Below are 126,768 nucleotides of genomic sequence, written 5' to 3' on the forward strand. Positions count from 1 at the left end.
CCTCCCGTGACCGTGGCTACGTCTAGTGACCCGCTATGTCACTTCGAGCCCGAACTCATCGTCATAAAGCCAGATTGGAACATTAGAACTATTTCTTATTTTTATTATAATACTTAAGTGTAGCTATAGTAAAAGTCTGGACTAGGGTATTGGAAATCGCGATGTTCTTTCATCTCCGACATATATATATATATCATAGAAGTATTCGTATTTTCCAAATTGTCAAATATTTGCCAAATTTTAAACGATTGATATCTGTGTACGATAAAAATGTGAAAATACTTATCAATGAAACTGTATGGAGGATCAAGTAAACTTGAGAATGTACCAAACTAAACACTGTATGAGAATGGAAACTATATGGAAACGAAGCTTCATTAATCCAATGTACTGAATTCCAATTAGATAAAATAAAAATGTTGAAATAAATGCTTGTTCGTTTATAGGAAATGTAAGTGTGCGAATATTTGACGTACAAAATTCCCATCTATTAAAACACTTGGAGGGTGACACATTTCTATTTAGATTCCATTTCTTTGGTTGTGCTCATAAGAACATCGATTTGAATAAACAACCGCGATCTATCGATCACGTCGGTGAAGGGTAGATCTATCAGAATCTCGTCGCACCTTCGAAGCTTCGCGTAATCGCGAGGATGGAAGAAACGGCAGTGTTCTGAGAGGGGGCTGGCGTGACAGAGCGAGCACGAGGTGAGATGAATAAATAAGAGGGTTTTGAAAGGCGGTCGCCGTGGCCCAAGAGGTTATTACGTGGCGTCACGCGATGATGTATCCGCGCTGGTTCAGATTGTCTCCGCGAGATGGGACCACCGACCGTGAAATATGCACCAACCCCCGGGTTAAACCCCCTGGAGGCACGCCGCCCACCCTTATTCACCGCCGCATCACCACCTTCGGACGCAAAAAGAGATGCTTGCAGGGTCTTCTCTCCTGTCGAGGGCTGCTGGTCCACAGTCCTGTCCCCTTGACTCGATTCGAATATCAATCTTGCCCGAGGGTGTCTTGATCGTAATTAATGTATTGGGTTTATTTGCGAATAATTCGTGAATATATTAAGATGCAATGGAATAATTCTCTTCGATCTTCGCTACGTTGTCTGAGGATTTCACTGACACTAAATTGTGTAAACGATTCACAAATATCTAAGTAAGATTATGACGATACGATGAAAATAAATAGGCATGCGTAACCATGTTTCTGCCTCGATAAAATTGAAACGTTGATATTGTCAAAAACACCTGTACGGTTTCAGTAACTTTAGAAATAAGAAATCTGTAACCAGACATTTAGTCTGATTCGGTAATTTTTATAATCTGGAAACGAATTCTTTCTCTTGGTTTATTGATAATAATATAATCAAAAAATATTAATCATTATATGCATCAAAACGAACTTTACCAATCTCTCGAGAAACGCGAGAGTCCACGAGATGCTCTGATTTAACAGCTTGTCCACTGGCCCATAAAAACACTTTAATTCTCCAAGAAACGACTATCAACGGACGAACAGGGATCGATAGCTTTTAAAATGTTTTGGCAAATCGAGGTGGTCAACCCCGAATAGAGGAGTATCGCGATAGAACATTAGGAGGGATATATTTGGCCGATGTAGCAATAATTTCCATGCATATATACACGTAGGTGGTGCAGTGACGGCACATAGATCACAAGGGCTCGCCGACACGCGACAGCACGTGCTCCCAGCGACCGCTTTTCTCTCTCTCTCTCCCCCTCTCTCTCTCGCTCTCTCTCTCTCTCTTTCTCTCGGTCTCTACCCCTCTGACCCCACCCCCTTTGGCCCACCACGTGCCTGTGCACTTAGGGTGAACTTCATGAGCTTTCCACCCACCACAAACGACAAACCACTCGAGTGGATCCCCCTTGAACGCGTATGTGGCATAACCCTTCTTCCAACCATTACCGTGACGCTATTCATGCTTAATACAACGGATCTCCGGGATTTATCCTTAAACAGAGAAAGTCGAGATGTTGCTGGGCACCAGAGAATATTTTGCAAAAATTGGACTCGAGCATAGGTTATCGAGAAATTCTTCGACACGGATAATACGAGAATGTTGTTGTAGCAGTACCAGTGAAGGAAGGATTGTTTTTGGTTATCCAATATTACAGTATTATTAGTATGGTATATTATAGTATTGCATAAGTATATTTTTGCAACTTATCACAATTATCGATCGATGTATTAAAAAGAAATACGTCTCGGAATGTGGTTATAAAACTATGGCCAACGAAGTATTAATATCTTTCTTTTAACGAGCCTTTGTCTTATTTTTACTGAAATTGAGAATTTTCACTAAGAATATTAGGTTGTCCGAAAAGTGTCTTTCTTTTACAGACACGTCTTTTACAACAACGCGTTTTTATACAAACGTGAAACTTAATCTGTCGAACGTTGCGATCTTTATTTTGATAAGACAAAATGGATCATACGTAATTCGATAAAATAATATAAAACGGAAAATATTGTGCATCCATTATTTCCTTCTAAAACGAAAGAAACTTTTCGGACGACCTAATACAATCCGATAAAAGTAAAAGTCACACGAATTACAAATATACGTACAACTTTAATTCTAGAAGTATTGTAACTGCCTCTACGTCCGTATTGATCAACAGCTACTATCAACATCAAATTCAAATCATTGTAATTTCCGTGTGTACGTCGTAAGAATTTCGGTCGATCGAAAGGCATACGCGTAAATAATAAACATTCTTATTAAGCAGTGGGATACGATCCATTGAATAATCAGTTGGTGGGATTCGCAAATTAGGCGACGTTCGAAGCAGACACGGACAATCATATATTATACCGTTTAAAAAAATAAAAGAAAGGAGAGAAGAAAATGAACTACTTGCATACAAATGATTTTTTATCAGAAATTGACAAACTCATTGAATGAAAACCGACGATGCCTGAAGTGGTAGATGTGATCAAAATATGGAATAATTTTTGTGAAGTTCCACAAAAAGAGAAACGACAGAAAATTGGATGGCCAATTTTATTTTATAGTAAGTTTATTTTTCTCTTATTTATTTACGTAATATTAAATAAATAACATAATATATAAATAATCGCCTCAGTCGTCGGAAAAATCGGAGAAATTTATTATGCAAATTCTTCTTAGTCGGAAAGACCAACACAGGATCGTTATGCTTCTTTCGATTATCGAGTAACCATAATTTCTTCCTTCGATATATTTAGTCCGGTCATCGATATAAGGCTACTTTATTCATTTATTAATAAAATATTCTTTTAAAATTAACTTCTTAATATCTTCATATACAAAATGTTTATCCAGTAAATCCAGTAAAATATGAACTCGTATGTTATAACTTAATGTACGTTTGTCGTGGTTAATTACTCGTTTAATTAAATTACGCCCGTGAAGCAACGCTTCCCGTCACAGAGACAAGGCCAAAGGAGATTCGAATAATTGTTTGTCGTCAGTCCAGTCGTAAATCCGTACGCACCGCGTAATAATCGCTTCTAAACAAGGGGATGACGGACAACGCGTAATCATATTATGATGTTGTGGCCTTTAGCTCTCCTGGGGACGGGGGAGAGTCGTGTGTTTGATATTTAGCATTTCCCACGGGAAGCTCGAGACTACGTTTTTACCATCGAGAGATTCCATTGTCGTAACATTTACCAGATAACTTTTTCGCCATTTCTCGCAGAAATTTAAGCGATTTCATCTTTCCTCAAAATTTGAAATTACGCTATCCTTTTAACGCGTACGCTACGATAATATTCGAACACCTTGTAGTAACATTATTTGAAAACGTAGAAATTAACGACGAATTAGTAATTAGAAATTGCCATATGTATTTTTATGCAACGAAGATGTACTTCTGTAAATTGTAAAATGTAAACTGTAAATTTAAATGCTTTATCGAAACACATGGTAATGATATATTTTACGATGTGCTGTTCGAACTGTTTACACTAACGTCAGAAGTCTCTATCAGTCTAGAAAAACCTCGTTAATTTAAACTTCAAATTAAAAAATTGGAAATTAAAGAATTTCGAGATAAAAATCTTGTCAACGAAGGAAACTATCCTATAATTACTCGTGAAACTTTTATAGTATAATGTCCTCGCTCTTTAACGCAAAACTTCGTTTCTTAAGAAAAACGATCGCGTAATAACTACAGGAAGAGATCGCAGTGTACGGCCTGTAGCAAGCGGACAAGACTTATCGTCGCGGATCGCAATTTATTTTTGTATCAGGCGGATGTGTCTAACTAGTTTGTCCGGGCGAAAGTAAGAGCCTCTCTTTTCAAGATTAACGATACTTTAGTACTGTTTTAAAGAGGCACCCACCACCCCCGGCAACCCCCGGGACTTTCTCCTACCTCTGGTACTTGCAACCCCCCGAAGAAAATACTTAGGATTAACCTGTTCCACCACCCTCCTAAACCCTCGTCTCCTCCTGAACTCACCACTTCGTTATTTCCTACCGCCGCACTACCCTCGAATGGGAGGTTCAGGGTGAAACAGACGGAGAAAGGAAAAAAGAGAAAGAGAAGGGAACAAAAAAGTAGCAATCGTCGGAACTTGAAAGCAGGGCATTTTATGATGACTACAAAAGTGGTTCGGCCACTGTTAGGGCGGCGAGAAAGAGGGTGGCACGAGCAAGGCGAGACTCAGTTGCTACCCCTACCAAGCTTTTTTTCCGCCCTTAGACGCAGAATCGAGGATAAAAGGAGAAAGAGGAAACGATAGAGAAGGAACGAAGCTGGATCACGATTCTCCCTTACCAGAGGAGAGAACGCTGCAGCCAGGGACTTGAATTGATTGCTTTCATTACGCAAAAAAGTCACTTCCTCCCTGTCTCCCTCTTTCTCTCCCTCCTGCCGTATCTATCCTTCCTTTTCTTCGCCATCTACTTTTTCGCTCTCCATCTCTCGGCATCCCTCGCCTTGCCCTTCGTATTTTTAACTTGTGCCGCGCGACACTGGCGAATAAGTAAGTGTGCTATTTACATCAAATCTCGTAAGTTATCGCCCACCGCCACCGCTATATCTTTCTTTCCCTTTTCTTCTTACTATGTCACGGGTACGGTAATACGGTTAGGGGTTAATCTTTTACGGAATAGTCACCGAATTCCGTGGGATGCTCTCGCAACGAGCACTCCGGGTTTTTGCGGTTTCGAGAGCGGCGAGCCAACAGGGGGATAAATTCGTCCGGTGCTTTTTCCTCTGTTTTTCTGCTTCTTTCCTTTTTTCCTCTTTTTTTGATCGTTCGGACGGACCGTTTTTGCCGCGAACGAGATTCTCATCGGAGACCCATTATCCTCGGTCGCGCGACGGCAAACAGAAAAATAATTCTCGCGAAACCACCACGACGTTTCGGGGACTCTAATTGAAGCAGCTAATGAAATTCCAGCTACGGGCAGAATTCTAATAACGATTTAAGGTGTTTCCCGAGATTTACAGGGTTGTTCGTGATTGTACATAGAGGAGACCGAGATTGCTGATTGCTGCGCTAGGAGATTATTAATTGTTATATGAGCAGAACTGTTATCTGTATTGTGGACAGGTTTCTTTTTTGATAATTCTTACGAAGAATTTTCTTCCAACATAGGTTTTGCATATTATTGATTAACCTTCTACATACTAAATCTTTCGTAGTTTCTTCGATATTGAATTGTTACTTACATATAACTATACATATAGAAAAAAATACTTAACTCAGATATTAAAAACAAGCTTAACCGCTATATCAAATTGTTACATTTATATAAAATACGTTGTTACATTTATATAAAATTTATCTAATTAAGGAGTAACATATTCATCTAACTTCTCCAAAAATACATATTTTCTATCTAAAAAAATTTGCACATGTATCCTTACATTCTTCAAGCAATTTATACATTTTTCGAAAAGCGTACGCTAATAGAAGGTGAACGAACCTATTACTCAATCTGATATTCCATTTACAAAACGAAGATCATCGAAATCATAGATTTCGTATCAAGTTTCGCAGTTATCTGAAAGTGCCAATTTTTATAACTCTTCTAATAAATCAGCAAAATACTGCAATATTCTACCCACAGATAACAAAGATCATGCATATCGCAGATCCTACGTAACTCCTACGTCTTGCCAATGATAAATCAGATTAATACAGCGGTTATCCGACGGATTAGGAAGGACAGTGAACCTCCAAGCTACAGATTAGCCATCCAAGAGCACGACGCAGTCACGTTACCCCAATGATCGATGCACCCGGAGCAACGAGCTCATCTGCATCTGCCCTGCGACAGCGCTGCACGACCACTGTATCGCTTGCACACTTCGAATACTGCTATCCAACCTCAAAGCTACGGGTTCCAAGTGCGTGTTTCCCCTAAATTCGACTGCGAATGTATCTCACGTCGAGTGCCGGTGCACTCATGTAGAGGACATATTGCCCGTCAACGCGAACCGAGCCGCTCGTTCGTTCAGGCAAATGATATGCCAAAGTGTAATCTCGAGAGATCCTCCAGAGATTAGGTTGGCCGACGCGATAATGACGAATGGATCCCCGTTGCCGCGGCCTGCTCTTTGTTCCCCGGGATCACGAGCCAGGTGAACCAAGAATTCTTTCGTGGGTTTGTTGTCAGGGGAAGAATCGACTGCGTGATATGGGGAAGCACACCAAGAACTGGTTTAGTTCTGGTTTCGAGGGATTTTTGGTAGGATTTAGCAGGGATTTTATTTGTAATTGGCGGTAAGGGGAGTAAGATTTTCGGTAGTGCTAATGATTTCCTGTTTATTTGAACGTTATGGTGACAGATTAACGCGAAGTATGTATTTTATTAAACAATTTTAGGCATCTGTTTTGAAAAGTCTTTCTCAGAAGGTTTGGTATATTTTAACATTTAGAGAGAATCTAGGAGAATCAAATACTTAGAAACAGTTTCGATCGAAATGTAATTATCTTCAGAATGCCTATCAGAATACCTTAATAATATCTTACAATATTAAAAACATTCCAAGTAGCCCATATTCTCTATTCCTTGCCAGAAACCAGAAACTCCTCTTTACATTTCGATTAACAAATCTGACGTCAAATCTGGACAACCCAATCCTCGAGCAGAATAATTTACAACTTCCAGCCTGCCGCTCCATCGAAACCACCCCTGTATCGAAACTCATACCCGACGCCCAACTACGACCCAGGAAACGCATCTTTCACACGCTGGAAACAGCTCGTCCGCGCATCTAAAGAACACGAGGAATCATCGATAGATCCTAATCTACGCCAACATCGCAACTGCGTATTTAAGAAAGCGAAGGCACACACGCTCACACGTCCAAAAGACACTAAGATGAATCCAATCCTCCGCGGAGCGGCAATGTTGCGTCGTCGAAGGTTAAAAAGCAGCCGCGGTAACAGGATGCGGTGTCGGCGTGCAATCGATCCAAGCCTCGTCGGACAATCGAAAACGCAGAATCGGCCGGCTAGGAAATTACGGGATCCCCGGCGGCTACGTCGAGTGTCGGATACGCAAGCCGGTTACGCAACGAACCTCGCGTTCGACAAGAGGCGCGTTTCCCGATCTCACGTATCTAATGTCAATGGAGGAGGCCTCTGTGCGTCTCTGTTTCTGCGAGCGAGACAGACGCGACGAGGTGGACGAAACGCGGAGGAGGAACGAACGAGGTGGCCCCCAGTCGGAACGTAGGAATGAAACGAAGAAAGGAGTCATGAAAGAACGCACTCGAATGTAAACCGGACCCTTGTGAGATTCGCGGCCCAGCGGCGGTCCCACCGACGCCGATGGCTGACCGCACCTTCCGGCTGATCCGAGTCGCTCCGAACACCAGACCTTCCCAGAGCGCTAACATTTTAGATAGGTGGGGGGCCCCCTCGCAGACTACCTCTTCTTCGATCCTCGATCGAATCCCGGAGCTTCTTTCCACGGATCTCGATACGCTTTTTTGTATCCGGCTGTAAATTGTGTCCGTTTCATGCACCATTTACGAAGACGATAGGCTTTTTTGGATTTTAATGCCACCTAAGGGCTCCTTATTTCAGTTGCCAGATTCCTGGAATATGAATTCTTGGTTTTGTTTTAACATGGTGTTGGATGGGAGAGACGCGATGTATTAGGTATATGCAATTTATACGCTTGGTAGTACTTTTGGGATTAGAAAGGGAGGCTATATAGTTGAGATTGAGATTAAACTTTGTTGCTAACGAAGAGTATAGCGTAAGAGTATTGCGAATGAAATTACGCGCCTTTTTACGGAAACAATTTTTATGTCAAACGCAGGTTTTTCTCTTGGTTCTGCAATTAAATATATATTTGTATTATCCTCCAAAATAATTCATAAATATCGATCGTCGCAATATTATTTGAACTCCTGTTCTGCGATAGAACTTCTTCAATCCACCGCTACGTTTCTAAAATACTGCATCTCTGGTCCCACAAAGCTGTCGTCATCTTTAACTTCAAATATAGTATCTCGTTCAGCAGGTAGTAAGAATAAAGGGCTGACAAAAGTAAAATTCCGTATTCTCTCCCGTAATCTTCAATTTGATACTTCGATACTTCGCAAAAAGGGTTAAGCGGAAAAAGATGTCGAAATCGCCTAAGTGTTTTCACTAAAACGTAGAACGCTTCTCTCGTGAGCAACTTACTCGTAACGACAGAGATTTTTTCGCTGGATCTGGATCGCGGTCAAACCCTTTCCATAAATCGTTGCTGAAAGTTTGGCCACGTACTCGCGACTCGCAATAACTCGGCGGCGGCGGATAAAAATCGGCCGGGGGCCAGGGATGAGTAATTCGGACCCGCTGAAGGGTAATTGGAATGCATCGTGCATTGCCTAACTTTCGAGTTATAGCCTGCATAAAAGTGATAAGTCTCTTCCGGCGAGTAAGCATCTATAGATTACCGTAAATGTTATACCACACCGCACGGTATATACACAAAGTTCCCAAGGAAAAGTATCCTAGCGGTGAGCGCGCCGCAGTTTGTAAACCAGTATATCGTCCCCCACCTCCTGTTCCCCTCCCCACACACCCCACGTGACACGCGTAACTTGCGAAGTCCTAGCCCTTTCCTCCCTCATCCACCTTTTACCATCCTCCACGGACTATAGACAGTGTCCACCATATTTTGTCCCGCGACGTAATCAGTCTCGTAATTAGCCGCGTCAGAGTCTGATACGCCTCGTGCTCCCTGTATCGTGCGCTGATCGAAATTGATTCATCTTTCGTGATCGTGAATCGTTTAACCCTCTGACTGTGTGATAATGTGACGAGGAGTGCGGAATGAACGATATACAAATTTAGAAGGTTTTTTGCTTTCCCAAGAAGGTAGAAAAAGTACATTGTTAAACTTAGAACGAAGAATATAAAATATAAGGGTATAGGTATAGGAAGAAAACTATAGAAAGAAAAGTGATATAATTACGATACAATAACCACCAGAAACGATGATCGAGAGACCAAGTGGAACTATCACGCAGATTGGCGGTGTTAGTGAAAACTGTATTGAAAGATATTCTAATCTATAAATAAACCTAAGAGTAATATCCTGTACTATAGCGACACTCTTTGGTAATAATCGTTTCCAATAACGAGCGAACTAAGGTAATCGAAACATTCTTCGATCGTCGACCGGGGGGTAAAAGAGCATCGAGACGAAGTGGTCGAGCAGTGAGGTTGGGGAGGAGGCGAGTGTTTCGGAAGAAGTGGAGCGACAAAGGGAAACTCTTAAATAAATAAAATCGATAAGGCGAGACATCGTATCCAAGGAGAGCAAGGTAGAACCTCCCGGAGAGGGACAAGCTCATGAATAAGCAGTGCTCACGGGGGTGTGCGCCGCGTGATTTCGCGTGGGACTGTTGGCGGTAGACCAGCCGGCGAACGTTTATTTCGCAACCTTTGCCTCTTCCATCCCGGATTCTGCCTCTTGCTCTCGCAGCCGACCTCGCTCTCTCCGTCGCACCGCGGTGGATGCCAATAACGACGTTATCCCGCGCGACGCTCAAGCCGTTTCCGTAGAAACCCCGCGTCACAGAGCCGCCCCACCTCGGCTACACGTGATCACGATCCAGCCAATGGTGTGCGCGGAATCTCGTGGCTGGATGCTGATCGAGGGATGCAAAAGGCGGGGTTGCAGCCCGCGTGGGGATGAAAGCTCGACGATAGAGGCGGGGGTCGAAAAGCTTGGCGAAGTCACGTGTGCCCGTCGCCAGAAGCCTTGTTCGTGCTTTCACGTCGTTGTTACCCGCACGACCGTGCCGCTTTTTGGGGTCCAGCCACCGTGTCACCGCGGCTGATAACGATAACGAGAGTCGGACGTGACCGAGAACCTTTTTGCCTATTTCGGCCACGGGACCCAACTACACGAACTGACGAGTTACCAGGCACAGTCGCTTCAAAGTGTCCGACGAGTATCCAGGATTGTTTTTCATCGGTTCTTTGCTCGTGAATACTTCTTCATGGTTGGATTGCTCTTCGCTCGGATTCCTTGCTGACAACTATGGACGGGACAGAGATGGTTCTTTCGGAGAACGATTCGTGCGAACGAGATTCTTGGATTATTTTGAATTGTTTCTAACGATGGACTCTGTGTGTCTTTATATGGAGAAAGAAAGAGATGATTGGTACGATCGAAGTATAGTTGATAAGTGAATACAAATGAAATCTCAAGTGATCCTTTGGATACGATGAAGTGAACTGTGTTATCAGAGAAGAACAGTGTACAGTGACTAACAGCAAGCTAAATGTCGCGCAGATAATCGTCCAAAACTCGTCAATAATCTTCTAAAAGCAGTGTCCAAAATATTCGGAAGCCATTGGAATCTCAATTTTAAGATCCATCGTACATTTCGAAGTAATCGTAAGGCTAAGAACCGTTAAAATCCAAGTGGTTAAAATTCCAACATCCAGAAACTAATTTGAGAAATCGTCTCATTTTACCAATCCAACGATGAAGAGAGTCAAAAATCCTTTTAAGAATTCGATCAGAGTATCATTGTGGACATCGTGCGAGAGTGGAGTTCAGTGATGTCGCGAGTGCTGTGAGAAGAAATTTGAGAGGCCGTAAGTGTCCCATAGATAAAGTTCTAGCAGACGAGGACGGATTCAGCTCTCGATTCGTGAAGATGAAGCGACGGTCGACCGGGTGCTCGTCGAAGCCACCCGTCGTCCGGCACAAAGACGCTCCTGATGACGGTCATTGTACCGCCACGCCATAGACTAGTCTCGGAGGCTACGGTTAAAAAAGAGACGAGAACCATCACCTCTGGAAACTTGCGAGAAACATCATCGTCGGTGGTCAATAGGACCGACCGTCCTTTGGACGCGTTTCACATATTATACGCGACATCAAGAGAGGAACCACCTGGATTCCCACAGCCGACGGCCGTCGGCTACTGAGGGGCCACGATGGACCTCAGCACCGCCTATCGTTACAATCAGAATATGATGGAATACTACACCTGTAAGCTGACAACACGCGCGGTCCTCCGGACTTATTTTTCTATTTTTCTACCTCCTTGTGATTTTTTTCGTTTGTTAGAAATCCTTGGTTGCATATTTTTGCTTATCTTTGTTTTAATTGGGTTGCATCTTTCGTGATATCATGGGTAAAGAGCAGATGATTCCGATTTACTCGTAGATTTATTCTGGTTGATTTATTCTCAACACTTTTGCAGCAAACAAGATTCGAATTTGCGTCTCGGCCTCGAATTATTTTTGCATAGTTGTCAGGCGACAGTTGTTTGATTAATTTTTATTACGTTCGTCTTCATCGACGAAATTACTGCTTTTAACCTTGCTGCGTTCTTTGGATCTTTCTAACCAGAATTTCCTTCTATCGTTAAACAATTTTATTTCATTAAACGTAGCTAGTTAAGTAAACAAACGTTAAAAACTATACAGAGTTAGTCTATTGATAAAATTGTCCGTTATATAACTAGGTACTTTACACTATCAATTAATAATTAGTAAGAATAGATCAATTTCAGCTAGCGCAAAAATCGATCTCACTCGCTTAAAACTTGGTACATGAGAAATAGCAAATTCCTAAATAGACGAATTACTATATCCAAGAGAATCTGACAATCAGAAAAACGAATTAAGTCAATTAAAAAATATTTCAAACTCGCGATACGAAGAATACTTAAGGTTTGCCTAGGTTACCGCTTGACCCGAACTAAGTTAGAAGATTCTCTTCTTGTCTTTTAATAACCGTGAATAGGAAACGATATTCTAAGAAGCGGCAAGACACCGCCCGTTTTTACACGGAATAACTTAAACACCGAAAAAGCAGAAAACAATCAACTCTCTTCCCCGGATCGTGAGAGCGAACTTGTTAGCGTAAAAATCGATTTCTCCCGGTATTTTCTGTCCGATCAAGCGGTCCGTGGAATAGAACGAGGAAAGTCGAGCGGACGGTCCGCTTGGCGACAAATTCGCATCGTCGTTGAGTAAACGAGAGTGCGAAAACGAGAAATTCAACGACCTTCGTCCGATCCGTTCGATTCGTAGCGGTACAATGGTTGATGAAAAAGCAAAACCGCACGTCGTTGCAGTCTCTGATCCGCGTAGGAACCTTTCGCGGAACCGTTCGACTACCTCCTATCAAGTTGTTCCTCTTCGCTTCCCTAAATCCTCAGTGAAAGCTTCCGAATCAGCGTAGCGAACGCTCGAAACGAAAATCTCTTCTAGTTTGCGAAAGAAAGAAAAAACTCGGCCACAGAATCTTCTCGTACTTTCGTTTTCTCTCACTTTCTTTCCCCCGTCGAATAAAAAGTCGGTCTTGCTATATCCCGGAGAAATTCACATCGCTCTGAACCGATCCGGCAAATTCGAGGAGAAAAAGGGGGTTAAACCGGACCGAATCGTGGAACCGTGTTGCACACGCTTCCGCACTGTGCGCGGTAAGCAGCGATCGAAAGCGAGAACGCGACTTTGGAAGCGTGTCCGGCGTAATCGCGCGTGAACAGAGAAAAGTGTGAAGAAAACGGAGAAAAATGTGTTGACTCGGTGAACGCTTAACACATTCGCTGATACCGATGCATAGAATCCGTCCTCTTAATTATTTGGAATTTACTTGCTGCACTCTTATTGTAACAATCGGAGACGCAATCCTTGAGATTTTATTTCTATGTGTTTTAATAGAAATATTTTTAGAAAGACGAGTAAAATTGTAAGCAACATGTTTATCGCAGATTCAGTATTCGCTATTTACGATGATGTAAGCTAATAAATAAGTATCGTACGATATCTGTTTGTATATTGTAAAACTTTGCGTCATAATGGTCCAAGTCAGGATTTGAAGAATTTATATTTAATTACGTATTTAAACTTTTAGAGGTATCGTCCCTTTAATTTCATAATTAAGTTGGTAACTGCATCTACGTTTACATGAGTCGAAAAGATATAATCAATTTTTTCTAATAATAAACTTAGGACACTATTTTCTGAAAACTAACAGCGGACCGTGTTACATGCTCCACTATGATTCTCAGCTCTCCGTATGTATTTGGCATAAATTTTTGTGAATTATTTCTTCACAATTTTCTACTTTTCGATATATATTTAATTTTCTTCAAAATATATGTCTCCTCGAAATCAGCTCGTACGCAGTTAAATGTGCTAATAGAATTATTTTAAAATACAAATGAAATACTAAGTAATAAAGAGAGAGTTACAGCAAATATTATTAGAAAATTGTGAGATAAAAAGATATGCAGTTTTTGCGGAGGAATAATTACATTTTATTATGTCGTAAATGTGTTAAAATCATACGATATACTGATCATTGTGTGAAAGGAAAAAAAGAAAAAAGGAAAAGTCTTTCGATCGCGATTTCGTCTAATTACAGGTGGAAACGTATTAATTAGGTGGCCACGGTCGCCGTTTCCAAGCGGCGTGGCCGCGACCGTCCGCCGGTTCCGTTCGAACTAATGGCATGATAATAATTATGAAACATTAACAAGAACGGCGCGGTCAACGCGAGTGCATCGCAGCTGAATCGTTCCGCGACCAGTCAGCCAATCGCTTTCATTGAACAGGCAAAATTATCCGTGTAATTGCAGCGGAATTTGCTGAACGTTTCAAGACCAGAAAAATTATCGTCGATATTTGCTACAGAGGCAGGTGAAACAAATCAACGATTTTATTTGTAATTTTGTATCACTCTATACTGGAAACATTTTTACGATTTACGTGACATTAGAAAAGTATAAACTTGACTTTCTCTAATATATCGAATCGACTTTCCATGATATCGATGTTATTGACACTGAAATAATCGAGATTAAAATATAAAATGACAAATGAAAAATATAAAGTGAATGTAAATAGATTGCAGATGTTCGTGCAGTTGTGGAAAATTTAATTCTCTGCAGTCTGAGAAACATTTGGTGTCTCAATTCAACTATTATTCGTGTATTCGATAAGGTATTTAAGATCTGCTCGTTACTGTGATCGATTTCCATATATTTTTGAGCAATGATATATCTCCAACTTGACGTATTTCTAATAAATTTATAAGACAAAAGAATATGTTTTACGCGTTCATACTGAGAATTACCGAAGAAAATCAAAGAAAGGAATTCACACGATGTACAAGAACGTGCAGGATATTCAATATATAGTACTCTATACTAAAAGGAAATGCTAGAAGATGAAACAAATCTCCATTTAAATTCCATTCCTTCAAGAAAATGTTTAAAAATCCGAATTCCCAGAAACATCCACAGTCTACCTATAAAAAATAACTCTCCAAAAAAACAGCAAATCTGCAAAAATTTCTTCGAAAAAAAATTACGAATACATCATTTTGTTCGCTCCGATACTTCCACTATTAAATTGGACATACGACCGATCGGGCTACGAATTTCTGAAAAATAATACCAGCGGCCCGTACTTTTCCGTGTATTTTTCAAGCGAGCGAGTAATAAAGTGTAGCGTGTTTCCAACGCGCGCCCGGCAATACGTAACGCCAGACCGTAATGTAATACAGGAACAAAGCTGCTGGAGAAATATCGTGTGACCGAGTCGGGAATCTATATCGTGTAGAATTCTTCGTTGATGCTCGCTCGCGCACCTATCGTGCCATGTCCATCGCTCTTTTCCTTCTTTTCGTCGTCGCAATACCTTTTTCCTCGCACACCAGAGCCAACATCGTCGTCGAATTCGTTAGTTTCGCGCGTTCCGCTCCAACGACGCGATTAACCAATCGTCAAGGGTATCTAATTGTCGATAGCCATCGTATCTTGATACGTAGAGTACGTCCGATATATTCACGAAAGTATTTGAACATTTGCCGTAGAAGGCTTCTATAAATTTATTTCGAAATTTCATTATCGCTGTAACGAGATTCTGTAAAGTTCGAAAGCGATCCGGGGACGTACATAAAAGTTACGAGGCATTTACTGTAAACATATGTTTACGAACAAGTTAGTATGCAAGAAGTAGTATGCAATGAAAAGAACGATTTTAAGATGGGCTGATTATTGGACAATTTAGGCTAATTGACTGCTAAAAGTATTTTCATGATCTTTGCACTAAACGTAGCTACAAAGCTTTTATACCGTCGATTAGGGTACACCGCGAAGATGTAACGATATACTTCATGCTTGTTCCATGAAATCAGAATGGCGGACGTGTTAATAGATCGCGAATGAGAAGCGTGGCGGCCCGGAAGTGGTTCGTATCAGTTGGCCAGGCAGCCAGGTCAACTCATTTTGCATCGTCGTTCTTGCAGTCAGATAGAATCGCTATGGAATTAGGAAGCTGACCAGCTTTCTCTGGTACCGAGTCGAAATACCGATGAACATCCGATTAATTCGCCAACTGAGAAGCTTGTTGAAGAACCGTGTCGTTACTGTGGGAAAGTTTGACGGGTCTTTTGGATTGGATGAAACGATATTGCAATAGTATACCGTCATTAACGGTAAAAAGTGCCGCTCGAAACCTGGTTAATTTGCTTTTAACGTTTCTTTGCGAATCGTTGATACGCGTGAATTTTTCTTCCAATCTTTCGTTAAATTCTTTCTCAAAATATTGTAAGACTTCTCGCTTGTTGAAACAGAAAGGTTAGATCATTGTGCAAAAAGATCTTACTCTGGTATTAACGAACAAAAAGCATTTCTAATGTCTTAAGAATATGTCTATCATAAAATTGAAACGAAAAATCATACGTAACGCATCACGCTATCACAGGACTGTTCAAACTGTGAAGACATTTTGCAACATTATAAAAATATCATTGAGTCGAGAATAATCGAAAGAAGACAAATTCTCATACATTTCTTTCGCTTAAACGTCCAAAAGAGAGAAGTACAAAGAAGAAATCCGAAGTTAACAAGCATGCTAGTAGAGCTAACGAAACGAGACTGCACGGTAGCGCATAGACGGAGATTCAGGATAGGAACGCAGCTTGGGGACAATAATAAGCGTCGGTGACGCGGTTGCTGCGAGAGAGCAACGGCACGACAATTCGTAGCACTGGTAGCCCTGGATTTGACCTCCGGGGGTGGTCCACGGCTCTCGAATCCAGGGCCCTCGTATAGTTGTGGTCAGCAGGCGTGACGGCGTGTGTGCGCCGCGTAGGGTGGTCATGGTGCTTTTGCCCCGCGCCACCATCATTCCAAGCGCGACTATCCCCCTGACTACCGGCCACGCCGCGGGGATGCGACCATAAACGCGAAAGCGAATTGATTTGCGACCGGAAAGCGCGTATCGTTTCTAGTAATGATCGCGGATCCCTTCATTGTCTTGCTGCGTCGTGATCGTATCAGTTATGGGGGAATGGAGGAAAAAAGGAGAATCGGTGGTTCACGCGTCGCGGAGCGCCTCGTTTCGCCAACAATGATGCTTCTCATCGGAATGGCCGGATCATCGCGGTAATTAGCCGCGATTGTTTGGCTACGTGGAACGCGTGGTCCTTGGTATGGGGAAACAGAGACTTCGTTTCGCAGAGGTTTTAGTCTTGTCTGCTTTCTGAGGAATTTACAATGGAGAGTTTCGATGCAGTTTTAATTTGTATGAAAGTGAAAATGGTAATTTTGTTGGCTTTAGCGAGTACGGTTGAGGATTGGGAAGTTGACGATTTAGGGTTCGATAGAGTTTCTGGAGTTCATAGATCTCGAGGTTTCTGAAGCTATTAGCAAATTGACTGTCGATTGATTGTAACATTTCAAGCAGTCAAGCAGTTACATTCGCACAATTTTAGATGTTTTTGGTTACTGTCGTAATAAAAGTGGGAAGTACTAAACGTATTATAAAATGTATGTATATTCAGGGAATTTTGTTTTTTGATAAACTATATATTACATTTGCAGATAACAACGTGGTATGTTAAAATAAGCGATAGCACTTAGCCACTCTCGACAAAATGTACAAATCTAAACGGCAGTGTTAATGGTAGAGCTGACACTCCGTGTATCAAGCTAATTTATTACACGCAATGTAGCTAAGAATATGTGCCCCTTCATATTTTACAATTTCTTTAAATACTTCCGTAGTCCGTATTACTTTCCGACACAACCTAAAAATTAACTTTCACGTGTGTAAAATACATAATAGTGAAAAACCGAATTTAAGTAATTAAAACGATTAAAAAGTTAATTTTCAAATATACGAATACGTACATAAGAATTCGAAAAACTTCGATCTTCCGTGTCTCGTGAAAGTTGGACGATCAGGCAAATCTAGAATTAATTTTCCAGTAGAATAGTCCAGTCGCGCACGGACACGACAACAAGAAGATTCGTATCAGACTTGTTATACTCTACTGCGTTACTGGAGCACGTTAAATCGAATGTCGGCCATTATCACGACTATTTCTTTCCCCTGACAATTCAGTCTGATCTGCATCAACATGTTTGCCAGAGGAAGTCGATTGACCGGGCAAAAAGAAGCAGCATAAGCAAGGGGACGAATCGCGCGGTCCCGTCGCGCACTATAACCGAACAGGCCTGGTTCGTCGATGTTAGGGGTTAGAAACAGCGCTGATCATCAAATCATCGGTGCGCTGGCACGTACACGGGGACATATGTCGCGGTCCAGGACCCTCCATTACGATATTAGATCGAAGTTAACGCGTTAGGAGACCGTAATGCGCGAAAATAAAGTCGTCTCGCGAAGAGAACGAACAGTAGCGTGTGGGATGGAAAATCGAATGTTCTGGCACACGTTGCTTCCATTATTAGCAAATGCACTCGTTCGAAGGGGAATTGGGGAACAGAAAATGTTTTCATACAAGAATGGGTCACTGAAATACGAGGTTTTAGTATATATTGTGTCTAGTGTTTGCCCCTATGTAGAATGATTGGATCAGAGGATCGAACAGAGTATATAAATGTACGTATAGCATTTATTAAAAGTAGCGAGAAATATTTGATCGACATATGCGAGTCCGTTAATAAAGCACGATATAAATAAGTCAAGAGCAAAAACCGTTCGTTTCAGTATATTCAAAATCGATAAAACTAAATGAAGCCTATTAACAATATTCTATGAGATTCCATCGTTGTACACAGACAGAAATCATATTTTAACGCTATCGATACACTATCAATTCGACATTCATTAGGAGTTATTCGACTGATCCATGAAGTAACAAGTGATTTTTAGATCATAAAGCTACAAATATTTCGTTGCACGACGAATTTATACCATCTCCGATCCAACACTGGAAGAAATTTTAAGAGCAGCTAAGAAGAAGCTCAAATCGTAAGAAGGAAACAGTTAGTAATCCAAAGTGTAAAAGTAAAATCGATCTTTAATGCTAAGGTCGGTCGCGATCTTTCTCCAATCGCGGAAGTTCGACCTGGACGTTTCGTAAAACGGTATCCTCTCGAGCTAATGCATTATCGATTTCCATTTTCCAGGCCACGGCGGAGTTAACCAGCTCGGCGGCGTCTTCGTGAACGGAAGGCCCCTACCGGATGTAGTCAGGCAGAGGATCGTCGAGCTAGCGCACAGCGGCGTCCGACCGTGCGACATTTCCAGACAACTCAGGGTATCTCACGGCTGTGTATCCAAGATACTGTCGAGGTGAGTACCGACACCGTTCCGGCGCCATCCAGACCTCCGTCGTATCCGTTACAACCGCAACCCCCGTGGTGTCCCGACGGCAACAGACTTGCTTTTTGCTCTACCGTCGTTTGGCGCTTCGGCGATTTCCTCCATCGATTCGTCCATCCTCCTGTCACTGCATCGATGCATGATTCTTCTACGACCGACTGGTTGATGAATGAAGAACTACGTGTTGAAAGAACGAATGACAAGTTTGAATGGTAGTTGACGGAAGATTGGTTTCTTTGCAGCTTGTTCGACAAGTTAGATTCTGAATAGGTATGTTGCAAATTGATCAGAATTTTTTGTTGGTGGAAGGAGACTTAATTTCGTAGAATTGCAATAATTGAGTAGGAATTCATTTGCGTTTTGAGGATAATACACGTTTTTCTTCGATCTTGTTGGACAAATGTCTAGATAACAATTCTTTGAAATTCTTTGGGTTATGATATTGTTAACGACAGATTTCATTTATACATCGTTGATACTATTAATTCTTCGAAAGAAGTTTCTCTTCGGAGAAACGCAACTAACAACATATCAAATAATCAGGCAGCGCCAATAGCTAGACTTCGATTAAAAATCATCATAAAGATTCTCTTGTAAAAAAAAAGGAAGCCGTACCAGCTGGATGAATGTCTAGTTCGTTAATTCGAGACGAAAGACAAGAGACGCGATGGCGCAAATGATTTAGTGGAGGATCAAATTTTCCATGGCAGACGTAACGCTGTAGTTCCCATGCGTTCGAAGTGGCCAAAGATACCCGAAACGAAGAAAAAGATGCGATGGTCGAGGGAAAGACAGAAAGGAGAGAATAGGGTGCACGAGGAGGCGAGGAAAAAAGGTAGACCAATACTGGTTCGGGAGTGATTTAATTAAAGACGCTGTTAGGAGCACGAGGCGAACGAACCCGGGGACGAAAACTGCGACGCCGGAAGGAAGGAACCACCCCTGTTCCGGCCGCGGTGGGGGGTGCCAGCGGGTGCGACGATATGCGGTTTCCATGTTTTTTCCACCCTCCGCCCCGCGTTACATAACGGGTGGCCTCGTGCCGTTTTGATGGCCCGAATGTCATACGTCCCCGCCGGTAGAATATCATTGTCGTATATAGCCAGCTCTTTCACGTATATGCCCTGTATATGTGTAATAGGCCGGCTGGATTATTTACTACTTTATTGCTTCTCAAGTTACCATCCCTTGGATTTGCCTATCTTTTTTCTTTGGATTTCATGCGAAGCGAATTTGAACAGTTTATTACCCTCGATGCGTTCGGAAATGTGAAATCACTCGTGTTGATAGGTATCTTTTGGGACGAAAGGGATCTTTAGAATAACGTCCGATGAATTTTAGAAGCATTCTCAGTAAGGAAATTTCTATCGAGGAAATAATAAACAAGAATTTCGCAGTATGCAATCCTTGACCTGAGAAAATTGTGAGCTAACTTACACTTTCATAGAAAAATTTCTATGTTCTTGCTATAATTATCTGTAAAAAGTTAAATTTATAACAAACCTGCGTTTATCTTGTTTTTTGGAACAGATATATTCGTATGATATTTGCATTGTAAATTTTTCAAATATTTTACACGTAGGAGTACGTGATCATCAGTGATGTTTGACGTTTGACCACTAGATATCCATTCTACTTAAGAATCGGTGGCAATTCGCGCTTTTATAAACAATAAGTAAACGTGAAAATGTTCGTTCCTGGAACACCGACAGGATCATTAGAGAAATTTTCCCATGTGGCCGAGTTCGACGCAGAAAATTAGCGAAATTTATTCAGACGAAATTGCCTGTGGGTCCGCGATTAATCGTAAATCCAGGACGATTTTAATCAAACGCGCGATGTCGAAACGATTTATTGCGCAACCGTATTAACGGCAATGTGTTATGAACAGAAATTAACAGCTATATTAACGTCGAGTAGTGCATTTATTTTTCAATGGATTTACAGCCGATCAGATCGATAAGTCGCGGTGGCGAGCGACGTGTGAATCAAACTTGAAAAGAAAACGCGGTTCAACGGCCGTTGTTTCGCAATCGATTTCCTAATCGCTTATTCAAAAACACCAAGTAAGAATAAATTAAGTCAACCAGGATGGAGCAATTGCTACTTTTTCGCTGGCACTTCTCGCTTTTTCTGAATCTACGCCTGGTAAATTAAAATTTAGAAACCGCAGCTGAAATTCCTATTTTTCTGGCTGTGTTTCGTCAGGAATAAAGAAGTTACGATTAACGCTAAAGTTTCTAATCCACGCGAAAGGCATTGAAAATAATTGTCTAGAGAAAGTAAAGAATAAAAATCATTTTAATATTTCTCTACTTTTCAACGATGAGATATTTATAAATTTGTGAAATGTTACATCTAAATTCCTTATTGTAATAGATTCGATAATTCTAAATTACGTATTTCCAAATATTTCTTCTACATTTCCAAAGACACGAACGTCATGTTTCAAACGACGTCTAACTTGGACTTCCTATTTCTACTATTCGTACGCTTGTAACTTTACAAGGTGCAAAGTTTATAGTCACTTTTTCTAGCGAAACTGCGGTGAAAACGGTCGTAGACCTCGGCGACGAGACGCTGTTAACACCGAAGCTTTACGCAGTCACGCGCCACTGATACGTCGCGACATCGTGTGCCCCGGATTTTCGCGGAATCGCGACAATTTCGACGCACATGTACAAACGAAACGGAAACGCCGGTTCCTGGCTAGGTGATGGTTCACGGAGACAGCGTTGAAAAGTTCGCGCCAACCCTCGTTTGACGGAGAAACGTCTATCATAACGGATGCATAAAGCGGCTTCTTAAAACATTTTTGAGAAACGTTTCTTCAATAATGACTAACTTCTCTGCAGTTAATTTTATTCGGCCAATTTTAGCTGGTTATAAAAACACGAATTCCTTACAACATGTATAATTTGTAATAATATATTTCTTTAAATACGATTAATAGGAAATTAAACGTAGCCAAAATGTTCTCCCGAATATAGTTTAGTAACATAAAAGAATTAATTGACTTTAGTCTACATAAAGCTCGTAATACACGGAAATTTTCAAAATTTCTGGGAGGTTAAACTTACCCAAACATCCCTGACACGATCTTCTCTCCAACAACCTGATAGTGTTACACGAAAGAGATCTAAAAGAAAAAAAAAGAAAAATTGAACTATCAACGATTAAACTGAAAACCAAAATTAATGGGAATAGGGCGAATGGTCATAGCTTGGTCAATTTAAAAAATTGTAATTGCGCAACGTAATGGGCATTTGACGGTAGGGATGAGTGAGCATCGCCATGTGGACCTGGAATGGGGTTTTACGCCAGATATAATCGTAATAATTTCGAAACGGGGCGAAATGGCCCCAACCGTTTAAAAGACCCCTCCGACGCTTTCGACTGTAACAGGTTCGCGATCATTTTTTGTTCGGGGTGAATATTGCCGAATGATACATTGTTGAACCATCGTGACACGATTTAACGTGCGATACAAGTGGTTGCCCCCTATCGAATATTATAGAATCGAATATGATTGTAAGTTTGTTCGTCTCTTACCGTTATCTTTCGAGAAATATTAATGTTACGCCGCGCGACTCTCTGCCTGGCCCAGGTCACACACCGCGGGCCAGACGGACAAATGATGTCCGCTCTTCCGTACGGCGTACCCTCAATAGCCTAAGTACCCGTTATAAACCCGAGTAATTTGCTCGTTAAGGTCCTTCAGACCCAACAAATGTCCTTTTCTAAATCAGTTTCTAAAGACTATTGTTTACTACGGCTTGGCAAGGGAAAGTTGGATTTTTCCACGTACGATGCTTCCTAATAACAACTTTCTATCAAGGGCAGCTAAGACCCTTCCTAATCCACCAACCTTCGTTTAACCAATTAACAACGAAGCCTATTTCCCTCACTCTCTTAGCCAAAATCGTCACCAACAAATCCGATGGTCCCGTGCGCTAGAGACTGATCCTTAGCCTTCCTCCGAGACAGCATCGTCTCCCAAGAAACACTGATTCTACATCCTTCGAACGGTCAACATCCTTCGAGCGGGTATACACACCCGCAGATCAGTCACTCACTCATCTCGTACATACGCACCAGTGTAACTATCCTCGTTATAAGTTGTGGAATAAACGGTGAAATATAACTTACTATACTGTGTCATATTCATTCAACCACCTCTGTTATCTTAACCGAAACAGGGGAACGACTACTTCGCGGCGTCGATTCACCGAATCGTAGCGAGAATTTACGCCTCTCGCTGACGCGTTTTCCTCGCGACCGCGTCTCTCCGCGATCGGTCGTAACAATTAAAGAAAACTTACTTGTATTGACAGTAAATAAACATATGACAAGTGATGATATGAATAAACATTGCTTATAATTGTATTATTTAAATCTGTACACATTACGTATATAGAGGAACGTATAGATAGATAAATAAATAGTGTTGATACGTGAATATTCAGAAAACTGTATTCATTCCAAATTTGCAGAATATGCGCTAGGAAGATAGTCAATCCATTTGCAAGGTCATACAACCTGATACAATATCATACAAGATGATACAACAAGACAATGTGTACATCGTTGATTAAGCAGACCTTATACACATAAGAAGATTCCTTTCTCTTAAAGAAACGTGAACGATATTATTATACAAACCGATACGTACAAAATAATATAGAGAATCTATCATTTCGTTATTTCCTCGTAACGGATCTCGATCGAAGCAACGATCCCCGATAATCTGCCAACAGTGGCGGATCGGTTTCGAGCTTTCCCTCGACCGATTATGACCGCTTTCTCTTCGACTATCACATACTCCATAACTGACATCGCTACCTGACAACACCGGTTTCCCCGTAAATCGCTAATTCCTCCGTGGAATTGACAGCGACAGTCGTCGCGTCGATCGAGCCAGTTCGAATCAACTTCTCACGCTTTAACGAGCCGCGTGTACGTCAACCGACACCATACTCGAGCTCAAATGTATCACGCTCAAAAGAAACACATTGAAAATTGACAACGACACCGTTGAATTTCACCGGTCAATGTTTTTTTATTTTTTTATTTCTATTTTTCTTTTTCTTTTTCTTTTTTTTTTTTGTTTTTAAAACGAGCGATGGAAGAGGAAAAAGGTAGAAAGAGACGAAGGGAGAATGAGAGAGGCACAAAATTGGCCGACAGTTTGAACGAGCATGAGTCGACGCCGGCGGCGGACCCACATCCATCAAGGCGGCCCACAAGCGGACCATTATTGCGGGCTTTCTCCCGTAATTGAATTTAAGCACCAGCGAAGATATTATTTAACTAATTAGGCACAAAGGGCGCGTTCACGGCGGGCCAATCGCGATTGACCATCGCACGCGCATACACGCGCCGGGAGGGCTCAATGGAGGGAAAGAAGAGGGAGAAACACAGGGTAGAGGCAGAAGCCGTTTGTTTTAAAACAGCCGGTCGTTGACGCGCCGCTGGACGGCGATTCGTTATTCCGGCATTGGCCGCACGTCGCGGGAAAAACCAGCCGTTTCTCTCTTTCTCCATTCTCGCTCCCTTTGATTCCATTCGATCGGAAAAAATTGGGATGGGGTGCAGTCTCTTTCGATATCGTGGTTTGAAGATTACGTGGCAGTGAGAATTTGTGCGAATGACGAAAGATACGTACTGGGAATTTGGTGAATATTTGTGCTAATTTTGGAAAATTAGCGTACGAGTAAATTAGAACGTACGGTGTCCTGTAAAAATGTAGCCGTATGTGATAAGAATCTGTGTCATGCGTATGAAATCTTTAAATGGGTATGATCGAAAGGAGTGAGAGTTTTGTATCAGTCGTTGAAGAATTAAGAGAATTTAAAAAAGAAAGAATTTCTTATAGAGACGTCAAGAGCGAGGGTTCAAAGATAACCAAGTAAAAATCATTCTTCATTGTTAGACCGTGAATGCTTACGCAATTATGGGAAATTTAAAATGCAGAAATGTGTAGATTGTATGTAATATTTAATTCGTCAAAGTATTTGTTATAATATTTATAACACAAATAATTGGTGACTAAAACAAGTTCCTATTTAAATTCCATTACTTTGGTTATGTTCAAAAAGATGTAAAATTGCATAAGAATCCGCAGTTTACTTACTACGTTACTTTTAAATATTCTCTTTATTTTCTGTTCTTAAAAATCTGCTCGCAACCTGACATTCTTACAATAGTTTCTGGAAGTGTAGTAGGATCGAATTTCTGGTTGGTTATGGAGATTTCTAAAGGTGATGGAAATAGTAGACGGTTAGCGTTAACGATTTTGAAAAGTCACGTAGACGTAGGAATGTAATAGAATCGCGACATAGATCCATCGAGTTGGTTTCTTTTTTCTTTTTGTTCGCAGGTATTATGAAACCGGCAGCTTCAAGGCTGGTGTGATAGGTGGCTCGAAACCGAAGGTTGCAACTCCACCGGTGGTCGAAGCGATCGCTAACTACAAGAGGGACAATCCGACAATGTTCGCGTGGGAGATCAGGGATCGATTGCTTGCTGAAGGCATTTGCTCGCAAGACAACGTGCCATCCGTCTCCTCGATCAATCGGTGAGTCCAAATTTTCCCGTCAGATTAATCAAAACTGACCAATTAATACAAAATCCAGTAATCTGACCGAGATCTACGAAACTATAAAACTACAAACTTTCGGTTAATTATAAAACTATAAGATTGTTTAATAAAGACAAGGATGAAAAGTTGAAGACTTCGATTTCAAATGATGATTACATCATCAAATCATCAAATGATTACATCTTATGAATTATCGTTCTAATTGAAATAGATATAAGAAATTTTCCTCTTCTCAAAGTTGTAAATAATTGACCTGCAGAAACTTACTTTATTAGTCGCGGGGAATGTAATAACTAGCATTAGATGTCGCTAATTATTTCAAGACAACGAACGAGCAAATAACTTCTTCGATCGTACGTTCCTTATAAATTGACTGGAACGTTTATTCGTTCATGGAGAATTCAAAGATGCACAGATATATAGAATATCGAAAATAGGGTAGCTACTTGTTATAACATTTAATAACAGTTTCATAAATCTACAAATTCGCACAAAAATTCCATAATCTACGTAATATACTTACATATTAGCACGAGAATCGAGTCTTTGCAAAATTAAATAGATACCTTCTACGATCCTCGCAAAAGTGCTGACAAAGATTCCCCTTTCATCGTTCACAAACAAAGTTCGTCCGAATCAAGATCAAACCGATTCTTCGTCATCTCAAAATAGATGAACGGATACTCGTGGAGACACGAAATTTATCGTGGAAAACGATTGAAGAAAGCGAGAAGGGCGTGCGAACAGAGCATATGCTTGATGCGAGCGGCAATGGGAGCGATTAGTTATCCTCGGAGACGAGGAAGAATCATCCCCACGTCCCGTGCATCGAGATAAGCGTGTGCAGAGAGCTGGTCCGTCACCCCGATCCTATTGACCTTTCGCAGGTTCCTTCGGGAATGGGGCCGATTAATTCAAGTGTTTTTACGTCGCCCAATAGATCGAGCAACCAGGGGGTGGGGAGAGGTGGCGTGGCTAGGAACACGAGTATCCACGGGTAAAGGGATGCCCTATGGAACGGGGAGTGAGCTCCCATGAGACGGCATTACAGCGTATCAGCACCGCGCAAACTGAGCGAGTGGATCCCCTTTTCGAGCAACAGAAAAGCCAGCACGGTGAAGTACGCGGAAAAGAAAGAGAGAAGCGAACGAAGAGAGACCACTGGGGTACCATTGATCGGCACACATATGTCCCGAGATTTAATCAGTCGCTACTTAAGACCTTATCTCCCGCTTCATCCGACGACCCCTGTACGCATCTACTACTTCATCGTTTCTTCACCCTGCGCCACTTTCGAACACGCCGCCGGTCTGATAATGTAATCGAGCGTAATGCGGATCGAATTGGTTGGCACAAGTGAAATCCACTAACGCGATTTCCGGCAGCCACCAGCGTTAATGGAAACGCACGCAAATTAGTTGGCCCGCATTAGGCGGAAGTGGTACTCAGGGATATTTAGATGTCTGCTGACGACGGAGTTGAACTTACGAGACTTTGGTCAGCTTGGGGGATCTTGATTTTCAGTTTCAATTCCTCCAGAAGAGGAATTTTGATTTGATTCATCTTGTTCGAAACGTTGTCTCCTAACTATATCTAATATTCGCCAGCATTTACACCACTGTTAAGAGACATTGTACTCGCAAAAGTCTTCATCCACTGTACTGTACATCTCGAATAGTATACACACGTTATTTGGAGAGAACAAGTACACAGCGTCGCATAACGTCATGTTTATTTCTTAACAGATAAGGAAATAATAAAGCAATCCAATCGTCTTGGTAGAAAACAGGTTAATTTTGCAACGAAAGTTCCGTACCATTTTATTTCAATAAAGATAGCCTTTTTGTAAAATGACGATTTTACAAGACTTTTATGATTGACTGTATACTGTATATTTACAATTCTCGAAGATAAACTCTAGAAAATTTATTACCACGTATATACGAATACGAGTTTCTAAAATAAAGTTTCTAAAATACGATAATTTTCCGCCACATTCTTTCGGCAGCCAATTTACAAGAATTTCGAGCTAAATATCATCTGCAGAGCGAAGTTTGGTCGCGCGCGCATATTTCCCATTCTTCCGACGAGGAGAACGTGGATGGTGTCGTGATAGCCACGATAGCGTGAAACGTGGGCGTATGTAGGTACAGGAATTGCTTTCTGGCCGAGGTTTTCGATGTGTCTAGGATTGCAGCGGAGGGTGCGGCGCGGTGGCTTGTTGCTCGAGTGACTCCTCCACCTTCTCCACTCCTCGTTCTATCTCTGTCTAACACTCCGTCTTCTCTCCATCGAAACTTCTCCTTTTCCTCCTTGTCCGTATCCCCGACCCAAGGCCCAGATGGCGGGTATTGATCTGAATCCGGAGAGCAGATCGCCTGGAAAAACTTACCCCGCGGATACTTACCTACCCACCTTTCGCTATCTATATGCACCTATCTAACCTACCTTCACCAACTCACGTACACCGAGCCCGCAACCTTCCGCCGGTGTCTACGTGTAGGTAAATGTATTTCCGCTCGCCGAGCAATGGATAGAAACGCGCCCGATGCTTTGCTACCTGAAATGCACGGAACGGAAAACGTGCTCCACGGATGCCCTTAAGTGATTGTTTACGCCGATTGATCGCGCTCGAGGATCGACCGAGAAATCGATTTTCATACGTAGAAACGAACGTTAATGACTTTTAAGCATTTTGCAAAATTATGGGAATTTGTACGAGAAGAAATGGTTTTCCTGTGAAAGGGTTTCTGTGATGAAATTCTGGGAAGCTATAAAAACTCGGCTAATTCCAATGTCGAGAAATACTTGCGTATTTGATTCAGTAGCGCAGGAATGTTAGTTTCTTAAAATTAACTTTGACTTTTTATGGATATTTCATTCAGAGACTCTCGGTATTATAGAAAAGTAGATGTCTAGGAATTACAGTTTCTTTATAAGGCGAAAAAATTGAGCAGTTAACGCTGTAAATATGAAACTTGTACCAAAGCGATCAAAATGAAATGTACAAGCCCAGAAATGCATCGCGGTAAATTTCCAAAATTTCCTTAAGAGCGTGCAAATTCTTTTTTTGACTATTCTGAATGTTTCGATATCATAGAGGAATGACTAGAAAAGTGATAAGACACATCGATGGAGGATGTTCCAGAAGAATTCGTTTAGAAAAAGTCAAAACTGGTGAAACACACAAGCGGTTCCAAAGCAAGATTTCTCTGGTCGAAGGGAGAAAACAGTAGAATATGAGGGTAGCGAGTAACGCTGGGATTTCTCCCATTATGACCGTGTCTCGGTTTTTCTAGCTTCGAGCTAGCTTTCGTACGGAGAAATAATGATACGGCTAATATAATGTATTGTCCTGCTTTTGCCGGGGCACTTCGGAATGAGACCGGCCGCGAACGAGAGACACGGAGAAACGAAGAGAAAGGAACCGGGACGTTGGCCACCGCGGTAAAAAACCAACGGCCGAGGAGAGCGAAATAATGGAGTGGCTTTCGCGAAAAATAACAGATATATATCCTGAGTATCAACCCGGGATCTAGGGGCGCGGAAAAACAGGCGAAAAACGCGGCCAAGATTGGACGGTAACAGTTCGAGCCTTGTTTCTACTTTGCTGAATCGACCGAACAACCTTCCCTCTTTTCTTTTCATTCTTTCCTTTATTCACCACCCTGTTACTCTTTAATTTTCCAATTTCTACTAATGACACTGTCTTCCTCAAAGAGACATGCGTGAATTAAATCACTGTTTTTATCGAAATTAATATATTGGATTTCTTCAGTTTGTATTATGTTTGTATAAATGTATTAAGTAAATTAATATTATGAACGGTTCTATCGTATCATCTAATATTTTCATTCTAAGGCTAAAAACGCGAACTTGTATAGGCTTTATTATGATAGAGGTATGTTTCAGACAGACTTTTAAAAAAGATATATAGGTACAAGGAGTGGCAAAAATGAAAATGACAGTGGTTCTCTAATCGTTTCAAACAGCGTATCCTTTTTATTCGTACTGCGTTGTCAACAACGCTGAATAAATCGGGCAATTTTTCTTTTTCCCTTCTATTCATCCATTTTATTCTCGGCCTAGTACCATCCTTCACTTGTCGAATATAACCGAAATATTTCCTACGTAAATTATTACGATTAAAGCGGTGTGATAAACATTAAAAATAATCATATTTGCACCTTCACAAGGAACAATATTAATTTTGTGAAAAGCACCTACGTGATCTTAATAATTACGAACATAGAAAACCCACGACTAAGTAGTTCTAGTGTTAATGAAAGTTCTTACACGAATGAAACTCCTAGTAAATTGGTAGCAAAGAAACACGAAGAGCAATTCGTTTTGTAATAAACATTGTAAGAAGAAAAATATCACGAAGGGTTGGATTGAATGGGAAGTAAGAAAAGAGAAATTGCTGCGATGGTACAACGGCGGATTTCGGGAGGAAATATTGATAGGCTCAGCTTCGGCTGCGGAGTCACGCTCGAGTAGCCGGCTCTCAGTTGAGGTCTATCTAACACACACGTACACGAAATCGAACGTGTAGAGGCTCGACTCTCTGCTTCTCTATCTCTCGCGTTTCTCTTTACGTTTCTCCCCGAACGCCTTCCTCCTTTCGGCCGCGGAGGAAGTCTCAGGGGCAGATCGATAAGGAGCGAGGTTCGCCCGAGAGCTTTACGCCGGCTTCACAGCCTCCTTCTTCTCGTTTCCTCGACGCAACCCCCGAGACGTCACGGTCTCGCGTGTGCCTCTCGCGTTCGCCCTTTCTTGCGGCTTCCACAGAGTCGATAGTATCGGCCTAAGGGAGGATGACTCCCTCGACTTCCTGTTATTTCATTCGTGAACATTACTTTCATCGAACCTACCTCTTAACCTGTTAGCCAATGACAACTTCATTCGTCACGTTTCTATACGTTAGCTTTATATTCAGACGTATTTTAAATCTTCTGATGCCAAATTGTCCGAGCTGCAGAACAAATATCTATTGATATAATAATAGAATGGCTATAATAACAGAAATATAATAATAATTAATATAATACCAGAAACACGCGAAGGCTATATGTTGGAAAACAAAATAATTTCTGTCTTTTGTAACAGAACAATTTTGATACTGAACGTCTCTTGAACTAATTTCACATCAAAATTATTTCATTTTACTTAAACTTATTACTAAAGTCCAAATCTAGAATCGAAGTTAATGTCTCCGCTATTAACACACGAGCTAACAGGTTGAAGAATAAATTTTGAAACGAAATCGGAATCGTTGATCGTCAGGGTCGATTTATCATTCTCCACCTCCGTAACTTTAATTCGACGTAATGACCAGCATAGGCAACAACAGTTGGTAGGAAATCTGTCGCTTGGAATCTCTCGATGGAATTGTATCAATCTGTCATCGCGAACGTGTAGCAAGCGCTCTCCTTTTTCTCCTATCGTGCCGGGTCAATCTCCCGTGGAGGAGGCACCAGGCTCTGCGCCTTGCTCTCCATTACTTCCATATCATTTCGCACCCCCGGAAACCTCGCAGCTTGGCGCAGGAGCAGCGAACGCCGCGGAGCCATATGGCCGGCTATACATCGTGACTCCAGAGACAAGGGTGGCCAATAGGATGGCTGCTACTTTCATGCCACTTTCGACTTTCCGCTCCGCGTCACCGGTATCTCCCTTGTTCATCTTTCGCTTATTAAATTACATCGCCATAAATAACGCCTGCCCACCGACTGCCTTATTTACCATTCCATCGACTCCGTGGGAGGAATCGTCTTCCCTCTTTGTAGCTGACGAGTCGCCGCACGCTATAGGATTTCGGTAAGGAAGCGAAGCATCTTTCCTTTGGTCCCTTTTCTCACGACACCGGGATATATGACTTTTTCTATAAATCTTTTACTTTTTGGGAAAGTTAGATTTTTAATTGACTTTGAAGCACAGACAAAATTGATAAAATCAGGAGATCTTGCTTCCGAGATATATCCACTATCGCTGTCTTGTGTCAATTCTTTACTTTTCGAAGAAGAGTGGAATTAAAATAATATTTGGTTGACTTTGATATCAAAGTAAAAATTAAGAGAAAAATTACAATTACTGAGAATTAAAATTGGCACCGAGTCAAAGGTGAAATCTCGTGCGATATGACGATTAAGCGCGGGACACGCGGTCGGAAGGAAACAATATGGTGCACCGTGGCGCGGTGAAGTTTCGTTGAAGCAGCCATATTTGCAGAACGAGCGACAGAGCGCGGATAGACCCCTCCTACGTAAAGCGGGAGCACCCTCGGGGTTGGTCGGAGGATCCGGGGATGATGCTCCACGTTGAGAGCTGCGGCGGTGGCGGCGGCGCGTATCCATAACCGTCCTTTGTCTGGATAACGCAATTATTACCGCGTTTCATCATAGCCCCCCTCGGTCGAAATTAGCCTCAAATGAAGTTACAATTACGGTATCCTTCGTGTCCCCGGCGTCGAACCAAGGGAAACGATGCTGCGTAGCATAGAGAAAGAGAAATAGAGAGAGAAAGACGAATTCAGGGGTTGAACGTCGACGACGGCGGCCACGACCACAACAACGAAGACAACGACGAAGAGGACCAGGCCGCCGGCCGAGATACGCAATCCAGGTTGCCGTGGAAACGTCAGAGGACAGACGGAACCGCAATGAAACCGGATGGCCGCCTACTCTGCCAGCCCATAATGCTTCGCCCCTTTTGTTCTTGGCCGAGAGCTGGAATACTAAAGTTATTCGGCCACTGTACCGTCAAAATCCTCCTACCGGACGACTATCGTCATTGCCGTGGCGGCAATCGCCCACGCATGCACGTGATTTTGCACGAAGAACATGTACGATTTATCGAATAATTTTACTTTTTCTTTGCGGAAACATAATTGATATGGAATTTGTGATGAAATTGCAGTAGAAACCTGATTTGCCTAATATAAGAAACCTAATATAATGACTTCTTTAAGAAATGGGTCATGTCCCTGTTGTTTAATCCTCGAAGATCGGAAATGATCCAGTGTCGTGTTACAGTTTTGTTATGCGACAGAATTTCGTTTATACGAATTCATATACTTGAAGGAAATTGTAGTTAGTGTCTTATTAAATAAACTACTGTCGATCGCATCTGTTTGTTTGAACGTGAACTTCCATTGTATGAACCAAGATTTATAGATGTTAGGAACTTTAGTCGTATAAATCGTTCATCCCCCAACAGATTCATATAAGCAAAATTATATTATTATTTCAAACTTTACTTTTATATAATACATTATACAACAGGATCGTTTATATTAGAACGGTCAAAACAATAAAAACCAAGTACAGGATGCCACCAATTAACTATTACAATAGCATTACATCAAAATGAACCAGGCTAATAGACAAACGATTAAATCGTACATTTTTACTTGAAGACTGAATGCTCTATGCCTCGAGTCTGCGTCCGAGTGTTTCGAAATCCTATTTCGGTTGCTTAATTGACAGTTGCCTCTCTGTACGAACGATCGTATCTCGAATAGATAAAGGCGGACACGCGAAGGTGAAATGGAAAGCGGAATGGACGAAGTTAAAGAAACTTTTATGACGCGAGTAATTAAGGAAACCGTCAACGGAGCTCGCAACTCCGATTTAATATCCCACGGTGAAAACATTCGGTTGAATTTCATTGCGATGGAACAATGCCATCATGACTAACACGAAAACTATTACAACGCTACGATATCGCTAACGAGGAAAGGACGGCATTTGCGCGTTGACCGACGATGACTCGCCGATACAGCCGTTTAATAACCCGATGACGCCCGATGATTGACAGTTAATGAACCATCGAATATTCGAAGATTAATCGGCTATCTCCAATGAAGTAATCACGGAGAAGTTTAATCGAATATTATTGCACGCGGCGTAATATGCCTCGTGATCGAGCGTGGAACAAAATGGCAACTCACTCTACTACGATTCGCGTACTTCAACTCAGATTTTGCCATCTATGATCTCTTACAAACGAGATAGTGTACACCAAAGTATTTATATTGCTTAGCAGTAGACGTTTTTCTTCTTATTAAAAATTATTTATTTATTTATTAACGTAATATCAATCGTTTCGTAACGTAATCAAACGTTTCAATGCATTTCAATAAGTCAAGATATAAGACGATCTTTTATGTAATTTTTCAAGTAACTTTTTTTTCTATTTTTTCAATGCATCGCTCGTTAAAATAATAGATGTTTCAATGATACATTGTACGCTTTGTATCTCTTCTGCCTTCTACGTCTTATTGACATCTCCATACCTCTCACGTATGTTTCTCTTTATTCAATGGTTCATTCATTAAAATCAGTTCATACTAAATATTTAGTAATGCCGAAACACTGTAGCATCTTACGTAAATGTAAAATTTAGATGTCCGATAAACCGAACGAAACTTACAAACATAGACTAAGAATGCTCGTCTGTGGAAAAAAGAAAGCATCGAACGTATTATTCGCACGATAATAGGAATCGCATCGTTTCGTAACAGCAACCATGATCCAACCAACGCAAATTTCCATCAGAAAATGAATGTAAATGGGGTCTAATAACTAGAAAAATGGGGATTAAAGTGTCCCACTTGACGTCATTGTTGACGAAAAGACTTAACCGACAACGACAAGCCATCCGGGGCTTTCCAGTGTCGTGAAGATCATCGTGGCGTAACGCGAACCTTAAAATTTGCATCGAAATGCAAATGACCGGGACCAAATACCGGAAGAATTTGAAGGATCGACAACTCTATAGGATTCGACGACTCTCGCATAAATCTAGATGCCCTCGAAACGCATAATGGCTTGTAGATAGAACTGTGTCCTCTTCGCTGCGTGTCGAGGGGTGAGAGGTGTCGTTCCGAGACGATATATTATAAATCGTGTGTTACATTGTGCTTAGAGGATCCTCGTGACTGTTGACTCGCCGGTATCATTGTTGGGAGAGCGGCTTTTGTTGCTAGTACTCCAGCCATCGCAAACAAACACGCAAACACGCTTTTGGCTAGCTATGTGTATACGCGTTAACATGTACACGGAGACACGTAGAATACAAGTGAGTAGTTTCACGGTGGTTGTAGGGTGTCACAGTTAATATAGTTGTGTGTACGAAACGGGCAGCTGCTGTTTGACAATGCGAACTACGTCCCCAGATATAATAATATACTCGTCCCTGGTACCGACCAAGGGAACACTTCATCAAACTGACTACGATGCGGTACTAGGGTACCGTACCACGGTGCTCTGCTTTAATCTAAACTATACCTGACTTCCTAACGTGGAGACATAGCTCTCGACACACCCTTGCGGATCCAGGAAGGCCTTACTATCATTCGTACGATTCTGAAGAATCGACTCTGGGATATACGTAACAAATGAGAGTATTATTTCTTCGTTTACATCGAGTTAGCGCTGGAAGTCGAGATCCATTGGTTATTTCATCGATTATTCGTCAGAAGAGAGACATTTTGTTTCTTTCGTGAGGGTGGAACGTAGTTGCAGTTTTTCGTCCGCGTGAAGTTCATCTTCGGGTTATCTCTTTTCTAAAAGAGAAGTACGTAATAATGTTTTCATTTACAATCATTCAGCTTCAATTATTCTTCGAACCCTTCTTCAGTTACGTTGTACTGTTCCCCGAATGTCGATTCTTCTTCCGATTATTCTTCAGAGAAGAAACGTTCCTTTCTTTCGACACGATGAATGATGAAGCAGGAAATTACTCGTAGAGATCGAATATTCCTCCGATTATTCGTCATAGAAGGAAGCGTGTTTCTTGCGACACGGCGAAGCGCGAATTTACAACGAATTACTTCTAGACGTCGAACGTTCCTCTCGTTGTTATTCGTTCGAGAAACGATTCGTCTTCGCCGAGGAGATACAGAGGAGGGAGCGGAAGGAAAGAAAGAGCTAGAGAGGGAAAAATTCGACGAGGTAAATGACGAGGTAAACTGCGTCGATTGGTACGAGCGGGGGTCATATCGCGGTAAGAAAGCAGAAAAAAATAATTAAGCCCGCCGTGAAAGATAACACTGGCGGGAGAAACGGTAAACCCCGCTTCCTCCTCCGTAGCTTTTGTTCAAGAATCACACCGTACTACACCGAGAAGCGGCAAGTACAGCACGGTCCCGGGGTATATTACAGCCTCTCGAGAGGTGGCGGAATATCAGGATACACCTTTTCCAGCCATTGTGCTCCTCTGAAGGGCGTACAATGGCCGTGGAGCGAGTCCCGTATTGTGTCTACAGCTCAACGAAATAGTTCCCTGCGATTCTCCCTCCCTTTCCAACATCCGCGTTCTCCGATCTTCTTTCTCTCTTTTCCATCTCTATCCTTACCCTGCTACACCGTTTCGCCATCCTCTTTCTCTCTCTCCCTCTCCTTGACTCCTCGGGTTAAAGAGAAAGGGGAGTTCCGTTCCGATGTTGCACGCTCGAAGCATCTGCCCCCGAAAGAGACTGGTAAATCCTCGAAAGCCACCCGAAATCCCCCGCAATCCTCATGAAGTTGTATATAATAGCACGTAATAACTTCTTAACCCTGCATTAATGGCGTGAATTCGTTTCTATCGACGAACTATAATCGAGCAAGTGGTTCAGCGAACGGGCTATTGTGTCTTTACTAAGAATAAAACCATAGTTATGATATTTTCAATGATAGTAAATATATTCCGTTTAGTGACTTTCCTTCGCGATTAATGAGTATCAAAGGTTGAAAGTTCGCGTAGTGCATTGTATGGAAATGTTACGTGAGCTAGACATCGCTATCCCTGTTATGTTTCAAAATTGCCTCCATGGGATTGTAACGAAACGTATCTAACAAACTACCGGTTCTATCCGTTTTATTCAAAAGCAGAATTCCTGATATATATTCTCTTCTACATTCTACTTGGATTCGATCTTGACCCACGTCCAACATGGAACCCAATGCTGTAATTACACTCTTTCCTCTGTTCAATAATTCTTCCACAAACGGAGAATTTCCATTGGACTGACTTACAAACCAGTCTCGATCTTCTTGTTCTTCGATCTGTCACAAATTATGGATCATAAGGGATGATAATGAAGACATGAAGAAAAGCTCCATAGTAAAATCGAAGCGATAAGAGCTGGTATTTAATCCATAGAGATTAACTCCTGTTCGTCGGAGAAAATTTTAGTCCATCCAGCGACGAGCTTCGTCGTCGTCGACGACGACGAAGGGAGAGAACTGTCAGAGGGTGGCGGAGGAGTGGCGCTGGTACCGGTGAAATGCGATAAAGTTGGCGTAGAGGTAATTTGAGTATAAAGTTTTATTCGCAATAATTTAGCCGCGCGTGGAAACGGGGGTTGGTGGAATATAGAAGAGAGAGAGAGAGAGAGGGAGGGTTGGAAAGGGAAGGTAGTAGGAAGGTTGCAGAGGTGCTCGCCCCCCGGGAAGCGTGCAAGAGCTTGGGTCATATATTTGATGGGATACTTGGCATAAAGTCGCGCATAAAAGTAATGCCAACATTAAAGTTTGTGGTTCCAGAGCCGTGGCACGGCTGAACCTCATCCTCTGCCACCGAACTATGCTGCTACTACTCTCGGAACGTCTCTGCGATTTTACGTTGGTCCAGGGAAGGTAGGCGACCGGGGAACGTCTTAAAGTATCGACCTACGTTGCTACCAGCCGTTATGCATCATACGTCATGGCTCGCGTTCGTCTGTAATAGACTTCATCCCCTCTAGGATCCGGAGGATGGTCTGTTTTATGCGATTTTAACGTCAAAGAAAACAATCGTGGATATTACAGCGGCGAATCAATTTCTTGGAATGTATACAGAGTATACTGAAATCGACGTGGTCAAGAATCAGCAGAAGGAAGAAAATAGTTTTATATGAAGAGATAAATGGAAAATATAGGATGAAATTTTTTCATACGAGCAAATTAGCTTGAAAAATTTGTTTCTTAAAATTCATGATTTCTTATCGTATCGAATATATTGCATATATATATGGAGTGTAACTGATGGTACAAATAGGAAGTGGATTTCCAATTAGGTAGAAGCATAATACAGAAATATTAGTTTTTGGAGAAATTAACATTTAGCAGGAAAACATTTCAGAGGAATTTTCTACCACTAATTACATCTTGTATGCTCGTAATATCCAATACGATTATAAATAACTAATTTAAGCATCAATTGCAATTTCAATATCAAATGAATCACTTAAGTATCCGTTTATTTGTTTAAACGCAATTTAGACGATATTCGAACGATATCCAGAAACTTGAAACGAGAGCTATGAAAAGTTGAATTCGCAGAGGCGATTGGGTAGATAGTCGAGCAGTTTAGTTCAGGAGTGGCCGTTGGGGAACGATCTGATGGCGCCAGGGGAGGCATAGCTTCTTCCCACGTGGCACCCTCGACACGCTCTACCCTCATAATTCTGCTCGGCCTTCCTCCAGGCGCCACCTCTTGCTTCTCCAAGGCGTCGTAGTCGTAAGAGCAACGAGGAACATCGTGGGGAAGCCAGAAGGACGGAGTGAATTCGCTCCTTGTTCGCTACCGCGAAGGATTGGCAAGCTTCTATACCCATTCCCCCTCGTGAATGGAAACCGCCATGTGATTTTCCAGCAACGACAGTTTTACCCTCTTTCTTACATCCACGGTGGGGCTACAAAGTTACTTCGAAGAGAAGTTATTCATAAACCGAGAAAATATCTGATTGGATTAATCGACCTACATCTTATGTTGAGATACGCAAGAGGATTTCGAAGATATGCAAAATGTATCGAATAAAAAGTGTACTACTGAAAGGGTAAAGGTTGATCGAAATTTTCTGGGACGAAGAATGAAAAAGGTTATTCGAAATTTGATAAAAGAATATCTGATTAGATCGACCTATATATTGCATCGAGGCAGAAAACGAATCAATTGGCACGTGTACGATTTTACGAAAATCTTCCTGACTGGGAAATCTTTTATCAAGATCTTTCAACAATACTATCCGGTTAAATGTCAATCGGTCAAGAGCGTAAAACGAAATGAAAGATCACGTAAGACAGGAACGATTTTTGTTTCATAGAATAGGAAAGAAAGTTGAATGATTAAACGAAATACGAAAAATCCGGAAGAAGACTAAACCGAAGGACGAAGAGAGAAAAGACTAAAAAGGGAAAGACATTGTCCTAACGACAGAACGTTGGGGTTTCGTACGAACTTTATTCCCATCCGCTGCTCGATTTTCCCGTCGACATCCAACCATAAAGGACTGTCGGCTAGCTTCAACCATTCTCCCTGTTTCCCTATCGAATCAATACGCTCTTGCTCCTTTTAAACAATTTTCTCTTGCCTGCAGCTCACGCAGAACCGAGAAATAGAATTTTCGCTGAAAAATCGACGAAAAATCGTAATTTAAACGAAGAATGAACAGTTAAACAGTCCGTGTGCTCGGAGTAAATTTCGAATAAATTTCGCGGAGTTATATAAATCATACAAGCTGCGTCTGTAAGGAATCGTTAACGGTCGTTGATACTTATAAATGCATCGATAGCGAACAAAACCGTAGCGAACCCGATGCTAATTAGAAGATAGGAAACGGCTCGTGCACGCCTGTGAGTTTCAGCTCAAAAAGCTGCCGTTTATTTGGCTCTCGAAACGCAGCGTGTGGCAACGGTTCGCACCATCTGTACGCCGATAAAATCTGCACCTGTTGTACGGACGCTTTGGCGTCGTAGCATTTATTAGATCGTCGATCGCGCTCATTATACCACCGGCCCTCTCGTTGTGTTTTGCCGCGTTTCACGGAACACACACGATCCACGATTTCCATCGTTCCTTGCATCGGTCGTTTCGTTTCTGGCTAAATCAAAGCCCCTCGAACCTCTGGTAATTAAAACACGAACCGACTATTAACGTCCTGTTGCAATACGGCTATTGTTCCTTTTATAATACGGTGTTTGGTGGAAAAGAGCGGAAAGAGAATAGAAAGAGCATGGTAAAAGTAGATGAAGATATCGAGGCTCTTTTACGCAATACTTTAGCAATTGTTAAATTGTTGGCTAGTATAAATTATATCCTAATAACTCGGGACCAACTTGATTCTGGCAACCAGATTTTTTGTAACTGAACGCGCGTTAGACGTTTTAAGATTCGAACAGCTGGCGATCAACCGAAGGGGAATAACCCAAATATCTGATCGTTGGGAAATTTTATAAAATATACACTTTCCATTTCCTTATCTTCTCCACCATAAGTACATCTTCGCAAACGTATCTACGCGTCCGTCGATCAGAACATACCCAATTAAAACAACATATGCCCATTTGTAACAATTAATCAGACAAACATTACAGAAGCTCTGATCGTATCCGCAAACTGGAGAAAATTGAACTTAGAGAAGATTGATTTGTTTCTGGCGATTTTAATTGCGACATTCTTCGAATCATTCGACAAATAAATTAATCGTAAAACGATCTTAATTCGCCATAAATCTTGTACCATAGTCCTTAAGTAGGTACTTTTAATGTTCGATATCAAATCAACAAATTTACTATACAGATATTGGTATGAGAAGATGAATCGTAATATAAACCGAAGCTCTTGTACAAATTTGGTATAGAGATATCAGAGTTGGAAGGTTGAACGATTTAGGATCGTTGCTCCCGGCGTCACCCCAGAGTCTAGCCCTGATAAGGATCGTTGCTAATTGTTGCGAATTGGCGAAGGTGGCGAACGAACCAGGGAGATCGGGCAACAGGTGTCATCTGATTGATCGCCGTAGCTCGCACCCCCACGATTACCTAGCCCACAAACACATCCACGCCAGAAACGAACGACTTAATGTCGATCCATTACGCGCTCGCCCATTACCGCGCGAAACCGCTGACCTATTATACGCGAAAACCTTTCGACTAATACTACTCCTACTCGACACTAGCACGATCGTGAATCAATCGACATATGCTTGTCACACCTTCAAAGGGATGATAACCATATTTTGCAATTCCCCAGTTCCGTTTATGCCGATCAACTTTACTTATACAAAGATCACCGTAACTAAGCTTTCCCAAACTAATCTCCTGACTTTAAAATCATCATCGACGTCTCTTGCAGCTTCCAAACCTAAGTAAATCTATACAAATCCACACCAAATCTAAACGGTATTGCTCAAACAACTAAATCAATAAAATAACCACACTTTTTAACCGTTATGAAAAATCAATTAAAGCGAGCAAAAAGCTTATTAAAAAGCGCAATTAGCCGATCAACCCTCGCCGAACAGAACTTCCAAAGCTCGACCACCCTTACTTGATCATCATAGAGAAGCTTCTACCAGCTTCCAAAGCGGTTTAACTAGCGGTACCCGATCACTTCCGTTCGTCGTGAACATGGTGAAGCCTGAGACGGCGTAGTCGCTGAACGATCGACGCCTGTAGCGAACGATCTTCGCGGCAGCTTCTTCCGTGAACCGGGCTACCTAGGTACAACCGGCACGCGGCGAGATTAACAACGTTACGCCGTGAATATTCGCCAGGATAATTGATACCGACGTCGTAGGACTGGCTGACCATTGAAACCGGACGCATAATATATCATGGATAATAAGCAGTCGGTGCACGGCCGGATGGTGGGTCGGAAGGGCGGGAAGAGGAGTTGGGGAGGAGGCACGGGACTTCGTTATAGCTCTGTCTGATGTCTACGGACTCCTTGATGCGATTATGATACGCGACCGTTCCGCAGAGTCACGTAGCTATTCTATATCGAAGGTGGAGGCGCTCTGACATGCCTGTCCGGAACAATGGCGAACGACACGCGTTACTTCCGTTGTTGTGTGTTGGTTCACGAATACCAACGTAGAACGGTGGAATGACAGAGTCGTGTATCGTAGAAGCGAGTGCTGATGCGCGTTCGAGCGATCGCGGTAGGTAGAGAGAATGATCGTGCGCGAAGTGACCCGCGTAATCGTAATTAATCATCCGCAACTGTGAGCTAGGAAGACCGGTATCTGTTAGTTTCTAGTTATACGAGGGAAAATGTGCGCACGAGAAAATGTGAGATGCACGCTATCGCTCGAAACCTCGATTTATCATTTTCCAATTCTAATAGAACGGTACATATGTAACGTGTATCGGTAGTTTAATTCTTACATTTTTGTATTCAAATATTCGATACGTATTTTTTGAAAACATGTTACGAGTACTTGTATCGTAACGAGTACTTAATCGTGTTTTCATTATCTCTGACATATACTGACTGTTACGACCGTTCGCGGAGAGACGCGGTCGCGAGGAAAACGCGTCAGCGAGAGGCGTAAATTCTCGCTACGATTCGGTGAATCGACGCCGCGAAGTAGTCGTTCCCCTGTTTCGGGTAGGATAACAGAGGTGGTTGATTGAATCTGACACAGTAGTAAGTTATATTTCACCGTTTATTCCACAACTTCTAACGAGGAGAGTTACACTGGTGCGTGTGTACGAGATGATTGAGTGACTGATCTGCGGGTGTGTCTACCCGCTCGAAGGATGTTGACCGTTCGAAGGATGTAGAATCAGTGGTCTTGGGAGACGATACTGTCTCGGAGGAAGGCTAAGGATCAGTCTAGCGCACGGGACCATCGGATTTGTTCGTGCCGATGTTATTTAGGAGAGCGAGGGATTAGCCTTCGTTTTTAATTGCTCAAACGAAGGGTCTTAACTGCCCTCGAGAGAAGGTTATTAATGGGGGGAAAGTTGCGGCGTGCGTGACAAAAAAACAACTTTCCCTTGTCCTGCCGTGGTAGACAATAGTGTTTAGAAACTCCTCGGGACCAGTTGTTTGTTTTGTTTAAAGGACCTTTTCTCGTAAATCTATGATTTATGGACGGTGCTTAAGGCTATTGAGGGTACGCCGTACGGAAGAGCGGACCTCTGGTGTCCGTCTGGCCCGCGGTGTGTGACCTGGGCCAGGCAGAGAGTCGCGCGGCGTAACACTGACAAATAATTTTCATCAGAAAGCAATCTCTATAAAGCGACCGTATTTATTTAAATAAAGCTTATATGCCTTAATCGCACGTATATTTTTACTTTTTAAGATATTAAGATCGATTCTTAAGACCTTCAGACTGCGTTAACTTTGCAATGAAATTTTGTACCATCTTATTTGAATAAAAATAGCCGTATCGAGAACTCTACGAAGACTTCTTCTATAAGTAACTACAGATACAGAGTATCTGACAAATTAATTCTCAAACATTTAATAGAAAAATCCTAGAGAATATATAATACAAAAAGATCTCACCCCTTTCAATGCAACCACTCTCTTACTCCAAATGTTTCGGAGAATTCGATTCGTTGAATCTAAACCGACCAAGTCACGCCTAATACCCGTTTCCATTACTCGGTATAACGTAGTTAAAACCGCGAAGACCAAGCTGATCGCGGTTATTTTAATGAACAAGTGTAACTCTATACACTATGCTGGACTCCATTGTCCGCAGAATTGTGAGGAACAAAGCGGCGGAGAAGGCGAAGCACGCGCATCAACAACAGCAGGCGCAGCAGCAGCAAGGTCAGCAGCAAGGTCAGCCAGGATCAGGTGGTTCCGTGTCGGTGATAGCCCATGCACCTGCCACTGCAGCGGGTCACCCAGCAGCAACCGCTCCCAACGCTTACAGCATCAGTGGCATCCTGGGAATCCCGACGCACCATCAGGACCCCAATGGCAACAGCATCAAGAGAAAACGCACCGACGACGGTGAGTCATTGAATTCTTCGATGTCGATGATCCCTCGACCCGCGATTACTCTTACGATACCACCGCGATTATTCTCGCGATCCAAGTAATTCGAAAGCCAATCCCATTACGCCTCTGTTCATGAGTATTTCAGCATTCAGGTAATAATTAGGTAAATTTGTAAAATGATTACCTACGTTTGTTTAGGTAATATTTAGATTCGGATAATCTATTAAATATACTGTTTCTACTATAATTTATTACATACCACATAATATTTCACACAAGGTGTAAATAATGTTTGGGTATTTGAATCATCAGAGATTATAAAACTTAAATCAAAATGTCATCAGACATTCACCAAATGGAATACGCGATGTCATTAGTCCTATGACTCTTGCAAATAATATTTACAAATTTTTGTTCTTTGGGTATCTATCTCGTACAAATACAAACTTCGATCCTATTTTAATTGTCTCTAATAATCTGAGTTACGGTTGATGTATAAAAAATATAACAATTATTCGAATTATCACGTTCTGTGTAAGATCAACAGTTATCGTAGTATTTATAAACAGAAATGTACCTATCGCATGAATCAAACGTGGCGTAGTATTCGAAAAACAGAAGAATAATCGTAGTGACGGTACCCGGGGAGAAAAAGAAACGGTGGACGAGCTTATGTAAACGTCAGATCGGATCGCAGAAGGCGTCGCGGCTACATTTCACTCGCGACTGTTGCCCAGGGGGTTATATAAGGCCGAGCAAGAAAGGAGATATCGCTTAGATCGACGTTACAGCCGAGTAAATCGGCACGAGTTTCGCCGGAGCCCCTCGGAACACCGAACAATGGAGAAGTCGGTGTGCTTCGCGAAGACGATGATACCGCAGTGACGTTACATCGCTTGTCCCGCTCAATTTGTAAGCTCCCATTGTCTGCACTCCCCGCAAAACTCGAATTTTCGTCACCTTATTTGGTATCATGCAAAAGGGTTTGTGGATCGTCGTCTTCTACAAGTTTGCAACGGAAACAGGGACGAATATAACGGAAACTTTTCAATTCTCTTCTCGAATCGCGTACAATTTATTTTTTATTTCGGTAAATAGCCACAGATTTTATCATAGTCTTAAAATATCAAACCAATGTGATCTAATATCCATCATCTGATATCGTGATTATCTGATTCAATAACATATAATTTCAAATGGCTTGTGCGTTATTGTTCGCGATAAATTCGGGTTACAACATCCTTTTATTTTCAACTAAGTTTTTTAGAGAGACAAATATTCAGCATTTATTTGATCCAAGTAAGAATCATTTTTCTATGAAAATGCTATTAATCCGTTTCCTAATCTCGGTCCCAATCGACGATCTGAATATTTCGTAAAAGTCTCACGTTTCGTTTTAATTTAACTCGACAGACTAATCGTAGATCGAATTATTAATTTACTCTTTTGGATTTTAAATAAGAATCTCGATTTTAAAGACGAGAGAATCTGTATGATTGATTAGATACTTAAATTTAATCTTCGAATTTAAATCTTCGATCTCGGATCTAATTTCGACCACCAGTTACAAACATATCCAAACATATCCGGACCTTAATCAAACTAGATACAGTTAACGATCGAACGATTTCGAGTGTCGCCACGAACCGACCAAGATTAGCTACACAAACGCACACACATACTCACACATGGGGAGTATCAGTCAAACGTCGAGCAGCACGTGCTGCGATTCATTCTGCTGTCATTGCGTGAATAACGCGTCCCGAAATATTCTCGACACGTGCCACTCGACACGTGGCCGACGTGGCTTCAGCCCGAAGACTAACTCCGAACCCGAGTTTTGTACTCGTACACTAATCCCGGTGCAATTCGCTGCTCGTTGCTCGGAGAGGTGCGAACAGAAATCGCCGCTAGCGGTCCACTTCTTTTCCGGTCCGAATCGAATCGTCCCAACCCCTTTAAATCGTTCCACCCCTTCGTTGTTTCTCATGATCCGCCACTAATCATCGTCGCATCGTGTTCTTTACAAAATGTAGACTCGTATTTTGAAAGTGGAAGTCAGGTTTTAGGCGTTCTACAACTTTTGGAAAATTGTTGAGTACATTTGGAGGAAGTTATGGCTAGACCGTGGACGTTTATGCGTTTGTGAAAGTTTCGAAGGTGCGACAATGCACAGAACACACACAATACACATTGGAAATATAATTATTGTAAAAACACTTCTTATAATAATATTTAGCGAATGAAGCAAACATCTAGCGAGGTCTAGGAAATCTAGGAAAATTATAGAACACTTATGGGAGACTTTGCTAAGTTGTACACTTAGTTTTTGTGTCAAATGACAACAATCTTTCGTCGGTATGGTAAAAATTCGTGCATGAAATATAGTCGAGGCCAAAAATGATTCAAATTGTCCATGCAGAGTTAAAACCAAAATTCCACGCATTGGGGTCGAACCAACCTTCAACCTGCACAAATATTTACCTAATTTTTCTGAAAAGTAAGAGTGGCAAAAACAAAAACAAAAGAGGCTACGAGAAAAGCATTGACGTTTCCTCGATGAAAAATCCCGTGGACGCGTTTCACACGGTGTATACAGAGATAGACGTATCGATTCGTACATCGCGAGGCTCGCGCAGGGATGCCGATGGTACGCGAGTAATTTGATATAATCGGATTATGAGAGCAGCGATATGCGGTCGCAAAAGTGGTCGCATCCGCGGTGAGAGCACTCAGTGTTTTGTGGCCGGCCGAGGGTACGCGTATTAGATTATAAACTTCACAGACCACAGCGGCTTCTATCCCTAGGCAACGACACATTAGTCTCCCTGTCCTCCGGGGAGATCATCGGCGTTATTCTCGCGAGCCTGCGCCTCTTAACCGGCTGGAATTTCAACGAGCACTGCCGCGATCTGCGGTGAATCCTCGTGCGCGATACGTTTTGTGTCTCAGCGTGTAACAAAAAGGGCTATGTCGTTAGAACTAAGCTAAGGAATATCAGTCGCGACATGTGGAATAAATCGGCGTTTAGGTTTTTTTCTTGGTAAAGGATCGGTAAACCACAAATTTGTATTCCTTTTTGCGTCAAGTAAATCGATGGTATCGGTAGGCTCAATTTGTGGACATTCTACGTTTATTTGTACAAGACGCGCCTGATACGATGATACGAACGGTATGAAAGGAATCTTCGTGTTTCAGGCGAAGTGGAATTCTCTGATTCCAATTTAACCGTTTCGGTACACGTGTACTATACGTGGAATGCGGAGACTTCCGTCTTTTGACGGATACTTGTCAGATGCAGTGGAAGATCGAGGAGGGAAAATGAGTGTAATAAATGTGATAAAATCGTTGCGTCGTTCTTGCTGTTTTTCAAACTACTTACAAGTATTAACAATTCGTTATCTTCGACGAACAATTCTATGGTAGAATTTGTAATTGTTTTTCCGAAAGGAATAAAATTCTTTTTGCATGATCTGGAGATTCGATTTACGAGAAACTCTATTCAAATCTGTGACTAGAATATTATTAACTTTTAATATACCATCGAATGGTCACGAGAATACTCGCATATTTGTAGATACATTAATCTGTAATTATCTAATTATTGAAATATTCAAACCCACGTAATCTGCAAATAGTGATATCGAAATTTATTCACTCCTGAAGATATCTCGTAACTATGCTACGTTATACTATAAGATAGCCAATCAACGATATGTTAATTTCCGACTACAATTCTAGACGTATTAGAGAAATGCTAGAAACCGAATTTCGAATCGAAGGTCCCGCGATCAGCTTGATCATGTATCGACAGCGTTATTTATGCGTTCGATAGAGTAGCTAAGACGTGTACTGGAATCGAAGAATCCCGGGGGCTTATTACGAATTTACGAAACAACCTCTCGAGGGAAGCATTGCAATCTATCGGGGCTGTTTGTTGTCGCGTTACATCTGCGCGCTTTTGCCCCATACAGAAATCCAAAAGGCCGTCGTTGTCCCACCCTATATTCGTGGCGTAGGGGACAGCACACCGGGACCAGATTCACCCCAGAGTCCATTATTACCCGTGTATTGTATTGCTTAACATTGACTCAATTGCTTTCGAATAACGCGGCCCTGGTCTCTCGCTCGCGCGTACGCTTTTGCCCTCCACGGGCATCAATCGAATTATTCGATTTACTGCTCTTTTCGGGGGGAGAAACGCTGACCTTCCTTCCGCCATAACTCAACCACTGTCAAATCTGTCAAGGACCAGTGACCGTAATTTTGCAGAAGTTACAAGAATTTGCATTAGACAGCATAACCGGCCGGCGGGCGTAGCTATCGATGAATTTATGGCATCAGCCCGATAGAACCTAAACCGCTGCAAGATTTGCCATTCTCTTCGTAAATATTTAGAAATTTATGAACGCTGGATTCATCGAACGTTAAATACTCGTTAAAGACGCTCTATCGACGGATCTGTTCGTTATTATCCCCTTTTCCCATTTCGTTCTTACGTTCCAGCGAATAACCGAGATCTATTTTAAACGAATTCCCGAACACGTCTACCCTAAACTCTAATGAAATCCAGAAACGTTACACGAAAACCAGGGTCCGCGGCGGGAGCATAGAACGTAGTGGTAGAAAGAGAGAGAAATGGCAGACGATTAACTCGGCCGATCGAATCGTAAAATTCAAGCAAGTTCATGGAAGCCCACGGTACCGGTGTGCCGTGTTTGAAACGGGGGTTTTATAGCGGTCCAGGAACAAACCCTGCCGGTCGAATGGTCGGGACCGTCGGCCGGCCGGACAATCACAACTTGACAGGGAGGTTTAACGAGCCCTATGCTACGTACTCCACCCATCTACCCTCGGATGGTCATTTAATTATTCGAGATACCCGAACGTTGGACCATCTACCCCCACCAAACGTATACCTCGTCTGTTTTCCCTCCCCTTCTACACAGGCTGAAATCGTTGGTTAGTTTCATCCTCCTTCCATGTCCGCCACCCCCGCGGTCCAACACTAAAAGGGTATAACGGTATATGTCCGACCACCCCTTCGCCAATCCACCCACCGATGTACCGGCACTCGTCCCACGTGCTTGTTTCTATATTAAACCGACGGGATGGCCGGGAGATAATAAAGACATATAATGGAATCGAAATTGTTTCTCTATCTATCAATGCCATACACCGTCTCTATGCGCCACCGTTCAACCCGTCCGACAGATTCAATTTAGTTTCGCGTGGCCACGTTTAATTTGTGTCTTGATTCGTGGGTAATACGCGGACCACATATGCTCCCTGACGTAGATAGCCCAATGGGATGGCGTTGGTAGATGCAGAGGCTAATGTAGAGTATTCGTTCGCTGGCCCGATTATCGCGTCCCATTGCGAATACGACAACCACACGGCTAGCTTCTATGATTTCGTTATAGCAATAGTATCGCGTGCCACGATACGTAGCATCCATGACGAGGATGGTTGAACACAGAGACCGCAATGCAGATGGTTTTCGGTTTTGATTGCAGACGACAACCGAGACCTGAGTGATCATCCCGAGGATGACCTGAAGAGACAGAGAACCAACTACAACGGCGACCAATTATACTCGAACGTACGTATCTTTAATACCATATTTGCTATCCTTTCCTTCTTTCTTTCTCTGTGCCCATTAAACCAGCAAACTATCTAGAAGCATCGGGCAAGAAAGAATCAGGAAGGTAGCTTAACACCTAAGTCAATCCCTCGCGTTTCTTGCGAACAAGTAGCCCGTTCTCCTCGACACTCGAACTTTGCCTGGAGCATCCGGCTTCTGTTGCAGCTATGGTCGAGTAAATGGAGCATCAAGGACGAACACAAGCTCCTGAGTGAGCTTGGAGGCGGCGGAGGCGGCGGTGCAAGCGGCGGCGGTACGAACGGCACTGGAACTGGCGGAGGTGGCGGCGGCGGCGGAGGTGGTAGCGGAGGTAGTAGCGGTGGAGGCGGAGGTGGCGGTGGTGGAGGTTACTACGAACACGGAGGATTCCCCGGGAACGCGATTGCCACCTCCGCCGAGCTGTACGACTCCCTGGGCACGATCAGCACGATGACGCAAGCGCAAACGCCCCATCTCTACACCCCGCCCATAGGGGGCACCATAGGTGAGCGACTCGTTCTTTCTCTGTTCAACATCCTGCACACCCTCCTTTCTTCTCTCACCCCTCTCTCCACCTTTTCGCACAAAATCCCGGACAGTGTGTGCACCACAACCTCTTGTATATAATACCCCCGTGTACCAAGCCCCTTTCCTAGTCGACCTAGCAAACCACCATCATCGTCCCTTCCTTCATCGTTCGCTGGCCTCTCATTCTCCTCTCTCTTTCTCTCTCTCTCTCTCTCTCTCTCTCTCTCTCTCTCTCTCTCTGTCTATCTCTCCTCCCTCCTCCTTCTTCGACAATATTCCTTCTCTCCATTTGCCCACCTCTTCCATACCTTCCTCATCCTCCAACCTCCCTTTACGTCCCTTTACATCCCTCTCTTCCCTTTACGCTTATTATTGCGGCTTACGTCTTGCTTTGCATACCCATATCGCCTAAATACATGGCTTTAATAATGCATGAGCTGTGCTGAGCAGCGGCTACGGTGCTAGAAGAGGTGGCAGAACGATCCATTCGGTGGTCTCTCTCTTTCTCTCCTTAATGTTATCTTGGCTTAAGGGTATATCTCTAGGTCTCTCTTACCACACTTACTATCCACCTAATCTCGTCTCTTTCGACTCTTTTCGAACCACTTTCGCTTGCGACACCTGCAACTACACCGCGTAGGCTGGTGACAGGGAATCCTGTTCGTACCTTCTCTTTTCTTCAGTTTCTTGTATTTTTTTCTTCTTTCGAATCTGTCGAAACTAGACGCCGCTGGTCTATCGAGTTCGAGACACTTGATCGTCGGACTCTTTAACCGTCCTTTCGTCTAGTCTCTTTCGCTCTGTGCTCCTTTTCTCTCGTTTCTGTCTTCCTTGCGCCGTTTAACGGCGGTCGATCAACGGCGGAGCGTACTGCTTCGAAACGCTATTGAAAAGCAACCATCGACGATGTTCTCTCTCTCTCTCTCTCTCTCTGTACGCACCAATATTAAACGAGTTGCACACATACGTGTATACACATACGGTAAAGACGAAACGAACTTTCTCCGGGTGGCACGTGTTGCGAGCAACTCGGTCACGCCGGCCGCGGAACTCTTTCGGTCGGTGCTTTTCGGAATGGACGAAGCGAGCCGTGTAACGGCCGCTTCATCTCATGAAATTCAATCGAGGATCTTCGCCGCGGAGATCGAAGAATTTTTGAAGGACGACGCGACCGGGCCAAGTCGATTGCACGGCTTGCTGGCTCTCGCCGTTAATATGTACGAGCCGGACGTATCGATGGTACCAGATCTCTTGATCTGGAGTTCGCGGAAACCGGCTCTCGCCCCTCAACACGACTGTTCGAAAGCGTATTTGGAGGGCGTGACAACGACCGTCTAAATCGTTTAGTGTCTCGTTACGATAATTTCACTGGAAACCTAAACGTTCGTTCGTTGCACGTTGTATACACACCAACCGACTGTAAAATTTCGACGAAACGTAGTGCAGAACGAGATCGAGAATTTATATTAGAGGATGCTTTCACGAAAATCACGCGTGACATTCGTCGTTCCGCCTTGATCGCCAGCCAACGATACGAAAATCGCAAATAACGGAAAAATGGGGATCCCTTAATAGCAGGTGGTACTTTGACGCCGCTCGCGCCACTGACGATGCAAGAACTAAAATTGAGCCAAACATTGGACGGGGCTAACATGTCTCCTTACCACACTACCGGTGAGTTCGCCACCTCTTTAGTTTTCTTACGGTTCTAGTCCGGTGTCACACCTTGTGAGTCACTCAAAAAACGTGCGATTTAAATCAATTTAAATCGCTTCGGAAATATTTGTGTCTCTCGACTAATAATATACTACATACGTCATTCTCTTTTTTGTTCTTTTTCCTATTTATTTTTTTCCCTTTTCAAGTGTATATGGAATCGTGAATATTGATTCAACTAAAAAGATATTCGTCCTTAATTATCCTATCCTTTGGATCCTTTGGAGTTTTGAACAAAACACCTACGCTAAATATCCAAAGAACATTCTTCGCGTTCCCCTTGCTCTCTGTAACCGGACGTTTCCTTACGTAGAAACGTTCCGAGAAAGTCGAGAAGATCCATAATGTACAGAACGTAATTGCACCCATTTTCCCTTGTCAAGAAATCGCATGTAGACAATTACGGCCTCGTCCGAGCCACCACTCTCTATAAGAAAGTGTTCGTGCTGTGTACGTTGGTCCGTTTTGCCGGAATAATTTCCATGTAACTATCGTGTCCTATGACCGCTCATCATCCCCACCTTCTCTAGACCTATTACTTACTACAGAGACAATTTAATTAAGCTTTAGACGTAAGGCGCTGATCGTTAGCTAGTGCTTGACTCGAATGTCGTGTTGTGTTGTGCATGGCCATAGCAGAGAGCAGTACCGTCGCAGTGTCGTATGTAGGGGTGGGGGCCGGCGGGGGCGAGCAGAGTCCTCCGATTTCGTTGCAGAACGAGACAAACGCCACCCCCGCGGCCCCCAACACCCCCGGAGGGGATCCCGGACTGACGGTCTTGCAGCCGCCAGTTTCTCAACCCCAGGTAGCATCTGCGATACCGCCCTACTCAACGATGCTTCCCAGTTTCGGACACTACGCCACCGGTGAGTACCGAACATAAACCACTTTCTCTCATCCTTTGCTCTCGTTTTCGTTATCGACGGTAAAAAAAGAAACAAAATGTCCGTATCCATGCGGAAGGTAAGTTAGGGTTCGCCCTTATAGCGCCCTGACTTATCGACCTAGCAGTTAAAATTAGACAACTACGCGGATAAATGGCCAATCATTGCCAACGTGTGTTAATTTACTCTTTGGATACTTTCCCCTTTACGAACTAAGCGAGGAAACGCAAATGGAATCGAGAATGTAAATCGCTTATCCTACGACTAGAGTTAAGAATAAAGAATTCTTTTTGTTTGGTCGATAGGGGTTTAAGTTACCGTCTAACGTGATTGCAATCGATATTTGTTTAGGTGGTGGTGACTATGCATACAGTGCAGCATACTCTCAATACTCGAGCGCACCATATAGCGGCTACGGTTATGGAGCAGCGACAAGCGGGTTGCTCAGTAAGTAAACAGTGAGTATGAGTACCGATTAGATTAGGGTCAACGAAATGTCAAAGTACTAACTCATTGACAGGCTATATCGGTGTCGATGAAACGGATTATTCGAATAACTACGCGAATGCCTGCCATACATATTTTGCGTGCATTATGGAAGAAAAACGGTCTGGCACAATCGGATCTAACTTTCTAAAACTGAAGAAACCCACCGTTATTTTATTACGTTCCAAGATATCGCGGATAAGATCAGGCTGCAAAAAGCTCGCGGAATCGTGGACAGGCCGGTTTCAAAGTAGCCACGACTCAATGCTCGCCTTTCATAACGGACGATTGCTGGCACTTCATAGATCGCGATATATAACTCTGAGTGAAATGCCTGACTATGCATATTCGGTGCATAAGAATGGTTGGAATAATAAACAATTTTTTATCGGACATGCGATACGTTCCTAGTTCGTTTCTAGTACGTGATGTAACACGTGCGCCGTATTCGACACCGTAGAATCGAAGTTTCGCGTACCTCGACTTTTCCCCTTTCTAGAACGTTATTTCGCAATTTCGTCGCGCTCGTAACTAACCTAAAATGGTTATCCCGTGAAGAATGGAAATTCGCTCGCGCTTCGTGCGAGCTAACAACGTCCAGTTGTATTTTAGGTTCCTATTCTTTGTCCAAAATGAATTAACTCGAAGTTGTTAAACGTAATCTCAACTATAATCTTTACCGAGTAAGACTATGAATACAATGAAAGCGTGTTTTGACGAACTATCATTGTGAATATGACAGACCATTCAAACGTGTATACATATGTATACAGTTTCTACAGAAAGTGTTTACATATTCCATTTTTATAGAACCAAATTTTCGTAGTCATGTGAATGTGCTACTTAATCATACGAAATTGACTAACTAGCGTGCAAATACTGTTCATAGCCATTGTATATTCTTATCGGTATATGTATTTCTCTATATATATGACTCTAACCACAGTCTCATTTATAATATTCATATTTGCAATTCGAAAAGTGACATGGAGGAAATTAATTTTGGTCAAAGAATAATACGCAAAGTATCATAGCATGCAAAAGTAAAAGCCCTGATGGCAGATGGCTCGATGATATCGGAAAATAAATGACATCTTACTTTGCAGACTCGACGTACTACTACTGTAACGGGGATACGCTGGCGTCTTCCCACACCAATTCGCAGCAGGGCGGCGGATGTAACAACACAGGGCCAGAGAACAGCACGGACGTTGCTAGTCGCTCGCCTTTGGCGGCTACCAGAGCAAGCAGCGGTGCGAGTGCCGCTTCACCGACCGGAAGTGCATGCACCAAGCCGGATCACAATTCCACACCGACGGATCTTTATTTGGCCTGATTAAACGATGGTACAGGAGATCGACTCCAGGCAGAGTGTTTTCCTGGGGTGGGAGGAGCGACCAACGAGTCTAGACGCCATATCACGAGAAACCACGCTGAAATTAAGCAATGATCTCTTTAACTAACTGGTTCAGGAATGAACAACTATGAACCATTATTGTCGAATAAAATCGTTAACACCCGATAACCATGGCGAATTCCCGTTAAAAACAGGAGGAAGTATGGCAAAATGGGCAAACTGTGACCAGATACGCGTTCACGTCAATGCAATATGACATTATTCACGATCGAGTCGCGTGTCACGCTTGAGGATCTCGTATCGATCGATACGAGCGTCGCGAGAGAGATAGAGACTTTTTAAAATTCGCTACGAACACAATAGACGATAATCGAAAACATCAGAAACCATCTTGCGTATACAATAAGCTTACAACGCATGACAGCGCTCAATAGAACAAAACGATCAAACATCGAACGCTGTTACGATTCATCGGATCGATGATAATTGTGGCTAAAAATCGTTGTTAGCAAAACCTTCATCATGGAGTTAAAAACTGTAGCTTCGATGCCGATAACACTGATATTATTTACGATTCCCAAGGGACAGCAACGACTCGACGAGTGTCTGGTCCAGCGACACTAAAACACGATGCTGTCTAGTTACGCGGTCGGGATAACAGATTCGCCCGCATGCGTTACCGACAGTATCGGTACTCATGTAGAGTGCGCATAATCGTAGGTAGTTTAATTTAACGATCCTCAGTTAGTATAATTTCTACACAATGCCCGCGATCGGTCGTCCCTCCAAATGTGCCCGTGCATTGCCGACAAAGATATCGTCGTTAACGATCATCGCGTCACACGAATGTAGTTGGGCACATTTGTTACCGACGGCATTAGAACGTGTACATATATATAAAGTGAAGGAAAAAATTTATATATATATATAGATATATATATATATATTAACCGTGTAAGACAGACAAAGTCACTGCCTAACACGGCACGTTCTTTCTTCTAATAAGCACGACGACCTTCCCCCACCCCCTATCAACAAACGATATAAGTAATATAGTAGATATAACGGATAAGTTTATTGAGATTTTTAAATCAGGAATCGACGTAACGATCATTACTGTTAAGGATATTATATATATTTTTTGTAGAAACCAAAGACCACAGACGGATTGCCGAAAAACAAGAAATGCGTGCGAATCGCGTAGCTAGTGGCTGAGGCAGAGTTTTATGGCGGTTCGAAAGCGACTTGTAAATTGTAAACGAATACGCGAGTTTGCGAGCGACGTACAGGGTCGACGTAAATGTACAAAACAATGAGGGGAATGCAAATCGTGAAATCGGGAAAGCGTGAAAGGCGAAACGAAGTCGTGCAACGTTCCTCGTCATCGCGGTTGATTTTCTCGCCACCACGAGAGTAACGCTTAATAAGAATAGGATGCAAAAGAAAAGGTTACCTCTTGATTGAAACTGCCATCCTTTGTCGATTATAAATCGTCCATAGGCTTTCACGTGCGTGTAACGAATTTCTTTTCGCGGCACGAATCTTTTTCTTTCTAAACTAAACGACGGACACTTCCGTGACGGCCGGTTGATCACAATTATTCCCGCGTTCCGTCCAACGGCTTCACCATTCTCGCGCACCACTACGGAAATCAAGTTGCTTCCGGCATCGCTTCGAGCGGAACGTTTCTAAAAGAGAAGAAAAAGCACAATCACGGAACCGTAATTAACGTCTGACCATCGGACTTTAATGAGAAGTTACGTGCAATGCAATTTCATTATGATTAACGGGCAAAAATGTTAATTCGCAACCTTAATAAGAAAATTTACGCGCGCATTTCCAGCGCATTTCGATCCACGCATACGATATGGGCCGAGCATGCGCAATAAGTTTAGAAGCGCACACGTGATGCGCGCTATAATTCGAATGTTACTTATTTAATACTCTACATTCTCTTCGTTTTAATTCCGGGATTATACAAACAATTTTTATCCGTCTACGAAGATAATTATACGTTGTCCCTTCCATTTCATGGAAATTGGAAGTAGTGCAATCAACATGACAAAATATTTTAATTATTCGCATAAAAATGTTATCCGAATATATAGAGGTGATCGTTAATTAAAATGTAGCGTCTCGCTTGAGAAATCCACCATGAAATTGGTTTCATAGCACAATTCTGTTCGCCTCACAGTTATCTCATAATTGACGAATTAGAATTTCTCGAGTGTATTTCGCACGAACGATACGAATTCGATAACTTCGGAATTTCTTGTTATATTTATTATTTTTTATCAACATCTTTTAAATTCCATTTTATTACGATATATTTATTAACGTTTAAGAAACGATTCGTACGGTCTTTCACCTTTTCCATCGTTACTTTTATGTTCGCGTGGTGTCGTTATACGTATACAGTTTATAAAATCGTGACGAAACGATCGAAATGGCAATGTCGATCCCAAGCGTGCTCGCAACCAATTGTCAGATCGTTCATCGATCCGAGCGTCGGACGAACAACTTATTCGATTTATCTCGTTCGACTTGGTCACTTTATTCTGTCGATCGTCCAAACTAAAGGTAAAAAATGACAAATCCACCGTGATTTCAAAAATCGATATTTCTTCTTTCCTTGCTACTTGCGTTTTTTAGGTGTACAGCACGCCTGTGAGTTTATGTTCCGCCGCGTTTGTCATAAGGATGGAGGATCTGTAAATACGATCTCTGATTGCTGAATAATTGCTATTTATAAATTGTCGTATCGTAGCGTTTCGTGTCCTAAAATCGTGTACAGGAAGAACCATGGGTATCGAAATCGGCAAGTCGAAGTGAAGGTGAAAGAGAAATAGAACGAGATGGAAAGAGAGAAGGAGAAAGAAATTGCGATGCCGTTAGTATTTCGAGGCTGCAACAAATTCGAGTATTACATTGTTTCATAAATTACGATATGCCTGCCAACAGAGTGAAACAAGCTTTCTTTCGTTTATCCTCGTTTCACGTCTAGCGTTTTAAAGATACTTCCTGTACACAGCACACAATCGCAGGGTCGAAGATCGGCCAGGTGAATTTGATCTGACATTTATTGCGATTTTTATAATTTGTCGGGATTATAATTGATTAATGCGGACTTGACATTGTTAACCTATTATTATTATTGTAACGATGAGATGATTATGAATTTTCTTTTTTATTATTATTATTTTTTATTCTATCTGCTATTATCGCTACTTTTTTCCCCCATTATTCTCATGATTTATTATTATTATTATTATTATTATTCTAATTATTATTATTATACTATTATCATCACTATTATTATACGATTATTTAATGCCTTTTACTATTTATTAATTAGTATCGACGACCTATGTGTAATAAGTTTTGCCAAAGAAATCCGTCGAATGAGAGAGAGAGAGAAAGAGGGATAGAGCAATATCGCGGTAACGTTTCAAAAGAGCAGCTTCCATCGAATAGAAGCGTTTTAGAAAACAAAAAAAAAAAATGGAAGATGTAGAAAGAGGAAAGCACACGATATGTTAACGTCGAATCGTAAATAGAAGAGGAACAATAAAAAAAAAGAGAAAAGAAAACCGTTGCGTCACGAGAAGAATCATTTTCGCGCAGCGTTCAAACGAAGAGGATGTACCCTCAATAGCAAAATACTTGTGAAATCGAGATTTCGGTTTGGATGCTGCGTCCCGTGGACTTTTTATCCGAATAACAAGCAGTTTTATCTCTTTTCTTTATTATTTTATTTTTTTCCCCTTCATTTCGCTGTCATTTCGTCCCGTGTGATATTCTTGTTCTGTGCGCCGCTCTTGCCGAGTCTCGCTGTTGATACTTGCAAACAAAACTCTGTACATCCTTTTTAAATAAATATGAGGTTTATATGAAATTCGTCTCGTGTTGTCTTCTAGCGAATAAAGAAACTTTTATTAAACGACAATAAGCATATAAAATTTTGTTGCAACTGTTTCTCTGCAATTAAAGGATATTTTTCCTACCTACAGTAATAAAATTAAAAAGCAAAAGCAAAATTCTTCTACAAAATTTCGTTTTATATCATATTATAGTGACTAAGAGGGTTAGTGAAAGAATTTTAAAATATTGAAAAATAGTTCAGATGTTACAATGAATTAAAGTAACCCGATCAATTATGCAAAGCATGTACGAAGCACAAGCTGCCACCTACCTTAATTTGACTACTTTCTGAAAACACCATTATGGGGTAGATATGAACTCTGCATGTCAGACCTGCCTAGCTGCTCGTCGATATAACAGGTAACGGATCATCGAAAGGTGATACAGATATCTTCCTTACCCATTATGAAAAACGTAGACACAAGTTTCATTACATTGGATTTTAAACTGGCATTGTTAAAGTTTTATTTCACTTTATAACTACATATGTAGTAAACAGATATACATTATGCAATATACAACCTTATAAAAAATTAATTATCTTAAGTATACCATACTTTGCAACCACGCATTTCGTAATCGTTACGAAAATATTGTACATAATTCACGCTTAGGCAATCTAAGTGTTCATTATCCATTAAATATAATTACTACGGTACAGGTAACGCGATTAGATTAACATTATGTATTACATCGTCATGAAGTCCTCGGGTTTTTCACTTTTTGTAAATGTAACTCTCGGCGCCGCCTCGACCGAAACCTGCAATGCGCAAGAATAAATGTTTCAGCAGAGTCCATCGAGATTGCAGCAAGTAAAAGGAAGGACCAAGAAAAATCCTTTAATTTCATTGAATTATCTTAAACAGATTCACGTATAATTCTCTATGAGTACTAAGAAGTACCATTTGAAATTAAGATCACCATCATCCATCGAGTTCTAAATCATCGAAATGCAAATTGTACCAAGAGACGCGACGTTAAACAAATTGTGTTAACGTGATTCTAAGAAATCGATACAGAACAGTCAAGGTATAAAAAAATAGAAGGAAATTTAAAAATTGCTTTTTAATGATCATTATGGAAACCATGAATTTTAGAACATCCATCGACGTTCACGTATAAATCGAATCTACCAAAAGAGAATAGAATTCACAAAATTCAAAGCAGAATGAGTCCAACAAATAAATCGAATAAGACTTCCAGTAGTTCTGAGTAAACACAAATTCTTCCATCGAATGTTCACTCGTCACTCACCTCCAGGACCAAACAGAGCAGAATAACACGGATGATTACAGTAAGGTTTGCCTTCGTGTTCCGAATGACTACCAGGTGTCAAAGTTTTATTACACTTTTCGCATCGTAAGCAGGAACCATGCCAGTCCTTTCCCAACGAGGTTTTCCTTTCAGCTGTAACAAACAGAAAAATCGCGTTCGTATAAGCTTCGTTTAATTTGATATTCACGTTTCGTGCCGTATAAGTCGATTGTCCGCTTTCGATGTCACCGATCCACGAATGATTCACCGGGTGAAATGAAAACGGGGAAATAATTACGTTCGATCAGGTCTATTCGCTTGGCCTCAATCCACTTTGCTAAAGCCATGTACGGCTGCGTTCCCGATAAAGAAGCCTGAACGAAGTTTTATCAACCCCTTGACTGACAATAAGTAAACCGGTGCAAACGGTGGTGATTGTCGGCAAACGCGTGGCATTGCATAATAATAAGCGGCGGAATTGGATAACGATTGTCGCACCACGTGTCGCGGAATTGCCGCTTACCACCGATCCATCGTTGCGTAATGCAAAACCTCAAACATTTACGATATTCGTATTATACATGGAACGTTTGAAATTATTTCGTATGTCAACGTTTTTAGTTTCGAAGCATTTCAAGGGAATTCTTATCTCTAAATTTAAAAGATTGGACATTGGAAAAATTCTTAACACACGAGAATTTCTAAGATAAGATAGTTCCACAACTTCAGATGTTTTTGATTTCAGATGTCAGGCCGCGAAATTTCAGATTATCAAACAGGTACGTTGTGAAGTAATTTCAATGTTGTGAAAGATTTGTATAAGAGTGGCAGTGAGTCGAATGGCTTGTGGAAAAATTTCAAAGTTTCGAGCGACTATCAAAGCAACCCGAAGGTTGCCACATAATTTTTAGCGTACAGTAAAGTTTCTGTTATCAAAGCACGTGTTCTTTAAACGTCCTATTATTATATCATTGTATGAAAGTGGCATAGACTGAGAAACAAAAACATTCTATAAACCTACGAACCAAACGAAACCGAGAAATATTCAAAGTATTTCTGAATGCGAAGGAAACCTTCGAGAAACCTTCAAAATCCTCATTATCAACCATTCACTCAGAAGCGAAAGCGTCGAGTAACTTCACGAGCGCGTCATCTAGAAGAGGCACGATCGATCCAAACGTACAATAAGCTGCACGCTCCGTTTGGAATCCGCTAACGCGCTTTCCCTCGACGATCGGAACACAGAATTATCCCCAGGCGGGACCCGAGTCGTCGCCAGCTTCGCCGCCGACTGCTCCATTAGCAATTTCGTAATTATAAAATTGAATGGCTAATTCCCGGCGGAGACGTTCGGTGAACGCGTTCCATTCAGCGAAGGCGCGAACTCGAGGCGTCCTGTGCGCCTTCGCCATGATAAAGCGCGACAGCCACGCCGCTTTACAAAATATCCGCGCTGCATTGTCGCGCGACGAATTCCCACGTGCGAGCGAGTACGCGCGAATTATACGCCTTTCCGGGATTTCTCTTGGAGTGCAAGGGGCGACGTCGCGCGACTAATGGCTAAAGGTGATGTCGACGACGCGAACAAGGAGCCAGCGACACGGCCGAGCGCTTTTGTCGCGCGTCATCGCGCAGAAACGCGGCTGATTAATCGAAAAGAGCGTCGATCCCACGAGCCGAGAGAAAGAAGAGGAGGAAATACGTTTATTATCGGGGGCCGACAGGATTGAGAAAGACTTCGAGTAGCACGATTTTCTTTCCGAAATGTCGCTGTGCAGCTTTCAACGATCGCGTCGATCATGCGTACGGTTGCGTGGCGACCCAGTATCCAGACGAATACGAGCGAACGTAACAAGGATGAAGCTGACTGGTAGCATCAACAATACCTTGTAACGACGAAGTATCGCGTTAGCCGAACCTCTCGAAACACGGATAAAAAAAGCAGCGTGCATTTTCTATCAGGCTGGTGTGGTTCTTGCGTTTGTTTGACGCTCGTACGCGGTTCGGATCTCGGTTGACAAAAGGCCGCGAAATCAGAGGAGCGAGTGTAGCCTTTTTTTCCTTGGGTGCACCGCGCTGCGTCATACCATTACGACATATCAAACCTCGCGGGGAAGACAAAAAAGCCACGGACCGGTGGCGGCCCGGTGGTTGGCATTCAAACGTTCCTCCGCGTCTAAGGAGGAGCACAAAGGACGGTGGTGCCAGCGAGGGGAATTGGAAAATGACGAGGAGCGGAGAGACACGGGAACGGGTCTAAAGGGGTCGACGTCGGGAACCAACGTAGGCAAAGGGGGGGGGGGAGAGGGTTCGTAAAGAGGGTGCGAGGGGGGTAGGACAGGCCGCGATGTAGACGAGGAGAGAGAGAGAGAGAGAGAGGGGGGCGGAAGAGGCGAAAGAGCGAGAGAAAAGGGGGAAGGTTGCGTTGGAGGAGAAGGACGAGGAGCGAGTAGGAGCGAGGGGGAGCGAGAAAGACGGAGGAACGGGCAGCTTGCTCGTAGAATGGTACACGGATGAAGGAAAGAGAGGCTGTGGAGCAAGAAGGGTACGCATAAAGGGCCATTAGTTAATTAACTCCTAATTATCTGGCGGCGGAGAAGCGAGTGCATAATCGTCAAGCATTGCTGGTGTGCAGTGGCAGCGCGAAAAGGCAGACAGCGCTGTGCACGGATCGTTGCGCCCGGGCGCCAAACAATCGGCGGCTGCTGATTGCATAGGCTTGGAACATCATCCCCCGCTGTCTTTCCCCGCTTTTCTCTTTTCTTCTTTCTCTTTATTTCCTCGGTAGACCATTCTCCACCTCTTGCACCCCACCCAGACCGCCCACCCACCCCACACCTATCCTCTTTCCCACTACCACGTTTCTTGCTGCGTCTTTCAAACTGCCGATCCGCCGCCTCCATCATCTCCGCCCTCGCCCAACTCGCCAGGAAAGGCCGTGAAAAACTTCTCGTCGTAGTAACTCTACCTCCCCCACCGTGACATCATAAACGGGAGGGTTGAAGGGAGGAGGGAAAAGGAAGCAGCTATTCCCTTCTTTTCGTTCTTTCTCTTCTCCCTTTCGCCCGTATCCTCCTCTCTCCTCTCGGCGTCGTTCTTCACCACCACGATCCGGCTATTCTTCTCCAAACCTGTTTCCTCCTCTGTTCTTCTTATTATTACTCGATACTGCTTCCCGAAGCCTGTCCCGTTGTCGCTCTCCTCGCCGCTGGACACTTTATTGTCGTTGCTCTCGATGCAACGTGACTCGGTTTCCTCGTCCGCTTCTCCTATCCACGGTTTTCAAGCTCGCTCGTCGCGAACGCGCGTTCACCCGGGCCACGAAATTTTTGTTCGGCTGCCTGGCTTGTTACCGTCTACGAATCTCCCTTTAAGACATCCTTCCGTGTACGAAATGAATTAACGAAGAACTTTTGCGCGGAAGCCGTTCGTGTCCATCGCTTTCTAAATCTAAAAGAACTGTTTCTTATCGTTCTTTGTGTATTTTTGCTTTTGACATAAAATTCAAAGCGTATGAAGAAACGAGTAATTAAAGAAAACTTTACAGGGTTATTATGACAGTTGAAACGAATGAAAAGCTAAAGACAGTAGAATTGTACTTCTCTGGATATATTTTTAATTACATTCAAAGATTCGTACGTAGCGGAATCTTATTCCCATTTTTACCGTCTTAATGTTGTTACTATTGTATTTTGCGTATTTTTACGTAGCGCGTGAGAGCCGTAGGCACGTTAAAATATCGAATAAAGATATCTCAGGGACAAGGAGGCTTTGAAACCCTAAAACTTTCACAGTGACGGCATTCATTGCTGATTCATTAAGCATCAGTTACCAAAAAGGATGCTTATTGTATAACATTTCGTAGAACCTCGATGTCGAGCGTTTCTACCTTTCCTAATAACCAACGGCTCATAAAATCCGGCGAAACTCCAGGAAATCTTTGTTCGTCGAATAGTCAGCAATTCCCTGAAAATCAGTCATGTGTCGACGTAAAAGGGTGAACCACGATTCGTTAAGAAGATTCATTAAATATTCGTGAAAAGAAAAACGACAGAGGATAACACGAGTCGTTTGTCAAATGCCACGAGATCGTTCGAATGTAGTTTTATTTGAAGGCGGATCTTGGTTTTTCAAAGGATCTCTGTTGCGACCGGGCTCGAAAAAAGCTTCTACCTTTTGCGGGTGCACGTTGCCCGTAGAATGCTCGCTCGAAACAAAGAAAATGCGAGTAGAAAGCTGCGAGTGGCTTCACCGCGAGTTCGCTTTCTGCGCTTGCCGCCTACGCGGATCAAGAGGAAGAAGGCCGAAACTTCAAAAGTTACTTTGCTCGAGAATGTAACACGCTGCAGCGTGTCAGCGATTAATTGAATACAAAGATCAACGGTTCAAAGGTCCACATCCTTTTCCCATGGTTAATTGTAAGTTTAAAATAAAATGCGATTGAAAAGCGTAAGGCGTTTGGAACAGGTTTAAAGTACGAGCACTCTTTGGCGAGCTCGTTATGTAAGGTTGAGGTTAAGAATTTAATCATTGATTTATTGGAAGTTGCTTGGTATTCGTAAAATCGTAGATGTACATATTCGTATTTAGCAATAATTTATGGAGCGGTCGAGGTCGACTCGTTGCGAAGATATCGCGGTGGATATCGAGCGGGGAACGTAAATCTTGCATTTCTCGGGTCAATAGCTAGCTAGTGGTGGACGTTCTATTTGCTAAAATAATTAGCACGTTACCAATTGCTTGGATAGATATACAATCCTTTATATCTTTCTCACGAACAAACATCGATCGTCGTAACGCAAACGATCGTTGGCGAAACTTCTTAAAAATCTTTTCCTACGATTGAACACACCACGAAATCCATACGATACTCGGAAAATCCTCATCCTCGTCCCCCAAGACACAGCCAGAATGTCGGAATTCGCCCTTTAAATCCCTCGACAGCGATACACTCGCATAAATTCACAGTTAATCAAGAGCCGAGAACCAAGAAGTTGTCAAAATTCCAAGCTGAGTGGCTCGTTCGCTGAAGCAGCTACTAATTAAAGAGAAGCGTAATCTCTCGACGAGTCCACTAAACGGTGTTTCTCGCGCAAATCCCAGCAGCCGGTCGTGGGCCTGCGGTGACAAGCTAAAAACGCGTTCGCGAGTCTTCGATTTGGAGGCCAATGACCCTCTCTCTCTCTCTCTCTCTCTTTCTCTTTCTCCGAACCCCTTTGAAACTATCATCCTCTTCCTCCCGCGATACACGGAAAAAGAGTGTCGTCCCTCTAATTCGCCCGTTGCCACGGCATCCATTCCTCGTACGCCTACTTGGCCCGATCTGAAAGCCCATATACGTAGCCGTCGGCAGCGGCTCTCCTGTATTCAAAAAAATCCGCTTTCAGCGCTAATAGTGCTTTAACGGGGCCGTCTAAAAGGCCGCTCGAAAGAGGAAGCGTGCAATTAAAAGCCTACCTCTCTGAATACGATGGCTCTGGGCGAGCGCGCGAGCTGGCGCGAGCAACATCGGCCGCCCGAAGGGAACGAAAGCGAGCTATCGTTCTGCAGCCACCACGGTGCAACGTTTATCTAAGCGTCCAAGGGGAAGCGCGAGCCTGCCGATTGGACGACGATAAGGTTATCGCGACGAGGTTCGCTGAACGCGAGGACCCCTCGCGAAAAACGACCGCGATAAGCGGAATCGAGCGCCTCAAGGTCGAACGCCACTGTCGTCGTGGGTGTTCATTTGTCGTCGTATGTTTGAATTGGTTTGTTTTGAGTCCGACAAATCGTGGAAATGTGGGTGAATTATCGTGGAAAATTTGAAGAAGATTCTACTGTGGCTTTGAGGCTAATCGCGTGGACTTTAGAACGTTAAACGTAGCGATGGTAATTTCGATAGCTGGAATTTGTCGACTAACGGGAACGTGTGTACGAGTTGGTTCGAGAGACAGAATTTTGAAAATGTTCGATAATCGTGACGAATGGCTATGGAAAAATTATCGAACGCGTGGTATAAGTCGATGGTTAATAGAAAATTATAAGCTGATCTTAGAGTTGGAATTTAGATAATGGGAACGAATAGTAGAGCGATGGTCGAAAGAATTGTCGAACATTCGAGAATAAAAATGAGCATTGTTTGTACGTATATTATACTACCAAAGTGAATTCCAACAAAACGTTTTGCGCGATATTCGCGACAGAAGATTACCTCGACGATAGTGACAACAGCGTGCGTTAGTATCGTAATAATTCTGTAGATAATACTAATGAATGAGGCATTATCATAAATATCGAGGACAACTCATAACTTCAGGTTCTTCCAATGGTAGCCATTACGATGAAAATATATGTATGTTCTTGATAACCGATCATTATCATATTATCGTGGATCAAAGTACATATGTTCCAAATTATATAAATCAGTATTTACCAACGATCTCATATAGATCAATATACACCAACTTTCTCTCTCTCTCTCTCTCTCTATTAGTCTTTTAAGACTCAAAATGGTTCAAAGGATCGTACGATGTATTACGTTTGAAAACCTGCTATGCACATTGACGACACGACTGACGACACATAGGCGAACGTATGATATTCGCATTTCATTGCATAAAATTTCCTTCCTAATAACTCGTATTACTCGAAATTCCCATTGCGTATTTACTCGTACACAACGGAACGAGGTTGACATAATATTTGTCAAGGTGAATCGCGAGGACGTACAATGATATCATTCCTGTCGTCATTTCACGCACACTATTGCGTGGATAGCGTAGCACTCGTGACGCGAATTTCCTGCAGCAGGATGTACGCAATCGTACATAGGCGAGCAATTTCGTGGACACTGTGAGTGTAGAATGGGATATATTATAGCCGGATTATGCGTCAACGATTTGCGCGAAATTGGGCAACGTTTATAATTATCGATTAGACAATCCGTTTCTTACGAAGCTGTCGTTGTGACATCGTATGCGGAAAAAAGATGTAAATTATTTTGAATACTAAGCAGATTGCGAGTATATTTATGAATATTGCGGTCTTACACACTGAAACTTAATTCTATTCGAAATCCGATACACAGACACTTCTAATTTTCTTTTAGTAATCGTCAGACTTCCTATATAGATAGCGATATGAATATTCAATTCAAGCAATAATTGCAACAAATTGAACAGTTCCTCTGTATATACGATGGCGGAGAAGAGATAACAAAGGATAAGCAGTACGAGAAACAACATAACTTGATCATTAAGTAAATATAATACACTAAGTATACAAGGTATCTACTGCAGAAGCTATTGATACTTAAGCACGTAAATAGCAATTTTAAACCTCTTTCTGCCCCTCGCTGTATAGAATACCGCGAAAGTTTGGGGTCTGATGAATCCACAACGTAGAAAGTGTTCCACAAAATTTAGCGTATAAAATATCTGTATCTTGGAACGTTTCGCAAAATTTACAATAGGATTACGTTCAACAAAAGCCAGAATCTGCTGAGAAATACTTTTCGATGAATATTACGCTGGAAGAAGAAGCAAGCACTCACCGAAATAGACTGGCTTGTCGCACTTCGGACAGTTGGGCATGATGGAACGGTCTGGTTCTTGTTGGAACAACTACGGAAGCGTCGAACAGGCTCCACTCAGCAGCGTGGTCAAGCGCGTACTGGGCCCGCGCGTTCTGCAAGGTAACGCGATTCTCTCTAGTTGATTGAGCGTACGAACGTGTGTTAACGTCGGTCGTACATGTGTGTGCGCGTGCGAGAAACCCGTGTTAAGGTCGCCTCGGTTCGACTTCGAAACTGGTATCCCGTCTATGTACGTGTGTGTGTATGTGTCCATGCACGCACACACGCACACGTTCACGCACACACATGCATGTCTCTACATGAATGTACATGGAGTGTGCGTGCACCTGAACTTGCGGCGGCAGTAGAGTGTCATCGACGCGATTGTGTGCGTGTACCAGGTAAGTGCGCTCGTAACCGCTAACGGTCGCTTTACTCGAGAGGTTCGACTTCTTCGACCGACGAATCGCTCTTCTGACCGACCGATCCCGTTATCCATTGTTGACAGATCGTTATCGAAAACGCATAGCCAAGTACAGGGCTGTTCATGAGTATTCAGAGACGGTCGGAGTCGATCGGTATACTAGCGTGTATACGTAAATAACGGGGCGGATAGAAACAATAGGAATGCAATCGAACGAGATTGTTGAGGATGGAGCGGATGTATGTACGCAGAGGCTCGAGAAGAGGAATTGGGCTAAGGCCGTGGATAGCGTGGTCGATGAAATAAGAAGAGAGAGGAGTAAGTTGACGAAAGAGCGAGTTCGAGCTTGGTGAAAGATATTAACGTGCATTGAAACGGGTTTGAACGAAGTAAACAATCTTTACTCTTTTAAAGCATCGAATCCTCGTTACGAGTCATTCCGTACTTATACCTTTTACAGATTTTCTTTGTTAATCGATATTTGTCGATATCACGATCCTCTAATTTCGGTTACATTGTATTCGTAGAGGGATAGAATTATTCGAAATATTTCATTTCCAAAATTCAGCAACGTGACTCGCACTAAGCCAATACGTCGTCACTGATCGTTATAACATATAATAGAAATCATTATTTCGAACAATTTCGTAAAGAAGACATATAACGCTAAAATTTGAATGTACTTGTACATTCAGCATTTCATTAATTCATAACTTACGTACTTGATACGTATAAGAATTAATTACATCGTCATTTGACGCGTTCTTTATAGGTTTTATAAACAATAGAGCTTTACAAATTCTAAGAAACTATTCTGAATTCAAGCGTTTAAAATGAAGGTAGATACAAATACTGATTGTTTTACAGAAAAAATACTGATCGAACACATTTCTAGAGAAATTCGTATCACTCAATTTTCGAAAAATCGTACCAAGAAATAAGACACGATGTATACATTTTGATACCTGCCGACACCCAAATAGTAGACACACGAGGATCTTGGCTGCTCACTTCCTCGAGCCAATATCTGCGGTGTGTCGAGAACGTAAATAAAACTGGACTACCTCTGAGTGGTTGTTATCGTCAGTTAATAACGGGACAACATATTTTTAAGCAGGCGATAAAAACACATGGGGCACGTAGATTTTATAACTGACCACATCCTCTGATTAATGCAATATATATCTATCTGCACCACTGTTAATTCGACGTTAGTGAAAAGCAAACACGCGAAATTGAAACATAGGTCATAGAACAGGGTGTATAAAAGATTGTCAACCGAAATGAATTCGTACGATGACGATCAATTAAAATTGATCACCTCTATCGAAAACGACGATATAGGAACGGCAATAGAGATCTGCACCACGAGATTCGATAAAAAATTCTTACAGCCTGTTGGAGTACTGCGCGTGACTATCGTTCAGTTGGCTGCTTGGCAAGGGAATATTGAATTATTGCAACTGTTGTATGAAAATGGAGCTGATATCAATGCCACGGACAAAATTGGCAGATGTGCGCTTTTTCACGCGGCGCATCATGGAAACTGCGAAGTGGTGAATTGGTTGTTGGAACATGGAGCTTCCACGGAAAATAGAGTCGGGGTTGATTCTTGTTACAAGAATACTCGTTCACCTTCGAACCTGTGTTTTATTGGTCAAAACGTGAGTACCGTGAATTAAATAAAATTTCATTACTGTGCTACTCATTAGCAATTTTAAAGCTTTTTCGATACATTTATCGGTAGACTGCAATGTTTATGAAATATTTTAAGAGTTTAAAAAATGTACAACATGTACAACAAATGTAAACAGAAATATTTCAATATCCAAAATATAATACTTGTAGTATTATATTATCTAATGAGTGAAGCAAACCTTCGCGTAGGTTCTGTTTCTTTACGTATGTTCGTGAAAATATACATTTTTATAAATGTTTCTAGCTTATTTATCATCTTCCAAATGAAAGTACTAATCGATTGGAATTTTAGTTACCTACACCAGAGTGTTGGGGAAGGACACCCATGCACCAAGCTGTGAAGAACAATCACGCTGCGGTAGTCAAGATCCTGGTGGAAGCTGGTGCTGATGTGAACGCGGAAGACGAACGTGGAATCACACCGTTGCTTCTAGCAGGGACCGCAATCGTAAAAGAAGATTTCAACGAAATTTCTAAATTTAATGACATCGTCGAGATCCTCGTAGCAGCGAAAGCTTCGACCAACGTCATCGATCCTAATACAGGTATTATATAGAGGTCGTTAATTATGAAAATTATTAAGCTGATTCAATTTCATTTATTACGTACCGTGTACTGGTCTCTTCTGTGTTGTGTTTGATCCTAGTTAGTCCTTTTTATAAACTTACAGGTACTACCGTATTGCATACTGCGACCTCACTAGGAAGTTGTTCGGCGACGAAAAGGTTACTGAACGGTGGTGCGTGGCCTCTTTATCAATGCAAAGGCACAGGAAGTACTCCTCTTCATCTCGCTGCCAGCACGGGTAACCCAGAGGCGCTTTCGATCCTTCTAGAGAGCATACCTTCTTGTGATATCGACATTCGAGATAACGTGAGTCTTTGCCATATTTAACCTTCTATGTATCTGCTAAATTTAACATAATAATCACTTAATTGTGCCATTTCCTTTCTTTGATATCCAGATCAATCGAACACCATTGCATAGAGCAGCTTACCAAGGTCACCACGAGTGCGTTCGAATACTAATCGATCACGGTGGCAATTTAGGCGCAGAAACGAACACGGGAATTACTGTCATCGATGCCATATTTGCTCACATACCAACACCAGTCTTATTTCTAAACGATATTCTGTCTTCCCGCGTTAAAATGAGTTCCGTTGAAAGTTCCGTGGAAAATTCCCAGGTAATAGAAACAGCGTGATTTACTCGTTCTAAAGATGTCGTTCCTCCCTTTTACTGTTTTCTGTATTTTATTGTTTTCTGTTCAAGATCACCATTGACTTCAACGTGCTAGCGCCAAAAGGAGAGCTGCAAATGGGAGTAGTTACGTCCCTTATTGCAGCAGCCTCGAACGTGGAACAATTGACGATACTACAACATCCGCTGGTGGAAACGTTCCTCTGGTTGAAGTGGTCCAAGTTGAGAGTATTCTTCTTTAGTCTCGTCTTCGTCCACGCCCTGCTGGTCTTTTCCCTGTCTGGTTATTCCATAACGATATTGCAATACGAGACTGATTGCGGCCTGTTGCGGAGGATTCTCTCTTCCTGTTCTTGTGTCCTCTTCCTTCACAATGTCGTTCAAGTGCTGATGGTACCTAGGTTCGTCTAGAATCAAAATAAAATTAAGTTTGTCCCTTTGTCATTTCTCTTAGAATTTTAACGTGGGTGAATTTCCTATAAACATCAGATACGTACCTACACCCTTGTTCGTAAGTATCGGGACACTGGCGAGAACCAACAACAGTTAATATGATCAGGAAATCGTCAAACCTGTAAAACTTATCATTTCATTTGAAACGTAGATTCACAAGGTACCAGTACAATTTGATATAATAAAAATAATTTTCACCTTGTCCATCTTGTATATCTGTCGCGTCTTTTCATCAGCATCTTCACTTTATTTATTCTTACAATTACTCCGAAAACCTATATATTTTAGATATTATCTGAGACAGTACGAAACGTGGCTATCGTTCACCTGCGCGGCGATATCTCTGACGATTTCAATGGGTAACGCTTATAGAAGCGAGATTACAGCTTCATCAGGGGAAAAGGAATTACACGATGCTCGACAGCCCCTTCAATGGATGTTGCATTCCATCAGCCTGGCAATCCTGCTTGCCTGGATGCAAATGATGCTGTTAATCGGCCGCCTTCCAATGTGCGGATATTACGCGCTCATGTTCTCCACGGTGCTGAAGAATATTCTGAAGGTCAGTAGTAGACGTAATCAACCAACGTGCGTTTGATTCCCGGTGCGCCGTGTAATAATCGCCTGTTCCTCGCCCTATTCGCTCGTCAGGATCGATCTTGGAGAAAGGAAAAAGTAACGAGGAATCCCCCGTTGAAGGAAGAACTCCCAATTTTCCTCGTTAAAGCGCGTCGAGTCGCGGTTAAACGGGCGCGAATAAAAAGCAGCTACGTCCGACACCGCAAGAACACCGTTTTTCACCGAAGAGAGTCGTTTCAACAGGAGCAACGTTAACCCTGATTTAATGTGCCAGGGGAGGCTTTTTTTCTTGTATCTTTTTCCTTTGCTTCCTCTTTCTCCTTTTCTTTTTTCTTTTTTTTTTTTTTTAATTCCGTCTGTATGGCGAAAGATCCTGCATTTAGCCGAAACGAAAGGTACAAGAGAGCGACGAGGCTCTTCCCTTCGGCGAATATCGTTAGAAATGAAAAGCCAAAGGGGGAAGAAGGAAGAAGCAAGGTTCTAAATGTCTGGTCGGTGATATGGCTCCCATCAGGACCCACTTGCCTACCCCTACTTCGCGCAGCCCTACCACCCTCTCTACTTCGCGATTATAACAACGTGCATCTGGGGCTTTTTATTTCCTTTCAGGTTCTCCTAGCGTTCGTCTGCCTGATTGTCGGATTCGCGTTCAGCTTCGCCGTTTTGTTCCACGGGAACGACCAGTTTCGCAATTCCTGGAGGGCCGTCGTGAAGACCGTGGTAATGATGATGGGTGAGTACGAGTACGGGGCTCTGTTCTCGGACGAGAAGAATGGGAGTTCCTTCCTACCAGCCACGAGCAGGGTCGTGTTCCTCGCTTTCGTCATGCTCGCTAGTATCGTCCTGATGAACCTGATGATCGGCCTCGCGGTCAATGACATCCAAGGCCTCGAGAAAGAGGTACGGTCCGTCGATACTCTTACTCACCTACCTTAGATATTCATTACGTAAACGTTTCCTTGGTATTGCGGAATGCTGGACGAATAATTCCATAGTAATATCGGAAATAGCAGCGAATCACTAATACATTGACGATCGATGATTACATCTGAAAATCAAATGGGACAAATATAATAAGCTTACTTTCGTTGATTTTCTAATTTTTACGCTTCTTGACAAACTAAAGGGAAGTACTTCGATATATCGTCGTTGAAATAGAAAATAACCTGTCAGGTTCAAAGATACGTGTCTTTTGAAAATAAATCATATATTCACTGAGTATTTCTCAAATAGAATATATATAGTACCATCAATGTTATGAGTAAATTGCGGATGTTTATATAGTTGCAAGAATACGTAGAAGATGCAATTTAGAGTATGTGTTATAGTATCTAGTAAATAAAATAAACTATTCAGCCTCGATTCCTTTAGTAATGCTCAAAGACGTATGAATTTACATAAACGTCTCATACCTTTGAACTAATTTGGAAAGTGATAGAATCGTACATTTAATTCCAAAGTCCATTAAAAAGACAGTTCTACTAATATATTAGTAGTAGACAGCGCATTAAATTTTAAACTGTGCTACCAAGGGAGGAAAATATAGGTCATCATGATCTTTCCCTGTAGTCTTCGTTTCTAATTGAATATCCAATTTAATTAGAAGTTAATTAAATTAATTAAAGTGTGCGACTACCCGTATAAGAATGAATATTGCGTGAATTCAGGGACACATTCGCCAATTGCTGAAGCAGGCCGAGTTTGTGGCTCATTTAGAAAGACTAGTGCTGACATCACATCGAATCTTTCGCCGCAATTGGCTACATCCTCGGTTAGCCAGGCTGCTAGACTCGAGGCGAGGCATTCCCACAAAAATTACGTTCTGTTATCACGAACGTTATTTCCATGAATCATCCCTCGGCGTGCCAGCGAGGCTGAGGGAGGCGTTGTTTCTGCTCGCCTTGGGAAACTCGCGCGACACCGAAAGGTGAGCAACTTGTCGTGCGACGAACGAGTAAAAGTTCGCTCGATCACCATCATTTTACGCTTTAATTAATAATTTCATCCATAACGACCCAAAGTTGCGGCTGGCTTAAAGAAAACGCTGTTTTCCCAGCAGGCGTGAAAATAACAACGGGGACGATAACGTGGAATTAAAAGCGCTGTTGGAGGAAGTGTTGTTGCAATTAAGGGTACCTTATTATCCGTCCGCCATGAGAAAGTTTTCAGTACCTTATAATGCACGAACTCAAACGGGACAGAGGAAGATTGCTAACCAGTGAAGAAATATATATGTATACCTTTTTCTTATGTTTTTATTAAAATATCGACGAACTCTATGATATATATATATATTTATTTATTACGTATCCTATGGAAATATCTTTAATTTATGATGATTTTGCTTAATTGCAAAAAAATATTTAGAAGATGAATATTACGTGAAAACTTAGCCAGATTTAATCAAATAATAGGTAGAAGTATGGCGTATAACCTCTATTGGAACTTTGAAATCACTAGAAAAAAAAGAGAGGTATTAATTACGTTTCTACTTATGTCTAAATATGTAACACTCAGTGAGAGGTTTTGTTATTTTTTATCTTTATCTGACTGTTATTCGCATACCTTTAATTATTGAAAGTGATAGCAGCCGGATTAAGATATTGCAAAAATCTGTGTGTGATAATTACAATAACTGTGCTGTGTTGAAAAATAACAAAAAAAAAGTACCTCGTCGATGGCTTGAGTTATATCAGTTTAGCTCTGAATTACAGATACGCATTGCTAAAGGTCGGTATAGTAGAGGAATAGTGTTATCGACGTAACCTAGCGAAGATTTCATTAGATATTGATCTGAGCATAGATGTCTCTGCGATACTATTTTAGATTTTCAAAGTTGTAACGTACGAAAGTGTCATGGCACGTTGATCGTTTCTTAGCAGGATCATCGAATGTTGTAAGTTGTAGGTAAGCATGTTTATTAAATTTATACCTTAAAATATGTAACATATTTCAAATAGCGGTCTTTTAGTTATTGTATAATTCAAGATGTTTTGTTATCTATTCAATCTTTATCGTATTTGCTTCAATTTTCGTGCTATCCTCAATAATTCTCAAGTTACTATAGTCACGAATAATTTTACGAACAACAAACGCAATTTATGCAATTACATTTTACAAATAATTACATTTATGATAGCATGCAGATTCCTCATTATATTTCAATTGAAACGATAATTAAATAGGATTTTAATGAATGTATGTTTGATACCATACCTGTCACCCTCATCAGTAATCCAACGTATATGGTAATGCGATAAATTTATCGTTGTATATATTTTTCAAATACAATTCATTATTTCGACGAGAATATTGATAAATTGCTTTCAAAACGTTACAGATCACGCCGACAGATATGTAGTACTTACAACATTGTCAACCAACCAATCAAATACTTGTACGATCGCTGTGCTACCAAAATTGGCGGGAAATGCAGGAAACAATGGCTTTCAAAGAAAGGTTGTAATTTCTTCGTATCGAGGAATATTCTGGATATTCGAAATTTAGTAAGTCTTCTTTCCTTCCCCTTTTCTTCAATGTCGCTTTTTTCCATTTTTCTACCTTTTTCCTCTAAATTAGTTCATAACTTTCCAAGAATGTATGGCACGGAACGTGATTCATGCGATATACCTGAAAGTACCGAAGAGTTTCGTGCAGGCAAGATAATTGCAATTTATCGATAAGATTTATGTAGCCGGCAGAAAATTTACAAAAACGTTAATCCAGGCACACGTGAACACGAGTCGTGCTGGTTGTCCCAGGAATAATTAACGCGAAGGTTTCTTAACAAAGGTACGTGCAGTGATTCTGACATTTGAGGTTATTAATACGGGTATAATGTTTGCGTGCAAATAATGAAGTACGATCGAACGAACGCGTTATTTCAACGGAATATAATGTGTTGTATTGTTCGTACAGGTGATTAAACCGAGGACACGTCATTCAATCTGTCTGAAATTTATCTCGCTTATTTCGATATAAGGCGAATGCCAGCGGATCGTACGCAAACGATCACACGCACTCATGTGACTCGTTCTCTTTGTCATTCCTAGAGATGATACGAAAATCAGCTTTGTTAGCGGCTAATAAGGGGACCCGTGTATTCGTTCAGATTTTAATTAAATACGGAAATCGGATAGGACAGTGGCCAGCGCATACATTACCATAAATTGTCGTTCACCCGCGGCTGTAAAGAAATCAAACGTGCACCTGCCTTAACGGTTGTAACAGAACTGGACGTATTTCGCGACTGCTTTGACGCCACACTTTTATTTTCACGAAAAACGACATTACGCGTGGAATCGTTTCTTGAAATTCCACGCTCGCCTCGAAAGAGAAAGAAAGGAGAAAGAGGCGTCACCGAACAGAATAAAAAGATTACTTTAACAGGACGCATAATTTATAGGGTTGACTTTGAAACGCGCAACCGGGATCGGAGAAAAATTCACAAACGAGTTTCCCCGACCGGAGGAAAGATTTCTAGGTAGAACGAATAACATAGGAGAATTTGCACCTTGCGTAAAGTCATTCACCATCGACAGTATCGGAAACTCGCTTATGTTCGTCTTCAATTATAATAAATTACGGTTTTCAAAGTTGGTAGTACTGGCTCATGCGGCATATCAATGTGCGTTTCTTTTTCTTCCAGATTAATTAAGCAACAAGAAATTCTTCGTAGATACGATCGGAATTCGTGTTTACATAGTCGATAATAAAACCTTAATAATTAAATAGAAGAGGAAACCAACGGATCGTATGTCCATTAAAAAACAACGGCAAACTACCCGTCGGTGAAAAGAAGTGGCATAGTACGAATAGGAGAAAAAAGCTCGACGACAAATCGGACGGCCGTAAGTGGAACTTAATAGAAGATAAACGTTTTGCTTATTGTTTGTTAGAATATAAGTCTTTGCGTGTGGTAGGTGGGGAGATAGGAGGATCGTAGCTGGTCCTCTCGCACGACGAAAACGGCACGCAGGAGTTACGGTAGCGGTGGTGGCGGTGGTGGCACTGGCGGTGGGAGCAGCAGCAGCAGCGGTGGTGGTGGCGGTGGCAGCAACAGCCGTGGCGGCGGTGGTGGCGGTGGCGGTGGCGGTGGCGGTGGCGGTGGCGGTGGCGGTGGCGGTGGCGGTGGCGGTGGCGGTGGCGGTGGCGGTGGCGGTGGCGGTGACGGTGGCGGTGACGGTGGCGGTGGCGGTGGCGGTGGCGGTAGCAGCGACGATGGTGGCGGCGGCAACGACAGCGACGGCGACGACGACGACGATCACGAAGACGACGATCACGAAGACGACGACGACCACGACGAAGACGGTACTAGGAGTTCGGGTAAATTCGGGTGAGTTCGGGTGGAGTCGGTTCGCCGCCTTGCCTGCCATGACTGGCCGGTCGTGGCCTCGCGGGGGGTGAGGGTGGGGGTGAGATGGCGCGTCGGTGAGGGAAGCCGCGGCGGTGAATCCGGCGTCGTGATTGGTCGTCGCGTGGGAGAGCCGCCCGCCCGAGCTCACTGTGACCGGCAGTCGGCACCGAGCATCCAGGCAGAGCACATCGAGCCATCGGAGTCGGGGCGAGATACGCAAACACGCACCTCGGGACCTAACCACGGGCACGATGGCCGTCCGGCGCGTGCACCGTCAACAACAACAGCAAGAACAGCAGCAACGTCGTCACCGTCGTCGTGGTGCCGTACTCGTCGTCGCGCGTGTTCTTCGTACTTACCTGCATACGGAATCGAAGCAAGAGCAGCAGCAGGATCGCGCGCTCGCTAAAGCATCGTGGCCACCATCGTGCGGATACGTGGCGCGCGGACTATGCGCCTGGTGCACGCAATAAACGAAAGAAAAAGAGAGGAAAAACCTACAACACGTATACGTACACGACGACAACGCACGGAAAGTTGCTGGCAGCGCGCGCGCTAAATACGACACACACCACGGGGTCCAGGGACCACTCTACACACGACTCAACCTACATCACACACGTTCCATCGTTACCTCTTCCTTGTCCCCTCGTTTCCACCGGCCGTGTGTATATCGCACCTCCTTCTCTCCTCCCTTGTGTGCGCCGGCCTTCCCACGCGGTCCTCGTATCTTCGCCGAGATTACGTTTCGGTTAATACGCGAGTAAACGCGCGTCGGCCGTTAAACCTTCGGCTCGTTGCCGGCCCGCGTTTGTCGTTCACGGTGATATACATCTCTTTCTCTCTCTCTTTTGCGTGTCTCGTCGATGATCATCGGTGATATTCGTTTCATCGAGATTACTACCGTATCCTCGCGTCTTTGTGTTTTGACTGGTGGTGCGTTTTTAGTCGTGTTCCGATCTCGTCTCACGGCGGCGTTCTTTTTTTTATACTTACGGTGCTACGTTCTCGTTTTGTGCCCCTCACGTCGAAGGGGAAAAAAGGAAAGCAAAAATCAAGCAAAAGAAAAGAAAAGTGTGCGTTCAAATATATAGAAGCCTAACCTCCTCCGTCGACGACGGTGGCGACGGTGGTGGAGGCTAAGGTGACGGTGACGGTGAACCGTTCTCTGTGTGCTCTGTGCTGTCGTCCTTGCGTCATTCGTATCGTATTGTTCGTTGTTGTGCGGCACTAGTGACACAGAGAAGTACCGAAGGGAGGAAGTGTCTGTCGCGTCGGTGGCGTTCTTTCGCCGCGTAGTCTCGTGCGCGCGTGACAGAGGAGCACGCAGTCCGTGATAGAAAGAGAGGCAGCGCAGCGCCGTTCCGACGGATTGTAGCAGCCTTGTTGAGAAGAGAGAAGAATCTGCCTGTCGCTGTGCGTCGTCTTCTCCTCTCTCGGACCACCGTCTTCTCGTCGAGTTTTGTTTCCGCTTGTTGTTCGCTCGTCGCTTAGTGTGCTATTCTGAACGTCGTGTGTTGAACGATTCGCAGCCGGCACGTCGAGGACCGGCTTTCGAAATTCCCGCGTCGGCCGTATCGGCTGCCTAACCTCTCCTTGGTCCGCTACTCGAGGCGGACACACCTCTTGTGTTAAGTCGCCGAACGACGAAGACAGGAAAGACGGTGGCCGTCGCTCGGCCAGCAATAATGCCGCACGTGAGCAGCAGCGGCGGCGGCGACGATCTCGGCAGCGAAGACGAGGTCAAGGTCTTCAAGGATGAGGGCGAGGACGAGAAGAGGTCCTCCGAGAACCTCACGGAGGAGAAAAGTTCCCTCATCGACCTCACGGAGTCTGAGGTGCGTGTCGATGAGATTCAAAAATTCTCCCTCTTTTTTTCTTCTACTTTATCGTACAACAGATATCGTGTTGTCGTTACGATAGAGTTTTACCTGTGCATAACACAACGTGTCATTCTTCCCTCCCCCCCCCCCTCTCTCTCTCTCTCTCTCTCTCTCTTTCCGTTTGATCGTCGTGTGCAACGTATCTTCTTCTTTGATCCACCCACTCGATCGTGACAGCATAAGGACGTCGCCATTAAGTGCATGCGTGTGTTTACAGGAAAAGGGCTCGCTCGCCGGTGGAAGTTACGCGACGACGGGCAAGACGTCAGCGAGATCCGACCTCAGCCCCGTTTTCGGTGAGTCTTATTTATTGTATCTTACTTTCTTGTTGTCTACGCTAAGGAACTACGACGATCATCTTCCCCTTCCGTTACAATTGTCTCGCGCTAGTATCAGATAAATATTCAGCGATACGAGATACCGGATCGTGATACAAGAACGCTATGATAACTTTTTAAATCGTATCGTGACTAAGCGTTTTCCGTGTAACTTTTAACGAGCGAAGTTTAGGCTAAACGCAGCTACTCGTTGTTAGAGAAGTAGGAGATTACAAATCGTAGATGTCACGGTGAGAGAAAAGTGTAAAGAATATACGCACTGACTTTTAGTCGCGATTTGATCGAGTCGTCAAATCGGTTAAGAAAATTTAGTCAATGTGAAACAGAGACAGAAGTTGGCAAATATAAAGTGACTATTATTTCTAATAAATCTATATATTCTGTTTCTACTAACAAACGTTTAAATCTCATTGTAAATGCTGTAATTTACTTTAAATTAGTATATGCATACGTTGAACTGTAAATGAATGAAATTTACTGGATGAATACATTCGCTATATTATATACATACACATAACGCCGTACAATTTAACATGTAATTTAATCTATCAAATCGTTGCGTACACATGTTGCATGTACAAAAATGGAGAATTGTCACGAAGTCACGAAGAACGAATTAGAAACAAAGGAAGATTGATCGACAATACGACACGGTCGAATGTCGTCGGACGTTATTCGTCCCGTCGGACGTTTATCGCGCCCAGTTTCACTCGCCTATGAAATCTGATAACGCGTTATGATATTTTATGCGTGTCGCAGGGGCAGGGCCCTGATTCATATAAATTAACGTCATTGTAGGTGGTTATCTTACGATCTGGTAACGTAATCTACTTGTGGCAAATCGCTTTTACGTCCTAATGATAATTTAGACGCCTTTAGTCTGGTCCCGCCGCCGTAACAGACGGCTGAAATTGTCGGAAAAGCATTCTTGCCGCGCCGTTTCTCTAAACTCTAGCTAGGCGATTAACAATCTAGTCGTGTTCCGATCGTTGAACGAGATTAACGAGCCTGCTACGTATTATCGTTTATTGTAGACTAAAAACGAAAACGCGCGTGTATTTCTCATTTCCGTTTTGGCGCGCTCCCAGCGGAAACAACGCGCACGCACGCATCATCTGCACGCGTTCGACGCGAGAAATTTCGCGACACCCAAACTCTGACGGGATTTTTCAATAAACAGCGAAGATCCGTACAAAGACATAAGCGTTGAAGTTTCATAAATTTTATTTCGATTATCGTTCATTGTCATGAATGGTAATAATAACAGAGAGATATATAAAAAATCAAACTCGACGAATACGGTCTTGCAAATATAAAAAATAATAAACATTTTGGAAGTGTTGGAGAGATTAATAATACTTTGTCCATAATTTATACTCTTTCAAAGCAGCATTAATTTCTCGTGATATACGTACACTTAGCATCGCTTTACACTTCGACAGTAATCTGAAAATATTTGGTACATAAAAGAGGAAGAGCGCAGCGTTAAGAAAAGAATTCAGCCGACAGATTAAACGGACGTGACTTTATCCATAAAGAGAATAAAATATGTCGTTTCTTGGATGGATGTTCCGAATTACATACATGACACGTGCGTCGAAACGCATGAATGAATCTCGCGAGTCGGTTTCTCAAGTTTCTTTATCTGTCGATGTATCCTAACCTTGCGCGTCGTTCTTTCATTCATAGTTTTTATGGCAGAGAGTTGCGTTGCGTTTACGAACTCACTCTTGTACTTAGCGAATTACCGAAACGTAAGAGTTTCGTGTGATAACGTGCGGTTTTTTTTGTCGGAGGTCGATCGTTTCCGAGAAAGAGTAACTCGATCCCGCGGTTCTGTTGCTGTTTTTACAAGGGCATACGATACTGTTTTCTTTCCGCTGCTTTCGAGTAAGATGACGTTCGGGTTCGCGGAAACGGCAATAAACATCGTATGCTCTCGCTTCGTATCGCGCACTGAAAATTTCGAAGCCATTTATCGACCAATTTCAGACACAGCGCTCTCTTTTGTTCCCCTTTGGTTTGAAACTCTCGGGAGAAACGTTCCAACACGTTTGAAACTTTGTCGTCCCTCGATCCTCTTCTTCGTAATTTTCGCTCGTCCCGAATAACTATCGAAACTCTCGGTGGGTTTAGTTTTGATACACTGTCTATGATTTGTAGAAATTTGCTTCTCTAGAAATTCGGAATCGAAATTCTTATTTTATCTCTTGACTGTTACGATTCTATAGCTGTGTATAATATTTTAAGGAAGAATAAATGAAGGAAATTTTCACAAGCTGGAAACAAAGGATGTTAGCCGCAATTTATGCGCATTTCAAGCTTTAAAGCTACTAGAATAGCAAATATTAATACGATTAAATTGAACTGCAAATAAATACTTCAGATCTTGAAACCTCGTGTAATTGTTGACATTTCCTATCGGTGGATACTATCACGACGACTATAGCTACGATAAATAAATCGAAATGTACATAAAATTCTTCACATGCCCTCATAGTGAAACCTTTCATCTTCTATAATTCTATGTAACCATAATGTACACCTTCCCTTAGTCAAAATGCCCTATGTGGCATCGTTTAATTTTTCACGGTATGTTGAAACATTTGAAGTTTCACCTGTTTTTTACATTATAAGTAATATCATATGATACGGATTGTTAGGAAATAATAATGAAATATTTTTAATTCAACGAGTGAAGGAAAAAGAAGAAAAAAACAATCTACTAAACAATCTTTTAACCATATAGAGTAGATAATTTTTTAATATTTTACTTTTTGATGTTTCTTTTATTATCACGTATAATATTTTCCACTCTTTGTTGTTCGAATTTCGCGTTACATCACACGGCCAGAGGGAAGAGTAATCGCAAGAACAGAAAGTAATCGGCAGGCGAACACGAGGGGTGAAGGGTGGGGCCGGAGGATGAGCGAAATCGAATTGGCGTTGGTTAAAAGCGAAAAGGGTTTTCGGCGAGAAACCGCGGGCAAAGTTAATCCCAATTTGCCGGGGGAAATTGACCGAAGTTTACGGAACGCTATTATTCTCGCGACAGGTTTGAAACAAATTGTAACTCGTTAGCGCAACGGGTATATACAATGAAACGCGCCGGAATCTCTCTCTCTCTCTCTCTCTCTTCTCTCATAGACACACACACATCCTCTCTCTCTCTCTCTTTCCTGGTACTGTCCTCCCCCTGGCTGGACTTTGTCACTGACAAATCGATGTCGTGTGATGCCGTACACGCTGTCACCGTGTTGCCAAAACACTTTAACGAGTTACTGTGATTCCGACGACTTACCTCTAATATCCAACCTAGGCACCTAGAGTGTGCGATCAAAGGATTTAGTAGAAGCGCGTCGTTGAATATTTAAAATTTTTCTTTTTCTAATATTTCTGCTTTTGGAGAGGGCGTCGTGTTCTTTCGATAGTTACGAAATCATGACTATCAAAATTCAAATCGTTCGTACAAGGAAAAGATAGAATTTTCATCTCGTTTAAAATTATGTCGAGTTTTTTTCCATTTGTCGTTGCCATTTCATAGTTATTAAATGACGCTGCTAAAATCCAAGTCGTAAGTACAAATTCAATTTTCGTAAGTACGTCTTCAAGTACAATTTTCGTTCTCTTATAAACTCGATCACTCGACAAATCAAGTTGATTACAAATGATTAGAAGAAATAGTTTTTTCTTTTCCGTCGATTGAATTTGCTCGGGGAGACGTTCGAGGTTTCAGATAATCTTGACGCGATAAGAGGTAATCGAAGGAGACTGCGATTATATTGATCGCGGCTTTATCGATGGTCACTTGTCACTTTAAGACGAGTTATCGTAGATCTTGTTAATCGTTTGTTTGTTATACGCCAGGCGAATGCAGTTGTACCGAAGAAAGATAATTTATTGTGGCGGCGGTTTGAACTGCCCCGATGTATCGACGTGGCGATAGTTTTCGCGAAAATTACTCGCTGTCAAATCGGATATTGCTTTGAAAAGAAAAAGAGATATTGTGCCTCTCCTCGTAGAACGTAATAATATTTTAATCGCGTGCTGATTTACACGCCGCGGTTGCCCTACCGAGTAATAAAGTCTAATTACTTGGAACGGTGTATAAATTGTTGCAATAAAAGCACAGATTGAATTTATCGCTCGATGAAATACGTGATACATCAAACGTTAAGCAAATACGTCTTTTCCGATCGTTAAGTAGAGGTTACACGGGCTTTTTCTTCCTTAACGTTCGAACCTATATATTTCACATTCTTAAAAAGATAACCCTAATTGTTTTAAACCTCGTGTACTTGTTGTCGTCATAAAAACTATACCTGTTTATTTTCCCCTTAACAAAGTGGTCGAAGATCCATGCACGGACAAAGAGAGAAAATGAGAGTTGGTCGCGTACGAGTGTAAACGAATCCGTGGAGTGTTAAATTATTGTAATTTATCTTGTCTGAACGGTAGCGACGCGCGGCGAGCCTTGTGGCACGACACGAAAATCACTTTCTGTGACGTACAATTACGTGCAAATAACGCGGCCGGATCAGAATTCGTTGCACCCGCGATGGACGGACGTGGAACGTAGGGGGGAACGTGCAAAATATTACGTCGGGATCCGTCGTAATCGCTTAAGTGGTTAATTATGGTGCTTCGAGGAAGGCTAGAGGAGGCCGAGGTGGGATTAATCTTGGCATCAATTACTTCACTCTGGACCCCTTCCTTCTTTCGTGTTCTCGTTCCTTTTTACTCCTTTATTTTCCCTTTCTCCTTTTCATTTTTGCTTTCTTTTCTTACGCTCACTGAAACTAGTTTTCCTACAGGATGTTCACGCTACTGAATGGTGCGTGATGCGTCAGATATTTTTTCCCCATTCATTAAACGTCGTTGTACACTCGTACGATCTTTCCTCCGCCGAAGGTCTGCGAGTATTTTTGTACGCTCGTTAAGACGCGTTTTGCTCTACAAAGGATCGGCCGTTGAACTTGTCTTGGTTTATATCAAAGGATATTTCTCGAAATATGCACCACTCGTGTCTCGTTTCTTCCATTGAATTTACTTAGGTTTGTGTAACGAGGACTACAACCTGTTTAAAATTTTTTCCTCGTTATTCCACTCCTTTCTTTCGTTTTTCTCTTTTAACGAAGAACAATTGGAAGGTCCAAATTTTTGGCTATAATTTGGTAAGGTCGCGTGAGCCAGGCTCGAGGTACACTAACGATGTGTATCAGTATAATAGCAGTAAACGTAAGGAAGAATGTTGTGCTCTTTCTTCTCCCATCCTCTTTCGTTTCGCGCTATTCTTCGTCTTTCTCATTCTCGACGCGTCGCCGGTGCGTGCTACCGATCCTCCGCTAATTTCGAAATGCACGAACGCGTTTAAAATTGCGTCTTTCGGCGGTGTGCGGATCGACGCGATAACTATGACTTGAAAATTATTATACACAAATAAAAATACCACAAAACCGGCACGATACACAGGTTACACGGAATTTTAATGCAAACATCTCAATATCAATACGAAGATTGGCTGCTTTTCGGTAGTAGGATTCTCCGAGGCTTTTTATTATTCTCTCTCCGCCTCTTCTTCTTTTTCATCCTCCTTTGAAATTAAAATTACAAATCGACGTTTCTACGCAACAGGCAGTGTCTACTTTAATATATACACGGATATTTTATCAGCATTATTTCTGCCGAATTTTATGCCATTCTTTAATTACATTTCACATAACGGGTTTGTGTCGTATAACAACGTGATCGACACAGCGCGAAACGTTGCATTTTTAATTCATTTCTGCCAGCGGAATTTTTAAATGCTTTATTTTATTTCTTGCTCGCAGTTATTTCAATGTAAATGCTCGAAATTTCCTATGAAAAATTTCATTTCGCTTGCATTGTTTGTACACTACCGACCAAAAGTTTGCTATCGCTTTTAATTCCATCACTCATTCGAAATCAGCATTAAGAATATCAGAGTAAAAATCCTTTTATTATAATGCATTCATACAAACCTTTTTCCAAGTTTTGCGGACTCGTTTTTATAAACTTTCGACTGACGGTGCAAATTACTAGAACTACCAGAGTAGTAAAATAGTAGCAAGACAATTAATTCGTAATATTCGTAATATGTAATAGTGATTTAGAAATCTAAACGTTGAAGCTTTCTTTTGAAATTAATACAAATTACATATAATTTTAAAGATTATAAAAATTCTTTCGACCGAGCGTTCCATGTGAACGATTTTAATAGAGTCACGTGTACAAAATATAGATATTGGGTTGGTAACTAAGTGATTGCGGGATTTGTCATTAGATGATATTGACAAAATCCGCAATCACTTAGTTGCCAATCCAGTAGTATCGTCTTTGATGTTGAAACAATGTTCAATCAACGGCTTCCTCTTTCGAGATCTCTGCTTTGAGAATCATCCTGTATACGACTTTCATCAACTCGTTGCAGCTTTCTCAGATTCGCGTGTCTGTTGCATGCGCGGGACATTGACTTGACAAATCTTCCGGGCGTTATCTCGACTAGCGATTACGCAGATTCGTCGGATTGCTTGGCTCGTTGCTCGTTGCTCGTTCGGTGCAACAGCCTAACTACCGCTAATTATCAGGCACGGCTCGTTGGGCATAACAATGACTAAGTATATTTATACGGTGTATTATCGCGCGACGTGACGCACCGCGCCGCGCGGGCTGTCGTCGAAATCGGACGGTTATCGTGGGAGAAAATCGTCATCGGGCTTGTCCAAGAGTTACGAAAGAGCGTCGAGCGAGAGGAAATTCCGCGAGTCGCGTTATCTGCATCGACGTTGCGACTAAAAATAAATATTGGAGCGTTGCACGAACCGTTGTCAAATATCCGGTGCCTCACATTATTCCGATTCTGAATTTCTTAAATTTACATGTTCAGAAAATTTCTAGTACGTATATCGTGAAATAAAAGTTTGGATCGTAGTAAAGGAAACTGTTCAGTTGTAATCTTGGTAAGACGAGATTAGAAAATCGTGATTTAATCAGTTAAACAACTTTGCATAATAATTCATGAGTTAAGAATATTAATGAACTGACGCTCTATGCCTATAGGTTTTATTAGACGTTTACGTAAATTCGTATGTTTATGAAGGTGATTAAATAAATGAAGCATAATATACGTTCATATCGCAGTAACAAATGCACGTTCTCGACAATTAGATTTTGCGTTACACAGTTCACACAGTCGACTACTTTCGTGTAAGAATAATATTTACTTTAGCAAGATAGCGTAAAGCTTTATACGATGCGTGCGTAGAACATTATCTCTCGTTCTTCGCCGCCTTATTGCTGAACTCTGATAGAAGGCGTAGCCTGATTGTTCACGCTACGCTACATGCAGATAAATGGCAATGACTTTTAACCACGTTACTGCTTTCCTATACTCTAGTCTAACACACTGTATACTCCGCTCTATTAATGGAGCAATTTGCGCGTAATAATAACACACCCAATAATCTACGATCACACTGGAAAGAGAGAAAATAAAAGCGAGAAAACTGGAATTATCACGTCACAAGTGGTACGAAGCGGGTTCACGATTTCCTCGAGGTTTCGATTTTCCGCCGGTTGGGAGACACAGCCGTTCTCCGTGGTCGGAAAAGAGCGCTCGCGCGCCACCGCGATATACACTTTGTCGCTACTTGGAAACTGCCTCCGCCTCCGGATTGCACCTCGCTGCAAATATCGTATGCAAGCCGGTCGCGCGCGCGACAGAACGAGAGAAAGCGTGAACGAACGTGAGAAGGAGGGTGAGACAGAGCGCGAACGTGTGAACCAGAGGGAGGGAGAAAGGCGGCGGGAGCGAGAAGGACCGAGGGGAGAACCATAAACGATGTGTCTCGTTGTGCGAAGTAATTGACGAGTTCGCGTGTAGGCGGTTGGGCGCCTAGATCGCCTCGAGCGTACCGTAGGCTTATCCTCAGAGACGAAAAACGAAACGAAACGAGACGAAACGAGCAGCCCTGATACCGGCCGCGGAGCTGAGAGGCGGAAAGGGTAGAGGAGGAGGTGGTTCGCGCGGCTCGCATACAGGCACATGCTCTTTATACACGTGCGTACATATGCGCTTGTATACGGTTATACACGCGTGTACACGCGAGAGGAAACGAGACGAGAGAGAAAGGGCTTGAGAGTACGAGAGAGAGGACCAGAAATTGACAGAAGAGTCGGTTAGTCAGGAAGAGAAAGAGAGGAGGAGGACAGAAATTGAGAGTGGGTTAGAGTAACCGTGTACCAGAACGAGAGGCGAGTATATGCGCACGATAGAGAATTAGTGAGTGAACGAACGCGCGAGAAAAAGAGAGGAGGAGAATGGGAAGAAGGGAGAGAGGAAAGGAGCTGCATCACCCTGAACTTGCCCGAATACCTTCCCTCCGAACCTTACGACGCGACGGTGTGTATCCGCTCACCAATGCACATGGCACCCAAGCGAGTTCTCTCTCCTCTCTCTCTTTCTCTCCTACCATCCTCTTCACGCCTGCCTCTCTATCTCTGTTCGATTCTCCTCGCCTCCACTACTATCCCGCTCGTTCGTTCGCTCGCACGAATCTCGCTCGCCCTTTCAGCCTGCTTCCTTTTCTCTTCTTACTTCGCCTCCTCTCGGAGTTAACCCACCCATTTCTTACGCTCTGCACCGTATACCGGGTGTCGGCGTAATATTCGATGATATAGATAGCCAACTTCCGCTGTAATATAAGAGGAGACGCGGAATTATTGGCGGTCGTCATCTATCGGCCTGTTACCGAACGAAGGGAGAGGGAGCCTGGACGATCCGTGATTTAACGTTCTTACCAGGAATCCGCTCGAAATAGACTCGCCATGGGTTTTCTAACACGCTCGAGGAAATTGCGAAATTCCTATCTTATTCGACTCTCTTACGTTCAAGAATTTTAATTTCGATTTCGATAACCCTGGGCGTACAGTGCAATTGAATTACTATAAAGTACGATATATTGGCATAATATGCCACGCGATACGACAGCGTAGAAAGCAATCGCGTATCCGTTATTCGACGGTATAAATATAAAAGCAACCCAAGACCAGAATATTCTACTCTCTCCGAATATTTCGATAAAACATACAAATAAAGGAAACCGAGACCCAGTGCACCGATCTGTCTACACAAAACATATACTATTTCCAAGTCAAACATCAGCCTCACGGTTCCAAGTTCCCTTCTCGGATCAAGATGAGATTCCATTGTGACGGAAACTGACAGAACACCCGGTACATGAATACAGACACACCGACTACAGTCAGCATTATACACCTACCCTGACTCGCCTCTACCTACCTACCTGCTCGCTAACGAGCCTACCTGCCGGACTTCTTGCATTCGAAGAGGTTGCCCAAGAAGAGAGGGCCCCATCCCCATGGATTCGGCCAACTACACCCCGCGGTGGTGCTTGCACCTACGTCTTTTATAAACGGTTAAACAAATTTCCCTTAAAAACCAGGCTTTCCTAGAAAATCGGGCCTAGACAGGGGGAAAGAAACGGAGATAGGATCCGAGAAAAATACGTTTGATCTTGCTTTAACGCGTCTATGGGATAGTGCGCGAGATGGCCGGGACTTTGAAAAATTTTATAGCGAAACATAAATTCGATGTATCGACGCCGAGCGTTCTCGATATTCTATCGTGTCCCCTATTCCTTTTTCCTTTTTTTCGGTTACTCGTTGTATTTTTATTCGTTGACTACGATACGCTGTATTTTTTGAACGGGCGCTATTGTTCATAGGTCAGAGGCATTTAGAATATTCAGGATTTATTTATTCTTTTTTTTATTTATATAATTGCGAATTCTTCTCAGTCGATTTATGTTACAGAGTTTTATTTTTTAATAGTAGTTAGGAAAGGAAATTCTAAGAATATGGTTAATATTGTCTCGTCGGTATATCTTCTTTCACCTGGACTACAGAAAATTGGAAAATTCTTAGCACTACGGTCAACTATCCTTTCTTTAAATTACGCAAGTATATATTTTTGTATATATATCGTTTCAGATTATGAAAATTTCTTTTTATATCCTAACAAGACAAGTTGTCCAACTTACTTTATTTACGTCTTTAATACGTGAGTAATAAGCGTAGAAGAATAATACGTGTTAAGTACATATGCAATCACATTTCGTATTAAAAGTTATAAAGTGAAGCTTCCTTGTTTCACGATAAACTATCTTTTATCAAACACGGTTTAGGATTCCAAGTTGCCTGAGTTCGTTAGTTTAAACGAATGAGAACAAAGTTCCTGTTGACCGAGAAAAGAAAGGGGACTCTCGTAGTTTCTTGTCGATTCGGTAGAATCTCGATCGTCGCGGTCGACTTCTCGTTAGGATCGATAAGCACGAGTTGCCTCGAACGGTTTCCGCTTTCGATGGAGGCCGAAAGATCCGGTCCCTGACCTGCGACACGTGCTGACCACGTGGGTCCTTTGATTCGCGTTGTCACACAATGTGTCACGCAACAGACACGTGACATTTGATCAATTTGGAATAAGTAATTTACCATATCTAAATTGGCGGGGAAATGGAGTCCTTTTTCTACTATTGAAAAATAACATCACCTGTTTTAACCCTTTTGCAGGGTAGTGTCTGAAAGATTTGTACACTCATAACGTGATTATTAACATCTATTTCCTACAAAAAGTTGAAAAGTCATATTTTTTTGTAGATTTTGTAGAGTTTTGTAGATATTTTGTAGACAGATGTTAAAAAAATATTAATCAAAGTGTTGAATTGTTACGAAATTTGTCTTCATTTCGCAAGTAAAAAAAGACAACGTCGTTTAAAAGCCATCATAGCTATCCGTGCAAACGTAGTTGATATTACAAAATTGGGATTAAAACTTTCGACGCAATTTGCTCGATACATATTCGATTTTGTCGTATAAACTGCTTTCTTAGGAAGCTCCTCGATTCTAATTTCTCAGTGGCAATATCAAGAAATATTTCACTGCTTCCTCCGATGTGTACTTACTACATATTTTACTGCAAAGAAAGAGTTCACGAACTCTCCAACAATTAGCCCTATACACGCGCAACGATAAACGAATTCACACATCGTTCTCACCTATATCGAGAGGCAGTCGGTCAACAAACTTATCATCGGGGCCAGAGTGCGTCGACAAACATGTTGAACATTCGCGTACCGCGATAAGCGCGTTGCGATATCGCGTGAACAAACATTTCCGCCGCCGCAGATCGAGCTATACATACACAGAGACGGTCCACGCGCCGTGGAATCCTTGCAATCGTCGCGGATCGTAGCGAAAATTCGAATGAGACGTCGCGAGTAACGCGAGCCGTGTTGCACAGCCGCTAATCCACGCGTAGACGCGAGCTAGCAGCGTAATCGCGTGATCCAATCAACGCTGATAACAAGATAAGCTCGGCTACGTTCGCACGACGCGCACCTCCTCGGTATATCGTCGGTCGATCTTCTCTCTGGGGATCGTATCTTTCCTCACTGAGGTCACGTACGGACATGATATTCCCGATTGCTCCGGATTTATGGACGTTCAGGCCATCACCTCGATCATCCACCGATCTCACGCGCTGATCTTTGGAATCTCGCGGCATTTCTTCCTGATTTTATCACTTTTCACGAATAGAAATGTGTTTTATATGGCAAGTGTCGCTTAAATTTCGCGTTAATTGTCGTATAAATTCAAAGAGTCCAGATTCACCACTTCCCGTTTTTTCAAAATTCTGCATCTTCTTCGTGCAGGTGATTTCAACCTTCAAAATCGCGTTATGATAGCAACAAAAATGGGTGTTACGGTTGACGACTCGCCGTACTTGCACGCAAAGTTTCATCATTTTTTTTCAGTTCCCGGTTTCTCTTCTCAGTATCTCGATTTCGATGTATTCTAAATCAATGTTTCTCAACCTTTTCATGATAACAGAATACGTAAGATATGACACTTACTCATATTTAAAAAAAAATACAATTTTAATAAAATATGGCAATTTATTAATTTATTCAATGTGGCATTTTAGTCGTATTATAATAAGCAAACATTAAACATTGGCGCAGTGAACCTCTCCAAAAAACACTTCGCGATGCATTTGCGGTTCTCAGAATTTATTCCGCAATAATTACGATGCGAACGACTAATTCATTGATCGATGCATATACATGAGGTGAATATGAGACTATTGTACATATGAAAAAACGGAGGGGGGGGATGAGAAATGCAGCAGGGTGCGTACGCAAGAAGTTGGTAGATGGGTTTCGCGCGAAGGAAACTGAAGATGATCGTTTAACAGTGTCGCGTAGCAGGATCGCGACTATTATCGCACGACGACGCACGGCACGCGCGCTGTTTACACGAGAACGGTATTCCTTGACAAGATTAATAATAGCCGGAATTGAATAACTTATTACGAGCGTGCGCGACTGCGACGCGCGCCTAGTTGCATCATGGATAAACATTAACGCTATTTAAAGGAAGAGATTCATTCATTGTGTACACACCGTGGCTCCGCGACCGCGTTTCCTGGTTCGGTCGAGCACGTGTCTTCCAGCGTGAACTCGTATACGCTACGGGATGATGTTACACAGGTCGAGACGAATGTTATATTTGACCGGAAAATTTGTTAGTTGGATGGAGCGACATTTAAGAAACTGACGATTAAAAATAATTTTAGAAAGGAGTAGGATAATTTTGGAAATTCATTTATAGAATACGTTATAGGTGTTCCCAGCGAAAATAGCAGGTATATGTACATTTTTCTTCATGATGATTTTGTATTAAATGTTAACGACGATTTTTATTTTAAATGTTGTTAAACTTTTTAGTTTTATATCATGCTGCGATTCTAGCTTCATCATAATATTATAACCTGTGAATAAATGGGATTTTGTGGTACTACAATATTATCTTAATCTACTTATACTGTATCTATATCTTATCTCTTTGAATTTCATCGATTCTTTTTATTTAATCTGCCCTTTTATAAATGGGTAGCACGATAATTCGCAATCAGTGAAAGCTTAGATTTTTTACGAATATCTGGTTTACATTTATATTCTCAGATTGCCTGTTTTTTCTTTTTTTTTTTTCATTCTTTCGATTATTCCTAAGTTAGAGATAAGTAGCATCGTGGAAAATAGTTTCATCAGAGAAAATGTTACTAATGTACAGAAGTAGCATCAACAGGGGCAGAAACGAGGAACTTGAGTGATATATACCATCCAGCTCGTTTGTTATTTAATGATAGTTTCGAGTCCATGGCGAACGTATCTGGTTAAGACGAAAATTAATTAACAAAACGGTGCTGACCACGTCCTATAAAATCTTATAGGAAATTAGTAGGTCCATTTAGCCGCGATATCACGAGTGCTTTAATCGCAATAAATTGGAATCGTTATAAGCAGGAAGAGGTTTCTCCGACTATAAACTTCAGTTCGTCGTAAAATTCCATTTGTAAAGGCGCGCGACGACACTCTTTACGCTTTTATAATATCGCGGATCGTCTAATTGCCGCCTATAGTACCCTAATAAACGCATTAACGTATTACGACGCGTGTTTTTATTCGACGTGCCGAGGATGAATAAGAATAAAGCAAAAAGGAAGAAAAGAAAAGAAACGAAGGAAAAGAAAAGACCACGAAGGGAGAAAGGAAAAGAAAAAGAAGAAATCGCGCCACCGCGAAAGAATGAAAAAGCAAAAGGCGCGTATGATAATAAGGCATGCCCACCAAAAATACCGGTTTCCTTCTCGGGCCCGTGGTTACGATTCAGGTTTGTCCTGCCTGTTTCCGAGACTCTGTCGAAACGATTTTCGTCAAACAAAGTCGCTCGACCGTACGGCTCTCCAGTCAATTAACGCCAGAAGACCGTCGTCGAACTCTTGTCTCGGTGGAAAGAGAAAGAACCGAGTGTACAACTCCACGGAGCTTCTCCCGAGAAACAAGAAATTTCTAAGGACCGATCGAGCGGGGCAAAAAGCCCCGGTTACGGGAAGAGAAGGGAACACCCGTGTTCCAATCAATCCTCGACCGCTAATTGCAGCATTTCCAACGGTTCACGAGTGCAATAACCATGACAGAGACCACAGAACTTGACTGAAAGTCTCCGGAGAAATTAGAGGACGATTTAACAGACTGTTAATAGATGAAGAACGTCAAAAATTTCGCCTGAACTTTCATTCGATGGACGAAAAATCGAATCTGAAAGAGATTCACGAGTGTAATAACGATGTCAGCGATAACTAAATTCGACCGAGTACCCTTACAGAAATTCCGAGATAATTTATAGAAGACTAAAAGAGCATAATTTATAACCCGATTTAAAATTTCGTTCGGCGGACGAAAGAACGAAAGGTCGAAAATGTTTCGGTACCAAAATGGTCGGCGCGAGGTCGAGGAACGGGAAGAACGACACGGAGATTGAAAAACGCAGAGCGTGAAAGGGGTGATGAAGGGAACGTGGTCGAAAACAAGAGGGACAGAGCTTTGGTGGACGCGAGTCAGTGGAGAAGAAAGAGGAAAGGAGGTGGAGTTGTAATAAAGAGCGAGAGAAAGCTGGCGGATGATCGCATAGAACGAAGCGCGAACGAAGGAAGGAAAGGAACGAGGGAACCAAGAGCTGTGGAGATACATCGTGGTCCAGGGGGAATGAGAAGGGAAGAGCAGGGAGTAACGAGAAAGGAATAAAGAAGGAGGACGGGGAACGAGGTACAGAGAGAAGGGAGAGCACAACCGCCCGTTGAACGAAGGTTAGCAATCTGCGTAGTGTTTTACGACAACTATAAATATGGCTGTAAAGCTCTTTGTTTAGAGCAGCTAGTCTCCGGCTTTCGAAACTCTGCCCTTCTGCTCTGTTAGAGATCGGCCATTTATCCATCGACAATAACGCCAGTGTAACCGATTCTTTCCGTCGAATTCTACTCCTGAATAACCTTTTAGACGAGTTTCATATGGCGATACGTTTATCGCGATTTTTCTATTGGATACGTGTCCCGGAATAAAATATACATAGAAATCTACTCGCGTGATATTCACCTAATATTGCTCGTTGGGTGCCGATCATTCCTTCCTTACTTCATCGTTAAATAGAAATACCTATGTTTATTTTCCGATGAGATTTCGAGGTATCTCAGTGAAAATTCGAATCTCGACTTGGCAAAGCTTATAATTATAAGTCTCAACCTAATTGAAGACTAGTGTTTACGACATTTCAAGTACTCCAGGATCCCTAGAGTAATTAAGATAGCTATTAAGAACATGTTCTGGCGTGAAGCATCATTGTAAAAATGAATCAGATAGAAACTTTGTCTTTTCAATAACCAGATAAAAAAGCTGTTGAAACAGGAACAAGAAAATTTCATGTTCGTTCCATTAACAGGACGTACACTTCTGTCGTATCTATCAAGAATCGCCATGTCAACGTTCCGCCTTGGCAATGCGTAACTTTCTGTTTTAACATCCAATACGTAATTTCAATTCTAAAATGCAACTGCCTTAGATCCTAGCACGTAGTCAAACTCCGTTTCTCGGTCGCGATAGAACGATATCCAGTTGGTAGACGGACGCGTGAGCGATCGGTCCGCGGAGAGACGCGAAGGGCGCGTTTACACGTGAAAATTATCGACGACTCCGCGCCGGTCCATTAAAAAGGAGGAAAAGAAACCGCTCCGTCCAGTGGCATCTGCTAACCATATGCTAAAATGACTGAGCCCGGATAACACCCTGTCACGCTAATGTCAGGTTAAGCGGCGAGAATGATTTACAAGCGGCGAGTTGGAGCGAACCGGCAACGTTACACCGTGTGGCTCTCTGGCGCGCGCGCGCGTGTGCAACTCGCTCGCTCGCTCGCGAGCGCGCTTTCGAACGCTCTCTCGCACACCGGTACCCAGTGCGCGCGATACTCGTTATAACAACGTTATTGCTCGGGCGCAATTAACGTCCGCTAGATACGCCGCGTCGATAGGTTAAACGCGCGAGACACGTCGCGTGGACGTTCTCTCTCCCTCTCGATCGCTCGGACTCGCTCGCTCGTTCGCTCGCTCTTCCACCTCGACGCGTTAAAATAATTTATGCCTTACCGACACTGGCTTCCGGATGTATTCGTTACGGTCGAAACGCGAAGTCGGCTTGATTCGCGGGATCACTTGTCGATGCTGTTCAATTTGCTCGATTTCCGAGTGGCACGATGTGTTTCACGGGTGGTATTCTTGGGGCACTGTAGCCAATTGATTCCTCGATGTTTCGTTGATATCTCTGCCGTGTGTGATAGGAACGATTGCGCTTGTTAGTTCGTGGCATGAATCATTTCGGTACGTTCCGGCGATAAGAGGAATAGTGTGTATTTGGTGGCGATAAAGCTATGGATTCGTGGGTCAGGCTGACGAATATTCTGGAACTACGATTGAACTTTATTATTTTTGAAGTCTTAACGTGATTGGCAAATACGTGGTTTAATTACCTGGTGAATTTATCGTAAAACTTGAGTTTCGTGGATAGCGTAGCTCTACCAATTCTAATAATATGTTTTACGCTCTTTAACGGTACTTTTATCATTCTCATTATGGAAATTCTACTCTGTCGTTGGAGTAAAAATTGAAGAAGTATACTCTTGTAAAATAAAATCTCTCTCTCTCTCTATCTCTTGTTTATACTTTCTTATACTGTTCTATTCCGAAGTCACATTGGTCAACTCCAAAAGTGGAATACGGAGAAAGCGATGACGTTACCCTATTTTTCAAAACGTGTCTTCGAATTTATTTACTACTTGTATACCATCTTTTCTTGCGACAAACGAACTTATGGGAACAAGCCATTTACTTTCTGAGAATTGAACATTAATAAATGATCATACATAGAGACGATGAATTTGTGGAACAGATAAAAAGCCAAGTTGATCCTCCTCCTCAACTATGTACATCTACGAAAGCAGGAGTGGAATGGCAGGAAGTAGCAGAATGGTATAATAAATGGGATCGGTGGGGGATGGGCGCGCGAAAAAGGTGATACGGCGTGGAGACAAAGGCGGGGGCGAAGCGATGAAGAGGGAGAGGGGCTGATCAATCGGATCCTCTGCCATCCGGCGGTGAGTTAACTAGGACTAAATAAGGTAGCTTGGTCGGTCTCGGTAAATAATTGTATCTCGTAAAGCGACTAGGTAACCGAGGATTTATATGGGCGTAGCCGACGGGGCCGACACTTGCTACTTCGATACACGACGGCGCATAGCGGCCGCCGCTCTTCCCTCTCGTTTCTCTCCTTTACCAACCACCACCATTCGCTACAACCACACCACCTCCTTCTCGTCCTTTTCCTTTCCTTCCAGTAGAAACATAACCTGCGAGTATAGCCGCGGTTGTGCACACGTGGCACGAGGTGGTGGCCGTCGAAGGGTACGTTGTTAATGGTGGTCTGTCCCTCTGGTTGACGTTGTATCAAAGGATTAACTTCAGTCATGCAAATTAACCAGCGATATCTGGACGAGCGGCTAATTATATTCGCTAGATTTTATCGCTTCGATGAGGGGACGCTGGCAGTCGCGGCTTCGTTTCGTTCTAACGTGCTTTTATCCAGCCGTGTTTGTTTTCCTACTCGGCCGAGCAGGCTGAGGTTGATGGAGGTTGGTTTTGGCGTTTCAATCGCTTCTCAGATGATTTTTTTACGAATGTACGGACAAGGGCTTGCAGTGAATTTAATTGGACTAATATCTGTTGGGAAATTTTATACGTTACGTGTTACAGGTTAGCGGTGATAATAAATTCTGTTGCGCAAGAGTACTAAGTTTCGTAATAAAATAAGTAAAGTTGTTCGAGAATTCTCTGAATTACAAGCCACCTGACTGTCCTGTTCCACGGATAGTCGTAGAATATTGTGTACGCAACATTCATAATTAATTCGCGAACATTGGACAGTAAATTATCGTTGAAGAGTATCGTCGAATCTTTTTAAAATAATACTTTTGTTCATAAAAAATTGTGAATCGCATAAATAAAAAATAATTCAAATTAATTATGTTCTCGGTCGTATACTGAAATGCCATGTCGCTTCGTTACTACTTTTCGTTAAAGAAAGAAAGAAAAGGAAGAAAAGAGAAAGACAGAAATTTCACAGAATCGTATTTTCCGGCAACACGAAATTCCTCGTGTGTCCAGCGTATTTTAATGGAATTAAAAAGTTTCCGCGATGCGGATCGCTGCACCCTTTACTCCCACGCGACCGATACAGCGATAGGCGAGTAAAAAAGAAAGATAGCTCACGCGGGAAAAAGGAAAGCCTTGCCCCCTCGATCGTTGATCAACGATCTGGGAAATTAATTATCGTGCACGAAGGAGCCTCCCGGAGATTATTAGTCACGGCTTGTCCGGCGAGTTCACGCCGCCTCGAAGGTCCTTTTGTACGGTCTCGTTCTTTTTCTCGCTCCTTCTCCCTCCCTCCCTCTTTATCCGATGAGTTCACACTCGTGGATTCGCTAATCTTATCGGAACCAAGATAGCGTTGTGCCGTTCGTAAACCGATAAAATCGCGGCTGGCGATCGTCCGCTCTTTAACAGCCTGTCCTCGTTTCAGCAGTAAAAACGTTGGTTCCGAGGGCGATCTCAATAGCTACATACGTTTAATTTATTCAATGGAAACCTTTTTCCGAGTAGATAGAGCGGCACACCGGAAGTCACGCGTCCGCGTGTCCCGTGCCACGCGTGACCATCCTCTTTTCTAGCTTCTATGCCTCCCAATTGCGACATTTCAACCTGTGACTACAACATCCTCGATAGAATAGCGACTGTGTCATTTTAAAGCAGAACTCTTTGATATTAACAATTTCAACATGAATATAGTGTCACGATTGTTTTTAATATCTATCATTTAGGTTTGATTAGAGCGCTGCATTTATGGTGTTCTAATATTTTAAGTCTAATGTGGGTAATAATTTCAATATTTCTTTCAACGACTCTTTCTCTTCCAATGAAACCCTCTCTCTTCCAATGAATTTCGAAGTACTACCCTTTCTACATTTGTATATTCTACACTTTACGCGAAACTCTGAAATTATTAAAGTTTTCATCTCATTATATTCTTAGCATTTTCTTAATGGATTAGGACATTTTTATCACATTGTTTCACTATCGATTGATTAAATATTATAGAAACGCAACTTTCCTGATTCTCGTGAGTTGCGTCACTATCTTAACCACCCGATCCGATCCGATTGGAGTTGTTGGAGGTTTTTGCGAAAATTCCATCTTAGAGATCGCTTATTTACATGCACCGGGTAACGGAACACGCGTGCTCTCGGCCTCGACGAGACGGAATCAGTGCCCCGGGGAACTGCTCCTTGAAACTGGTTAAATTCTAATACGCCCATTCTCGAACGGTGCTCGAGCGAGACTCTCGAGGCGCGGACGCGATGGCACCAAAGGGGGCGAGAGGAGTTTCGCGGCGGCCGTATAGAAGAGCAGGCCCCTAATTTGGGACTTTATCGTCTTGTTATCCTTGCACCTTACGATGCTGACGACCGAGCTCTCGGTGTCCCGGTGTCACTGTGCTCGCCACCTTTTCGTCGATGGTCAAGAGAAGGCGAGCTCTCTGGTCCCGGAGAATGCATCGATATGGCGTACGACGCGTTGGACGCGCGCGTATGACGGAGACGGGGAGAAATCGGTGGAAAGGGGAGAGACAAGAACAAGAAAAGGAAAGAGGGAATGAGAAAAAGAGAGAAATTGAAGAGGAAAGAGGACGCGACAAGGGAAAAAACGATGAAGTGAAGAGGGAGGCGAGGGAAGTATATATATATATATACATATACATATATATATATATATATGTATGTATGTATGTACGTATGTATATATAGGATGGTAGAGGAGTGGGTGCCCGTGTGTCTCCTTGCCCCCCCTCCGTGGACACTCGGACCCAGTGGGGCCCCTTCCCCTTCTCCTCTTCTTTCCTCAGGCAGCCCGAGGCCAAGAACGCAGGGCCGTAGGCCCCAACCTCGGTACCGTCGGCTACTCGTAGCCTTTGCGGTGTTGCCGAGTCCTCTTTCGATCACTCGTGCTCTCCTCGCACTCTCGTTTCGACGAGAGGGGGCCCCGGTTTCGCATAAATTACCGCTCTGCGTGCCCGTACGAGAGCCGTTTCGACGTGTCACGTATTATACACACACGCACGCGGCCCGTTTCGAGCGCGGGAGAATTGATTTTAAAGAACGAAGAGAGAGAGAGAGAGGGAGACAGAGGAGAGAAGGGATTCTCCTTGCACACGATTACAGTGGCTATTACAGTGGTCTGTTCTGGCTTCTCTTGTACACGCTCTCTGTCCATTTCGCTCCATGTCGAAGCGACACAACATCACACAGCACCCTTCTCTTCGTGCTCGCTTTTCTTGCCTCGATTCGACCAGTTTTCTCGGACGAGGGAGCACGCGCGTTGTAGCAACCATCGCGAAATTTATGGAGGACGACGGATCGTTGTCACGAGATCCGCTCCCTGGCACACAGCTGCGCGCGCCAGCAGGTGTATTTGTGTGCTCGTTAACTCGTAATGGAGATTGCCACCTTAGATTCTCCCGACCACCCGTGTTTCCGTTGAATTCTACGTGTTTGCCATGCCCTCTCGGACGTCAGTCTCTGCGTCAAAACGAGTCCGCTTCCGAATCTATTCGTGACCCGCCTAGAGAAAACATTATCGCGTTACAGCCTGTTTTGTCAATTTTGGGATCGAACGAGACCTCCGGACTCGGCGATCGACGCGTAGACCACAACCGCTGATTTCTCAGCGTTTTCTTATTTCAATCTCTCGCCTGGTCACGAGCTTACCGGGAACCGGCTCGTAAATTCGTATACACGTTGAACGACCGAACGTGTCGTGGTCCACGCGTCGAGAATCCGATTCCGCTGTCGCTGAGAGCAGCGGATGTTGGCAGGATCGCTCCTTTCCGGACGGAAGGTCGTCGGACCGAAAATATCACGCGTGTGCACGAGTCGAGGAATTCCTCCGGTTAGTTTATTTCTTTCTGGAAATTACCGCTGGTCGCATTTCTGTGTCGACTAAAATCGTTCGACTAAACAGAAGACGACCGTGCTCGCCACCCTTGCTCCTCTTTTTGTTTCTTCTCGTTGCCTTCCTTTTGTACTTCGCCATAGTACGCCCACAGGGAACACAGTTCGATTCAGTTTGGCGACAAACTGGGCGATCGGGACCGTAGAAATCTTTGCTTGACCCTGTTAAAATTTCGTGTTTGAAAACAACGTTGGTTTTTTGATGCTGCTACCTGCTGTAAAAACCCACAAAAAAAATGCTCCGTCAGATGGAGCTTATTGTGGCTCGAATGACACGGATCTCGCCGATAGCGAGTCTCGTCACACGCTCGTGATCGACGAGGCCTGGTTTTAAACGTTGTCACGAAGATCTCGGATTCGTGTAGCTCGCCATCGTTTTCAATGCCTGATGAATCTCGAACAAAACCTTTTCTATTTCGATCGACTCTGTTCTTCTTACTCCATTTATGTTTTACTCGCGGTGAAATTATTTATTTATTTATTTTCTACGGAACATAGTGGAAAAGTACATTGTCATATGTGGACAAGCGAAGGACAAACTCCCTATTATAGTATACGTTGCGACGAATATTTCAAAGATAATAGGAATTGATCAGATAGATCGCTCTTCCGGTGGACAAAGCTGATATGATTAGTTTAGCATTCGATTTGTATTATTGCAGAGATGCCGTAAGCAACAAAGGACAGATTCTTAGATGTCTTCACGGTACATTTAGAGAAAATGTGCTTACAGACACAATGTTTGACGTTATTCTTTTATCGCTTAATGCTCGAAGACTCAAATTGTTAAATATCGTATCATCATCTACGTCCACTGGCAAATAAGGAAGAAGAGAGAAGAATGGAAGATCGAATTAACCATTGAACTGTCGCGTATTCTAAGAGTTAAACGGAAGGATGACTGGAAAATAAGAAAAATAGCGAAGCTAAAGTTATTGACCTTCTCTTCTTCTTTGATCGGTCGACTGTCGAAAGAGATCGCGGTCGATTAAAAACTCATCGGCGAGCAATAACCGGCCGGTTACTTTCCTTTTTTAACCGTTATCGTAGACGCGTCACGCTCTCGCTTTCTTCTCAAGGCGTCCCCCGGTTATCTCGTTTTTATCTCGCCCCATTACCATCGTAAAACCCTCGGCCATGGACGCGAAAGCGAGCGCGCTATGTTTTCTCGTGTTATTACCGCGTTCCTCTCGTACTCTGCTTCTATCTTGATCTGCTTGCGCGGAATACTCGTAAACTATGCGAAACGAGAGCCGGTAAACGAGATTTGAATTCGCGCCGCGGACTTCGTCGGGTTTCAGGAGGAGAAACACCCTTTGGAGAACACGCGACTGCGTTTATAGTTTTCAGTTAGGTTTACGTTTGGTGTATCGGGCAGGACGTTCGTCTCGGTGGACGAAATTTGGATATTTTTCAGAATAGTTTCCGGGGAAGTGGGATTTTTGTGGTATTTATTCAAATTGAAATTCATGGTTTGGTTCAGGTTTTACCGTAAGTGAAAATCAACGTACGTACGTCAATTTACGTACTGAGATCAAGAAATTAATAGATAGCGGAGTTGATCGATTTGGCTTCTAAGATATTCCCTTAATGTTATAAGACAAGTGGTTGATGGTAACCAACTTGGAAAATAAAGCAGTTCTCACAATCAACGAAACCCGGCAATGCGATCGACGATGATCGTAATTGGCAATTTTCCGCGCCACGAAAAATCCGTACAATCCGCTGCGGTCGATCGATGGCGCGAGACGACGCGAGAGGACCGGCATGCAGAAGAGGACGCTCTCACTCGGCGGGAATTCGGTGATTCCGGCAATCGTAAATGGTGTTTCGAAGCTGTGCGGACTGGCCAAAGCAGCCTTGGCCGAAGGCGCTGGCACGGCACCCATTGTCCGCGCCGTCTCTTGTTACGAGACGAGACGAGCCAGTCAGAGGGACAGAGAGGTACATCCACCGGAGGAGCCAAGAGCGAAAGACCTCTCCGAGTGTAAAGAAGACAGAAGATGGCAGAGTCGAGAGAGCAGAGAGAGCCAGCCAGGCGGCGGTCAAACAGGCAGACCCAGGCTCTTTCCTCCTCGTTCTTTTCCTTCTGTTTCTCTCCGTTCGTCCCGTGGTGTGCTCGTCTTCTCTTTCTTTTGTTGCTTTCCTTCGCGCGGGTCTTGCCATGCCGAGGACCGTGCCGAGTCAAAACCACCTATGTGCTTGGCGAGGCCCCCGGCAGTAGGTCTGTTGCCTCGAGGCCTCTGCCCTCTTCTCTTCTCTTCAACGACGATCTTTCTCCCTTCTCTTTCTTCCTCTTTCTCCTTCCTCTTTATCCCGTCTCGTTTTCACCAACGTTGGTGCCCTCTTCGTCGTTGTAGATTGCAACGAGGCTCAGACTGGGCCCACATTGACCTCCGGTCAAGTCGGGTTTTCGTACGCGGTTCCCTCTCGCCCGAATCGATGACAGAACTGTTGAAAATTCTCGAGAACCTGCATCCTTCTCGGTCCCAGAAAATTCATGTTTGGAGAGAGGATCCGGTGGATACACGGATATTTAGATTCGAGAAATTCATCCAGGTTGAACCATGGAAATGGAGAATGTGCGTTGTTGTAATTTCTTGGGGATACCACGGATTCGTGTTTCCTGATAGACTCTGATAGATAGACTGTGGGAGTACTATGTTAAAAACCACGTATTCTAACTTATCGAACTTCTTCTTGCTTTAAGGAATTTCATCTGAATGTCTTTGAATTAGAGGGATACAGATCTTTGATTTTTTACTCGTTTTGTTAGAACAGTACTATTATATGTATTTTTTTACCTCGTTATATAACTCGTGTATTTTAATGCATTCTTTTATTTCTACTAAAAGCAAGTTATATCATGTTTATATTTGGAAGAATTAAAACCCGCCACTAGTTGAAATTGATTTATCTTTGTTATCTTACAGTTTCATGATTATTGAAGCTTCTGGTTAAGGGATGACCCGATTAACAGGTTAATTAAAATCCTATGATACTTTTAGCGACCACGATGAACTATTCGTAGCCTATGTGACATGTACACGATCAGACATACGAAGTAAGAAATTTCTAAAATTCGATGGACGTCTAAAATGGACGTACAGCAGCCTTTCCGATCGGCTCGATCGGTCCGTTTGCTCGATGGCCTCGCAGTCGCTCTTGGATTCTAACCAGCCTAGCACGTCGCAGGCCCCGTGTACGTGACAGTGGGTCTGGCCTCGAGGCCTGTCAGGAATCTCCGGGTCCCATTACGAGGGTGCGCCTACTTGCTGATCTTTTACACGGCGAAAACCCGTTTCGTTGTCTTCGGATGATCCAACGTCTCCTCGCACGTGCGCTTTTCCGAGCGTCGTCTTTCATTGCAGCAGACACCATAGAACTAGTTTCGCCCTCTCTCCTGTCCGCCTTTATATTATGCAAATACCGCGGTGCACGATAATGAGATTCCGTCCTCGCCTCGGTGATAAATAATCGCGCAGCTTTCTCTAATGAAAATCAGGCCTATCCCGGCGAAAATCGTACCGCGGTCACGAACGATCTTCCATCGTTCGTGTTGCAACCTGTGAACATCCAAGAGCGTCGCAAAAGAAATTCTATGGATCGCCACGATTATTTCTAATTGAAAATTTTCAACAATTATGTTCTGACATACAATACCTTTAGTTTTTAGTGTCTTTGCTTTATTTAAGATCGCATACAATGCTCGTAAGTTACTTGATTGTCACGAAAGTTACAGACGTTGCGACTTGAAAGTAGTCGGAAAACGCAATTCTATCCAATCACGCGTCGCAGTTAGGTGTCTCATCGTCGGTTCGTGGTAAATACTATCGTATTTACACGCGATAGTAAGACCCCATGAAATGTCCGGTTCCGGTGATTCGACTGACAAAGGGGGACACAGATTTCCGGGGAAATTCATCAGAGTCAAGAAGCACGCGGTGACTACGACACGGCACTTGTTGCACAAAGGCGTGTGTCTGGAGACGAAATTTCTCGGTGCCCTTTCAGTTAGTCTCTCTCCCCTCTCGTCCTTTTGCTGTCTAATTCCTTGTACACGGACCTCCCGCGTCGAGGGTCACCAGGTTACACGCTGTCATGCATTCCCATTTCGACGTTTTACCGAAAGCTCGGTCCTTTCTGTGCTAGAAACCTGACTCCTACTGGATTTCTTGGAGCCATTCACCGTCAGGCGAGGGCGTCCCTTCTGATCCACCAGATATCTTGGCAAAAATTCTTGCCACGATTCTTCGTAAACGTGCTTGATTCGCGAATACGCAAAGCACATTCTGGACTTTCACTAAAACTTTTACTTGGTAATGAAATTAAAACCGTCTCTTTCGTTTCTTTGGAAGTTGGACGCCATTTCTATAAAATTCCTGAGTAATTATTTTATTACGTTCGTACGTTCGTACGCTGGTCATTCGAGACTTAGGATTGGTACACAGTTTGAACGCAGTATGTATTGTTCGAGGACAATTCCAATGGAGGGTTGTAACTTCCCACTGCGTTGTTTGAGAGATTGTGCGGATTCTTTCTTTTCTTCTCGGTTCTCACCTTTTTCAATAATAAATCGTCTTTAACGATTTACTTAACGAAATAACAAAGCCCATTTTGTTCAGTAAATCTCTTCTAGAAACTCTGATTGCCAGATTTACGATAAAAACGATAATTTTAAAGAATAATTTACTCTTTACAAACGAATACAAAAAACTCTCGCAACATTTAGTCCTATAACATCTCATTTCGTATAACCAAAACCCCATATTTTTCCCTCGTAACCAAATGCGTCATGGTCCTTTATCAAGGGCTCCGTGACTAATTGTAAGAGGCAGTGTTACAGGTTTCACGGGACAATTCTCCAAGAAAATTGCTCCACGAAAATATTCGGCATCTGCGGCTAAGACCAGGCACTTGTTGCATAGAGTATCGGGTGCCGAAAATTTTTACCTCTAGCTTCTTGTTTCTTTTTTCCCTGCGATTTCCTTCTTCGTCTACCAAATCGAACAGGAGGCCCCCTGGGTTGAGAGGGCACGAAACGTTCGTGGACGAGAGGCACAAGTACGGATTTCTATTGACACAGGTCAATAGGGTCTAGCCTGCCGGCTCCACAGGAATTTGTACAGTCCTTTCAGGACGTCGCTTCCAAACTGGTGAAGGGGGCGTCGTAATCCGTGGCTCCTTTTTTTTTCTCCTCTCTCTATTACCATCGTATTTTCCCCCCTTGGAAGACGGAAGAACCTGTGATAAATCTGCGAGAATTCTGCTCAGACGAAATCGTATTCCTGGCACGAATCGACTCACGGAATTAATTTCCCTACCGCGGAAAGTTTCTCCACGAACCTCGGAGTTGTTGGTATTGAGGGAAATGAAAATCCTGATTCGTAGATCGATGTTGTTCGCGTAACGCGTAACGGATGTAATATTCTCTTGAGTTTCTTTTTGAAAATTTCTTGCCAATTTTAGAAAATGTTCCGGAGATGCTTCGTATTGTTAGTTACAATATCGTCTTTCTTATATTTCCTCGGGTTTCTTGCCGATTTTCTGTTCTTTTGAGTGAAAGTTCCCTTCCACTATCTTCGTATTGTTACGACAAATAGATTATAGAAATTTGCGATTGAACGTAAAATAACCGAATTATCCATATATTGTACAGCTATTTTTAATCAAAGAAAAAAAGCATTTAACTTGGTTTTTTAAAAAGAAATTAAAATGTGTACGTTCAGACTTGTGATACAAGACTAAATATTGTCGCGTCCTCGGGAGATGAATCGAATATTTCTAAAAGGTATATAACGATAGAACAATTCTAGCGTTTAAATGTTTCTGACCGTGTTAGGATACAAATTCTCGGTATCAGAGAGGTCTTAAAAAAAAATGGGCAAGTTCGACTGGCCATGAATTTGAGAACCGCCGGGCCGTGGCGGTGCAGTGTCGGCAGGTCGGTAGGTAGGCATATAGCGTTGATGGACCAGAGCTAATCTAAAAATCGCCGGAACTTCACAATTATAGTAATTTACCAGCCGACAACAAGCTGTACACACAAGCTTGCCCTATAATGGCATTAACGGCACGCTCTTTCGCTCCCGTGTCCTTTTTAACCGGAATCCAGCCCCGATTCGAGTCTCGAATTCCACCGAATGCTTTACGAGCTTTCACGCCATTTCCTTTTCTCCGTTAACGTGGCATTTCTTATTCGCGTTAAACGTAGATACGTGTCCGACGCTTACAATAGAATTCTACTTATCTGAACTAAATTTCGAACGAAATTTTGGTCGATGCCGATTAATTCTGCTGTTCTTCTCGCTTCTTTGTATCTGTATCTCTTCAGGTATCTTCTTTTTAGTATATTCCATTCATAAAGATCATCAAATTACATTGAATACTAGAATCAAGTATTTTAGAACTATATTTTAATAATGTCTATTGAAATATAACATTCTCATTTCATATAGACTCGAAAATATATAGCAGAGTTAATTAAACTTCTGTCTGTCGAATTCAATTACTCCAACGTAAATTTCTATTACGAACAGAGACTAACAGATAATGGGGAAAATTGGTAAAATCTATTTGCACGAGCTGTTTGTCTTCCGAGTGAGTTCTAATAAATTGCATATCCAGTGTATAAGAAATCCTATCTTCGAATCTCATGGATGTCTCTTCCATTTTCTCTACGTGATTCCAAACGATTCATTTTCTCAAACTTCGCTATTCAGACATTCCACGACGAGCTGTAACTCGGAATACCTCGTGCGTGTCGTTCCGCTCGAATATTTTCGAGACACACGGGACATTCGTTCTTTTATCCGTCGAGTCATCGTCGGGTACAAACGAAGTCTATATCAGCCACCCGCGCCTCGTTACCGAACACCGTGATGATCATTGCAGCCCCTCTCGTCACGAAATTGTAGAGGTAGAAAAAAAAGGAGAAAAAAAAGAGAATGGTATGGAGGGGAAAAAGCGAGGGAACGGATAGATTTATCGTTTGTAATAGAGAGAACGGAGCGACACGGCTCGACCCATCGTTTTTCCCGTTTTCATCAAACGAAAATGATCCCCGGCGCAGACAATGCCCGCGAGAACACTCGGCTCGAAATCGAGGGCACTCAGAACATGCGAATCCATAATAATCTCTTCGCGGCTTCCGCTCTTTGCCTCCTCTCTGTTGCAATGGCGCCTTTCCAGGGATCGTTGATGCAGAACTCGCGGGTTACTCTGCGGGGAAACCCGCGGATATTGTTTAAGAACCCGTGCATCGCCCCTCTGTAGGGAATGCACCGTGATCTCTACGTCAGACCGCTACCGGTCCAACCGTATGGAAGCGCGTACTTTAAAAATTGTATCCCTGTGCGTTTTCTTTTTCTAACTTTTATTTCCATTTAGAACATTATCCTTCCTACCTTTCATATTAATTTATTTTGTTCTCCTTCGCCTCTCATATTTTGCCGTTTCTTGTCTTCGTCCTTCTTCTAAAGAATGTCGTGCAATTTGTAAATTGTGTCAGTATTTTCACGAACATCCCAAGTTCGCTGTAGCTTCGTATAAGTTTTCCTACGCACACTTGAGCGATTAAAGACGCAAGCGAAATTTCCTTCTTCAATTTCTTTCCTCCCAAATTTTTATTTTTGTGCGAAGAACCTTCCACCGTTTTCTTATTAACTGCTTGTACAATGTAACAACAATGGTAATATCAATCTCAGAATATCTTCAGATTTTTCGAAACGAAAGCACGCTATAAAAAATTAAACATCAAACATAAAGGAATACCTCCCTGCACGCTGTAAAAAGTCTAATTTCTTCCAGAATGGAATATCGATATTCTATTTTTCTTCGAAATCAATCAAACCACTCTTCCAGTGGCCAAACAATTCTTCTTCCGCATCCATTCTCACGTGTTCGCTGAAAATTTTCAATGCTCCATACTTTAATCGTCCGAAGAGGAACTTTGGTGGACGACGGGGTCGCGTAGCGCCGGTTCATCTATAATTACCGAGCCGAAGTATTATTCCAACAAGACTGCGAGGTAAACAAAGCCGCGGGAGAGGAACGAGGAGGCAGTAGGCTTAAAAGGGGCGAGAGCGAGAGAACACGATCACGAAGTGTTGGAGAGTCGGTGCAGTATGGAAGGCCGATGGAACGCAGTAGGACGAGCGTGGTGGAGGAGGCATCGCTGATCGTGATGGAAAGGATGTGGCGGGAACCAGGGGGGTTGTGGGGGACGGGCTGGCAATAAACTTTGGCGCGAGGAGTGTGGCGCACATGTGCACTCAGGATATGCATTCGGAAAGAGACGAGCGGAACTCGCAGTCGCGAGCAGAGAGAACGAATCTATCTCTTTTCCTGTCGAGTAAGAATTTTTCAACCTTCCCGGTAATATAAAAATTTGAGAATGTGGATCTCGTTGATATTTTATAATTTCGAGTTATTTTCCAGTTTACAGCTTCGAAAGTCTATCTTTTTATCTATCCAGTGGTGAATTTTTCAAGCCTGGTGGTTAGAGAAAAATTCAAGCGTACGAATCTTGTTGATATTTTATAGTTTCGAATTATTTTCGCGTAGTCAGCAAGCGGGAGGTATCCGTTTAATTTTTGCTGTAAAAACTCCGTAAAATAAAATCAATTTGGTATTAATACATGAGCGTCCGCTTCACGCTGGATTTTCTCGCCAAGCTGGATATTTCCCGTAATAAATCTGGTATAGAATATTTCATAAATTCATCGAATCACGCGTTGATGCTTAGTTGTTAGCGATTTTTATTTTCTCGAAAATTTTGGCGATATATAATTTTTTGCTCGATAATGGTTTCTATGGCTGTATACGTGTACGTACGATTCTTTACCGAAACAACGAACACATTTGCAGCGGCACATGAGCCAACGGAAGATTTGAATCGGAAGAGATTCGTATTATTGTGCCTTGGTAGGTTCAAAGGTAAACGAACTCCGGACAAAATATTATCGTCCTTATTTGTAATTGTCAAGTTACATTTGAACCTTTTATAATAACACCAGCCGATACAAATAGACTAAGGTGCTCTCTGGGACAATTATTCTAGCGAGTCAGACAGTCGAATAGCGAGCGTAGAGCTGAACAGTAGCATTGAGCGAGCGACGATTACGAACGGTATACACTCCCTCTGTACTTGTACTTAAAGTGATTTTAAAGTAACTGACAATTACGAATTCCTCACTCGTCTCTTTAACAAACCAACCAACACGTATAATAAACCACCCCACATTTTTTATTTCGTTATTGTGTGGTTAGAAATTGTACTTAAACTGATTTCGTTGTACTTAAACTGAAATTGTGTCTTAAACTGATGTCGTACGAATAATAATTAGTTCTAATAAATTTATTTCTAAAAGTGTAAATGTCGTAAGAAATATCACTTCGATAAGGAACATGTTCATCCCTAAATACATTCACATGCAACGGAATAGCCATCTTAACGCTGCCAACATCTCGTGTTTCAAGCGCAAAGTATTAACAGGATCACCAATGGTATATGATAATCGGGATATATTCTGAAATTTTTCCAAAGAATTCGAAGAATCGTCGCCACTCTCGTTCAACAGTTGTCCTCAGCTGTTCCGATTTATCAGCCTCCAAAATGGCGGCCGCGATTCACTCTGCGCAGGAAGCGTGTTCCAATAAAACGGAAGCTTTACGACGCACGAGTAAACCGGGACAAATTCGCGGAAGATTTAGCGACAATTTTATCGCGACTCTCGGAGCCACGGTTCGGATAAAACTTTCGTTAAAAGCGAAGTCTATTTGCTCCGTTGGCGATCAGCACGGAACGAAATACGATTTTCATCGCGCGGCGGTAAAACGAGGATCCTTCGACGCGATTCCTCGCGGCCGGTATGTCGCGTGCGTGAGCCAGTCGAGTGGCTGCGTGTCGCGTTATTTATAGAGCCGCGTAGCTGACAATTTAATCGTCCGCAGTCCGTGTGAATTGCGCCGATGCGGCACGGTCTTCGCGCCTGTTCGCGTCTTAATAAGTTCAGGCTGTGTCTTTTTCCTTTTCCTTCATCTTAACCGCTCGTGTACGCGGTTTGTTGTTTTGCTCTTCTGTATATTACACTGCGATTCGATGAAATTAAACGATACTTTATTATTATACGCTGAGATGTCATTTTTATAGCTGCAATACATTATATATGCACATATTAAGTATGTCAGATAAATGGAATAGTACTCCTGGTTTTTCACAAATTATTACTAGATACGCGGACGATCATGTACTTACATACATATTGCAGTTGTAATTTACTTAATTTGTTACTATACCATATCTTCTCGTATTCCCATGATTCAACTGTCGATTCGCCCAACAATTTACTCGAGCTAGGGAACGTAAATGCAGGAACATAGATATATGGAGCGATTCATATAACGTCTTGAGAGTGATTAAATATTAATTTTTCACGTTTATTTCCGATCATTGCAAAACAAGGAGGAAAGAATTCATTTCCGTAGAGAAATATATTATAGCATCCACGATCTGCTGTGACTCTGTGAATCATCGTAGACCGTGCCTCTATTAACTAATACATAGTAGCCTTCACAAGGGCCATCAGTTCTAGGAAGATTAGCCATGAATCGGAAATTACAGCGCGAGTAGATGTTCCCTCGTAGTCGATTTCTCATCGACGCCCGTGAAAATGGGTCGTAACGGCGTCGCGACAATTCGCAACGAGAGCAATGCGACCGGATGGCTAGCGGTAAACGGCGATAAATCAGTCGCGCGGCCGAGAACCACGCGGTTAATTAATACTTCGGCAAGGAGCGGTTGCAGCAGCCGCGTGAAACGCACGCGGCGAGACTCGCGACGACCATGAAAGAGTTAATTCTTCGTTCGAGGCCCGCGGAGAGATGATCTCGATCGTCCCTCGAGCACGCGGGACCATTGACCTTTTCCAGAGAACGCGAGACGAAGCATCGCGCTGCGTACTGCCAGAACATATTAAATCGTTCGGTCGCCATGCCGGGCTAGACTCGAGCTCCGTGACTTGGGTCAAAATTCGCGACTATGAATCTCCGTCGTAAAACGAGCGTCCGTACTTCGATGGTTTTGATATTGACATACAGGATGTCTCAAAGTTACTAAATGAGCGGTTTATCTATTAACCAAACTTTGTTTCTTCGCTTTATTTCTAATAACAACAGGATTGGCGAATAAAATTACATTGGTTTCGGGTCGGTCGATTTTAATTTTTGCGATTATAAATATGACATAATTTTTAATCTTAAAAAGTAGGTAGTTCATAAATGAAGAAATTTTAGTTATAGTCATATTCTAATTATATCTGATATTTGATTAAATAAAGTCATATGAACATGTATTGTTTGAATAAGAAATCATCGATAACGAGGAAAATCAATAAATCCCAACTACACGTGAACAGATCTATCATAACAAGGGTAGCGTTTATCTGGGCAATTGTTCTTACATATTATCCAACTAATCGCATTAATATACTACGTAAATACATACACACATACTAATAAGCCTACCAATGTAGAACTGATCTCATATCAATATCTTATTTCTCACCTTCCATCCAACCTTCGCAAGTTATACGTTATGTTTCCTTACTCGATCGCGGATCGGGTGTCGCGGAAGGATAATACTCAGGTAGTTACGTCGATCACCGAGATCATTTGGCTGTTATCGTCGCCGATACTCGCACCGTACTGCATGTCCAGAGCTCGTTGTCAGGATTTTTCGGCCGCGAATCTTCCAACCGTTCTTTATGGCTCCGGTTGTTATATTACTCCATCGGCGGCGAGAGGTTTATGGCGGCGTTCGCGATCCATCGTGGCCGACTTAATAGCGGCCGCTACCGCGTAGCCCTAACCACCGACGGGTGATACTTTCTCTCCATAAAATAATGGCGTTGCCGATCACCTAAAGATACTCGTCGCTCGCCTCTGATAACGATCTTAGACCCGAGGGGATGCGATCCTGATTTCACCATCCAGCCCTTGTGCGCGACTACGAGCAACAGATCGAGAGAGCAGAAAAGAAGAGAAGAAAGGACGATAGTTATCAGTTGGAATCCTGAAAGCAGGTTTCTACCTCTCGAAACGATCGAGTTTCGCAGAACGGGGACCGTGTCTGTTGGCTTCTCGAGCGGGACAGGATACGCCTTCAACGGATCGGGAGAAGAGAGGCCCCGGGACCAAAGAGACGATCGGTATCACTTGGCGAGGAGAGTCCTCCGTCGCTCGCCGACGGATTCTTGTTGCTCGCCGCGATCCAGTTTCGCGGAACGGATAAACTCGAAAGGTTTCTCCGGTATCGTGATCCATTTTCGAACTGTGCTTAAAGGGCCCAGACTACCGGTTGATTTCTAGGGAAGAATTGTAAACTGCGCTAGGGGCGAATGTCGCGTTACGCATCGTTTCGGTGTCCCTCGAACGACTTGTCGAGGTGGCATCTACTAGATGAGCGCGAATTAAGTCCATTAAATGGAACTGGTTTAATGTAGACGTACCAGCGGAAGATGGTTAGAGGAATGCCTGGAATCGTGCGTGTAAGTTGCGTGCGAGTAGCTGCGTTTAATTGGCAAGGAAAAATCAGAGGATGTAATTATTCGGAGACTATTTACGCCGGATAAGCGTGGAAAGATAAACGTCGTTGGTTCGTTGGGTTTTTCACGCCTGTAGCGCAGTGTCTCGCCTTTTAACGCGTTTTTAATTTAACCGCAGCTACGACGTTCCGTTATCATATTACAGATAAAAATGAGGCGAAATATACAATCCGAGCAATTAACACTTTGTTTTATTTTTGTCGAAATTAAATCGAAAATAGCTGTTGCTTGCGTAGGCTGTTTAAGAATCAGGTCTTCGGATCTAAGGTTCGAACGAATGAATTCGCAAGATAAAAGAAAATGAAAAACGAACGAGTATAGATGAACGAATATTTAAAAATCAAGCGCTCGAAATATTTTTTCTCCGAAACTAGTAGTTCGAAGGAAAAAGTCAACCTTCGAAGGATTAAGAATAATTCTGGTCAACGAATGCACGTTCGAGATCTGTTTCTTGATAATTCTTAATAATATTCAAGCTGTCTTGCTCACCTGTTGTTTTTCTCTTGATTTGTGAAACAGGTAAGGTGGATCCGACGCCACATACCTCGTCGTTCAACATGGGCTACCTCGTCTCGCCGTACCCCTACCCCAATGGCGCCGGAGGACCCATTCCTGTGTCTATGGTGAGTGTTCATCATTTTATTGTTTCTCGTATCGTTTTACCTGTTGGAGAAAAGAGCTCAAGGACAAAGTGTCGGTCCGTACAAGACACGACCACAATTTCGAAACACCTGACTTTCCCTATACGATACCTTCGGGAATTATTCGATAGTTTACATGTCCAATAATTTCGTCCGTGACGATTAAAATCGACGAATGTGAATGTTTCGATGAAACAAAACACAAATACAAATAAAAAAGTTGCACAGCATCACCGTTAAGAAATTACAAAGATGTCGTATAGCGTTGCTCTTCCGCATCGGACTTAATGGCTTCGTGGATTATTTTCTTGGATCGGAAAACAGACGTTTTCAAGGCAATTAAAGATTTTAATCGCGAAGAACTCGAACGCGTCGCCGGTCTCGGTTCGTCAGACAGTCGAAGTTCGAAGCGTTCTCCGTGCCCTTTGAGAATCATGATTCTCGTATTGATTTATGGCGGCCACAAATTGGATTCACGATTTATTTACGAGCGAACGTTCGCGCGTCTGCTCGGTCTCGATGATAAAGTGCCGCCTGGAAACGGCGCTTAGGATTGTTTCTCTTTCCGCGACGTCTTTAAAACGATTAATCGTAACCAAACGGGAGAACATTCTGGTGACTTCTTTTTACGCTCCAGAGAAACTCGCGGCGCGGTTCAATGCGCGCGTTCTCCATTAGTTTATCTCTGCTCTCCGAGAGGAAAGAGCCGCGTTAGTGCCGCAAATATCTAAGGGAAAGTAAAAGGGTATCGCATCGTGTCAGCCGCGCGCAATTAGCTGCATTAGCGATTACGCGAATGGAATTCGTTCCGCGTTAAAATCGTGTGTGCGTCAACTGTGTTTTGCGTACAGTGGCGTCGAGAGCTATTCGCTCGGAAAGATTTTTCTTCCGTGAGCGAGGATTTCAGGAATTTTAACGAATATTGAATTATAAACAACGCGACGGATTACCGAGAACCAATTTTGATTTTTACCAACTTGAGTGTATGCGCGTTATTTGGCGAATCTGAATGTTTTTCTTGTGTCATACAGAAAGACTAGGATACATTTTACTTGATTAGAGTGTGATTTAGTTTGTATCGAGATGCAAGTTTACGAATGAAGATTTCAGAATGAAAGCTATTTATCGTCTATTTATTGAATCCTGTTATTTACCGATTAAAAGAGAATATTTGAATACGATTGCGATTGAAAAGTGAGACTCTATTGGTTTTATGGGTGTAACGCTTTTGGATAACAGACAATACGATAAACTATATAGGATGTAACTTCTAAAGTAAACGGCATTTTGTAAAAGGTCAACGTAGTAAAACGTGCTAAAATGTGGTAGAATATATACATACTCTCGAATTGAAATACAGATATAACTTTCAAGATATAAGATTAATCAATTAATCCATGTGACAGGCGGACATTTATTACGCGTTTCTTCTACAGTCTTTAAATTTAATACGATTCGGTAATGTTTACGTATTCTTGAAGGATTATTCAAATTATCGTCTCATTCGATAACAGAAACTTTCCAATAATAATAATATGATAATATTCAAATAGAAAAGTTCTATGTAACGATAGAAGAAAAGTAAGGAAATCTACGAGAACGAAGATTTTTGCACGTCATTGTAGGAGCTTTCGTCACTTTGTACTTGGCTCGGTTTATCGGACACGGGAAATCGGTCGTGCTCGAGAGAACTTGTTTCGCGAATGATTTACATCGAAAGTACGTGACAATAGCGATTTAACGAGGATCGGCGTGAAATCGGAAAAGGGGGAAACGAGACACGCTATAGGTGTGCCACACGGATGTCGACGCTCGTTGTCGGGGACGGGTTAAAAAAGCCGGCTAAAATCGAGAGAGCCTGCCCTCTCCACCCCCTTGTCCTCTTCCCGTGAACCGTCGAGATGAATGAAATTTGCAGATTCACGTGTACACGCGAGCGAATAGCATTGTTGCGCCGAGTGGATTCGCGGGTCCGTTTGCGTTTATCTCTGCGTGTGTATGTATACGCGAGTGTATACGAGTGCAGCGGCGTGCTTGGACAGACGGCTAATTTGACTGCGGTGAAGCATGGCGTCGCTAAATAGTGGGCAAAATTGGGCCGATTCGGTGTTAAAGAGAGCGTGCCGCGTTCAGCATCGTTGATCCCATATTCCTCTGTGTCCCCCCGATCCCTTTCTCTCTTTCTCGTTCTATATAACGTGGTTCTAAATTCGCGATACAACCGAAACCAGGTACAATCACGACACGATGGATAAAAACGTTGAAGACTTTGTATTTGAGATAATCACTATTCTGTACTTCTCAATTTACGGAGTTGATCGACATGACTACCAAAAGGCTCGTATAATTGTTATTTCATTTAAAGATTTCCGCAAATAATTTTCACAATTTTGCATACACTACGAGTTGCTAATTTATGCACGATATTTTAATCGATTGCCTTTATTCGTTGATCCCAACAATTTGGATCTACTATGACGTTCTTTACAAGGTCAGCAGGCACCTTAATACCTACGAACGAAGGACGATCCTATACCGAATCTTTCTATCTCACGTGCTTCGAGCTGTTGCGTTTGCTCGCGAAACCAGTAGTAGTACAGGATCCTCCGCGAACCCGTTCTTCCTCCTCGTCGATTCTTCACGGTCGATGAAGCACCGCCGCCGCGAGACGGACATTAATTTTCCGCGATTCGCCTCGTATCGATCATGCTTAACGTCGACGGTCGTCGGGAACGGGTGACGAAGTGATGGTGGTAATGGTTCTTCTACGTTCAGACTCGGAATACGTCCCCTTTTTCTCTCTTCTCCTTTTTCGGCGAAGAAGTATGCTTGTTAATGCGTGACGTATGGATCCTAACAATGTGCGTCTTTTTTTTTTAATTTTATTTTTACACCACGGTTGTAACGCGGAGAGAAAGATAAGATAAGCTAATGAAATCTGGAAACCTACAGGCGTCAGACATCAGCCAACTAGACCAGTCATCGCCCGCCAGAGTACAGAGTACTTAAGTACTTAAGACGGTGCTGATATCGTTCCACATTTCTAGCGGAGTCTAGTTGCCCCGGATAATTACCACAGAAACTCGTTCGTGCATCGTATTCCGTAAACGTGGCGCTCAATGCACTTCCCGTGAATTTTCTAATGGAATCACGCCCGTCTACTGACCGGCGATCAACCGTAAATAAAATTAGACCGAGTCGATGCGATAAAGGGTTGCGTGACGTAGCCAAGAACTTCGGAGAGTGCCTATTGAGCTCTCTTCAACTGGTCGGGACTTGATGAACCACCGGCCTACCCAGCGATGGTCAGCAACGCTTCCGACTCGAAGTCGGTGCGCACACAACCCAACCGTCCATCTTTTTCTCTTATTACGTCTGTCCTTCTTCTTCCTTACTGGATATCCCTACCAGAGCCAAGCACCCAGTCTGGTTTCTCTTTCCCTTTCACCGTCCTGCTCGCACCCTTGGCCCGTACCTTGTCTCGGATTTACCTACCTCGGGCACTCATCTTCTACCATGTCATTATGTCGTTATTTCCGACAACGAGCGTGTCTCGACGAACCCTCGTACGCTTACCTCCAACAAAAATGGGCGCGAAAGCAGTTTCGCCCGAAATCCGACTGCAAACACGCGGCTCGTGAATGAATCGCTGTCGCGGTCGATCTTTCGGAACAGGAGCCACGGGACCGTGGACAATCTGTCAATGGACGCTCCCAGTCTGATTATTTCCCTCTGTTTTTCTTCCTTTTTTTTTTCTTCTCTCGGTTTTTTTTTTTTAATGTATATGTATATGTACAGACTATAGACGTATAGAGAACGTACGATGCTATGGAAGAGACGGTCGGGTAGCTGCCTCTTGGCTCGCTGACTGGTTCTATTGTTCTACCACCACTTGGTCATTAGTTTCTTTAGCCGTAATCGTCGGAAGCGCAGCGATATGCTGTTTCGAATAATTGACCGGAAACAGGGCGCTAGCGATTTCTTTCAGCGAGTGGATGGATATTTGTCTAAGTGCTTAGCAGTGTGATTTATTGAAAAATCGTAAATATTTGTCTGCAGTAAACGTGGTTTACGATCAGTGGCATATGCAGTATATTATATTTTGATTTTATATTATGGATAGAAGTATTTGTTATCGTTGCGTGGAATTTGTTGTTTTCCGATTACCTATGGACGGTTTAATCGATACAACGAGCATCCGCATTAACCTATTAAGGACCAAATTTTTGTTTAACTCACTGGTCAAACGAATTGATAGCTTTATCGAATTACAATCAAACTTTATATACATAGAAAATAAAAACGATATCAATTGGTTTCGAAGAAATTTATTCAGCTCTTTTCAGCTACACTTCCAAATCTGACTCGTAACAAGTTCTATCTTTTTTTTCTATGAAATTATCTTGACAAACCAACTTACTTTATCGTAACACTGGAAACTACAGCGATAACCAATAACATACATACTATTTCACAATTTGATCCTTGATTGGTTTATCCCTGGAACACCCTGTATATACGGTTGATCGAATCCAGAGAACGAACGAGTTACTCCGCTTCATTCCACGATTCTCATTCTATTTTCGTCCCGGTTGGTGCGACAGTTTTAAACCACCGGAGGCCGGAATGAGAAATTCTGGTCTCGTAAAAAACGTTCGGTTTCCCAAGGTGTTCGTGAGCCGATTAGAAAACGCGTTAACGACACGATGCCAACGATTTAGAACGCATTTCCTAAGGAATGTTGGGACATGCGCTATCTCGAAGCCCACGTGCGCCGCCAGCGTCACGAGATCAAACCGTTCCCGAGGGACTATCAAGTAGCTGGTTTGTGTTCGGGGTTTGCAGGTGCGATCTTCTGCTGATTAAGCACCGCGGTGGCGACAATTTGCTAAACAACGCGTGTTCCGTGAGCGGCGCTCTTTGCGGAATACAAAGTGCCTTGGCAACGCCTTTGAGAGGTGGCACCAACCGGGGCTTTCGTGGCCGGGGCTTTCACGATAAAAGGCCGCGCGTAAAATGGCAATTAGGTGACCAGGAATCCGCTGGCAGATTCTTAGGAAGTCGCGTGCAAATTGGACTGCATTCTTTTACCGTGAGCATTTTTTACGCTCTTGTTCTCCTTCTACTTCTCACGCCCTGAATAGTTTCATAATCCGCGCATTGGGTTATGTTCGACCTTCCTCGAGTTGTTATCAGGGTCGTTTGCTTCCCTTTTCGATTGAAATTTTTCCTTAGTGATTTATAGGGAAAATTTGCCTTTATTGAGATTCAAAGTTAGAATTTTTGTTTCTTTTTATTGGACGTTTCGCTATCGTGCGTGTGTTTCGAATTTTGAGTATTTTAAAAATATAGCGCTTCTAAAGTTATAGCGTGATGATTGTTCGTAAGGTTGATCGTGAAATTCTTCAATGAAACACCATGAGATTGACCAACCGTTTGATCATTTATTCCATGTATTGTATACGAGTATTCGCCTCACGTAATAACAGCAAACCAATGACCATAAGAAATTCGTACCTCCTTTCGAAATTAACAAACTGTATTTGTAAACTACAGCCATTTATTCAAAATATATTACAGGTACAGGCTCATGTTGTAAAGAGTCATAGCCTAAGTAGTTTGCATAAGATTCTAAATTGATAGAGCACTTTTTACAAAAGAATACTTTAACCGTCGCAACACATTAGTTCCAGCGTGCAACGTTACGATCGTTATTCCAGGATGACGCGTGTTTCTGGGAAATGCATCGAAACATGCGAAATTCCTATCGTTACCGGAAGGAAGGCAGGCGTTAGCGAGTGAAACGTTGTTCAGCGGGTTGTCGAGGCCTTTTTGCGGGGGATTCTTTGACGCGATGATCGCGACCGGAATAAAAACACGGGCCTGAAACGATCGATAGGCGGCGGCGGATGGACCGCGCGTCGTCGCGAGGACCGCGTTCGCCATTAGCGCGCTAACATTCCGGAACCTTGGCTGTCTGTTGCTTCGAACTAGGCGACATCGACTAATGCTAGGGAAGTGTGGTCCGCCACCGTTTCGTCGTTCCTTTGTCGCGACGCCTAGAATTCGTGCAGCCGTCGAAAAACAACGGTCGTGAAAGAGAGAAAACGTGAAACTGTCGTGTGTTGGTAGAGAAAGAAGCGTCGTGTGGTAGCAGAGGCACAGGGAGGAAACGAACGCGAAAGAGAGGTAAAAAAAAAAAGACGGAACGAGAGAAAAAAAGAAATCAACGGCAGAGAAAGAAGGCTAAAATACGTAAGAGAGAGAGAGAAAGAATATACGTGTACGCGCACGGAAACGCGCAAACGTCCCACCAATTAAAAAGAACTCGATTCGACGGGGTTGCTGAAAATAACGGGCGTATCGGAGTGCAGTTTCGCGAGAGAAAGGGTGAGAGAGAGATACGAGGAGGAAGGGCGCGTGAGAAGGAAGGACGGAAGGAAGGGAAACGTGCAGGGCAACGGGTGACGGAGATAGAGAACGAGAGAGGACACACAGAAGGGCTCTACGTTGCGTGGAGAACTACGGAACATGACGACCTGCTCTGTAGGGGGGTTGAAACTGGCGCGCGGGGGTCGCGAAGGGAGCGTAGGTTTGGGGTCGGTGGATGCACGTGAAATCCAAAACCCTTATATTAAAACACAGCCCAGCCAACCAGCCACGGCGCGCTTAATTCAAAACAATATAATGGACGCAGCAACATAGCTGTTGTTGCTTCCCTCTTGCTCTCTCTTTCTCTCTCTGTCTCTTCTTTTCCTTACCCCCATTTTTCACCGGTTTCTGGTATACATACGCGTGTAGTGTACTGTATTTAATGAAAGAAGAGGTTCCAGGTTTAATTCGAAGTTTGGGAATGTAACTGTAAAAGATTTTGTAAGTCAGATTAGTTACAGCAGATTTACGAGCTTCTTGTGAGTTAGAAAAAGAGTTCGTTGCTATATAACACGATCAAGATTCCAAGTAGGGAGATGACAAGACGATGAGGGTAAAATTGGCCAATTTTGTGTCGAGACTTTTCCAGGTAGCGATAATTCCAACAAGCTTCACAAAATGAAACAATTGACAGAATTCTCGTTAAAATTGGAGGCAATACTCATGTTCTATTAGCAGCATGCACATAAAGCGTGTACAGACGTTGAAAATAGCGAAGCGGCGCTGTTTCCATGCCTCAGTGTCTAGCTCCCTGGTAAGCTTTCTCTCTGGTCCCGTTGTCAAGCGTTGTTCTGGTTCCTTAACCAAGCCCGGAGACCGACGCGTCGCTACGACGTCCGACGACGAGGAAGCAGACGACTACGACGACGATGGTGACGATGGTGACGATGGTTTTGTCGTGGAACTGGGCTTTGTCTGTCCGCTCCGGCGGAAGACCAGCGGCATTGTTCTCATTGTTTCGAGACACGAGCGGCAGAGAGAAGGACGCGAAGGGGTGTGAGAGGGCTCGCTGGTACGCACTATGCACGAGCAAAGATGCCCGCGTGATACATGCCTATCCCGCGTTTAGTACTTCATCGTGCCCTTCTCGCACCGTGAGCACCGTCCTCCTTGCTAATTGTTTGCCAATCAGTCCGGCGAGTCTAGCTCGTGGGAAGAGAGTCCGCTGGCTTTTCTTCGCCATATTGGGCAGCATGTTTTCTGCTCCGGAATCGACTATGCCATTCTCGAGCCTAGAGAGAGGGAGAGAGGAACTTCCCTTCAAAGAGAAGAACCCATTGCATTATATCCATGAGCTTCGTGGCTGCTCGAGATTTCCTCTGGAAATACGCGAACTCTCTATCCTAGTGGTGTACCGTCTTCCCCATTGGTCACGGTCCTGCGATTTAGATCCAGTCGAACGGTGCACGGTCTATATCTTGATCTGTGAAATTACGTTTCCCCTTTGTCCGGCTTTTTCCGCGTTTTTCTCCTCTATCCCTCCGTTCTTGGATCTCCAGCTTTTATTCGATAGGTAATAGGGTTGCCTGGAGTAGTACTTCCTAGCGGCATTCAATTCGTGGGAAGAGTTTTTCTCTTTTTCCATCTGTTTTTCTCCGCCGTTTCTTCCTCTCTCTCTCTTTCTCTTTCTCCCTATCCCCCTTCTCTCTTCGCCGAAGGAATTTTCTTTTTTCATCTCTGACAGGATCTTTGTCAGATGGAATTCCTGGACAGCAAAAGAGACTAGCGAACAGACACCTCGTGAACCTAGCATTCACGTGTCGATTCATTTTTACACCGAGCTATATATTCTCTTTATGTTGAGAATGCGCGACCTTGACCAACAGCTTCCGACCAGAGACTCGTACGAGTCCCTCTTTCACTCGTCACAACCAGAAACGAGGCAATTCTCTTCCTTGATTAGACAGTGAATAGCGAGGATGACGAAGCTCGCGTGCTTCTAGAAACAGAAAATTCATCGTTCAGACATTCTTTATAGTATCTCGTCATGCTGGTCGATTGGATTTTCGAGGGGCCATTAAATTCCACCGAGTACATCGGGCTCAGGAATTTCGAGTTCCGTTCGTGATCTCGTTATTCGTAAACTCGTCGTAAATAAAGGAGAAGAAGCAAGAAGAAAACAAAAAGATAAAGAAGAATTGTGAAGAATTCTAGAGTCTGGCCGAAGGTCGTCATCTTTTGAATTGTGGTTCCATCGACGATGATGGAGCACGAGATAGAAAACAGACCCTCCCCCGATATCCTACGACCGCAAATTTTACCTGGTGCGAAGGCGCCATTAGTTTCGGTGTTCGTGGTTAAGTACTTTTGTGTTTAAGTACCTGACCGACCTTCTCCGCCGTTGCTCCTCTGTTATACGGGGGCACAGAGAGAAACCCCCCGGGATTGTCCTTTTTCAAGGGATAATACCACATGGGCTGTTAATGCCAAGATGGCTGTGCGATACGCGACTCCATTACGTACGCTCTCTGCCCTTCTCTAGCCCCGTGTCCCTGGAACCCTGCTAATTGTTGTCCTGCCCGTTCATTTAACGTGGGAATATTTGCAAGATGCGCGGTCACAGATACGAATCATCCGCCGAAAATCGGCCCCCCGGACGCCACACCTCGAGATCGCTAAATTCTTCGAAATAAACAAATCTTTCTTCTTCACGTTTTATCTTTTCAGATACCGTCTTTTTCTTTGGAATACTTTACTCGTAAAAAGCGTGGTACACGCGAGGGACAATAAAATTCTATGAAATACTGAAATCAAACGTGTAAAAATTATTTATATGTTAATTAATAGTCGTCGAAATGTAACGTCAATTTAGGTTCATGTAGACTCGAAGAGAATTGGCCGCAGAGTGAGAATTCATTCCACTTTAGCCAGTTGTACTAGTTGCAGACCTGAGTATGATACAATTTATTTTTAATAAAAATGAAGAGCACATGCATAAGTAACGAATTGCCAGTATGTCCAAGATACTGATAAGCTACACTTAAGTCGTCTTCCCGGTTGACTATGCCGAGACAACTTGTTCTTGTTTAACGTTCCTTACAAATCTCCTAACAACTGTTGTTTAATTTTATTTCGTTACCTTTAATCCTTCTTTATAACCTCGCTTATCTTCGTTTCGTAGAGTTATATATATCTTTGCCGAATCTCTAATAAATCTAACAATAATAGTTTCTATTTAGAAAAGAAGTCTCATGCGTCGAAAAAGGAACAAATACATAGAGAGTTTCTGTTTCTGTCGTTTTTTAAATACAATTTCGTGCTTACGACGAAGTTTTTGGCAAGCCAGGAGTTATTTTTGCCGAGGCGGGACTCGCCGCGTTTCGTACGAATCGCGCACAGCTCGACAAATCCTCTGCCGCTCATTACGGGCAGCAATTCGACGAGCATGCGTCACCGAGAATACTCAGCCGGCAGAATTTATTTCCTTCCCGCGTTCACGTTGGACGGTCGTCCATCCTTCGCGGCAAAGAGAGAAAACCATAGAGAATTCTCTCTCTCTCTCTTTTCGTCATTTGACATAATCGGTCGAGCTGGATTTCAGGAATCTCGTTTACCCGACGATATTACGCAAGTCTTACGTGCCTCGTCGCAATCCTTCCGTCTTGGTGGCTGATCGTTCATCTAGCTGAAACGACCTGGCTATTACTTTTGAACGAGTTTCTCGATCTCTCGAGCGACGCTCCTACCGGGCCATGTGCCGTCGTTGCTCTTTGACGTGTTCTCCTTTTGACGGGCGGCAGTCGGGCGTTAGAACGCGAAGGGGATGACACGATTTGAAAGAAGAAATAAAGAGAAGGAGGAAGAAGAAAGAGAACGGAAAAAGAAAACGACGCGTCTCGTCTTGCAGAAGTTGTACGTTCCCTCTTACGATCGCCAGTATGCGAAATAACGTCCATACAGGATCGGTATCTCGAACGTGTTCGTAGAAACATATCGTCGAGCTCGTCGCTGACGTATTAATGGATTTTGTAAATCATTGTTAGGGGCTTTTTCCTAGAGGGATGACAGAACAAATGGTAATCTACTTCGAAAAGAATTTCCTTGATTTCCTTTAAAGCTTTCCTTTTCTTCCTCGACTCGTGTTGGAATTTCGTGGATGAACGAATTCCAGGCGTCTCGCGTTTAAGCTGGTCCACTACTCGTTTTTACTTAACACCTGAGACCTTCTCGAAGGGACGATCCTTGGTGCACGAGAAAAAGAAAAAAAAGGTCTCCCTGCGGCTCGAGGTTGCCTCCAATGACGCGGCTGTTCCTGAGGGACAAATGAGCCAGAATAAATACCCGGGGTGGGCCCCGTGAATATCGGAGAATGTCCAGAGTTAACCACCCTGAAAACGGAAGCCGAAATGTTTGCGATGGCCAAGGAAAACACGGTGTCGCGCTTCTCCAACGGGACAAAACACGATCATCCCGGTGACTTCTTTGTAAATAGCCATTCGCTATCTCTGCAAACAGATCGTTCGCGTTTTCAGCTTGTCAGCTTCTCTTCAGATCCGTCCGAAGATTACGTCCCCTTCGGAACGAGCCTCTTCAAATGATTCGCGACAATTGCGGGGGAGACCAGATCACGCGTGGCAAATTCTTCCACGAGAATGCTATAGGAATGGCTTTAAACCACTCGCCGATGGTGACCGATAGACGCGTGTGACGAGTGCGACCAAAGCGATTTAAATACACCGGAAATATCGGGGTGATCGAAATGGTCAATTTGTATTTTTTATAGAAATTTTATAGAAATTTTTTATAGAAAGGCTTGTTTCCTTCATTCAGTTTCTTTGATATCTACGTACATGTAGTGCTAATTTGGTTAAATATCATAGTAAAGTTATGTATATAGTTTCGTTATCGTTCTTCATTTCAGTGCGTGCCTTTATACGTTAAGAGCCACTTCTAAACAGCGAGATCAAGCGACGTGCTTGGACTTACGTTACGGTTACCTTTGAGACAATCGACGTGCATGACATGTCATTTCATCGCAAATCGTTACATCTCTCGTTCTTTTAGTATTCCTCTCTTCGTATCGTAAAAATAAACGCCACGAGCTACTCTGCTATTATTTTGAACAAACCAGGCCAAAAACGCACTCATTTTTCTTTAGAGATAAAAGCCTGTGAATAATAGCGCCGGTAACAATTCCTATCGGTTCCTTTGACCGCTATTAAAATCTTCCGAATCGCAAGATGACTCAATGTTAGACAACATCTATCACCAATGTCCCTCGCTAGTTACGAGAGAAATCGTTAGGAGAAGAAGGGTCTACCTCGGTTTTCACCAGCCAACCAGGCTTCGAAAGGGTTCCTCGAGGTAGCAGAGGCTCGAAAAAAAGAAAAAAGAAAAAAAAAGGGGAAAAAAGAAGAAGTAGAAGAAGAAGAAGAAGAAGAAGTTGAAAGTCTGGCCCGATGACGCGGCAGTTTTCGATGGACAAATGAGCCAAAATAAATACCGAGGAGAATCATAAATATCGAGAAGGGTGAGAGGGCTGACCAGGATCGGGGTGAAAGGAACAGCGTCGAAGAAGATGGTGCCAGGCTTCTTCTATGTTCCTCTCTTTTTTTCTCTCCCTCTGTTTCTCCATGCCCTCGACGAATAATTAATTTATTGACCAGAGCCACGCTGTGCTTAGCCTACGATTTTCAAGCCCGCACCTCCTTGGCGCGCGCAACTGAACATTATAAAACTCGTTCCGCGGCTCCCCTCCCCTCTCCGCCCCTTCGCCAGGCTACGAGTTCATTTACATTTAATTGGGAAATCAATCTAGCGCGAGGCATCGTTACACGGAATATTTATAAGGGAGGTGGCGGCGCGGGTAATACGGGTTTCAATTTCGCGCGCTCGCCTCGTTCTTCTTCGGCCGATCTTTCCGCGCGACTTCTTTAATCTCGCGGGGACACGTTCGCGCTCTTTTGCCGTTTTCTGATTAATAATTCAACGTACGATGAAAAATTACCATGGTACACCAGAGATAGCAACGGTATACGATGCAGTGGCACACACGTCTTTCCTTGTCTCTCTTATAACGCATGTGTGTACGATGGTCCTCTTCGTCTTCGTCATCGTCGTTCGTCGATCGTCGACGATGCAACGCATGCATATTAGTCGATCATGTAAAGCATCGCACACGCTATTCTCTCTCTCTCTCTCTCTCTCCTTGTACAACCCACTATATTCGTGTGTACCGGCGTGCTTCAAAGTAGCCTCGCCATTATCGCTCGACTGATACGCGCGTATTATACGCAACGTTGTCACTGGCGGCGGTGGTGTGTTTCGCGTTTCTAAATGGAAAACAATCGTAATTCAGCAGCGCGTTCACGCCTCGTTAACGGTGACTTACCGTAGGCCCGTGTGGCACGCGAAAAACCTCTCTATACCCGTTCCAGGTGAGCACCAACGTAAATAAATCGTATTGTTGCGAACTAGCGCGCGCGCACGCTGCTATAAGAGAAGGGAATCCGTGGCTCGGCCGTATGCCACCGTCTGAGAATCTGGGACAATGTCGACCGTAATTCTAGCGGCAGCTCCGACGCCGGGAATGCACTCTCGTGTGCCTTCGAGGCCTGTCCGCGCGATCCTCGCCCAACCGTATATTTATTAATCGATCGATCGACAGATCGACGGCTACCGCTTGCCGGACACGGGTTACGGACAGGATCAAGTGGGTCACGTCCGTCGTGTGGGACGCCGGCTATGGGACTTCTCGACCACGTGACACGGACTAGCGGATCGCAGATAATCCTCGCTTGACAGCTGTGTACGTTCGTTGATGCCAGTCTGTAATAATAGTAATAGTAATGTGGCTATCTTTATTATATCATATGCGGACGCGACGTGAGTTGGCAGCGATTGACTGTTGCTAAAAATTCCTGTTTCTTTTTTTGAGGTTTAATTTTGAGATTTAGGTGTTTTGAATGTGACGTGTTTCTGCAGTTTTGTCGTGATAATGGAGAGGAATTGGGTATGCTTAATTATAATTGACATAGGACAAATGCATTTTGTGGCAAGATATAGGTGTAACAATTAGGAACAAAGGATTCGAAGAAAAACCGTGTGATGACCCAATGATCTTATATCGGTTATATGTTATTAGAACAGAAAAATACAATTACTCTTATCAAATCTTACTTGTGTAAATTGACGTCGAATCATCGAGGAAAGCTTCCTCAGCTAAGGTACACCAGAGTCGTCAGTCGATTGTCACGTGGGAGTAAATTGAAATTAATATCTACATAGAGATTCTCCTAGATGCTGTTAGGCGGTGCGTGATCATAGAAGATGGTGGCAGGTGGTGGACGGGCAGGTAAGAAAATTTACACCTTGCCGTCGACTTTTGTTTTAACAGAAAATTCAATTTGCCTTGGCGTTACATCGAAGAAACGTTCGAAACGCTC

At 42.9% G+C, this 126,768-nt stretch overlaps 3 protein-coding genes and 1 long non-coding RNA gene across 10 annotated transcripts; 2 read left to right on the top strand and 2 right to left on the bottom strand.

Annotated features, from left to right (window-relative positions):
- The first annotated feature begins 2,910 nt into the window (after nucleotides 1–2,910).
- LOC117212170 (paired box protein Pax-8-like) lies at nucleotides 2,911–57,498 on the top strand. 6 transcript variants are annotated; one of them, XM_033456689.1, is made up of 10 exons: nucleotides 2,911–3,049; nucleotides 18,896–19,061; nucleotides 25,471–25,668; nucleotides 43,157–43,413; nucleotides 48,918–49,003; nucleotides 49,211–49,529; nucleotides 51,128–51,226; nucleotides 51,905–52,135; nucleotides 52,505–52,600; nucleotides 53,746–57,498. In XM_033456689.1, the coding sequence occupies exons 1-10, from the start codon at nucleotides 2,950–2,952 to the stop codon at nucleotides 53,973–53,975; spliced, it is 1,782 nt and encodes a 593-aa protein (XP_033312580.1). In that variant the 5' UTR covers nucleotides 2,911–2,949; the 3' UTR covers nucleotides 53,976–57,498. The 6 variants fall into 6 exon arrangements, with proteins under 6 accessions (XP_033312580.1, XP_033312581.1, XP_033312585.1 ...); XM_033456690.1 differs by having other exon boundaries at nucleotides 51,908–52,135; XM_033456694.1 differs by having other exon boundaries at nucleotides 52,505–52,611; nucleotides 53,746–53,851.
- An 844-nt stretch (nucleotides 57,499–58,342) lies between these two features.
- On the bottom strand, nucleotides 58,343–66,862 carry LOC117212164 (cysteine-rich protein 1-like). Its single transcript, XM_033456685.1, has 3 exons — nucleotides 66,706–66,862; nucleotides 59,172–59,324; nucleotides 58,343–58,677 (listed from the first exon to the last, which is right to left on the bottom strand). The coding sequence occupies exons 1-3, from the start codon at nucleotides 66,743–66,745 to the stop codon at nucleotides 58,634–58,636; spliced, it is 237 nt and encodes a 78-aa protein (XP_033312576.1). The 5' UTR covers nucleotides 66,746–66,862; the 3' UTR covers nucleotides 58,343–58,633.
- LOC117212165 lies at nucleotides 63,717–65,128 on the bottom strand. Its single transcript, XR_004488408.1, has 2 exons — nucleotides 64,629–65,128; nucleotides 63,717–64,532 (listed from the first exon to the last, which is right to left on the bottom strand). It is a non-coding gene; the product is annotated as an uncharacterized LOC117212165 (long non-coding RNA).
- A 1,571-nt stretch (nucleotides 66,863–68,433) lies between the features above and the next one.
- LOC117212163 (transient receptor potential channel pyrexia-like) lies at nucleotides 68,434–73,351 on the top strand. Of its 2 annotated transcripts, none has more exons than XM_033456682.1 (9): nucleotides 68,434–68,814; nucleotides 69,141–69,393; nucleotides 69,519–69,721; nucleotides 69,813–70,034; nucleotides 70,121–70,449; nucleotides 70,790–71,063; nucleotides 71,690–71,980; nucleotides 72,748–73,007; nucleotides 73,137–73,351. In XM_033456682.1, the coding sequence occupies exons 1-9, from the start codon at nucleotides 68,434–68,436 to the stop codon at nucleotides 73,300–73,302; spliced, it is 2,379 nt and encodes a 792-aa protein (XP_033312573.1). In that variant the 3' UTR covers nucleotides 73,303–73,351. The 2 variants fall into 2 exon arrangements, with proteins under 2 accessions (XP_033312573.1, XP_033312575.1); XM_033456684.1 differs by having other exon boundaries at nucleotides 73,140–73,350.
- The last annotated feature ends 53,417 nt before the right edge of the window (nucleotides 73,352–126,768 follow it).

This window comes from Bombus bifarius, unplaced genomic scaffold (assembly GCF_011952205.1).
Source record: "Bombus bifarius isolate JDL3187 unplaced genomic scaffold, Bbif_JDL3187 scf7180000008285, whole genome shotgun sequence".
NCBI classification, from domain to species: domain Eukaryota; kingdom Metazoa; phylum Arthropoda; class Insecta; order Hymenoptera; family Apidae; genus Bombus; species Bombus bifarius.

Excerpts from the sequence above, each read along its gene's own strand:
- LOC117212170 (XM_033456689.1), top strand. The coding sequence starts at position 2,950 with ATGCCTGAAGTGGTAGATGTGATCAAAATATGGAATAATTTTTGTGAA. Across the intron at positions 49,004-49,210 it reads GCGACCAATTATACTCGAAC|CTATGGTCGAGTAAATGGAG; the intron begins GTACGTATCTTT and ends CTTCTGTTGCAG. Across the intron at positions 52,136-52,504 it reads TTTCGGACACTACGCCACCG|GTGGTGGTGACTATGCATAC; the intron begins GTGAGTACCGAA and ends ATATTTGTTTAG.
- LOC117212164 (XM_033456685.1), bottom strand. The coding sequence starts at position 66,745 with ATGCCCAACTGTCCGAAGTGCGACAAGCCAGTCTATTTCG. Across the intron at positions 59,325-66,705 it reads CGACAAGCCAGTCTATTTCG|CTGAAAGGAAAACCTCGTTG; the intron begins GTGAGTGCTTGC and ends TGTTTGTTACAG. Across the intron at positions 58,678-59,171 it reads TGCTCTGTTTGGTCCTGGAG|GTTTCGGTCGAGGCGGCGCC; the intron begins GTGAGTGACGAG and ends TGCGCATTGCAG.
- LOC117212163 (XM_033456682.1), top strand. The coding sequence starts at position 68,434 with ATGAATTCGTACGATGACGATCAATTAAAATTGATCACCTCTATCGAA. Across the intron at positions 68,815-69,140 it reads TGTGTTTTATTGGTCAAAAC|TTACCTACACCAGAGTGTTG; the intron begins GTGAGTACCGTG and ends TTGGAATTTTAG. Across the intron at positions 69,722-69,812 it reads ATATCGACATTCGAGATAAC|ATCAATCGAACACCATTGCA; the intron begins GTGAGTCTTTGC and ends TTTGATATCCAG.